Source organism: Nyctereutes procyonoides, unplaced genomic scaffold (genome assembly GCF_905146905.1).
Source record: "Nyctereutes procyonoides isolate TBG_1078 unplaced genomic scaffold, NYPRO_anot_genome, whole genome shotgun sequence".
Classification (NCBI taxonomy): Eukaryota; Metazoa; Chordata; class Mammalia; order Carnivora; family Canidae; genus Nyctereutes; species Nyctereutes procyonoides.
In genome coordinates, this window is record NW_026575121.1 from 11,711,111 (window position 1) to 11,855,289 (window position 144,179).

General features: G+C 35.6%; 1 non-coding gene across 1 annotated transcript; it reads left to right on the top strand.

Annotated features, from left to right (window-relative positions):
- The first annotated feature begins 97,633 nt into the window (after positions 1-97,633).
- On the top strand, positions 97,634-97,736 carry LOC129516727 (U6 spliceosomal RNA). Its single transcript, XR_008665855.1, has one exon. It is a non-coding gene; the product is annotated as a U6 spliceosomal RNA (small nuclear RNA).
- The last annotated feature ends 46,443 nt before the right edge of the window (positions 97,737-144,179 follow it).

The following is a 144,179-nucleotide window of genomic DNA, read 5'->3' on the forward strand; positions in this document are numbered from 1 at the left end:
GTGTGTGTGCCTATGAGGAGACAGCCTTCTTTTCCCCAACACCCTGCTTGCTCCCTTCAGTCAGGGACATTGAGGCTTCAGTGATAGGGCACACTGCATGCTCTGTTTGGGGGCACATTTGTGGACCGAAACATATTTCATTTTCATAGTCTTCTTTTAGGTCATATAGGCAGTCAGACAGTCAGTAACATTTACTTTAAACTAAAAATTAGTGTGCAGCATTTAAATGATTTATACATATCTAAAAATAAGCACCTATGCTCTTTTTATTCATCTGCTTGTCCCTCTGTAACTAACCTAGCTCATTAAAGACATTTATCTTTCTGTTCTTAATGTATGGCTCTCCAGACAGATGTTAGCAATACCATACAAGTCCTGATTTTTTTTCCCCATACACAACATAAAGCTATTAGTCACTTTGAATTATACAAAGAAATTGAAACCTGATAAGGCCAATGAAATGCTGACTCTGGTTCTTGATCTGTTGAACTAGCAACCCTTTTTAGGGCCAACTGCTTCAAATCAGCCCATTAACTATTTATTTACATGGAAAGAAATGTCTATTTTGAAAAGATTAGTGCTGATTATAATAGTAGACCAATCATAATCATGCATTTAAGATAAATACTGTTTTTGATGATGGATAAAATAAATATTTCTGATGACATTTATTTTATGTTATACTTGCCATGTGGAAGAGACGATACTAAATGTGGAGTGATAAATTTAACATGATATGGCTATTTTAATATTTTTACAATATTATGTCATTATTTAATGTCTCTACTTTTAAACATGTAAGTGGAAACCATTAGGCAGAGAAGAGGTTGCAAAAAATTATCTAAAACAAAACTTAAGAAATATTTAGTGATTGTTACATCTAAGTTTTATTTTTTATCATGGAATATAGTACTTAACTTTATTGAGTGTTTAAGACTTTTAAAAAGGATAAAATGTATGGAAAAGGTAAATTTATTTTGGAATTGGTGCTTTGGTAATATTTGAGAGTTAGAAGCAGATTTGTCTTTGACTTGGCCCTGAATTCTTGACTGGTGGTTAAGAGGGTCTCTCATGAATGACTAATAGCAGAGGGAAAGAGATCATTTTCAGAAATATTCAAGATACAGGGCTTTCTGGGTATAGTTGAGGTCAGACTATAAGTAATAGCAAATAATATATCCAGTGATAAAGGAGAGGATAATGGAGGGATTATCTGCTAATGTTAGAGGTCTTCATCAAAAAGAGTGCAAGAAGTGGTAAACTGGTTAGCTGAAATCAGTGGTTCTGGCCATATCAACAATTTTATGAGACAATAAATAATATGTTTAGTGGTCATTTTATAAGTACCTAGAATTTGTCAAAACAAAAATGTGAGCATTACATAAAATTTCATATTAATAGGAATGCCTGCTTGGCTTTGTGATTGGGCATCTGCCTTCTGCTCAGGGCATGATCCCGGGGTCCTGGAATCCATTTCCACATAGGGCTCCCTGCAGCGAACCTACTTCTCCCTCTGCCTGTGTCTCTGCCTCTCTCTCCGTCTTTCATGAATAAATAAATAAAGTCTTAAAAAAACTCATATTAATAATTATTGAAACCTGCCCAATGATCTTCCTAAATATAATGTCAATCTACTGGCCATTTTTAATATTTACTAAAGAAACCACTTTTTCATGCAAGTAATTTTCCTGAGTGACTACACTAGTTTTACTCTGAAATGTTAGAAATTCATGGTAAAGAAATCAGACAGAAACCTTTTCACAGAAAATATTCTGAGAAATTTAAATTTGATATGGTGAGATTTTCCAAGAGGGGTGACAAAGGGGGTTGCTAGAGTAAGGGTGTGAGGAACTTGGATGAGATGTTTACATGTGGGCACAATTAGTCATAAAGAAAATGGAGATAGAAAAAGGTAAAAGTTTCCCAAAGCAACTTTCACATTTGGGTAGAGAAGGAGGAATAATTCAAACGCGTCTGAGATGGAGCGTCAAGTAATTGGACAACAATCAGGAATATATATTGTCAACATCCATTCAAAAGAGAAATATCTTTCTAGTAGGAGAGAGGATTTCATTCTGTTCAGTGTTGCTAGAGGTTAAATAAGGAGCACTTAGAAAAGTTGAAAAGAGAAAGCTGAAGGATAACTGAGTCATTAGAGTGAAGGGGAATTCGGGAATAAGAGAAAATGGTTTTGAGGAAACTGCCTATGAAGAGAAATAGAAAAAATGGTCTATCCTTGAAGAATGATGTGGGGAGAAGGCATATTTCTGACGTTTTACATTTTGCTTTGTTTGAAGGATGAGAGGCACAAAAGCACTTTCTAAACTGCAGGTAATGATACAATGGGAGCAGTGAGTCTGGTGATGCCACACCGTCATAGTCATAGGTCAACTGGAGAGGGAAAGTCCTTGCAAAATTAAAGGGCCTGACATCCAGGATGCATGGGTAGCCACTAATTTTTGATGGAACAAGGACAAATCTCCTCATTCAAATGAGAGACGGCAACGAGAGGGAGAAGACAGTTGGCTTCTGCTTGTTTGATGCAGTGTGATGAAAACTCATGAGCTTAAGGTGTAGTGGGTGAAAAGAGAATCAAAGATTTGAGAAGAGAATTGATACGAAGCATTCCCCTGGGAAATGTGAGCGTGAGTTTACAGCTTACCAAGGAAGTGGAGTAAATTGTTGAGCCAAAAAGTTGGTCTGATTTTGTAGAACACGAATTGAAATGGATCCCATCAGCCAGTAGGTCATTTTTCCCACTGATGCTCAGCCCCTACCTCCTCACTTCCACCTGGGAGATAGAAGGGGGAGAGAGGGAAGAGAAACCTGAAAGGGTTTCTTTTCTTTTTCCGAAAGGGAGTTTACAGACCAGGGGTATATTAGTTTCCTAGGCTTGCCATAACAAATTACCACAGACTGGGGAGATTAAAACAGGAGAAATGTTTTCTCACAGATCTGTAGGCCAGCAGTATGAAATCAAGGTATCAGCCAGGCCATGTGGCCTCTGAGGGCTCTAGGGAAGAATCTTTCCAGAGTCAGGTGGCCCTGGATGCTCCCTGGTTTGTGGCATCCTGATGCAAATCTGTCTCCTTCACTGGGCACCCTTCTTCCTGTGTATCTGTCAAAATCTCCCTCTCTCCTTTCTCTTAACGAAGATTCCAGTCTTTCAGGTTAGGGTCTCTCTAACTCCAGGGTGATTTTATCTCCAGATCTGTAACTAACTATATCTGCAAATATGTTATTTACAAATAAGTCATATTCTTAGATTCCAGGTGGACATAAATTTGGGAGGGGGCATTATTCAACACACTACGTAAGACGCAGCACAGACAAGAAAGCCAGAACCTGAGTGTGTCTATGGAATTTGACTGAGATCAAACTTCAACTTAGTCTTTGTATTTTCCACCTGTTAATTTGCCCCCTAGTATTTGCTAAATTGGAGGTTTGATCACATTGCTTTCCACAGATTGCAGGAGCGCATCTTTCCCCACATATTAATGCATCAACCTTATCATAGTCACCACCTTCCATCTTCCGTAAACTTATTATTTTTTATTTTTATGTTTATTTTTTTAAGATTTTATTTATTTATTCATGAGAGACATGCACAGAGAGAGAGAGACAGAGACACAGGCAGAGGGAGAAGCAGGCTCCATGCAGGGAGCCCGACGTGGGATTCCATCCGGGACCACAGGATCATGCCCTGGGCCAGGGCAGGCGCCAAACCACTGAGCCATCCAGGCATCCCTCCATGAGCTTATTAAAATCTTCCCCCTCCCAGCCTTTTTTTTCTACAATCCTGTCATTGTTTGAGTTTATTCCTTTCTGAATTTCTATTCTTTGATTGTAGTGTGGTTTCCCCATGGATGACAGAGTCAAATGTGTATATGTAATCTTTCATTTGTGAATCAAAAATTGTCCTATTTTTTTATGACTGTTTTCCAATTTTGCTCTAGGAATTGCCTTTTCAATGTGCTATTTTGTTTTTATGTAACTCTTTCCTTATAGCCTTTTCCTAAGGCCCATATTCTAATTTTTTTTTCCTTGGTTCATTTTTAACTTAATATATTGGCCATCTTTATTTTCCAGTATGAAAGATGAGAAAATTAGCTAATACTTCCTTGTATCTCTGCCTCAAATTCCCTTTTACCAATATTTATTAATTAAAAATTCATAATTAATATTCATTATGTTACTATTTTTAGTGCTTTCATGTTCCCTTTACAAAATTATTCCAAGACTACTTCTTGTTTATTAACTTATTTAACTTTGAGTATTTTTTAGGGCCTTAGCAAGAAATCTTAGCAAGAAAAGCGTGGAAAATATGCACTAACATGTCATCTTACTTTTATTATCTAATTTGTGTTTATTATATTATTATACTTAATTGTCAGTGTCATAATATTTAGCTTTTCTTTTTTTTTTTTTTAAATTTTTTTAAATTTATTTATGATAGTCACACAGAGAGAGAAAGAGGCAGAGACACAGGCAGAGGGAGAAGCAGGCTCCATGCACCGGGAGCCCGACGTGGGACTCGATCCCGGGTCTCCAGGATCGCGCCCTGGGCCAAAGACAGGCGCCAAACCGCTGTGCCACCCAGGGATCCCATATTTAGCTTTTCTTCTCATGGTTTTCATGGTTGATTAACCATGGTTCCACATTTAATAGGTTTACTAGGTACAACCAGTCATTTAACTATGGCTTAGAGCTGAATTTTAAAATTTTAAGTGCAAACATATAGGGGGTCAACAGAGAGAAGAAACAGTTATAACTCAAGTAGAAGTGTTGGTCTTCAGTAAGATCAGGGACAGATCTCCCAAGTACTATAGCAAGAAGTAAGAATACGGGCAATTTTGGAGACATGTTGAAAGATTTGAAGGAGAGCCCATTTAATGCCATTTTTAAAATCAGATAGTGATATCATTTTAAGTTGAACTGAGGAGATGTTTGTGGGCTTAGAAATTGAGAGTAAACAGAGAAAGGGTAAGGTTGACAACGAATATCAAGTGATATTGTGGGAAGTTGAAAAGCAACCCGACAGGAGAAAAAGGTATCATGGGGCAGGATTTAGGTATGTAAAGAAATCAATGACGATGCTCTTAACCAATATTCTCTAATACCTCCTAATACCAATATCTGAAATGTATAGGGTTTTTATATGAAAATGTATTACATGTATTATTACTGGGTCTCACAAAGATACTATCAGCAGGGCATTATTATCCCCATTTTACACATGAAATTAAGACTGTATTACTGAATTTCATGATTTGAAAGAAAAATGTCATATTTTATTATGCATCAGGAAATAGCAAAAGTAAAATTATTCCTTTAACAATCTATTATTTAGAAAAAATAGTACTAGGGCTTGCTTCATTATAAATGAAGATTTTTTTTTTATAAATTAATTTTTATTGGTGTTCAATTTACCAACATACAGAATAACACCCAGTGCTCATCCCGTCAAGTGTCCCCCTCCGTGCCCGTCACCCATTCACCCCCACCCCCCGCCCTCCTCCCCTTCCACCACCCCTAGTTCATTTCCCAGAGTTAGAAGTCTTTATGTTCTGTCTCCCTTTCTGATATCTCCCACACATTTCTTCTCCCTTCCCTTATATTCCCCTTCACTATTATAAATGAAGATTAAAAAACATATTAACAAAAATAGAAAATTGGGCAAAATTCCTCAGAAATAATTTTCTTGGATTGATTGCCACCATCAGACAATATTCTTCATATAGATTTTTTTGTTCAAACAGTAAATCACTAGACCTATTCCTACCATTTGAATGTATGGTACTAAATTTTGTTTAATATGATATTTAAATGAGTCTTTTTTATAAATTAACTGCAAAGGGAAGGTGAGCCAGAACAATTTTATGCTTCATATGGTGTTCATAATTTGGCATACTACAATCAAGAAAAGACCAAGGCATGGAGTTTAAACAGATGTCTACTTGTATAGGTCCATAATACATTGGTAGCTTTTTCATCATGAACTCGGAGACATCCTGCTTTTCAGTTAGATGGAAAAAAAGACAGGCCTGATAAATGCCTAGGAGAAAAAATAAATCAGCTCAGCTGTGACCCAGGTCAGGATTATTCTTAATATTCACAATTAATTTCTGGAGAGCAGCTTGTATAGAACATTACCAGCTGCTCCTGTAACAAATATGTGCACATTTTGGCAACTACAGATTCAGTAATTTGCTTTTCTCACATGAAAACCAAAAGGTGAACTCATCTTGTAGGCTTTTTTTCTTTCCTCGTTTCCTTTATAGTGATAATGCTTTTTTATCACATGAACTGCAAGTAAGAGTAAATTAAGAATGGTGAGAGTGACACCTGAGCTATGAATGAGCATCATTCAAGTTAGGATGCATATCTTAATTAAAATTTCAGTGAATAGTAAAGATAGACCTCCCAATGACTTTTTTTTTTTTTTTTAGTTCTGAACTGCTGTAGAGATACTTTCTATTTCACTTTTTGCTAATTCATTTATGTACTTTGTTTAAAGTGTGGATAAAAGGTCAAATTAATGTTATTTCAGATTCAGTCTGGGATGACTTGATTCTGTGATAAAAGACACTATTTTCATGCATGTTTTTACAGAGATAAATGGATGGAATCAGTGCATGTTGTCTTTTACAAGGTGGCACTACTCTCTCATACTGAATGCCTGTAGAATTGGTTTTTACAGACTCCTCTCCAGACTGAAGGATGTCTGTCTTGTATGGCATTTGACATCGGCTCTATCTACGTGTGGACCTTTAAACTGAAGATATGCCAAGAAAGAAAACTAAATAATACCATTTGACTATTATTTATTTCCACCCAAAACAGGGGCAGCATCACAATTCAATAAAAACAAGAGCTTTCCAGGGCACCTGGGTGGTACAGTTGGTTAAGCATCGAAATCTTGGTTTCAGCTCAGGTGATGATCTCAGGGTCCTGGGATAGAGGCCTGCATTGGCTCTGAGCTCAGAGCGAAGTCTTCTTGGATTTCTATCTCCATCTCCCTCTGCCCATCTCCCCACCACATAGTCACACTTTCTCTCTCTTTCTCTCTAAAACAAATAAATATTTTTTAAAAAAATAAGTAAGGACATAAATAAAATAAAATTAAATAAAATAAAATAAGCACAAGAGCTTTGGAATAGTGCATGCTTTGTTTTTACTTAAAACTTAGCAATAGCAAATGGTGGTTTCTTAAGATATCTAATTATTTCCAAGTTTAATTTGTAAAAATGAGGGTTATGCAAATATTCATGATATTAATGAATATAGGTTCAAAATTAAGTCTGTCATGACTTTTGTGGGGAAAGGAAATATATCATGTTCCTCTTGTCTAAAATAGATTCATGGTTGGGGTGCCTGGATGGCTCCGTCACTTAAGCATGAAACTCTTAATTTTAGCTCAGGTTATGATCTCAGGGTTGTGAGACCAAGCCCCGTGTTAGGTTTTAGGCTTGGTGCTGGGAGTGGAACCTGCTCAACACACTCTCTCCCTCTCTCTCTCTCTCTCTCTCTCTCTCTCTCTGCCCCTCTCCCACTCTCCTCCTTCTCTTAAAAAAAAAAAAAAAGGATTTGTGGCAGCTTAAGAACTAAGCAATGTGGGTGGGAATGAGAGGATACTTGTAAGGGTTAAACCAAAAAACCCAAAGTTAAGTAGCAATACTCAATCTTTATTCTGAGTATGTGGATATTCAAAGAAAACACAAAGACTAACTGAAAATATGTATTTAGCTTATTTTAAAAAATCATTTCCACTACTAATTAAAAACAGAGATGTCAAGATTTTTGTCATTGTTGACTTGAAAAGGCATATATTTTTTGACAACGTTTATTTTTTAAAAAATATGTTTACAATGTATAGTCTCTACGATTTGGGGGAAGACATCTAGGGGAAGGTAGGACCTGATTTTCTTTAAAATTCAAGTGTGTTCAAGCACTATATTAGTTTGCTTAGGCAGTCAGAGCAAAGTACTATGGACTGCTTTAAAACAACAGAAATTTATCTTATCACAATTCTGGAAGTTAGAAGCCCAAGATCAAGGTTACAGCAGGCTTCATTTCTTTTGAAGCCACTCTCCTTGGCTTGTAGATGGTCATCTTCTCTGTGTCTTTATGTGATCTTCCCTCTGTCTGTCTCCTAATCTCTCCTTTTATGACACCAGTCAGATTAGATTAGGGACCAGTGTTATGACTTCATATGACTTCATTATCTCTTTAAAGACCATATCTAGGGCGGCCCTGGTGGCTCAAGTGGTTTAGCGCCTGCCTTCAGACCAGGGTGTGATCCTGGTGACCCGGGATTGAGTCCCACATCAGGCTCCCTGCATAGAGCCTGCTTCTCCCTCTGCCTGTGTCTCTGCCTCTCTCTCTCTCTCTTCATGAATAAATACGTAAAATCTTAAAAAAAAAAGATTAAAGACCATATCTCTAAATACAGTCACATTCTGAGGTACTGGGAATTGAACTTCAACATATGAATTTGGAAGGGACACAGTTCCTCCCATAGTAAGTGTCCCACCATGACTGGGAGTATGTTGCATTTTTATAATTCAAAGAATTACCTTTGCAATATTCAGTAATGCTTTATGTGGAACATTTTAGGATAAACTTCATGGTTTGTGCATTGTATATCAACCATAAAAGATTGCCTTTTATCTTTTTCTATTGTCTTGGTTTTTAGTTCATATTCATATTATTGCTCAGTGTCTTCTTAGTTTTATATTCACTTGTTTGTACTCTATTACATGATATTCAATGGTGCTGTGTCATTATTCTTTATTTTAACAATAGAATATTTAAGGTTTTTTTTTAGCTCAATTGTAAAGCTTATTTTTTCATTTGTTTGTTTTACTTCCATCACTTAAAAACTTTCAATGGCTAATCATTGTGCTTAGAGTTAAATCGAAATATCTTACCCTAGATCACTTAGCTTCACCTGGCCCCTTACCCTGGGCTACCTAGCCTCTCCCTCCCTGTCTAACTAACTTCATTGCTCAACACTTATGCTCATTCATCACACCCATGTTAGCAAGGACCTTTTTATTCTTGATTTATCCAAGTTATATGCCTAGAATTTGTGCATACTGTCACCTCTTGCCACAGTGGAATTTCACATGCTGGTGACTTTGTTGGCTTGGTTTAATCATTAAGGCTTCAGTTCGTACATTTTCTCTTCACAAAAGCATTATGTGATCTTGCCCTATATCATGCTGCCAGGCCCTGTTTTTGTAATTTCCAGTCATTCTCTATCATATCACACTTTCTTATTTCTTTCAAGGCCCATATCAGTATCTGAAGTTTCCTCTTTGTCACAGCTTATTTTTATATCAGCCCTCTCCAATAGAATGTTTTACAATAATTGAAATGATCTATATCTGCACTGTCCAATACAATAGCCACTAACCACATGTGTCTTTTGAGCCTTTGAATGTAGTCAGTAGGACTGTGGAACTAATCATTAATTTTATTTCATTTTAACTCATTTGAATTTAAAATTAAATAGCCACATATAACTGGTGGTTTCCATATTGGATGGCACAGTTCTTCATCCTTCATTAAACCCAAAATTCCACCATGATGAGAAATATTTCTGTGAAAAGTGGTCACCTTTACAATATGATACTTGCAATGTTCATATTTAACAATAGCAAATACACAAAATATATATGAAAATAATAAATGAAAAGATGAATAAATGTTAGGAACATGGAATCTATTTGTATTTATTGTGGCTATTAAAATACTTTGTTTGCATCCCGATTGGTTATCTAAGATTAGTATGATCATCTTTCTTCTTTTCCCTCTCCTGATTTTAGTTTAATTGATCAAATCTTTCCCTTTTGTTATTCCCTTGTGTGTCTGGATATCCTAAGAGTTATTAATTAATGCCAGATGCTGCTCTGAGTTCTTTACATATATTAAGTCATTTGATGTTCACAATAACCCTAGGAAGTAACTGCCATCATTACCCCCTTTATACAGATTGGAAACCTAAGGCACAAGACATTGAAGCAACATGTCCAATTCACTTAGTTGATCAGAGAGAGAGCCTCCAGACACCACAATCTTAATCATTATTCTACATTGCCTCTATTTTTTTTATCTTATTTATTTATTCATGAGGAACATACAGAGAGAGGCAAAGACATAGGCAGAAGGACTTGATCCCAGTGCCCCAGGATCATGACCTGAGCCAAAGGCAACTCAATCACTGAGCCACCCAGGTTCCCCTCTACATTGCCTTTAAATTTGAAAGCTTCCTTCTGTTATGCTAGGGCCTACCCTTATATTAAGAAACATTTGAAGGGCACCTGGGTGGCTCAGTGGTTGAGCATCTGCCTTTGGCTCACATCATGATCCCAGGGCCCTGGGATTGAGTCTCTCATCAGGCTCCCTGCAGGTAGCCTGTTTCTCCCTCTGCCTGTGTCTCTGCCTCTTTCTCTATGGCTCTCCTGAATATATAAATAAAATCTTAAAATAAAAAGAAACATATTTGAAATTATATTCAATATTATATTAAAATATAAATATTAGGGGCATAAAATAAAAGACCAGATCTTTATGGCACTTTTATTTTTAGTAGGTGCTGTCTTTTACCTTCATCCTCACCTGAGTATGACATTGTGTTGTAATAATTTGGAGTCGATTGAGAAAGAGGAAAAATGTGTCTCTTTGCAATAATCCTTGACTTCTAGCAAGGATGACTCCAAGGGAATAGCCAGGAGAAGAAACTAAGACATATGCCATCTAAGTGGGCTCTTTCTCTCCCAGCCAGGCAAGCTACCTAAAAAAAATCAGGACAGGGGATCCCTGGGTGGCGCAGCGGTTTAGCGCCTGCCTTTGGCCCAGGGCGCGATCCTGGAGACCCGGGATCGAGTCCCACATCAGGCTCCCTGCATGGAGCCTGCTTCTCCCTCTGCCTGTGTCTCTGCCTATCTCTCTCTCTGTATCTCTCATGAATAAATAAATAAAATCTTAAAAAAAAAAAAAATCAGGACAGAGAATGGACTTTGCTTTTTTCCTCATCATGTTTTTCCTTCACACATCCAAACTGGCTAATTGGTAAACAAGTAAAACAAATTAGATATACATCTTTTGGATTTGTTAATGTCACTGCTCTATCTGGAGTCAACAGGAAAACCAATTACTCTACAGAATCCACCCCAGAATTTCAAAAACACTCATGTTTAGAAATACATAGCTATGCAAAATCCAAATCCATCTTTTGCCTCCACTTACATTTTTAACTAGCCTTTTGGGGGCTATCTGTGTCAGAGAACTGCCTACAGTCATTCTCAAATTAGTTTTATTCTTCCACCATTTATTTCCATGTCATTAATGGTATTAAAACTTGAGTTTAACACGTTAGCCTGCACAACCCATCCTTAGAAACGGTGTACTTCTTTCTAAGTTACAACTCACAAGCTAGTTGATTTTCTTCCAAATGTGCAGGAAATATGTTTCTGTGGTCAAAATTACACAAAGAACCAAATGTTTACTTTCTGTTATGTCTTATAAACACCAGTTGGTGTTAATCTGACCTTCACTATTTTTATTTTGAATTTGCTTTATTGTGCAAGCTTCACTTACCTCAGATGAAGTTTATTTCTAAAACATTATTTGAATTAAATACTAATATATTTCTTCAGTTTTACTCTTATAATTTTATTCCCAAGATATACAATACATAAATAGAGATACAGAAATATATATATTCAAATCCAGATGGAATCAAGTTTTGTTTGGCAAAAATAATACTTTAAAACTCATAGAAAATGTAGGTGAGTAATTTTTGGACCTGATGGAGAAAGGATTTCATAAGTAAGATGTAAAAGAAAAGCTCCATAAATTTGACCATATTAAAATGAAACACACTTAAATACAGGAAAGTTAAAGATTATGAACTGGGAAGGATATTTAAATAGACACAATTAACAAAGGATTCATATCAAGAATATATAAAGGACTTCCACAAATCAATAAAAACAGAATCAAGAACTGAGAAGGAAAATGGATGAGCAACATAAACATGTATTTTAAAGACTTAGAAACACACATGGCCAATTAACATGTAAAAATGCATCCAAACTACAATCACAAAAATCCAGTTCTTTTTCTATTTTCATTTTACTTTAATTTTCTGTAGCATTGTGTAATGCCGTCACTTTTTTCATGAGTCTCTGTCCTTTACTGGCTTGCGGTACGTGCTCAGTCATACTCCTTTTATGTCAGACAAACCCCTTCCTGTTCCAACCTCCTGCCTCTTCTTAGTTCAACAGTTTTATTTGACAAATTTGTCTTCTATACCTTTTGTAGCCCAAGCACTATATGACTCATGGATGACTGGAAATGGAAAAGACAGAGTCCTTGTTCTCCTTGTCCCCGAAGTACTTATGATCTAGTGAAAGAAGACAGGACTTAACAGATAATTTTTAGCATTAGCTTTCTCATCCAGTGAGTCTACCATGGTAATGTGCTATGACCTCCTCTGTGAAACTTTCCTAGAGCTTGTTTGTCAGCTGTCATAGACAATCTAAGTGCTAAGGGTACCACTCTTACTTTGTATCTGCTTTTTATGGGGAGGAATGACATTTTTCATATAGTCAATAAAGAGGGCAAATAACTGAACATATCACAAAACTTATGTTCTACTTTTAATAATGAAAGTAATAAAACATATAGAATTTTTTTTTGAATTTATTTATTTATGATAGTCACAGAGAGGAGAGAGAGAGAGGGGGGCAGAGACACAGGCAGAGGGAGAAGCAGGCTCCATGCACCGGGAGCCTGATATGGGATTTGATCCCGGGTCTCCAGGATCGCGCGCTGGGCCAAAGGCAGGCGCCAAACCGCTGCGCCACCCAGGGATCCCCTAAAACATATAGAATTTTAATGCAAGGAAAATCAGTGAGAAAAACTTCAAAAAGAAAGTGGAAGTGGAACCAGGTGATGGGCAAAATAGGCATACTTGTAGGCGGGCTCGTTAAAAATGAGAGAAACATGATTAAATATTGGTCTTGACGGGATGCCTGGGTGACTCAGCGGTTAAGCAACTGCTCGGGGAGTAATCTTGAAGTACAGGGATCAAGTCCCACATCAGGCTCCCTGCATCTCCCTCTGCCTGTCTCTGCCTCTCTCTCTCTCTGTGTGTCTCTCACGAATAAATAAAATATTTTTAAAAAATGTTGGTCTTGCTATGCCTAGAAAAATCTAGAGTATGATTTGACTCCAAAGATACCTTTGAATATATAAACCTTGCTTTAAATCAACTAGAAATCAAGAGAAAGTAGTGGCAAAGATGAAGAAATATGAGACACTTTAGGGTATATTCTACTAAAGTAGGTGGTGGTTGTACATATTAATCACATCTCTTGCTGTTGAGGAATTTGCAATATCATGAGAAAAAAGACTATTACTTAGATAACATAATTACAAAAGTGTACTTAGTACAGAGATCATACTGATAAGTTATAAGACGCTTCTTTTAACTAAAGGAATATTTGTATGTTGTCCTGCAAGGTTTTGCATACAAAAGAAGTTAGATTCAGAAAAGACCCTGAATAGTCCAGGGGAATATTAAAAAAGAAAACCAGAGTTGGGATATCACAATGCCAGATTTCAGGTTGTACTACAAAGCTGTGATCATCAAGACAGTGTGGTGCTGGCACAAAAACAGACACACAGATCAATGGGACAGAGTAGAGAATCCAGAAATGCGCCCTCAACTCTATGGTTAATTAACATTTGACAAAGCAGGAAAGACTATCCACTGGAACAAGGACAGTCTCTTCAATAAATGGTGCTGGGAAAACTGGACATCCACATGCAGAAGAATGAAACTAGACCACTCTCTTTCACCATACACAGATAAACTCAAAATGGATGAAAGATCTAAATGTGTGACAAGATTCCATCAAAATCCTAGAGGAGAACACAGGCAACACCCTTTTTGATCTTGGCCACAGCAACTTCTTGCAAGATACATCCATGAAGGCAAGGGAAACAAAAGCAAAAATGAATTATTGGGACTTCATCAGGATAAGAAGCTTCTGCACAGCAAAGGATACAGTCAACAAAACTAAAAGACAACCTACAGAATGGGAGATGATATTTGCAAATGACCTATCAGATAAAGGGCTAGTTTCCAAGATCTATATAGAACTTATTAAACTCAATAGCAAAGAAACAAACAATCCAATCATGAAATGGGCAAAAGACATGAACAGAAATCTCACGACATAGACATGGCCAACAAGCAAAATGACAAAATGCTCCGCATCACTGGCCATCAGGAAAATACAAATCTAAACCGCCATGAGATACCACTTCATACCAGTGAGGATGGTGAACATTAACAAGACAGGAAACCACAAATGTTGGAGAGGATGTGGAGAAAGCAGAACCCTCTTGTACTGTTGGTGGGAATGTGAACTGGTGCAGCCACTCTGGAAAACTGTGTGGAGGTTCCTCAAAGAGTAAAAAATAGACCTGCCCTATTACCCTGCCATTGCACTGCTGGGGATTTACCCCAAAGATACAGATGCAGTGAAATGCTGGGACACCTGCACCCCAATGTTTCTAGCAGCAATGTCCACAATAGCCAAACTGTGGAAGTATCCTTGGTGTCTATCGAAAGATGATGGATAAAGAAGATGTGGTTTATGTATACAATGGAATATTATTCAGACATTAGAAATGATGAATACCCACCATGTGAGAAGGGCAAACATTATATGGTCTCATTCATTTGGGGAATATAAAAAATAGTGAAAGGGAATAAAGGGGAAAGGAGAGAAAATGAGTGAAAATATCAGTGAGGGTGAGAGAACATGAGAGACTCCTAACTCTGGGAAATGAACAAGGGGTGGTAGAAAGGGAGGTGGGTGGAGGGTTGGGGTGACTGGGTGACGGGCACTGAGGGGAGAATTTGATGGGATGAGCACTGGGTGATATGCTATGTGTTGACTAATTGAACTCCAATAAAAAAATCAATAAAAAAACAATAATAAAAAATTTAAAAGATATAAAATTAAAAAAGAAGTTAGATATTTATCATCTCTCATAATTAATAATGTGGCTATCACTATGTAGGTATCTAAACAAAATCTCAGAAATTATGTAACTCTAATTTTTATTTACGTTGTTCAGTTGCAGGTGAATAGCCTTAATTTAAAGTGCGGATAAGGATACACTATTTTAACTATTTGTAATTATTGATGGGGAAGTAATAATCTGTCCAGTAACATTCAGGCATAATGTTTTGGGGGAAATATTCAGAGGCTTCCAAAATCAGTAATTATGTTGGGTACAAAAATCAAGTAAAACTTTCTTATCTTGTCCTTATCTCTTAAAATTAAATTTTCAAACATACCATCATTTAATTTTAAAATTTATTCAGCAAGTATCTATGTTACTAGGGATTATGCTTTCCTAGATATAATGCTATTGTGTATGTGTGTTTGTAGTAGGGAGGGTTTAAATGGATGTTTCCAAACTTGAAAAGCTCATAGCCTGGGGCAAGGAAAAGGTATGAACAAATAGTAACCCAAAGGGAAGAACAATAATGTAAATACTACAGGGGGAGCATAAAATAAGCCTTTGGAGAATAAAGCAAATGCTTCATAGATGTAGTGATATCTATCACCTGGCCTTTAAGAATGATTATGACAGTGGACATTATGAAAAAAACCGTTTAGGCATTTAGGAAATTTCTAGCCCATCTCTACGATTTGTCACAAACAACTTGATTCTCAACCATTCTATGCTTCTCATTCATATATTCTTTCTTTAATAATGAATTTTGTCACTAAGTTTCTATAAGCAGCTTGGTGGAATTGACTCTCCCTTAAGACCAAGACCTACAACTTTCCAGGACTTGAATCCACCTTTTTAAAGTTAACTCACAGTTGGGGCGCGTGGGTGGCTCCATTGGTTCAGTGACTGAATCTTGAATTTGGCTCAAGTCGTGATCTCAGGGTCTAGATTGAGCTCTCTCCCCCTCACCCCCACTTTTAGGCTCTGCACTGGAGAGCAGATTAAAGGTTCTCTCCCTCTGCCTCTCCCCACCACTCACATGCTAGCACACTCTTTCTCTAAAATGAATAAATAAATCTTAAAAATACACAAGACCCGCATTCTTCTCTTCAATCCTTTATATTTTTAAAATATATTTTATCACTTATTAATATTAGGTGGGTACAGTTGCTTAATGGTCCTTTAATGGTCAAAATAATCGGTAAGAGACATATTCACAAAATTCATAGAGTCCCATAAATACCTAGGTCTTCTATCCATCAACCTTGAGTCACATTTATTTTGTTCATGTTACCCTGATAAATTTTTAGTACTAAAATTCACATCCTTCCTTGTCCTAAGTCCTATGGTGAATATTATTTTTTCTCTCTTTCCCCTAATAGTTCAATTTTCCTATGATGCATAAATGTGGTACATATGTGCTGTTTTCTTAATGAATAGACTATTACTTAGATTTATATATCCCTCTCAGCATGCCAAGTGATCAGGAATTGCATTCTAATTGTATCCAAATCCACAAAATTAATTTGATAGTGTGAACAAAATGCATGTCAAAAGGCCACTAACTTTCCACTTTCTTTTGTGACTTTAATACAAAATATTATTTGTATTTGTATTTGTATTATTGTATTGCATTATCATTTGTAGCCTTTTGATGCTAAATGGAAGCTTCGTTCTTTGAGTTGGGGGAAAGATTTATTTCTAAATATTTAACACTAGGTTAAAAAAAACTTGAAAAAGAATTGGGAAGAGAAAGAGTGTACATTTATAAAATTTTATTTTTTTTCAAGAAATTCACAGTCTAATTAAACTTATGTCAATCCACCATTATTTTTTAAATCTCTTAATCAGCTACTCTTTGCACTTTTTTCAATTTGAACATGCCTATATCTCCTAAGCTAATGAACTATATAGTTACAGCTAGTCTGCTATGCTAAAAAGATAGACTATCCAAATCATCAGGACTGTTTGGGTACCATAAGTCAATTTAATTTGTGTAAAGTAGGTCCCTATCAGGGTTTTCTGCTGCAGGTCTTTTAATTTCCCTATAGGTTTTTAACTCCATGATGATTTTTTGTAATTAAGAGTTATGTACCTCATGACATTAAGTTTGTCAGGAAGAGTGCTCCTGCCCACACTGCTAAGAGCAAACTAAGAGTTTCCCCTGAAATGCTGTGCATTTCTCAGACTTGAAAGTAGATGAGTCTAGGCTTTCCTTTATATATCTATGTTCTGAGGATGGAAATATACCTGATTCACGAGCCAATGTTTGCACTTGATAGACTCAATAAACAATCCTATATTTTTGAAAGATTTCAGATAACATAGAAAACTACAAAGCTAAAAAGCATGATAGTTTTACTCATCATTTTGGACCACTGAAATCTTCAGAAACACCCAAAAGGACAATGTGTTTCTTGTGCTAGTCAGAATTAAGTGTATTAGCACACTTATTTAACCTCGCTTTATTCTCATTGTAGACCACTTGCTGTTATTGCTGACCTTAAACAACACAGGCGTTAGTGCACCAATCCCCACAACACAATTGAAAATCCATCTACAACTTTTGACTCCCTAACATTTAACTACTATTAGCTCACAGTTGAATGGAAGCCTTACCAATAACATAAATAGTCCATTAACACAGGTTCTGTATGTTATACATATTAGTACTATATTCTTACAATGAAGTAGACTAAAGAAAAGAAAATTTTACTAAGAAAATTAAAAAGGGGACAAAATATATTGACAATACTGTACAATATTTATTTATTATTTATTTATAAAGATTTTATTTATTTTTTCATGAAAGACACACACAGAGAGGCAGAGACATAGGCAGAGGAAGAAGCAGATTTCCTGCGGGGAGCCTGATGTGGGACTCGATCCCAGGACCCCAGGATTATCACCTGAGTCGAAGGCAGATGCTCAACCACTGAGCCACCCAGGTGCCCCACTGTACAGTACTTACTGAAAAAAATCCACTTGTAAGTGGGCCCACACAGTTCAAACTCATGTTATTCAATAGTCAACAATATATTAGAAATGAAAGGATCTACTACAAATGAAGTTAAAGAGTAGAATTCAGATCAGATTCAGTAAACATATGTATTCATTATAGGATATTTATTCATGATACACATATCAGGAATAGCTTATATGATTGTATAGTGCATATATAACTAGAACGTTATTTTTCATCAGGGATTAGTAATTTCAACTCTTAGTAGGTAAATGCTGATGCTACATTCCTTTGAACCCTCACACTCTTAGAAATGTATAAAATGTTTAAAAATGTGTTTATTTAGGATATTTTTAATATACAAAAAAAGTAGAGAAGATAAAAGGACTAACTGGACATACCCATCATCTACTTTCTATAACTGATATGTGGTGAAATTGTTTTATATATAACCTGACCTACTTCCATCACAAAGTATTTGAAGCAATACTAGACATCATAGCATTTTACCTATAAAAGTTCTTACATGCATTCCTAAAACCGTGGACACTTTATAAAATACAACATGACTAAAACGCTATTATCACATCTGAAAATCAATAATAATTTCTTAATATTATCAACTATTCAGTAAGTACTTATATGTATTTGAGTATCTCATAAACATTTTTAGCTGCTCATTTATTTGTTTCTTTGTTTTGATAATTGTATGTGTGACTCGGGACCCAAATCAGTGTATATATTGCAACTACATATTATGTCCTTACGTCCACATAGACCCCTGGTAGCTTATATCTTCTAGAATAAATTGTTACCAAGACTCATGATAATTGTGAAAATAATTCTGAGTTTTGGATTCACTCAGTGGAATATACAGATGTTAAAATTATTTATTAATTGTTTAGAGATACATATTATGAGAAGTTTATCATAAATGTCATACTTAATATTTTTAACTTTTTAGATAAGACAGCGCTCTATGCAATTCAAGAGAACTTAGCAGTTTCCATGGCATCTGGACAAAAAAAAAAAAATAAGACTACTCTAGTTAGCAAACACAAGTTGAGGTAACCCTTAATAAAACTGTCAATTTGGGGATGCCTGGGTGGCTCAGTGGTTGAGCATAAGCCTTGGGCTCAGGGTGTGATCCTGGATCCTGGGATCAAGTTCCACATCAGGCTCCCCACAGGAAGCCTGCTTCTGCCTGTGTCTCTGTGTTTCTCATGAATGAATAAATAAAATCATTAAAAATAAATAAAAAATTAAAAACCTATGAATTTTGATTTAAAATATACATATACATGAATCTGTACATATTTTAATGATCATATATTAATCTAATAAGCAGAAAACTACAAATAAAAACAAATCACGATCACTAAGGTTTGTCATCATTTTAAAATTTCTTAACACAATGAAAGATAGGCACAGCTCTAATTTATCCATTCTTATTCATACAGATGATCTATAAATTAAAATACAATAGACCCATCATTACAGATGAAAAGCTTGAAGAGAGTTTTCACCTCGTTATAACTTCCTTTCTGACTCTGCTACCCAGCTCCAACCATAGCCTGATACCCCATGGTTAAGAACCAACTTTTTTGACCAGGTATGTGTCAGAAAATTGCCCAGGGTCCCCTGGCTGCCATAACTGACTACTGGTGCCTTAGCAGAGAGAGCAACTGCAAGGAGTTTTGGAGTATGCCATACAGTGGAATATTATTTGGCAATAAAATGGAGTGAGGTGTTGTTACATGCTAAAATGAGGATGAACCTTGAAAACACTGTGCAAAGTTAAAGAAAGCCATGCACAAAAAAGATACACTGTATGATTACATTTAGGTAAAATTTCTAGAATAGGCAAATCTTTAGAAAGTAGATTAGCTGTTACTTACTGCTAGAGTAGATGGATAATGTAAAGTCACTGCAAATAGGCATGGGGTTTCTCTCTGGTGTGATGAAATGTTCTAAACATGGATTATGGAATGATTGCACAACTCTGTGAACTCTGCAATTATACTAAAAACTATAATATATGAATTAATTAAATATGAAAAGCAACTAAAGCAGTACTTAGGAAATATTATATTTAGTGAAGAAGAAAAGTGTCATCTGATCTAAGCTTCTATCTTAATGAACTTGAAACAGAAGGGCAAATTAAATCCAAAACAAGGAGGCAGTAAATAATAAAGAGAATAGCAGAAATCAGAAACAGAAAAGAGGAAAATAGGAATCAATGAATTCTAAAGCTAATTTTTTTTTCTGAAATTGATAATTAAATTGACAAAACTCTGGCCAGAGAGTTGAAACAAGAAGGAAGGAGGGGAGAAAAAGAGGATGGCAAGCAGGCAGACAAAAAACAAATTACCATGAAGGGATGAGAGAAATTACTTCATTATAGATCCTACAGGTATTAAAAGTATAATAATGGGATATTACAAAAAACTTATGTCAATACATGCAACAAATTAGATAAAATGGTGAATTCCTTAAAACACACAAACTATCAAAGCTTACTCAAGAAGTGAATGTCCTATCTTAAATACTCTCATGTCTAGAGAGCTTGACTTGTGAATTATACACGATTTTGGCAGAAACCATCCCAATTTCACACAAAATCTTTCAAAATATCAAAGGTGAGAGGACAATACTTAATTCCATCCAGGAAGCTATCTAGCATCACTCTGCTACTCTGTTATGAAACCACACAAAAAACTTGTAAACTTAAAAAACAATCATCAACAATGCAGAAAGAGCATTTGAAAAAATGCCATCCATTTATATAAAAACTTTCAGCTATCTAAACACAGAAAGGAAATTTCTCAATCAAATAAAGAACATCTACAAAAACTTGTGATTAAGATCATTCTTAATACCAAAAAACTGTATGCTTTCTCCTAAATATTAGAAAAAGGGCAAAGAGAGACACGTGTAATGCTTCTTATCCTAGCCAGTGCAATTAGATGACTAATAAATATGTACTTAGAGATTCAGTAAAATTGAAAACCATTTTTTGGGAGGCGGGGCAAGATGGTGGAAGAGTAGGGTCCCCAAGCCACCTGTCCCCACCAACTGACCTAGATAACTTTCAAATCATCCTGAATACCTATGAATTTGGCCTGGGATTTAAAGAGAGAACAGCTGGAATGCTACGGAGAGAAGAGTTTGTGCTTCTAACAAAGTAGGAAGATGGAAAATAAATACATAAATACATAAATAAATACAATCCAGTGGGGGAGGGACCCCCTTGAGGAGCCGGGCTAAGGCCTGGGGACAAGAGCATCCAGGACAGGAAAGCCCAGCCCCAGAGAAGCAGGAACTTTAACAATCTTCCCTGATGGAAAGGCGCTCACTGGGAACCCGGGCAGGATCCCAGGAGAGGCAGTGGAGTCCCCAGGTTCCCGGGGTCACTAACAGAGAAAGAGTGCCCTGGGGGAGAGCGTGCCCACACCATCCGCAGAGTGCGGTAAAGGGCTGGAGGCCTGCCCGATGGGGTCTCGGAGCAGCTCAGGCAGTGGCTCCGCACAGAGGGGGCTGAGAGGCCCCCGGGAGCACCATTCCAGCAGCGCAGGTCCTGAATCCCAGGGCGCAGGGGACACAGCCCAGGATCCTGCGCTCCCCCCGGGATAGGCGGAGGCCAGAAAGGGCCCAGGACAGCGAGGATGTTCCTGCTGTCGAGTGGCCCCGAGCTCTGCAGATCAGCGCCCCCCAGCCCCGGAGCATCCAGGCCCCTGACGACTGGGAGCTGCAGTAGCTCCTGTGGGAGCTGACTCCAGGGCTGGGGAGCTGGCTCCCAACAGTGGGGTTGTTCCTCCTGGTGTCACCCTGTGCCTGGGACAGAGTGGGGCTGCCAGGGAATAGGGGCCTCACAGGATAAACAGCTCCCACTGAGCTATGCACCTGGCAGGGGGAGGGGCAGCTCCCCCAGGTGCACATACCTGAGAATCAGCACAGCAGGCCCCTCCCCCAGAAGACCAGCTGGAAGGACAGAGGAAGAGCAAGTTCTTTACCAGCAGCGCTGGAAAGCTCCAGGGGAAGTCAAGGGATTTACAGTATATAGAACCAGAAGATACCCCTCCTTGTTTTTTGGGGGGTTTTGTTTTGTTTTTTGTTCTTTGTTTGTTTTTTCCCTTTTTCTTTTTTTTTCCTCCTTTTTCCAGTACTTGTTTTTAGCTACTCTACACTGAGCAAAAAGGCAAGGAAGAACTCATCACAAAAGAAAGAATCAGAAACAGTCCTCTCTCCCACAGAGTTACAGAATGTGTATTATAATTCGATGTCAGAAAGCCAATTCAGAAGCACAATTATAAAGCTATCTGTGGCTCTGGAAAAAAGCATAAAGGATTCAAGTGACTTCATGACTGCAGAATTTAAATCTAATCAGGCCAAAATTAAAAATCAATTAAATGAGATGCAATCCAAACTGGAGGTCCTAACAATGAGGTTCAATGAGATAGAAGAAAGAGTGAGTGACATAGAAGACAAGTTGATGACAAGGAAGGAAGCTGAGAAAAAAAAGAAGAAAACAATTAAAAGATCATGAGGAAAGGTTAAGGGAAATAAATGACAGCCTCAAAAGGAAAAACCTATGTTTAATTGGGGTTCCAGAGAATGCCGAAAGGGACAGAGCCCCAGAAAGCATATTTGAATAAATCATAGCTGAGAAGTTCCCTAACGTGGGGAGGGAAACAGGCATTCAGATCCAGGAGATAGAGAGATCCCCCCCTAAAATCAATAAAAAACTTTAATACCTCAACATTTAATAGTGAAACTTGCAAATTCCAAAGATAAAGAGAAAATCCTTAAAGCAGCAAGAGACAAGAGATCCCTAACTTATATGGGGAAAAGTATTAGATTAACAGCAGACTTCTCCACAGAGACCTGGCAGGCCAGAAAGGGCTGGCAGGATATATTCAGGGTCCTAAATGAGAAGAACATGTAGCCAAGAATACTTTATCCAGCAAGGCTCTCATTCAGAATAGAAGGAGAGATAAAGAGCTTCCAAGATAGGCAGAAACTGAAAGAATATGTGACCACCAAGCCAGCCCTGCTAGAAATATTAAGGGGGACTCTGTAAAGGAGGACCTAAAGACATGTACAGCCTAAAAATGAAAGGTGGAGAACCATTTACCATCCATATGGTCCTCAAAAGAAAGCAGGGGTAGCCATTCTCATGTTAGATAAATTAAAGTTTATCCCAAAGACTGTAGTAAGAGATGAAGAGGGACACTATATCATACTTAAAGGATCTATCTAACAAGAGGACCTAACAATCATGAATATGTATGCCCCTAATGTGGGAGATGCTAAGTATATCAACCAAATAATAACCAAAGTTAAGACATATTTAGATAATAATACACTTACTGGGAGACTTCAATAAAGCACTTTCTGTAAATGACAGATATTCTAAGCACCACATCTCCAAAGAAACAAGAGCTTTAAATGATACACTGGACCAGATGGACTTCACAGATATTTAAGAACTTTACATCCAAACGCAACTGAATACACATTCTTCTGAAATGCACATCAAACTTTGTCCAGAATAGACCACATACTGGGTCACAAATCAGGTCTCATCCAATACCAAAAGACTGGGATTCTCCCATGCATATTTTGGACCATAATGCTTTGAAACTATAATTCATAATGCTATGAACTCAATCACAAGAAGAAATTTGGAAGAAATTCAAACACATGGAGGTTAAGGACCATCCTGCCAAAAGATGAAAGGCTCAACCAGGAAATTAGAAAAGAATTAAAAAGATTCATGGAAACTAATGAGAATGAAGATACAACTGTTTAAAATCTTTGGGATACAGCAAAAGCAGTCCTGAGAGGGAAATACATTGCAATACAAACATCCCTCAAAAAAACTGGAAAGAAACTCAAATACAAAAGCTAACCATCCACCTAAAGGAATTGGAGAAAGAACAGCAAATAAAACATACACCCAGCAGAAGAAAAGAGTTAATAAAGATCTGAGCAGAACTCAATGAAATAGAGACCAGAAGAACTGTGGAACAGATCAACAAAACCAGGAGTTGGTTCTTTGAAAGAATTAATAAAATAGATAAACCATTGGCCTGCCTCATTAAAAACAAAAGAAAAGACTCTAATTAATAAAATCATGAATGAAAAAGGAGAGATCACCACCAATACCTAGGAAATACTAACGATTTTAAAAATGTATTATGAGCAGCTCTACGCCAATAAATTAGGCAATCTAGAAGAAATGGATGCATTCTGGAAAGCCACAAACTGCCAAAACTGGAATAGGAATAAATAGAAAACCTGAACAGGCCAGTAACCAGGGAGAAAATTGAAGCAGTCATCAAAAACCTCCACAGACACAAAAGTCCAGGGCCAGATGGCTTCCCTGGGGAATTCTATCCGTCGTTTAAAGAAGAAACAATACCTATTCTACTAAAGCTATTCGGAAAGATAGAAAGGGATGGAATATTTCCAAACTTGTTTTATGAGGCCAGCATCCCCTTAATTCCAAAACCAAAGACCCCACCAAAAAGGAGAATTATAGACCAATATCCCTGATGAACACAGATGCAAAAATTCTCAACAAGATACTAGCCAATAGGATCCAACAGTACATTAAGAAGATTATTCACCATGACCAAGTGAGATTTATCCCTGGGATGCAAGGCTGGTTCAACACTCATAAAACAACCAATGTGATTGATCATATCAGCAAGAGAAAAAACAAGAACCATATGATCCTCTCAATAGATTCAGAGAAAGCATTTGACAAAATATAGCATCCATTTCTGATCAAAACTCTTCAGAGTATAGGGATAGAGGGAACATTCCTCAGCATCTACAAAAAAGCCATCTACAAATATCCCCAGCAAATATAATTCTCAATGGAGAAACACTAGAAGCCTTTCCCCTAAGATAAGGAACACGACAAGGATGTCCACTCTCACCACTGCTATTCAACAAAGTACTAGAAGTCCTAGCCTCAGCAAGCAGGCAACAAAAAGAAATAAAAGGTATTCAAATTGGCAAAGAAGAAGTCAAACTCTCCCTCTTTGCAGATGACATGATACTGTACATCGAAAACCCAAAAGACTCCACCCCAAGATTGCTAGAACTCATACTGCAATTCGGCAGTGTGGCAGGATACAAAATCAATGCCCAGAAGTTAGTGGCATTTCTATAGACTAACAATGAAACTGAAGAAAGAGAAATTAAGGAATCAATCCCACTTACAATTGCACCCAAAAGCATAAGATACCTAGGAATAAACCTAACCAAAGAGGTAAAGGATCTATACCCTAAAAACTACAGAACACTTATGAAGAAATTGAGGAAGACACAAAGAGAGATATTCCATGCTCATGGATTGGAATTATTAATATTGTGGAAATGTCAATGTTACCCAGGGCAATTTACACATTTCATGCAATCCCTATCAAAATACCATGGACTTTCTTCAGAGAGTTAGAACAAATCATCTTAAGATTTATGTGGAATCAGAAAAGACCCCAAATAGCCAGGGGAATATTGAAAAAGAAAACCAGAGTTGGGATATCACAATGCCAGATTTCAGGTTGTACTACAAAACTGTGATCATCAAGACAGTGTGGTACTGGCACAAAAACAGACACATAGATCAATGGAACAGAATAGAAAATCCAGAAATGTGCCCTCATCTCTATGGTCAACTAATATTCGAGAAAGCCGGAAAGACTATCCACTGGAAAAAGGACAGTCTCTTCAATAAATGGTGCTGGGAAAATTGGGCAGCCACATGCAGAAGGAGGAAACTAGACCACTCTCTTGCACCATACACAAACATAAACTCAAAATGGATGAATGATCTACATGTGAGACCAGATTCCATCAAAATCCTAGAGAAGAACACAGGAAACACCCTTTTTGAACTTGGTCATAGGAACTTCTTGCAAGATAAATTTAGGAAGGCAAGGGAAACAAAAGCAAAAATGAACTATTGGGACTTCATCAAGATGAAAAGCTTCTGCACAGCAAAAGAAACAGTCAACAAAACTCAAAGACAACCTACAGAATGGGAGAAGATATTTGCAAATGACGTATCAGATAAAGGGCTAGTTTCCAAGATCTATAAAGAACTTATTAAATTCAACAGCAAAGAAACAAACAATCCAATCATGAAATGGGCAAAAGACATGAACAGAAATCTCACAGAGGAAGACTTAGACATGGCCAACAGGCACAAGAGAAAATGCGCCGTATCACTGGCCATCGGGGAAATACAAATCAAAACCACAATGAGATGCCACCTCACACCAGTGAGAATGGGGAAAATTAAGAAGGCAGGAAACCACAAATGTTGGAGAGGATGTGGAGAAAGGGGAACCCTCCTGCACTGTTGGTGGGAATGTGAACTGGTGCAGCCACTCTGGAAAACTGTGTGGAGGTTCCTCAAAGAGTTAAAAATAGATCCGCCCTACAACCCAGCAATTGCACTGCTGGGGATTTACCCAAAAGATACAGATGCAGTGAAACGGCAGGACACCTGCACCCCGATGTTTCTAGCAGCAATGTCCACAATAGCCAAACTGTGGAAGGAGTCTCGGTGTCCATTGAAAGATGAATGGATAAAGAAGCTGTGGTTTGTGTATGCAAGGAAACATTACTCAGCCATTAGAAACGATGAATACCCACCATGTGCTTCACCATGGATGGAACTGGAGGGTATTATGCTGAGTGAAGTAAGTCAATTGGAGAAGGACAAACATTATATGGTCTCATTCATTTGGGGAATATAAAAAATAGTGAAAGGGAATAAAGGGGAAAGGAGTGAAAATATCAGAGAGGGTGAGAGAAATGAGAGACTCCTAACTCTGGGAAATGAACAAGGGGTGGTAGAAAGGGAGGTGGGCGGGGGGTTGGGGTGACTGGGTGACAGACACTGAGGGGGGCACTTGATGGGATGAGCACTGGGTGATAAGCTATATGTTGGCAAATTGAACTCCAATAAAAAATTTTATTAAAAAAATAAAACCACAAAAAAACCTGAAAATATAAAATGTATAACAATTTGACCCAACCATCTTATATACTTCAATTCACAATATAAGGAATTATATAATATCAAAAAAATAGCAAAAACAATCCAAATATTCATCTTTGGGGGGGGCAGTCAAATGTTTTGTGATAATATGCTCCCTTATGTTACACAGCCATTAAATGATGATGAAAAAAAAACCTATTTTTTTCCTCAAAAGACAATGTTTTGAACATAAGTATCCCAGCCTTTTACTGGAAGATTATATTTGAAATACTCATAGTTTGGGCAGCCTGGGTGGCTCAGCAGTTTAGTGCCGCCTTCAGCCCAGGGCCTGATCCTGGAGAACTGGGATCGAGTCCTGCGTAGGGCTCCCTACATGGAGCCTGCTTCTACCTCTGCCTGTATCTCTGCCTCTCTCTCTCTCTGTGTTTCTCATGAATAAATAAATAAAATATTAAAAAAAAAGAAATACTCATAGTTCATAAAGAGTTGTATCAAGAATATATAAAGGACTTATCAACTATAGCCAGATTATGGAAAAAGCCCAAATATCCTTGAACTGATGAATGGATAAAGAAGATCATATACAATGAAATTTTGCTCAACCATCAAAAGAATGAAATCTTGCCATTTTTAATGATGTGGATAGATCCAGAGTGTATTACATAAAGCAAAATAAGTCAGCCAGAGAAAGACAACTATATGATTTCACTCAAACATGAAATTTGAGAAACAAAATAGATGAACAGAGGAGAAGGGGAAAAAAGATAGGGAAGCACACTATAAGCGACTTACCTATAGAGAATAAACTGAGGGATGAGCTAGATGGCTGATGGGTATTAAGGAGTGCACTTGTGATGTGCACTGAATAATATATGTAAATGATGAATCACTAAATTCTACTCCTGAGACTGGTATTATGCTATATGTTAACTAACAAGAAATTCAATAAAAACTTGAAACAAGCAGACAAAAATAATGCTGCAATAAACTTGGAGTGCATATATAAAAAATTAAGAAGAGGAAGAAAAAAATTCAATAAGTAAAAATAGGTGAAACTTTGACCATTCTACCAAGGAAGATATGCAGAAGGTATGATCACTAAAATGTTGTTCAATATCATTACTCTGGGAAAATAAAAACTAAAACCACTACATACTTGTTAAATGGCTAAAATTAAAAACCTAACAGTACTAAGTTTTATTAAGGTAAAGGTTGTGAGGCAACTGGCATTCTTATACATTGCTGGTACAAATGCAAAATATTACGACTGTGTTGTAAAAACATTTGGGCATTTATTTATAAAGTGAAGTATATACTTACCATGTAGCCAGTAATCTTACTCCTGAATATATGCCTAAGAGAAATAAAAACATATGTCCATACAAAGACTTGTACTCAACTGTTCATAGCAATATTATTCAAAAGTGGAGAGAATCCAAATGTCTATTAATTGCTGAACCTATAACCAAAGTATACAGCATCCATAAAATGGATGTCATTCAGAAATTAAAGGAATAAATTACAGATTTACCAAAAACATGGGTCCATCTCAAAAGTATTATACTATGTGAAAGAAGCCAGTTACGAAAACCATATGGTACATAATAACACTTATCAGACTTTCTAGGAAAGACAAAATTAGAAGGATAGATGGTAGCCCGTTATCACAGGCCCTAGTAGTATAAGGGCTGACCTCAAAAAAGCAAGAGGGAACTTTTTGGAGTGTTGAAAACATTCTACCTTATGAGTTTGGTAGTAGTTATAGGATGGTATCTATTTGTTAAAATCAATCTATTTTGCACTTACAGTTGATAGATTTGATAGATAAATAAAATTTCCCAAAAATACATGCAACAGAAAGTGACAGATGAACTCAATTATTGCTGAGTCTTATAATGAAATCTCTAAAGATGAGAAGGAATGAGTTGTCCCTACATGCAGTGTCATAGAAATATATATTTTATATGTTGTTACAGTAAGAAAACAAGACACAATAGACTATAATTTGTGTTTCAAAAATAGGAGTTTTGTGAATATGCAAACATATAATCATATCTATGTAGAAAACATGTCAAAAATTTTCTCCAAAATGTATTTCTTGATGATGGGAAGATAGGGCTTTTCACTTTTTCAATAATTGTTTTTAAAAGACCAGTGAGTGGGCAGCCTTGGTGGCTCTGCAGTTTAGCGCCGCCTTCAGCCCAGAGCATGATCCTGGAGACCCAGGATTGAGTCCCATGTTGGGCTCGCTGCATGGAGCCTGCTTCTCCTTTGCCTGTGTCTCTGTCTCTGCCTCTCTCTGTGTGTCTCTTATGAATAAATAAAAGTAATAATAATAATAAAAAGACCAGTTAGTGTTGCTAAAACAAAAAAAATCAAATTATTCTTTTAAAGTGATGCTAACTGTGAGGCAATCTGTATGGGAAGACTATGGATAAATTTGTAGACGTTCATAGGTGAATCCCTTCCTGGGAAACTTCTCCAACTTCCAAATCTATAAATTCCTCCTTGGGAGGAAAAAAATTAGTATTATGAAATACTTTCAACATAAAATGATATATTACATATTAAAATTCTCACCCCAACATGTTTACTTCCTTGTTATTCTTTTCCTTTTCATCTTTGTTGGGTCATTCTCAGTGGAAATAAAAGAAAGCATATGTATGTGTGTGTGTAGGAAATGGAATAATTGAAAAACACGTAAAAATACTTTTAACTTCTTCAATGCACAGACACGTTTAAGTATCAGTGCTGAAAATCTTGCAAGGATGTCAAGATTAGTTACTATCGTTTTTATAAGAAATCTTACCTATACTCCCTTAGCTAGTCTCAAAGTATACTAATGAGACAACAGTGGTTGTTCAAAATGAAAGCTTGTATGTCATCTTTGTGTTTGATGAAGTACTCAATTTGTTTTAGGTTCTCAACAATAACTTCAACAGAAACTATTTTGCTTTCTATAAATTACCAAATATCCTTGTCTAAATTAGAATAATCTCTATTTATCTATCAGACAGGCACTCTTAGATTTTCTGAAGCAAATGGGAAAAACCAGTAAAAAATAGAAACTGCATTTTTGCGTGCCATTTTTTTTCTTAAAAAATATATTGGAAGGGCATATGAATGAGTTAGTCAGTTAAGCGTCTGATTTTGATTTCTGCTCGGGTCATATCTCATGGGTTGTGAGGCTCCATGCTCAGCAGGGAGGGAGTCTGCCTGAAGATTCTTTCCCTCTGTCCCTTTCCCCACTCGCCCATGGTCTTTCTCTCTTTCTAATATAAATAAACAAATCTTAAAAAAGAATATTGGAAATTCTTACATTTCACCATTATTATTTTCATCAGTTTTTAAATGTCTGTCATGAACAATTGCTTTTCATGTATTTCTCTGACATTAGTCATTCATGTATTTAAGTGTTGCCCATAGAACAGATTACATAATTGCAAGAAAATTGTTTCTATTGTTTTGGAATCAGTTATTTTCATAAATCTAGAAAACTGCTTGCTATTACATTATTCTAGTATTAGAATAAGTTACATCCTTCACTAGTTCCTAGTTAAAACCTTTTTTCTTACATTTCACTATTAATTCTTTATGTCCTGGAATTTTTACTGCCATTTTTATTTGTCCAGTCATCTATTATTCTTTGCCTTTAATCTTACACCATTCTATACTCTATTCGTATTTTCTAAAAAAACAGAATTGTGTTTGAACAATTGAAACGTTTATTCAAAATATCTTAACACTCAACAAAAAGGACAAACATCTTAGATAAATATTTTAGAGGTGAGTCCTTCTCTGCATAATAAATTAGGTTTTCATAAAACTGGAAATACCAATTATAGTTATTCACTGAAGTTTAAATTCTTTATTTTTTCTTGTGCAAATAACCAAAGACTCCACTCTGACCCCCAGAAGTTCAAGGTTTTCAGTCAGATATACATCTCAATTATTTTGCTTTTTAGCTCAATACAATGGAATTTTTTAAAATTATTACCATCTGCATTCTCTCAAATAAGATACTAGAAACTTTGCTTCAGTGACTCTATTGTAATATTTCAGTTTAATCTGGTAAATCATTAGGTTGTACTGAGTCAAAAATAATCAGAACTTCTACCTTGAATGATAGGAACACCAGGAATTGAAGCAGTTAATTTTAGAAATAATTATTTATTCAAATGTAACCCAAATGATAAAGCTCAGTCTGCATGCCTGGGATATGACTTTTATACTTAAATAAAGGCATCTTTAATTTTCTCTCTCCTTTTCCTTTATGTTTAAAATCTCCAGATTGCACTAAAAACATGGTAACTGTTTTAGTGTGCTTTTAATTTAATTCGATTTCAATTAAGAGCTGCTTGTATTGACAATACTTCGTTTCATTTTTATGTCCAAACATTTTACTATGCTTTCTCCTCCCGAAAAACTCAAATATTTAATATTGTTGAAGAATCATACTATTGCTTACTTTGTAGAATTGTATCATTCAAATATTTTTGGTGGTAAAAATGACCTGTAGTGAATATACCATGGCACAAATATTTAAGTATTTCACTTTATTGTTCAACCCATGCAATAACTTTCAAGGTTGTTCAATAAGAAATAAAATAAGTCACACACATAGGCACATACATACACGCATGTATGAAAGTAATATTAATAGTAATGTACCAAGATTTTACCTTTTTAAAATATGAATCACCAATACTTGCAAAATTAAATATAGATCTAGATTATATTCAGTTTATTTAGGCCTTCTGATTTTTGCATAAAATTCCACGATTTATGATGTGAATGTATTTTCAAGCTCAATCAATTATTTCATTGTAATGCATTTAGAATTTACTTGACTGGGGCAGCCTGGGTGGCTCAGTGGTTTAGCGGTTTAATGCCACCTTCAGCCCAGGGCCTGATCCTGGAGACCCAGGATCAAGTCCCACGTCAGGCTCGGCTCCCTGCATTGGAGCCTACTTCTCCCTCTACCTGTGTCTCTGCCTGTCTCTCTCTGAGTCTCTCATGAATAAATAAATAAAATATTTAAGAAAAAAAAAGAATTCACTTGACCTGTATTAAAATGACATAAACCTATAGCCATAGAAGAGCATGATTGCTAATTTAAGAAATCTTATCATTGTTTCTTAAAGCTAATGCCCTATGTATTATACTGGGAGTTTTTAGGGACTGGGCATAAAAGCACACATATTTATGTTTTATGTATGCATATTTTACTTGAAATATTTGGATTCAAAATTCTTAAATGTGAATTTCTTCCACATTTCTTATTACCTGATATTCTTTAACTGAAAATTTAGGGTATATTTTCGTTGTGTTTTATTTTCCAGGGTTTTCTAGCTAACAATTATCCCCAGGAATTTCAGTGATAATCACCAATATATTGATTTTCACAGATTTGAGACACTTTATTTTCTGTCAAACTCTAAAGGCCAACTGGTTTTCAGCTGATTCTTGTAAAATTATATATTGTAGGCTTAAATAACATATGCTAAGTGGCTTTGGAGATGCTTCAAAGTAGATGATCATTTCTGTCGACTTTAAACTATAATGAATACATTAATGCATGCTAATTACTTCTCTGGAAGGATATCAGAGTATTTCAAGCATAGTGATCCATCTATGAATGAACACATTTCTTAAACTTTTACATGCCTTTCCAGGATTTAAAAAATATCCCAAAATTTAACAATTTCTTATAAATTTATAGATTTCTTATAAATTTCCCAAACCATAAAATGCTAGAGATGATAGTTAATGACTCATTCACTGAACATTTATTGGGTATTGACTTAAAGCCAAGCAGTGTTTCAAGTGCTTGGTAAAGGTGTGCAAGACCTTATTCTACTGGTGCTTTCTTTTTAGTGAGTAAAAATATCTCTCTAAAATAAAAATACCATTCAAATAGAGGTAAGTATATAGGACAGAGTAATATAAGAACATAAGAAGAACAATGGAGATGAAACTTACATAGGTAGCTCAGGGAGGGTCCCTATGAAAAGGAATGTTTTAGCTGGGATTAGAAGGAGGAGAGAGAGCTAAAAATGAGGAAATCTCAGAGACGGGCATTAGAGTAGACATTACATCAAGTTTCAGGTGCTAAATAAACAATGAGATGCTGAAGAAAGGCCAGTGTTCAGGGTACATGAGAAAGAGTAGTGTTATGGGATGCTGTGGGGAAAGTATGAACAATGTGCACAAGCTCTTCCTTGTGTGACATGCCATGGGTTTGAATTTTATGCAAAAAGTCATGAGATGTCATAGACAATGGCTTAGTCATTACGCGATCCAACTCAGTCATGAAAATTACTATTCACCTAACCCAAACACTCCAACCATCAGATTCAGTGCCAAAACAACACTGGAATCACTTGAAATTTTATTATAGTTGCTCAGTACATACAAATATTTATGAAAATAAGTGTATTTCCATATCACACTTCCTATCCAATATTGTTACTTTTTAAAAATGGTATCTTTTTATTTACTTAAAAATGAGTACTTTATTTATGGTGTCAGTCCATTTTCTTTTACCTTACTTAGCATAATCCTTTACAAAATTGTATAATTATGAAGGTAAATCTGAAGTCCCTCCAATATTAAGTGTTATGATCTTACAGATGGTGTTCATATCCTAGCTTGGTGACCGATGCACAAAAAAAAAGATTCTAAGGTGAGTAGAAATTAATGACAGTCTTGAAATGTTCTTGTACAGGCATCATCTCATTATTCAGAATTTGCTATGGGCTAATGATTTAGATCATTTAATTAAATTGTTTGTTTACTTGTTGTTTGGCTAGGTCATTGCTTAAAAGCATTTTTATCCATGTGGGGAAAGGAAAAAGAGAGGAAAAGACATATTAATCAAAGAGTTTGCCTAACCAGTATATCCTGAACCTAAGAGACTTGTTATTGTGGAATTTATAAGATACTGTGTATTGCCTTAAGGAGCCAAGCCAAAACTCAGTGTCTGCTGTCCCATGTATAAAGATAGCCTGAACTTCCTATAGAATTTATATAATTTTCATATAATGTGATTATTGATATGTTTAGATTCAAAACTTCCAGTTTGACATTTTTTTATTTGTTCCATCTCTTTTGTTTCCTCTTAATTCTTTTTACGCTCTCTCTTTACTTGAGTATTTTTAATAATTTCATTTTATTTGTGGGGGGCTTACATATAACTTTTGTTTTTTTATCTTAATAATTGCTTTTAGATTTGTAGTACAGATCTTTAACTCATCACACTCTACCAGTAAGTGTTGTTATGCCACCTCACATAATATGGGACTCTTTCATTTATCTTCTCCCACTTGTAGGTTTCTAGGAGATGGATATGTAGAAAGAACCTTCTGTATTATGATGAAAATTCTCTTGTGAAACATCTCTAAATTACAATATGCATGGACATTATTCCAGAAAAGCAAGTGTTTTCTCCACAGTTCCTCTGACTATAATTTATTATTTACCTGGAGCTACCAGTAGGCAGATGTAGGGCATTGTTTATTCTTTATTTCAAGGTATTTGATGCCCATAAAAATGGGTGTAATAAATCTCTGCATCACAAATCAATCACTTGACAAATCACTTTTGAGAGAAAATTTTCCTCTGAGCTATCCCAGAAAGTTAACTTTGTTAGTCAATTAGATTTATGCATTATCAAAGTTTGAGCGGGGGAGGGGGAGAAGAATTGGTAAATATAATACATTTATAAACAGGATTATTGTCCTATTGATTGGTAATATTTTATTATTTGTTTATGAATATTTAGGGCCATCACAACCACATACACAAAAAAAGATTCAATGCAATTTCCTGGGAGATTAAATAGCACAAAACAGTAAATAAACTAAATGGGAAAAAGGACAAAATCAGAATGTAATGATCTTTCTCTTGCACTGTTGAAAAGAGGTTACAGATTTGAGCCAGTCATAAGTTCCAATACAGAATTCAAGATTTGTTGATAGAAGAAAAGCACTCCCCAGTTCGCATGGGGAATAAGCCTTGGGTACTCCAATATAGGATGTTTGCTTACATAAAATGTTTATCCTATAATAGATTGCTTGTCCTACCCTGACCCTGAAATTCAACTCTAAAGCAAATTTTGCTATGCAGGACTCTCACACAAAACTGCTTACACATCTGTCATTGTCCTCTACAAGGCAAGCTTTAAGTCTGTACTGTATTTATTATGCAAATTCCTTTGAAATCTGTGGTGCAGGTGCCTCATGCCTTTCAAAATTAGTTTGCATATTAAATGTAGCATAGAAAATGATGGCCCACAAACTTTAGCTGCTTTGGTTTTAATCAGAGACTGTGGAATAAAATGTATTGGATATTCAGGGTAATTCACACACAATGGAAACAATTAATGGGAAATACTCTAGCACACCCTTTGTTTCATACCATATAAGTTGAAGAGAGCAGCTGTTACCCAAACTTGTTTTCCTCAATTGTTTCATTTTATTTGGAAAATATCAGAACAAGAAAAAAAATATGCAATCCTTGCTAGGAGCATATTTATGTGACTGAGGTTTTTCTTTTTTGTCAAATTTACTCTTCTTAAAAAAATTATAAAATTGCCTCAGGATGTCAAATATACTTTTCTTATGACTGTATAATGAGAATGGACCAAGGCTTTGTGAAAATATTTATCAGAAAAATAAATCATTGGAACATAATTTTTAAATAGAATGGATTTAAATAATAAGGTGTAAATCAGCAAGTAAATCAATGCATCATATCAAGCATTACAGAAATGGAATAATTATTCTAGTTCTTGTTTTTATAAAGAAACCTGAATTATATGACCATGAATATAAAAATGTATTTTATAAAATACTTGCAGCTTGTGGGGGACAGGAGAATGAATAGGCATAGCATGGAGGATTCTTAAGGCAGTGAAAATGCTCCTTAGGATACCATAATGATGGATATATGTCATTACACATTTGTCAAAACCCATAGGATGTACAACACCAAGAGTGGGCCCTAGTATAAACTATGGATTTTGGTGATCATGATATGTCAATGTAAGTGCATCAACTGTAACAAATGTACCACTCTGGCAGAGGCTGCTGATAATGGGGGAAGCAATATATGGGGGGAGGTAAGGGGTTTATGGGAAATTTCTGTACTTTCTTCTCAATTTTGCCATGAACTTAAGACTGCTCTTAAAAAACCTGATGCTTAACAAAACACTTCCTGGCAATATTTCAATGCTACTTAAAAAGTAACTCCAAACTCCCAGTTTTGCTTCAATGTGTAGAGTTTGGAAGTCATCACTCCATTCTTTCAACTAGAAGTTGAGTAAACTGAAAATAAGTTATTTTTTTTAGATCAATAGGAAAACTGAACTTTCAGTTTGATAAATTTGATAAAACTGCCACTCCAAAATTTGGAGATGGGCAAATTCAGAGTTTCCAATACCTGAAGTAGGAGCTACTGGAGCCAGTAATTGTCAGGATACTGCTGACAAATTGTTGGAAGCTGGTTGTGGACTACCATTAAGAGGGAGGAACTACTGGGAATGGAGTTGGAGGCACAGTTAGGGGAGTCCCACATTTTTAAGGATTTAACTTCCAGGAAGCCCGCTAAGTTCCACAGTGAAAATCAGAGAAATATTCCTTCATAGTTCTGGTAAGGGAATGGAAAAAGTAAATACTATGAAATATGCTCAGGGAGGATTTCATAACGAAACCTGCTCTCCTGAGAAAAAGGCTTTACCAGGCCCCTCGAACTTGAGGGAAAGGCACTTCTTTGTTTCAGCCCATGTTAGGCTTCATGTCTCATGTAAGGGGATTAGGGAGGGAAAGCAATGAAAAAAATTGTACAAGTCATAGTCGAGTGACATAGGTCCTCTAAAAACCTAATATTAAATCATAAGATTATTTAATGCCTCACTTGCCCTGTACCTTACCACCACCCCAGTAGAGCTCCAGTATAACCACAGTGGATTACAGCTCAAAGAGGGGCAAGAAGCAGGTGCAATCAAAGTAGTTCTTAGGTAAATGTAAAGACATCAGGAAGGTAAAAGGAAGAGTGCCTCTTGTTGAATTTGATGCTTCTGGCTCCTATAGCTGTAGCAAACCTTAATCACAACTGAACTCTCAGTCAAAATAACCTAAAACTTCACATGACGGGCCAATTTTTCCTTTGCTGTTATCCAACGTATCATATCTGACTTTTCAACTACAACAAAAAATTGTAAGACATGTTAACAGGCAAGATTAGGAAACACAGAATCAAGAGACAAGGCAAACATCACAACCAGACCCAGCTATGATACCGATTTTGGATTCAGCAAGAAAGTAATTTAAAATAACGGATTAAAATGTTAAGGGCTCTACTGGAAAAAGTGGACAATGTGCAAGAACAGATATCATTTGAGGCAGAAAAAGAATTTGATAAAATCTAGCACCCATTTATGATAAAAAAAAACTCTCAACAAACGAGGAATGAAGAGGAACTTTCTACATTTGATAAAGAACATTTACAAAAATCTCACATCTAATATCATACTTATTGTTAACTGCAATGACCTCTAGAAAGGGATGAGTTCAGTAATCTTCAGAAACAGATAGAAGTCTGTGTGCAGTGTCTTCTCATCTCAATTCATTTGTATGTACATTGTAGTTTGTTATTTTTTAATTACACTGAGAAGGCATGGCATCTACCTTTTAATTTCAATATTTTTAGCATCCTTTTTTCTTTAAAAAAAAAAAAAGTAGAGTTGCATGAGATTACATCAATTTAGACACGACATTTGTCAACATCCTTTTTCCACCTGTGTTTCACATTATTCTTATGCATGCTATTAAAATCCAAATCATACTTTCATACCAAATTTTTACCTTTATGCTAACAGTGATAAGGCTATCAATAGCAAGAATCTGGTGGATGGATCAGTCTCAGTGTGTAATCTTTACATGATTTATTTCCTGTGTTATTATTTATGCAAAGCTTCCATAAAAAAGAGAATAGTTTTTGAGGTATTATTTTACTCGCTCATTTATTTTTACCATGCCACTACCCAATTTTCATAGTATGCCTGTGCACACTATCATTGAAATATAATTTGCTACTCTCTCATGGAGAAAAGACAAGACTGGCTATCAGGGATTATGGCTATATTCACATCTTAATCAGCTTCATTAACATTCTCTATCTCCCCCATCCTGTTCTTACTAATGACCTTTTTCAATGTGTATCCATTTTGACTTATCTACAGTTTTTGGTAAGATTGATCAAGAATCTCTTTTCTTTCTTAATTTTTTTCTCCTTTGAGTTTTATGAATTGTATTTTTTTTTGCTTTCTTCCTGCTAACTCTTCTCCATCTGTTTGTGTCCAGTAATTTTTATTATATCTCAGTACCCATAAATTATTTGTATAACTTTCCTTGTCCCCATCTTGCCTATTCTGTCTTGGGGATTTCAACCACACTATGGCCTCATCTATCTTTTTTTCTGCTTGTGATTCTTTTCTTCTAAAATATAAGCTTCACTAGGGAGCAGATATTTTTCTAATTTTTTCACCACTTGCATGTCCCAAGAACAGTGTCTGGCACAGATATAACAGGTATTCAATACATAATTGTCCACTGGATTACTTCCAAATGTATACTCCCAATGAATCTCAAAGAGGATGGAGAGATGGGCACAATGAGTGAAGGGGAGTGGGAGGTACAGGTTTCCAGTTAAGAAATGAATAAATCATGGGAACACAAGGTGCAGCATAAGGAATACAGTTAATGATATTGTTATTACAATGCTGTATAGTAACAGATGGTAGCCACTCTTGTGGTGAACATGGCATAGTGTATAAACTTGTTGAATTACTGCATGGGACACCTGAAACTAATGTAAAACTGTGTCAACTCTAAAAAAAATCTTTAATGTATATATGATGTTTACTTAAGGTTCATATTTTCAAGCCTCACGAAGGGATTCCCGCCGATTGTTCTGGGCCAGGACCAGAAATGTTTATTTTTAACAGGTTTCATGGTGACAGGTGTTAGTCTTGCTTTGAGAAACACTGAATTAGACATGTATTTTTAACTGCTATTGGACATCTTCAACTGAATATACTTTAGATATTTGTAAATTCACATTTTTTTCTAAATATTTGCTCTTCTATTTATATGAATGTAATTTGTATTACTTTTATTTCATATTAAAAAAGGCCTCTATTCTGTATACTTTAACTTCTTGTCAATACATCTTCCTTCTGTTGGGCCTTTCTTTTCTGCCTCTGCCATATTACAATTTCTGATACTCAAAGAATTTTCAAATATTATGATTAAAAAAATGTTACTACTACATGGACAATATCATATCCTCTAAGAACTTGAAAATAAAGATTATGATAACTAACCATGAATTTAGCCAGTGAAAATAAATGTAAAAATATGCAAGATTTCCCAAAGCAGACAGATTAACTCCAAGATCTTGGTTTCTGACCCAAAAGTTCTACTTGTATTATATTATATTACATTACATTACATTACATTACATTATTTTCATGCTAAGTTTACTTATTTTATTTTTAATATTAATCTTTATTGAAAATATATACACCCAAGACAGTATTTTAGGTACTTTGGGGTTATGTGCATAAAATCAGTAAAAAGATGATGTACTAAATACCTTATAGATTTGAAGGAAAGGGAAATGTGTACAGACAGGTTAAAGGGAAGAATATTTTAAGTTTTAAAAATTATATGTATAAAAAAATCACAGAATAAGAGTTTTCAATTTTTGTGGTTGTGTAGATGTAGGTGTGTCTGTACATGATCTTATACATTTGTGAAAGCATATGTTGACTTATTAACTCAAATTAGTAATTAAAATTAAAGAAAAGTAATTTTTCTATTCCTGACCCTGTGATTCCTGCTTGTGAACATGCCACATGAAACACTGTAGTTTTTATTGTAGAGTTTGAATACAAATCTCTTCTTTACTGTCTCTCTCTAGAGGTTGGAAATTGTCTCTTCTGCCTAAACAGAAAGCTCTACGTATAATGAACCCAAATGTATGTTAAATGGAAATTATGTTACATAGAATAAGTAAGAACTCAGTAGTAGATATTTATAGTAGAACAGTAAAGAGATATATGCAGAAATCCTTTCATTTTACTTCCCTTTGAAGACTGCCTCCATTATGAACAGCAATATTTTCAGCTTAATTATGAAAAAAATGTTCAGTAATGAATACTTTGATGTAGTTTGATACTTACTCTAAAGCGTTAGATGCATAGAATGAAATATAATTGTAAAATTAAAACTTTACATGATTTTAATGATGACAAATTGTTTTATTTTTCCATTATGCTAACTCCATTTGTCACTTTTATCTTTAAAATGTAGAGGAATTTCAGTATATAGGTGATTTAATTTTAAAAATCACTTTGAAACTCTCAAAAAATGTTTTAAAAATAAGTGAAAAAAATTTAAAATAGGTGAATATGATTTTTCTTTTTTCTCTCTTTTTATTCTTATTTTTTTGCATTTTTTTAAAGCATGGTTTCCCTTTCTGGACATCCCAAGGCATCTGTCTGCTATGTTGGGCTATGGGAAATGGAATTTTACATGAGATTGGCATAGCAGAAGTGAAATGTAGTATTTATATTTTGATGGCAAATTTAATTTTATTTTGAAACCATAGTTTTAAAACCAGGTTTTCCTGAGAAAGAAATTATTTCCTAAATTTTATAATTCTTTAAATGTCAGTAAAAACGTAGTAGTTAAGTCTGGTCTACTTGGTCTTTTTTTTTTTTTTAATGTCATCAAGATTATCTTTTCCTAAGTTGTTGTGGGAAAATAGACACAAGATATGGAGTTTAATAACAGAAAATTTAAATATTTCTATGTACTGCCTTGTTAGTTTAATTTTAACTGTCTTTGTGGCATAGTATTCTATTTGTTATAGGGTTGCCAATTTCTCCATCACTGAAAGCCCAGGTTGTAAATGTAGTTCAGTAGAAATGGACAAAATCATTTAGTGAAAGTTCATACCACAGTGTATGTGAGAAACCTACCCTTACTGATTCAGCTTCAATGGAATGCATCAGAAAGACAAAAATGGGATATATGTATATATATATATATATATATATATATATATATATATATATATATACAGAATCTTCTCATTCTGCATATTTGCTGGGAAGAAGGTCACAAAATTGAGGGTAATTCTAGGAAAAATGTTTAAGATACTAGAAATGCATAAAAATCAACCTGGAATTATAACTATAGTAGAAGAGAATGTTTTAGGGCTTGAATTTACCTCTAGCCATTAACTCTTGGTTTCTGGGTTCACAGCAACAAGAATTGGCTTTCCATTGTAGGTATGAGTTTTAGTGCACAATATTGGGGGCAAAACACTTCATCTTCTTTATTGCTCTTTTCTGATGTGGGAGCAGGCACAGGGAGTGCTAATATGATAAATTGTCCTTTTAACAATTCACCAGGCTCATATTGCAAAACTCAGAAATCTGACTTTGTCACTTTGTTGCCTAAAACTCATCAGTGGCTTCTCATTAACTTTAAGATAGAGTTCAACTCCCTTTTCCTGGATCTGAGGCTCATACTGATACTCTGTCCACTCACCTCCCACCACTTCCTAGCACCGGTTTTTCCCTTAATAGTTGCAAACATTGAAGTCTGCTAACTTTATACCCCTATCAGCCTATGCCTCTATGTTTCAACTTTGCTAATCTTATTACCTCCTTCTGGAATAGCGTTTGCCTTCCTCTTTGTCTGGCTAATTTCCTTTTATCCTTCAGAAAACTCAAGCATCATCTCTTCCATGAAGCTTTCCCTGAATCCCTAAGTCAGTTGTAAAATGATTCCTGTTCTTTTGCACCCAAAGCAAATGTATTCCCTAAAAAAACCCTAAATTCCTTATACAGCACCAAAATGGCTCCACCAGAGCAGAGTAGATTTACATTTCTTAGTATGAGAAAAGAAGTTAGGTTAGGTTTTATAACAACAAATGCTCTATGAAATCTCAAGACCCAAATGTGTTTTGGCATGGATACCAGAGCTCACCTCAGCCAGGTTGGTAAGCAAGCCAGTGAGGGATGTAGCAAACAGTTCGGAGTCCAGAACTCCCAAATGCCTTCAAGGACTTTGTATGACAGTTGGCTTAACCTGAATGAGGATTTTTCCAGAGAGTGTCAAAATGGCTCAGTGATCACAGAATTCAGTGCAGGCCAATGGGACATAGGAAAATATGACTTATATCCAAGGTCTATGAAACTCCAACTATAGCTGGTGTAGAGTCTCTGGGAAATTATTGGGCTCCACTGAGATAATAAACCTACGGGAACCAGCCATCCTGTTGTAAAATATCAAGTGAATATCAAGTCTCAGGAAGATAACCAGTAGCATGTGGAAAAGGACCACTGCTTGGAGACCAGGAGACATGAAGAAAGATACTAGCTTATAATATGGATCTTCAGTGGGAGGTCAACTTTTTACCACTTGCTACAGGTTGTACAAGCCCTTCTTTTGCATATGTCAACATGTCAGGAACAGGGAGAAAGAGGAGGACATTGTAAAGCCTAGATACTTAAACAAAAGCAGTGAATTATGAAAAGAGAATATTTAGGTTATTTAATTGAACTGCAATTACTGGAGCAATCTCCATTTATTTTTTATTCTGATGTTACTAAGTAGGTTGAGGATTCAAAAGGACTACAAAGTGGAGAGTAGAAAATATAAGTTATATTTTCTTTGTGCTTTAGGATATGCTGTGTTTGGATTTAGAATGCTGGTATATAGTAGCTACTTAATTTATATTTGTATTTCTCTTATGAATATGTGTCACTTGGAAAGGATTGAACATCTCATATTAAATGTGAATTTCTTTTCTGAAAATAACTAAAATTTAAAACCTACATATGTCAAGATTCAAATATTTAAAAATAGTAAAAATAGTAAAATTATATTTATATATTAAGAAGCCCTTCACTCTGTTTATTTTTTTAACTTTATTTACTTATTTTAGAGAAAAAGAGTACACGAACAAAGAGAGGGGCAGAGGGAGGGGTAGACAGAGATAAAAGCAGTCTCTCTGCTGAGACTGTAGGGATTGATCTCACAACCCTGAGATCATGACCTGAACAGAAATCAAGAATTGGATACTTAACTGGAGTCACCCAGGTACCCCCTTTTCATTGCATTTTAAACATGCTCAGTCTGTAGCTCAAAATCATTAAATCTGTTATTCTGAAAATATTATATATTATCATTATTGAAAAGTAATATATTTTTATAAAGACACATTTTATGGTAAATTTATTTTAAAGTAATGCTTCATTATTTATTTCTTTCAACACTTGTAATTGATTTTCTTTTTCATTCTTTTGTCTACTATGAATAAAATATTTGAATATTATTTGTATAAAACAAACTGAAGATTCTGTAAATATAATTTCTAGAAAAATTGATTATAATACATACATAGTCATAGAAACAATAGGCTTTCATGTGTTGATTATTAGAATATAATAGCAATTAGGAATTATTATTATTATTATTATTTTTAAATATTGTTTCCACATTTACTGAGGTCAGCTCCTTTTTTTTTTTTTAATTTATGATAGTCACAGAGAGAGAGAGAGAGAGGCAGAGACACAGGCAGAGGGAGAAGCAGGCCCCATGCACCGGGAGCCCGATGTGGGATTCGATCCCAGGTCTCCAGGATCGCGCCCTGGGCCAAAGGTAGGCGCCAAACCGCCACGCCACCCAGGGATCCCAGGAATTATTATTTTTATAATTGAACTTTATATTTTTATTTATTATGTGAGAGCCTTAAACAAGCCTTGATATTTTATAATTTCTAAATAAAAAACAAAGAAAGGCAATTTGAATCCTAATTCTTCTTGACAGAGGATATGGGAATTAATATCAACAAATAGCTTTTACTTTAAAGGAAAATATGAACTTCAGAGAACTTTCACAAATAAGTATCAACCAGATAATTTAAAAATTCAAAAAGAATAATTCATGTTTCATCTATGGGTATGCCTAATTTAAAAAGTATCCACTATGCTTTCACTGTTGCAATGTAACATTGTCTTTCTTGAAGAAATGTGACCCAGAGGGACTGAAGAAGTAGCAGGATATGATTTTATGAAGAACTTCAATATACAATAATATTGTCCTACCTACCACTGACTTATTATTCTCAGATGATGTAAACAGATGCTTACAGGATTTTTAGTTCCTTGGCCAAAATCACATAATGAGTATGAGAAGAAACAGAGGTCAGAAGATATTCTGATTACAGAGCCTGGACTTCTAACCACTTTACCTGATGGCCTCCCCTTGATATATATCACTCCTTCATAGAAAGACAAGGTCTTCTTGATCAAATGAAAGGCAGGCATCTATAAGTCATAATTTCCTAATAGAGAGGGGAAGGGGAGCCAATCATGAAAGTTATCAATGAGGAAATAGCTAACTGATCAGGGAAATTACCACGTAGTGGTTGATATCACTGAGATTGGAGCAAACATGAGTGTTACTAACTAGCAATGTCAGTTTTGTGGAGGGTGAATTAGAAGCAAAGAATACATATATTCAAATGTAAAGGAAAAAAGTAAAACAAGTGCAAGTATACAGATTGATGACTGATGTAACAAGACTATAGAGAAGAACACAGACGCCTGGGTCTGACATCAGGAAGAGAAAAAAAATTATTAGAAGTCAGGTAAGGATTCATGGCAAAAATAAGCTTTATAATTGCATTTTTATTTATTTATTTTTTTATAATTGCATTTTTAATTTGTTGATAAAATATATTATTTGGTCACTTTAATGATAAGTCTTTTTTAATTTATTTTTAAAAATATTCTTGAATATGCCCATTGATCATTTGTCTTCTAGATGACAAGCATGATCTGCCACTTGTTTTAGCTTATTTTATATACTTAAAAAAATGGTTTTGAATTTCAAGAAAAAATTGAAGAGACAGTATACAAAATTTCCAAACACTTTATTTCCCACTTCCCATACCTCCACTGCTTCCCCCATTATTAACATCTTGCATTAATATTGCATGTTTGTTACAATTAATGAGTGAATATAGGTACATTACCATTAACTAAAGCCCATAGTTTATATTACATTATAAATCTATATCTTGACAAGTACATAATGTCCTGTATCCACCATGACAGTATCCTACAGAATGGTTTTACCTTCTAAAAATTTCTTTGTTTATTCATCTCCCCCACCTCCTGCAAAACTTTGGTAACCAGTGATATTTTTGCTGTTTCTATAGTTTTGTCTTTTCCAGAATGCCATATAGTTAGAATTATACAATATGTGGCATTGTCAGACTGATTTATTTCATTTAGCAAAATGTATTTAAGTTGTTTCTTTTTCATGGCTTAATAGCTCATTGTTTATGCTTAAATAATATTCCATTATATATATGTACCACAATGTGTTTATGTATTCACCTATTGATAAGCATCTTGGGTCTTTCCAGTTTTGGCAATTATGAATTAGTTGCTACACACATTCATGTGTAGGTTTTTGGTGGACATAATTTTTGACTTCTATGGTAATACCAAGGAGGACAATTGCCAGATCTTAGAATAGTTTTGTAAGAGATCCTAAGCTGTCTTCTCCTGCCAGTAATGAAATGAATGAGAGTTCTTCTTGCTCGACTTCCTTACCAGCATTTGATATTGTCAGTGTTTTAGATCTTGGCCATTTTAATAGGTGTGCAATGGTACCTCCTATTGTTCTAATTCGCATTTCCTTCATGACATGATTTGGAACATATTTTCATATGCTTATTTTCCATCTGCAGATCTTCTCTAGTGAGATATTGAAGGTCTTTGGCCCATTTTTAAATCAGATTGTCTCTTATTGTGGGTTTTGAGAATTATTTACAGATTTTGGATTATAGTCCACAATCAGATGTGTCTCTGCAAATATTTTCTCCTAGTCTGTGACTTGTCTTTTCGTTTTCTTGACTTGACATTTTCAGTGCATAAGTTTTTAATTTTAATGAAATCCAGCTTGTCAAATGTTTCTTTCATAGATCATACCTTTGGTGTTTTATCTAAAAATTATTGCCATGTCCAAAGTATCTAGGTTTTCTTCTATACTATCTTCAAGGAGGTTTATGATCTCACATAGTACATTTAGGTTTATGATACATTTGGAGTTAATTTTTGTGAAAGGTGTAAGGTCTGCATCTAGATTCTATTTTTTTTTTTTGTATTTTGATGTCCAGTTCTAACACCATTTGTTTGAGAAGACTATCTTTTTTTCCACTGTATTGTCTTTGTTCCTTTGTCAAAGAATTAATTAATTCTCTCTTTTTTAAATGTCAATCATCAGAGTTTTGTAGTTTTCCTCACTTAGATCTTGATCTAAAATTTTTTGTTATATTTATACCTGAGTAATTCATTTTTGGCAATGTGAATGTAAACTGTGTTTTTAATTTAAAAATCTACTAGTTCATCGTTCATTCCTGGTCTGATAATTCCAACATCCTGCCATGTCCAATTCGGATGCTTGCTCTGTCTCTTCAAATTGTGTTTTTGCTTTCAAATATGTCTTGTAATTTTCTTTGTAGCAAGATATGCTGTTCCAGGATAAAAGAACTGCTGTAAAAAGAACTTTAGTAATATGATGGTAAGGCATGAGGGGAAAAGGAGTACTCTATAGTCCTATGATTGATTACATCTAAGAGCTTTAGATTTTACTGAGCCTATGCCTGTGGATTGTGATCTTCACAAGAGTTTCTGTTTTGTTTGCTTGTTTGTTTTTTATCCTTCCTTAGATGAAACAAATGTTGAGTATTTCCCTTCTCCCAGGTCACTTTGGATCTGATAATATCCCAACATGTTAGGCTCTGGTTAACAAGATTTCCCTGAGAGCAGGCCTTGTGAAGAACAGAGTTCTCTGACACGTTTCAAAGTGGTTCTTTTTCCTTTTGCCACGTGAGAAGCACAAGGGGATTTTTCTATGATATTTGGTGTGGAAACCTGTTCAATGTCCTGGTGATAAATCTCACAATACTGTGGGATACCTCTTTATGACTGGGTCTTTTCGAGTTTTCAATTCTCAGAGTTGTTTTCACCAAGGCTCCAGAAATTTGTGGATTACAGTTCAAGATTTCCTTCCCTGGCACTTGGTCCTATGGCAGTTTCCCACCATGAGTCTGAGTCATGGTGAGCCATGATTCCTGTGTATGTTTGTCTGTATCTCCAGTCTTGCAGGCAGCAGTTTGCCCTCTGCCCTCCACTCTTCTGAATCCCAAACGAGTTGTTTTTCAGTGTGTTCAGCTTTCTGTTATTAAGCAGAGTACAACTTCTATGAATTTTAAATGTGGAACTAGACACCTCTCCAGTAGATTTTTAAAAATATTTTATTTATTTATTCTTAGAAAGAGAAAGAGACAGACAGAGAACACACAAGCAGGGGGAGGGGCAAAAGGTGAGGGAGAGAGAGAATCTCAAGCAGACTTCCCACTGAACATGGAGCCTGACATGGGCCTCGATCCCATGACCCTCAGATCATGAACCTGAGCTGAAATCAAGAGTCAGACACCCAAACCAACTGAATTACCCAGGTGCCCCTCTTCAGTACTTTCTAACTCTCAAGGTAGTCTACACTCAGCCTTTAGCAATTCTGCGAAGTTATCATTTAAATATTCCTATTGGCTCCTGTGGCTTCGGCTTCAGGTAAGGTAATTATGTCTGCAATCTTCTTTATTCACCTGTCTCTACAGGTTTTAGGGTGGTGGCTTGCCCTGTTACCTCAATTCTCTGATGCATCTGAGGAAAGAAATAAAACACAATCCACTCCTGGGAATCTACTATGAAGAACTGACTAAGCTGTGATTCTTTAGCTTGGTTGTATAATAGAGTCTCCTAAGGAGCTGAACACTCCAAATGCCTGCCAGATCAGTCAACCAGTGTCTCTGAGGGCGAGACTCAAGCATCTATATCTTTATAGCTTCACTGGTAATTGCTATGTACAGCCAGGATTGAGCACTAGACCTAGATTAGAGCAAGATATCTAGACCAAGATACCTGGGTTTGAATCATGCCTGTGGGGCTTACTATCAATGTGAAGCTGGAAAAGTCTATGAGTCGCTCTGTGTCACAGTGTCCTATTCGAATAGGAGAATCATGATACGTGTCTCATAGTTTTGTTTTTGGCACATAATGAGTGCTATATGTGTGCTAGTTTTATTTTTATAGTTATTATTACAGACTTGGAGAATAAGTTGAACCTTATCAATGCCCCAGAAATTCTGTGTGCTCCACCCTAATGACATACAACTCTTCACCATCCCCAGAGGTGATTCTTAATTTGAATATTTTATTTACTATTGCCTTACTTTCTTTTCTTTTTTATAATTTCACTGCTTTTTATTGTTGTATGATGTTTATATACCTAAATAATAAATTTCTTTGTTTCATGTTTACAATTTTTTTTTGAAATTGAATCATATTGTAAGTAATTTTTGTGTCATGCTTCTTTAAGCTACACTATATTTTTGATATTTACCTATGTTATCACAACTACCTCTGGTTCATTTATTTAGAGGGCTCTACAGTGATCCATTTTAGAATATATCACGATTATTGTATCCGTTCTACTGTTAATGGGCATTTGTTTTATTTCCAGTTATTATTTTGTTGTTGTTGTTGTCATGGGGACCGATAGTGCTAAAAATATTCTTAGGCATGAATCATGGTGCATGTTCATAAGAATTTCTTCAGAAGGTGCATCTAAAAGCAGAACTTTGAGGTCATAGTTTGTGTATATAGTTGATTTTCTTAGGCAATACTGAGTTGTTTAATAAATTGGCTTTATTAATTTGCCCTTCAGTTGAAGAATGTAAACATTGTTTCACGTTCTTGTCATCCCTTGACATCGTACAACTTTAAAATTCATGTCACGTTGATTGTTATAGATTTTTTTTTCTTCTTTTTTGAAGTGCCTATTAAGGTTGTTTACACATTTTTCTCTTGAAACATCTTTTCTTCTCTACCTTAGGTGATTTTTAAAAAATAAAGGAAAACTATCAGTTCTTTGTCATGTATACCTGTGGTAAGTAACTTTCATTTATGGATTGCCATTTTATTCTTCTATATAATCTATTTTATAAAAAAAGAAGTTATTAAATTTTAATTTAATAAAACTTGTCAAACTTTTATTGTTTTGTGGGGTACATCTTATTAAAAAACTAAGACTTAAGTTTTAGATTAGGTCTAAAGTTATTCCCTAAAACTAGCTTATGAAGTTATTCCTTTAAAATATTTTCTAAATGTTTGGTCTTTTTATTCTTCTCACTTTGATCTTTAATTTGCCTTAAATTATTACTTTTGTATACGGTATGAAGTAGGGGACTTATTTTTTCCATATAATTAAGAATTCCATTATTTTTAGTAGCCCAGTCAATGTCCTTACAAATCTACAAATCACTCTGAGCTAAGTTAAGCATGTATATTTATTTCCCCTCTCCTCCCTATCCCTGATACTGTATTCTGTTTCACTGAGCTATTCCTGTACCCATACCAGTTAATTGCCTTAATTTTTATAAGTTTTATAAGCCTTGATATCTGTTAGGGAAATAACCCTCACTCCCTCTTGTTCTTTCTTTTCTTTAAATTGTACTTTGGTAATATTTAGTGTGTCTTATTAGGGAGGTGTTCACATTAATGTAGGCTCTTACATGTTTTTTGTATGGAATAGAGAAGCAGACATCTAGAATTTTTATGATAATCCTAAAATAATAGAAAAATTGTTCCATACTTAGTCCTGTCTTAAAATTTGCCTCTAGGCTTTTCTTCCTCAGGGTAAATTCAAATTATTTTTTTGACTTGTTCACTCTTGTCTATTGTTTAGTTTGTCAATACAGCTTACTTCTGCTTTTCACAATATCTTTGCTATCCTAGAAATAATATACATATATCCTAAAGGTTCTTCCTGTCATTTATATAAAAAGTTTAAATCAACTGAATAATACATACTTAGTTACACTTCCTCAAGCAACATTTAAGTGGTTGAAACTTTTTCTATACATTAAAAGGTGTATTTTAAAATTCCTCCCTGCAGTTGGCATATTTTAAAATTGTGATATATGTCAACATTGACTTAATTTTTCCTAAAAATTGTATGTTTGAGAAGGAGGAACATATTGACTGAATAAAAAAAATGATTTTGTTACATTTTGTTGTATCTTGTGGGTCAGTTGAGTAAGAGGGAATCCAGTTAACATTTTTAAAAAATACTTAAATTATTTTTAAACAGATTATGGGAATTAAAAGCAAATTAATTAATTATAAATTGTAGACAGACATAGTCAACTTTTTATATTTCTAATATCTATATTTTTAGAACTCTAACAAAAGACAAAACTTCAATATTTGAATATAATTTGGGATAGAACAGAGGAAAAATATTTACCTCCTGACCTAAGGCAATTTCTATGTCAGTGGAGGAAAATTGATTCAATGTAACAGTTATCTTTTACCTACTAAAATAAAGATATAAACAAAATCTAATGACAGCATAAACAGCAAAATGATAACGTGCCAACTCAGAAGAGTGTCCCCAAAATTTGTGAAATTTATGTCAAAGAAATTGATATAGAAGTAGTTAAAGATCCAGGAATTTTTCATCTAGTGAAAAAATTGCTGTTTATATATGTTGAATATGCCAGTCTAATGTGTTCCAGAATTCCTTTGTAGTTTTAGACCTAATCAGGTATGAAGGTGGGAATTTCATCTGTTACCTGGTATTTAAATTTAAGCTCAGAAAATGAATCTATTTCTAATTTTTCTGAATAGAACAAATTTGTTATGAATAACTTCTTACACATTTATTTGTAGTTCACTTGTTTTACAAAACACTTAACATGTATATGTTATATGCACATATACATGCAAATATAATATTCTTATATATTTTTTGCATTATGCATGATTCGAAAATATTCCTTAAGAATACAGAGTTCGGTGATGGTTTGAAAGCCTTCAACTTCAGAAATAAATTTTAAAAAGTAGTAACACATAAACTGATCTAGCAACTGTGGAAGATATAAGGATAGACTTACCTTTTTTACTGTTGCTCTTAAAATTATATCTATAATTCATATTGAATATAAAAAAGAATGTGGCAAATATCATAAGAACAATACAGAATTCTCCAACAACCAGAAATAGTAGGGAATGCAATTTCAGTACATGTAATGTCATTGATATACAAAAGCATACATTTAGGAAAATGCAAACTGGTTTATTGGTTGGGCTGGAACCTAAAAATAAGCAAAGCAAACAAATAGTTAAAAGAGGGATATATATATATATATATATATTTTTTTTTTACCACATCACTGAGACCCTTGAATGCTATTTTAAGTTCTTCGCAGCTTATTTCCAAGACACTTTTAACATGGCATTTACATGATTGTTAACAGAGAAGTCAATGAATGGGAACCATAAGGAAACTAGAAATGGACACAAAGCAAATGATGTATTGCAGTAGTTCAAATGAAAGGTAACGAGGTACTTTGTATTATCAGGGGGCAGGAAAAGAAAGTCGACTCCAAAAAAAATTTATGCCTAAATAATAATTATAGCAAAACAAATTCATAAGAGGTTACTAGATACTAAACATTTTACAGAGATGATTTCATTTGAGTTTCATAATAATGACAAGAAATCAATGCTATTGTTAGCTATTCACATTATACAGAAGGAAACTGTAAAAAAAAATAAGTCAGTTTAAGTATCATCCTAAATTAAGGACGAATAGCTAATAAGTGGTTGAGCCTGATTTCAAACATAGACAATTTGACTCCAGAGGTGGTGCATTTCACAGGAGAAAGAGAATAGAGATAGAAAGAGAGAGAGAGAGAGAGAGAAAGAGAGAGAGAGAGAGAGAGAGAGACAGAGAAAGATATATTCTCAGGGTGAGTAGATAGGTTTGAGGACTGATAGAGTAACAAAAATCAGGGGGAAATTGACAAGGGTCCAAAGGTTCAACCTGAGGTTACAAATAATGATAGTGTTAACAGAACATGGAATTATAAGAGTAAGAACAAAGTTTGGGAAAAAAAGCATAAGTTGGATTTGAATATATATATATATATATATATATATATATATATATATATATATATATATTTGCTCTGGCAATTTACCTAGGTAAAATTAGAAATATGATACAAAAAGCAAATTGCAGTTAGAGCACAAATCTGGATGTTCTTACAGAGATAAATTCATAGGCTTTTGTATTCTGCATAACACAACTACTTTTGCATATAACCCTGAAAATTTGACCAACACCAAAATTTCCAAATTAAATGAATACTTACTTTCTTAGATACTAAAATAACACTATTATTTCATAGGCTTTAATGACTGTTGGTTATCCCATTCTATTTTATGTTTAGAATTATTTTGCTTGTACTACTTGGTTCACAATATATGTAATTAAAAAACTAATAATCTGCTATGGTTTTTGCATATTTGCCCTTTACTTCCTAGGTAATGCATATCACTTGTAGCTTTATATAAGCTTCAAAGACCAGTATAAGCACATATTTCTCTATATTCTCATATTGTCTACTGAAGATATTTAACACCTTGGAAATTAATGAAGCAACAAAATGATAATATTTCTGATCTTTCCCCACCGCCCCCACCAAATATTCATAATTACCCCACATCTTCTCAACCAATGACTATATACCATTTATTCCATCTGAATTTGTAAATATACAACCTTTTAGAAGTCAATAGTTGGGTGTTCATCTTTAATTAGTGCTTTTCTTAGATTTTTCATTGCATATAGTAATTTTAAGTATTTGAAGGCAAATATTTAATTTGAGGAATGTGACCTTTTTTAAGATTATATTTATTTATTCATGAGAGACCCAGAGAGACAGAGATACAGGTGGAAAGAAAAGCAGGCTCCCTGTTGGGAGCTTGATGCAGGACTCCATCCCTGGACCCCTGGATCATGACCTGAGTCAAAGACAGATGCACAACCACTGAGCCACCCAGGTGCCCCACAGAATTTTTTCTTTCTAACTATAGGAAGAAAGAAAAAGGAATTTTTTTTCTCTAGATGTTCAAAGCTGGACACTGATAATAAAAAACAAGTCTGCATAACTATGACCTGGAGCATACAATAAAGCCTTCAAGTTGATACAAATTATGATGTAGATTCTAACCATACAGGATATGATCCTCCTCTTGGCTCAGAGGACTCTTGACCACATTGTCTTGCACACTTGTCTCTCAATGAACACTGCGGATACTGTTAACCTCTGATAATCAATGCATTTTTCAGGTGTCATGTCCAACAAAACATAGGAACAGTAGAGTAGCAAGGGTAGGTATCTGAGCATATTGACTGAGGGGGTGAGTGGTAGGAGTTGAATTTAGAGTTTCTTCCAAAATTTCTGAATTTTATCATAAAGGGAAGGAGAGGCATTTGAAGTCTATATACACAAATACAGTCTATATAAAATATTTTCAGCTGTGTTATTTTTTATACAAATTGTCCCAGCTGCTTTAAAGGAAACTTAGAGATAAGAATGGAGACAACAGTGGTAAGTGAGAGGCTAGTTACTATTGTATAGTAATGGTCCACTTTAGAAATGAAGCTGGTTTTGACTAGGGTTAAATAATGCAATTGTGAGAAGTAATCAAGGAGATGAATTATTTTAGAGGTGGAATTGCAAACACATGGTCATGCAATTATTGTGGGCTGTAAAAAGAAATAAAAGGATGATAGATCATACTAAAGTTTTAAGTCAGAGCATGTGTGTGGGTAGTGTTAAAATGTCTTGAGATGAACTCATAAAGCTACCAGACTTTCATGTTACTAAATATCTAAATCCACTTAACTGAATCCTTTTGCCTTACATTCACGTCCATTCAGTTATCTGAATGGTGTTATTATCAGAAAAGTGATAATTTTTCTTCCCCTGTAGATGTCTACGGGGAAAACAAAATTAGTGGTTAGGCAAACAGAGAAGTCTGACCTACCTCCTGTATTATTTCTCACTGTAAATTAATTATTTGCCTCTCTGCATTATATACTTGGTGTTTTGTGAGATTTAATCAGTGAAAGTAGTTCTTTAAAATTCTACTCAACAGTATTAACTGAGTTTAATATTTTGGTTAATAATATGTTTTGGCTTCCTTAGACAATATAGCACATTTTGCAGCACTAACTACATAGAATAAAAGCCCTCTCCTGTTCTTTTTCCACTCAAATGTTCATATCCAGGCATCTGTGGTACCCTGCAAGCAACATAAAATACATATCTCTGTTCATCAAGAAACTTTAGCTTTCATCCATGGAAACTAATGCAAGGTGCAATCAATTTCCACACACATAGCATTTGGAAAGGAATATCACAATTAATCTGAATTAAACTTCCATAAAGTCCTGAAAATATATTTCAGTCTTTTCTTCTCCCAGAAAATTGCTTGGTGTTCAGACTCATGAGGGTTCCTTTCTCTCCTTGCTTGTCTTATTCCTGGAATAATTCTGGAGTCGGCCATTTTGCCAGTGAGTTCTCTTCTTAATCCCTGAAGGCACTGAAGTTCTTCCACAGGTTAATACAACCAAAGGAAAATGTTTGCTCTTCAGGAGATTCCCATTATTTATTTTTTTGAAAACCTACTAAAGCTCCAGTGCTCCAGTAAAGCAGAAAACCTTTGCAAATCATCCATGGCAATCTGTTATCTGCAGTTTCCTGTCTATAGTTAAAAACAATCATGGTTCAGACCTAATCCAGTGAAACTGCTCTATAAGCAAACTTACTGAACCTACCTCAATTTTATACTGAAAACTTGGCATAAAGAGATGAAGACATATTTTCATTTTTAAGATACACATTCCTCAAGGAAATTTATCAGAGATTGAGTGTACTATAGTTTATTTAAAATTACTTTGTTTTACAGAGTGCAATATATATATATATATATTTTTTTGCCTTAGTTTTAACACACTGGGTCTCTACTCAGGTAATACTTCTTACAAATAATTAGCAACATATGCTCCAGGTATAGTTGTTAACATTTGAGGGACTAAGCTGGAGTTTATGGTCATAAGCATTAATAGAATGCCACAGATAATTCATCATTGATGATACTAATAGGTATTACTATGTAGAGGTTTACTAGAAATATCGTAAACCAGCTGTTTAACACACTGCAATGGTTCCTGAGACCAAGAACCCCATTCAATCCTGTATCCTACCACTATGATGAATACCTGATTAACTAGAGATGTAACCAAATCATGTAGTACAAATAATGATTTTTTTCCTTTGACCTCTGAAAAGGTTTATTTACATGGCAAAATTTGGCCTTAGGTTTATATTCATTATATCAAACAATCAGATTTATGACTATAGGAGTGGTATGCAAGCTCTTTTCTTTCTATGAACATGGCGGTTACAAAGACCATGGAAGAGCATATAAAGAAGCAAAATAGCATTTATTTAATATAAACAAAGGTTCTGACTTTATATTAGATCAGTATTTCTCATATGTTATGGTGCATATCATGTGAGGATCATATTAAAATGCAGATTCTCATCTGGCTTTAACAAGCTCTTAGCTGGAACAACTAATGTCACTCCTCATGGAATAGCAAGGAGGAGGTAGTATGTTAATGTAGTCATGTTGATACCCATTAAAAAAACAAAACAAAATAACCACCAAAGTAAATATTTCTATATTGGGAAAGCTTGGTTAAAACAGTGATGTTGGGCAGCCAGGGTGGGTCAGCGATTTAGCGCTGCCTTCAGCCCAGGGTGTGATCCTGGAGGCCTAGGATCGAGTCCCACATCGGGCTCCTTGCATGGATGGTGCCTGCTTCTCCCTCTGCCTGTGTCTCTGCCTCTCTCTCTCTCTGTGTGTGTCTCTCATAAATAAATAAACAAAATCTTAAAAAAAAAAAAAACACAGTGACGTTGTTAAGGATTTTTTATACAACATAGGAAAATAATAAAGAAAGAAAAAACACGTTATTTTTTAGTACATTAAGTGTAAAGGAATGGGGAATATAGAGACTTCCTGTATGATTCTATGGTAGATAAGTGTCTTTGAACTTTCTGATAATAATTTTGAATTGATTAGTAAGCTCTTTCTGTCTTGATTCAATACTGATACGTCTGAAGACAAAACTAAATTTCTTATTTCTCTGAGTTGACAGTGGATCCTATATACAAAGGCATCAGTTATTTTGTAGCTCAAACTGATATTTTATTTTTTTAATTTTTTTATGACCACAGTCTTTATTAATTCCAAGTCAAATTGAGATTTTGAGACTTTATTAATTTCTATAATAGCAAATTAATTTGCTTTTTAAATAAATGAATAGGAGAGGTTAATGGAAGGGGATTTTCTGTATATTTGCTTGTCCTCACATGCTGGAATTCTCTAATTTATAGGAGAAAATTACTAATTTTACAAGCCTAAGGTTAAATATATTGCTTCTTAATACAAATGGATCACTATCCACTCTACTTTCAGTTTTTCACACTTTGGGGATTTAATTCAATTCAATACAATATGCATTAAATATTTCCCTGTACCAGACACCAGGCCAGGAACTGCTGGTAACTTTTAACACTTAAATATGCCTTCAAGTAGTGCTTGGGATGGGATGACAGAGCTTTTCCTCGGATAAACAACACATATAACAAGAGATATTAGATGCATTTAGAGGTACAAAGATATTTTGATCAAAGGAAAAAAAACAGTAATATAGACAGTTCATTATTAAATGTATACTCTCATGTGTAGCTTAGGAGTCGTTTTCTGTGGATGGAGTTAGAAAGTGGAAAGTTATTTCCCAGGACCTCAAAGAAGGGACCTTTGCATTGGACCTTTGAGTTTGAGGGATGGGTAGAATTTTACCCAGTAGGTGATGGATTACACGGCTCAGGAAAAGGAAGACCTGGGGAACAAGAAGGAGCAGAGAATGAAGAAACGGTTCAGGAAAGATCAAGAAGCCAGAAAGTGCTGACGTTTTCAGTAACGGTAAGGCATATTAAAAAGGCATTTAAAAGGTTAAAAAGATATACATTTTAAAGATTTTATTTATTTATTCATGACAGACATAGAGAGAGGCAGAGACATAGGTAGAGGCAGAGACATGTGGGACTCGATCCCAGGACCCTGGGATCACGATCTGAGCCAAAGGCAGATGCTCAACCACTGAGACACCAGGTGCCCCAAGATATAATCTTCAGAGAATATTCAGATACTACTGTAAAGGCTACTGAATATGAAGTAAATAAGAGAGATGCGTTCATTATTTTCCTTGACACATTATCTCTTAGAATTCATTAGATGATTCTTATCAGCAAAATTTTTCTCATTTCATTTAATAAGCAACTGAGACATATAAAATAAGTTTGATTTTCCATGTATCCACAGCTAAGGGCACTGCTCTAACTACTGAGAAGAGCTTATTATTTTGATTTCTACTAAAATTATTTGTCTAAACTTAATTATTATATATATTTTTATTAATATTCTCATAGAACTGAAACAGGATAATGTAATATGAGCCATTGGTTTCCATAGTCTTATAGAAAAATACTGAAGAGTAACGTGTTTTAAACATCAGCATGCATTCGCAAAGGTAATGAAACGTTCTGACACAAAATGCTTTTGCTTTAAGTGTTGGAAATCCTAAGTAGTGAATGCCATCGTAATTATGTTAATTTGTTAGATAACCCTATATATATTTAATTTATTAAATTGTTATTGTTATTAAACATATATATATATATTCTAAAATTTTTATTTATTTATTCATGAGAGACACGGAGAGTGAGAGGCAGAGGCATATGCAGAGGGAGAAGCAGGCTCCATGCAGGGAGCCCGATGTGGGACTCAATCCCTGGACCAGGATCACACCCTGAGCCGAAGGCAGATGCTCAACTGCTGAGCCACTCAGGTCCCTAACTTTTGTGTATTTAATTAAGATATTTTACTTATCCCCAGATTTGTTTCAGAAAGTTGACTTTCATTAATTCATTATAAAGTTAGTTGAAAGTGGGGAAAAGGGGAAAATGAAAATAACAGCAGGTAAAAGTAAAGGAATGAGTAAGGCTAAAATTATTAAACATAATGTTTTTATGGATACTAAATTTCAATTAACAGATTTATCCTTTGATGGACAACTCAAAAAGAAAGAAAAAACTTATCAGTCAAATAATTCAAAATGATATGAGATTAAAAGCAACACCAACAACAAAAGTTTCTCAGGAGAAAAATATTATTTTTGGCAGCAAGACATGATTGGAATTTTCTTCATGGTTTTTTGTGAAGAAAATACTGTAGGTGCACCTGGGTGGTTCAGTGGTTTGAATGTCTGATTCTTGATTTTGGCTCAGGTCATCTGAGGGTTGTAAGAGAGAGCCCCATGTCCGTCTCTACACTGGGCATGGAGTCTACTTGAGGAGCCTCTCGTCCTCTCTCTCTCTCTCTGCCCCTCTCCCTGTTTGCTCACTCTCTCTCAAATAAATAAATAAATAAATCTTAGGAAAGAGAAAATACTATATATTTCACTTATATTGACCCACAACTTGAATAAGCAACTTGAATTTTATAAAAGAAATTCTGTTGACGGTCAACAAATGATGACCTATCTAATGTCTTTCAATGGTCCAATGTAAAAGTATGCATTATAAAGCAAAATAAAGGGAATGGAATTGATATTAAAGCTTGATGGCATTTAAAAAAAATCGGAGCTTAGCTATATTCTTTTTGCCAGTTGGAGAGAGAAAAGGAGGAGGAGGTGGAGAAGGAGTGGGGAGGAGAGGAGGACAAGAGGTAGGAAGAGAGGGAGAATAAGTAGGAGGAAGAGAAGGAGGAGAAGAAGGGAGAGGAGAAGAAGGGAAGAGGGCAAAAGGAAGGTTTGGGGCAGGGGGAGAAGGAGGAAGGAAGAAGTAGAAAGGAAAGAAATGTGAAAGGAAGAAGTTCTCTCCTTTAACCATTAAGAAACCCATCATTTTGGGCACCTGGGTGGCTCAGTGGTTGACTGTCTGCCTTTGGCTCAGGGCGTGATCCTGGGGTCCTGGGATGGAGTTTTCTTGTATGTTTGTACCATGGGTTAAGTATTCCTAAGAAATCATTGCATAGGCATTTTATATTACCTTTGTTATGTCTTTATTAAGATGTTTAAAAGTAACTGTAATCTGGCCCCAAACCTATCTATTAAGCTTCATTTTTCACTTCTCTCCCTCTTGTCGGTTGTGTTCATCCTCAATGTCTTCCTTGCTTTCCCTAGATCGTGACGCAAAACACACTTTCTGCCTCATGGCTGTTGTATTGGTTTTCTATCTACTTGGAACCCTCCTCCCTCAATTCTTTCAAATCTCCACGTGAATGTTGAAACATCAGAGGTTTTCTCTGACCACTCTGCCCTTTCCTCTCTTTTCACAATTTATACTTTTACGCTGTAAAATTTTTCCATTGTCCATATTGATATCTGACAATATCATAAATGTGCTTGTTATTTCTTTTCTTCCCAAAGTTCCTTGAAGACAAAGGTTTTATGTATTTTTTTTTTTAATCACTGTACCTTAGTGCCTAGAAGAATGCCTGCCTGCCACATTTAGGTACTCAGTAAATCTTTGGTGAAGGAATCAATAAGTGGGTATTGTAGATTAAACAAATAATTTTGACATTTTCCCAATATATCTGAAGTGTAGTGACGAGTCATGTAAGGTGTTAGGAAAAAAATTAAAAAGTAGAAATTTTCATTTATTATAAAGAATTTGAAAAGATGTATTAATAAATTAATCATATCCCTTTTCAAATTTCTTTTATATGAGCATCTGTATACATTATTTTCTCTATCAAAGACTTGACCTCTAACCTTGTCATCTTTACCACGAATATATGAGAAGCACTAGTCATTTTGAGAATTTCACTTTTTTTGGAATCATTGAGTCTTGCATATTTGCCTCTTAAAAATATTAGGAAAAAGCAAGTCATTTACAGACTAAAAAAGTTAAGTACAAAAATGTTTTAATAAAAGGTGAACATCCTTTCCACTAGATCTCTGCTTCCATTCCTTACCTTTTATTACCATCTGTAATTTCTTCCCTAATCTCAAAGAAAAATTGTATTCCATTGCAGTTATGTGTCTCATATTATTTATGTATGTACTGAAGACAAATGAGTACTAAACATTTGGTTTATTTGAGATATTTCTTGGAAAACTTCTTTCTCTGACTATAAATATTAATCACATTATTTTCAGTTGCTAAATAAAATTTTATTGTATGAAAATACTATGATTTTTAAGAATCTTTAAGATTTAAGAGCTTTAAGAGCTTAGACCAATTTATATTCGTATGAGAATTGCCTTACTATTTCTCTATATTAAAAGTTTGTAACCTCTGCAATCCAACAGGTAGAACAGATAAATCATTGTTATTTAACTTTGTGTTTATTTATTATGAATGTAGCAATAATTTTACAAGCCATTACAAGCTAGTCGTATATTTCCTATAAACAGCCTATTACTGCCATGTGCACATTTTCTAGTGCAGTGTTGATTGCTTTACATATTTGTAAGCATTTCTTAAGCATTAAATGAATTTTGTATTTATCTTTCCAATGTGCTGTTAGCTTTGAGTTTTTATTATAATTCTACATTTAAAATTTTCTTTTGTAATTTCATTGCATTGTGGTAAAAGAATATGGAAAGGTCACAAATTTTTATCGAATGAAAAATTTTAAACACGAGTAAAATATATTTCTTGGATTGGTTTGAAATTTTTTCATTTGTCACAGTATATTGACAGTGTTCAGTAGGAGTTTTTGCAATGGAACTTTTTTTCAGTTTGTTTTGTAATGGAACTTTGTTTTCATTTTCTTTTTTTTTAAGACATGAACTTTGTTAAAAAAAGTATCAAATAAGGGGCACCTGGGTGGCTCAGTTGGTTAAGCATTTGCCTTTGGCTCAGGTCATGATCCCAGGTCCTGGGATTGAGCCCCATGTCAGGCTCCCTGCTCAGCGGGGAGTCTGCTTTTCCCTCTCCCTTTCTTTCTGTGCTTGCTCTCTCCCTCTCAAATAAATAAATAAAATATTTTTTAAAAAATCAAATAATATGAAAGTTTTACAAGAAAAATAAGAAACTCTTGACTAATTCCCACTCCCCAGACAGAATGACTTTCTATTCCTATCATTGCTTCTCTTAGTGCTGACCTCTATACTTTTACATTATATGATTTTCGTAATTCATAAATTGGGTTAATTTTATCCTCCTTCTAATATTAGTATTATGGGCCATGCTTTCTTTTGGTTTGCATTTTGCAATCTTTGCCTATATTTTCATTATTTTATTATATCATTTTTGAAAAACATATACTACAAAAGAGATTTTTTTTTCTAGCAATAGATACCTTTACTCCACTTACATTTATTGAAATGACATTCAATAGTCTGAGGTCTGACACTTCCCTTTGTAGTATGCTTTCTTTTTGATGGTTTCTTTTTTATTTTCTCTATTACACTATATTGTTTCCTGAATTAGAGTAGACTAAACTATTATAACGAATTTAGCAAAAGGTATGGCTTAACATGTTATAAGCTTATTTCTTGGTGGTTTGAGATCATCATATTTATCATTTTTTCTTTCTTATCCTGTGTCTCTCACACTACACTGCAAGTTTCATGAAAGAATAGTTTTCTCATGTCCTCAAAAACCATTGTTAAATAAATATTATAGCATTAGAGTATGTTTTCTCACTAAAATTCACATGTGTTTTTGATTAAGCAATATGTTTAAAATTTTTCCTTTCTCCTCACCTGTCCATTTACCTTGGTTTACTTGTACGTTATCTGGCTACATTTTATCATCAGAAATTTTTCCTGTTAATAAATATCTTTCCTTCTCCAGCTCAGTCCAGTATTTCTATTTGTGACCTTCAACAGGTGATTGTGCAAAAATCCTGTCCGTCTTGGGAAATTAAGCTTATAAAGACTCATTTTTTTCTGTAGTAGTTTGTTCCCTATGGCATTATGAAATAGAGAGGACAGGTTGCTTTGACTGAAGAATTCTTGCTTTTATTTGACTCTGTGATATGTTCAATATCAGAGAAAAATACAATTTTGGTGCTCAGCTCAAATTAGACTAGAGTTACATATTGTTTTTTTTTCCCATGGTTCAGTTGGTTCCAACCACTATTGTCTTTTTGATTTTTACAAAAAATGTGCCAAACTCACTCTCACTCTGCAGCATTTGTTCTTAGTGTCATCTTTGTTTGGAATGATTTGAACAAAATGTTCACATAGCTTGCTTTCTCACTTCATTCAGGCCTCTACTTAAGTATTGTCATCGGTGAAATCTTGGCTAACAATCTTTCTTGAACAAGCATCCCTCAATGTATCATTCATTATCAGTCATCTTGCTTTCCTCATCATCACCAACATAAAATTTATTAAATGTCTATTCCTTCACTAAAATATTAGCTAAAAAGTTTTCCACTTGTTTAGTAAACTTCTGCTTCCCCTAGATCAATGCCCACCCTATGAGTTGGTTACATGAGTGAATCAATAATGCATCAAGTGATAGATGATGGATGTTCAACAAATGCTAGTCAATACCCCCAGCCAAATACCTCAGTACTTATGTAGATGAATATTTCATAGGAAATAGACAGTTTATCACATTCAAAATCATAATACCCATGCTATCGCATAGATAATTTAACATGATCGAAGATACTTTCAATACCTCTTAATGTCTTTATACAAAGTATCATAGAATTCTGGAGTCATAAAAGTAAGTAAGGCACAATTCCTATATTTAAGGAATTCTCAATCTAAGGAAACAGATTAAAAAAACAACTGTGTGTGTATATTTCAAACTGTGTAAAAGCTAATGCCAAACAGCAGTGTCCTTGAGGTCTGACATTGTGATTTCTTTTCATATTAACTTTCTGTACCACATCTAATATCAAGAAACCCCACATTATTGAATTATATTTATTCTTTATTTATTGGTATTTTTATTTTTTTAATAAGGGGGACTGCACATAACTAACACATAACATGTAATCTCCCACCAAGGGCTATTTTCACTGCCAAGTAATTTCCCTATGTAAAGGAATGAAAATCCTTACTCTATGTTGACCATAACAGTGATTTCTGTCTACTTATGTCCAGTTTCTCTAAATATAAAAAAAGTAGATTGTTGTTATGAATGCTTGAATCTAGGCTTTTTTTTTTTTTTTTTTTTTTTTACTCTTAGCCCTTGTTATTAGGCCAAATCTTTCAAAGTCCATTTTGGAAATAAGACAAAATGTAGGCAATATTTACTTTCAAATCCATCAGTTATTTGTTTATATTGAAATAAGTATAAAATTATCTAGTTTCTACTCCAACTCACCCACCTCTAAGGCCAGCATTTATTATAATGCAAATTGCTACTGTTGAGATCTATCTTTTCATCTTTATGAAATGAAAATCATTAAGTATTCATTTGGTAAAATGCAGTGTCTTTCTGCCAGTCATTCAGGTAGTATCAGTGCTAGACTACTAGCACTGCTATGTTTACTGCAACTGAATTTCTCGAGAATAGCAAGCTGTTAAAACTATTAAGCCCAATCAGAAACTTCCCATATGTCTCAATTAAAATGTGGCAGCTACACATGATAAACGTGTATGCCTTTAAGCCATATGAAACTCTAAGATTTTGCTGTCAAATGAATAATTTAACAAAATCTAACTCTTTATGAAAAATATGTACCTATACTTTTTATTTTTCCAAAATTTTCATGATTATTTCATTTACCTTCCTGAAGTAAAACCAATTCAAGACTATTAGGGTTAGAGATCTCTCTTTTGTCAATTGTTCCTAGTGATTTTTAAAAATTCTGTATGTTGGAATGAAGTTAAATTATAATTCTCACATTCTACTAATGTCAAATATTAATCAAACAGAAATTGTATGCGATAATTATCTGGTAGTTCTTAGGGTTTATTTGTTTTAAGGAGCAAAGCAGTTGCCATGAGCAGCAAATGTATTTTTTCACTGATTTTTGGATTTTTAAAAATCACCTATCTCTCCAACACTGTTAAATCTTTATTCTTGTTTATTTTCTAAAGAAACAGAATTTTCTGGTACACAAAAACTGACATGCTGATTGGGTATAAGTGTGAATGTGGGTGTATATGTATGTGCACATTCATTTTTTACGTGTTTCAGTATATCTAATTTACAAATAGATCTATTTGCTTTTAGTATGTGTACATAGAAGCATGTGCATGCATCCTTAATAGTTGCATATAAAATGAGTATAATGGATTTTTCTAACACTACAATTTACATAAGAATTGGTTATGCTCTTTTTGAAAATCAAATCTGACTGCCACATTTAGAGACTCAGTTGCTATTCGACAATAAAAATACATTAAGATAAAATTTACAACTTTAGTGGTCACAATCACTGTATGTAAAATTAGAATTTTTGGCAATTTTATTTGTGCAGGAACTGCATTTAGAGACACTTGATTGGGAATGTGTCCACAGAGGCATATTTTATTTCAGTCTACAGATTCATGTTACAGAATTTAATCATAAATATCTCTAACCTAATGCATATTTAATCTGTAAAGTACTTGGCATGTGGTTGTACTTTTAAAATTCTAGGAATCTCAAAGTTACAAGAATATCAAAATATCTGTGTGGGAGAGTTTCTTGGTTCTGTATCTAAGCATTTCCCCATTTAGGAGTTTTATCCTTACCAGTCAGAAGTGCATTTTGGTCTATTATATGATCTGATGAGAAAAAAAGTTTATCTATGATAGCATTTATTGCAATTTCTCTATGCTGTGCCCTTTAAACTTTTATATATTTTTTTCCCCGTCAAGTTAACCTTGAACTTGGAAAATGTATATTTGGTCAGGATTATCCCATCTTGAAAATAAATGGATGCCTCCACAAATAGTTCCTTGACCACTGTACTATTTTCTCCACCATTGTTCAACATCACAATATGCTTTTTTCCTTTTTGATTAGTTTATTACCACCAAATTTATGTGTTTAGATATATGTCAAACACTTATTTAAAAAATCCAGGGCGCCTTGGTGGTTCAGTTGCTTAAGTGTCTGCTTTCCACTCAGGTCATGATCCCAGGGTTCTGGGATTGATCAAGTCCCACATCTGGCTCCCTGCTCAGCGGGGAGTCTGCTTCTTCCTCTCCCTCTCGCCTTCCCACCTGCTTGTATTCTCTTTCTCTTTCTTACACTTTCTCAAATAAATAAAATCTTTAAAAAATCCATTGTATACATGTTGGTGCCAATGTTTAAGGCACTGGACACTGTACATTAACAAGTATGTTAATGTTAAATGTTAATGTTAAACTCTTGTGGAGTTTGCAATAAAGTTAGGAAGACAGCAGGTAAGAAAGCAATTAAGGTACAGTGCTGGAGACAGACAAAAAGCAAGAAGCAGAAGTAGGCTGTGTAACTTAGACTGAGTCATCAGGATCACTCTCTTTGAGGAGATGTTTAAAGCAAAACCAGAAAGATCACAGTCATCAATCTATGCAAAATGCAAAAGAAATGCAACTCCAGGCAGAAATAGCAGGAGTGAGAAGGTCCTGAAACAGTTAAGAATGCATCTATGTTTTTTCACACGCAAATAAAATCTCAATGTGAGCAAGAACCACAAGGGTTCCATGCACTGACCCCAGCATGGTGCCCATTACCCAAGGGGCATTTAATAAATATTTGCTGAATGAACTTTAAATAAATTATTAAATACTTTAAAGCTCATCACCCTATTTCCTTTAACAACTGGGAAGAATTAACATTTTGAGAATTAGGAAGATTTACTTATGTAAGTGCCATTGTTTTTAATTTTGGACCTGGAGTTGAGTGAACTATATTTTTAACTTCCTAACACCTGTAATATTGGTCTGTAAAATAACCTCTTGCATAGGTAAATTTATGTATATTTGTTACTTTATTAATCAAACTTTTCACACTATTCTCCTTATAAACAATTATTTCAATGTTATTTGTGTCAGTATTATTTGTGTTACTGCAAATTGTGTATTATTCTTTTGAAATTCCATGGATAGTATGCTAATATAGGACTCAATTTACCTTCTCTGTTTACAAACTCAGTTTATATTTTAGACAGATTTTTAAGGTATTATTGATGTATGACACTGCATATATTTAAACTATACAATTGAATAAACATGTCTTATTATCCCCCAAAATCCTTGTATGCCACTGTAACTCATTACTCCTTAGTCCATTCTCCCATTCCTAGGCTTTCTGTCACAGTGGATTTGTTTTAATTTTCTGGAAATTTTTTTAAACGTAATCACACAGTATGGACTCATTTTTTTCTGACTACTTTCATTCACCATAATTATTTTGCACACATATTATCGTATGCATCTGTAACTCATTCGTTCCATTGCTACTAATATTCAATTGGATGGATATACCACAGTTCATTCATTCAACTATTAGTGATGATTTGACAAATGATTTTATTTTTCTTCAGTAAATTCTGGAAAAAAAAATCCCATTTCTCTTATAACCTGTAATGTCTGCGTATCTTTAAGACCAGCCTATACCCAGACCAGGTGCATAAGCAAGTAGAAGAGCACTGCCATTCTCTGCTTGCCTAAGTACAGTTTGCTTTGGTTCTTTTTGTAATTCAGTTCAGCAAGATTTTCTTAGGTCCAATGTTCTTTCCTAGTTCCATAGAAAACTATGGTTTTTGTTTTGTTGTATTTTTGCTTACTACATGAAAGCAGGTGTCTTATACAATTGTAAAAGCATGTGGGTGTTAGAGCTTTGAATACAGTTTTAAATCTTTAATACCTATTGGTCTATACAATTTTTTTATTTTTGTTCAAATTTTCAGATTGATTTATATGGGAAATCCTCATGTTGCATTCTACTTATATGCACAAATTTTATTTACCAGGGTTTAATTATATAACAGCAGTTCACATAGTTCAAATTCCAGTTTTGGTATATTAACTTTAAGTAATTGTTTGCTGCTCATGCTTCAATTTATGTATCACTACATAACAGATGAATATTATTATTTGTAATCAATCATTGCTTTTTTTTTTCCCAAGTGTGTCAGTGATTGGTAACTGTACATTTATTCATCTCTCAAACAGATGGCAAAGCATGTAGTTGTGTTGCCTTCTTGGCTCCCAGTGATAAACCCAAATGATATTTTACAAAACAGACAATTAGACAAGGGAGTTAATACATAGAAGTGTAGCAAAAACATGGAAAATGGGGGATCCCTGGGTGGCGCAGCGGTTTGGCGCCTGCCTTTGGCCCAGGGCGCGATCCTGGAGACCCGGGATCGAATCCCACGTTGGGCTCTCGGTGCATGGAGCCTCCTTCTTCCTCTGCCTGTGTCTCTGCCTCTCTCTCTATGACTATCATAAAAAAAAATTAAAAAAAAACATGGAAAATGATAAATGCTAAAAGTGACATCTGAATTGAATGAATATAAATGGAATTATTCTAAGAGAAATTACTGACAATGGGAATATTGATACTATCACTCTGGAGATAGATATACAGGCCCAGGAATTTAATGAAGATTAAATTAATCTGCATGAGGAAAGTGACCAGGACAAAAAATATGAAGATGTCTTTTAGAAGTGACTCCATAGAAAACTTCCTCTGAACAGAAATCTGAGATACTCCACAATATTAATTCCTTTGAAAATATAAGTGATTCCCTAGGTTTATTAGTCTTTCAGTCTTGATGCAAAAACATTTATCAGCAATCTTTAATTTCCCTTTTAGGTTAGGAAAATGCTTTAAAAATAAAAATTACTCTCTTATAACAGGTTTGCGGTCAGGATTTAGTGAAAGAAAGAGAAATCACTATGTATTTCCCACAAAAGGAATTCAATACAGGGGACTGAGAAGTATTAGAAGTACAGACAGAGGAACATGCTTCAGTGGTGAGGATGCTACTTCTGCTGCCATATTCACAATGGTAGCTCTGTCTCCAGATGTCCAAAGAGCCTGCAATGCTAAGTCTGGATACTTTTTAATGCTCACTTCTCCTGGCCTTGTTCTAGCTGTAACAGCAGCAAGGTGGCTTCTGCTACACTTCTGCCTTCTGTAAGTCCAAAACATGAATTCATTCGAGAATCTTTGCTGCAGTAGAGATTAAGAAACATATTTTTTAAATCCTCCCTATCTTCTCTAAATAGCAAAAAATGGAATGATAAGACAATGTATCTACTACATAGTTATATATAACAAGGTTGTCAAACAGATGTCTTAGGTGGAGGTTTTATTTCATTATATATTGGTAGTTTTTTTGAAAATCCCAGTGGGCAGCTCTCAAAACAACTTCAGCAACAGCAAAAAAATGAAATAGGTCTGAAGGAGACTAAAAGTGAGAAAAGGCCGCTTCAGTGAATAGCTTAACATAACAAGCTTTAAAAAAAATACACACACACACACACACACACATATATATATAAGAGAATTATACAGATCAGTGTGCTTTTCAGGTGATTGACAGCCAGTTGTCTTAAGCTCAAGTGTAACATTTCATAGTTTTATGCATAAAACTCTAGTGGCTGAACGCAGCTCAGAATTTAGTACTTGGAGCTTCTATCAATAGAAATGTCACTGAAAGGATTTTTGCTGGATCTTACTTTAACTCATCTAATATGATTAGAATTTGAAAGAGAAGATTTGTAATTTTCTCAACTAGATCAGTTATTTATAGTACTGTTTTTTAAAAACACACACAAAAAGGTTTAAACATAATCTGAATAATCAGTGGGCATTATGTTTTGGGTTTTGGAACTGGGAGCATAGCCAATTGGGGTGGAATTTTAATAACTGCTTTGCTACTTTTACTGTTTACTTTAAGCAAATTTTTCATAAAAAGAGCTGGATTGACAGTCTCAGAGATCAAAGTCCTCTTTTTATCAACTCAACAGATACAGCACAGGGAGTAAAAATTTCCCATCTGCCCAAACCACTGCTCTGGAGATTTTACCTATAAAGGATGAGAGGATTTTTCAAGCTCTTTGCCTTTGTCTTTCTCTTGAGAGGATTCCTCATTCAGTGGCACTTACACAGGCGAAATGTTTTTTGAATTAACAATGCTACGTAGACTTCATTTGCTTTAGGCATTCTTTCCACTACTACTTAACATATTATATTCAGAAATTATTTTAAAATCTTCTGTATATTTTAAACTCAATAATATGTTTGTAAGCTTGTATTGCCATTTTACTAATTAATAGAGTCAAGAAAATTAAGTTACTTCTCTAAAATCACAAGACAAATTAATAGCAGTGCTTGAGTAAATATTCATAGATTCTGATGATATAATGCAACAGTAAGCAAGAGAATTGGCAATGGATTTGTAGATCTTATGCTTATAAACTGCATTTAATCTGATCATCAAAACCACTGTAATAACAGCCTGCCTTGAGGGTGATCAGAAAATAAACTAACATTGAAAAGCTCTCAGGATACGTGTTATATGTTACATGTTAAATTCCATACTTATTATTTAATAAACATGTGAAATACCATGTTTTAATTCTTTAGGAAGCATATCTCTAAACTTAGAGTCTATTTTACTGTTCATTTGTCACATGTATTTATTTATTTTTTTTTACTAGTATTTTATTTTTTATTTTTTTTTAATTTTATAAATTAATTTTATTGGTGTTCAATTTACCAACATACAGAATAACACCCAGTGCTCATCCCGTCAAGTGTACCCCTCAGTGCCCGTCACCCATTCACCCCCACCCCCCGCCCTCCTCCCCTTCCACCACCCCTAGTTCATTTCCCAGAGTTAGAAGTCTTTATGTTCTGTGTCCCTTTCTGATATCTCCCACACATTTCTTCTCCCTTCCCTTATATTCCCCTTCACTATTATTCATATTCCCCAAATGAATGAGAACATACATTGTTTGTCCTTCCGGGTTACTGTGGCCAAGTTCGAAAAGGGTGTTGCCTGAGTTCTCCTCTGGGATTTTGATGGAATCTTGTCTCACATTTAGATCTTTCATCTATTTTGAGTTTATCTTTGTGTATGGTGCAAGAGAGTGGTCCAGTTTCATTCTTCTGCATGTGGATGTCCAATTTTCCCAGCACCATTTATTGAAGAGACTGTCTTTCTTCCAGTGGATCGTCTTTCCTCCTTTATCGTGTATTAGTTGAGCATAAAGTTCAGGGTCCACTTCTGGGTTCTCTGTTCTGTTCCATTGATCTATATGTCTGTTTTTGTGCCAGTACCACACTGTCTTGATGAACACAGCTTTGTAGAACAACCTGAAATCTGGCATTGTGAAGCCTCCAGATATGGTTTTCTTTTTTAAAATTCCCCTGGCTGTTTGGGGTCTTTTCTGATTCCACACAAATCTTAAAATAATTTGTTCTAAGTCTCTGAAGAAAGTCCATGGTATTTTGATAGGGATTGCATTATACGTGTAAATTGCCCTGGGTAACATTGACATTTTCACAATATTAATTCTGCCAATCCATGAGCATGGAATATTTTTCCATCTCTTTGTGTCTTCCTCAATTTCTTTCAGAAGTGTTCTATAGTTTTTAGGGTATATTTTGAGAACCATTTGAATGGTAAATGGTTCTCCAACCTTTTATTTTCAGGTTGTAGGTGTCCTTCTGTCTAAAATGAGTCTCTTGTAGACAGCAAATAGATGGGTCCTGCTCTTTTATCCAGTCTGAAACCCTGCGCCTTTTGATGGGGTCATTGAGCCCATTCACGTTCAGAGTTACTATTGACAGATATGAGTTTAGTGTCATCATGATATCTATTTAGTCCTTGTTTTTGTGGATTGTTCCACTGAACTTCTTCTTAAAGGGGAGTTTTAAGAGTCCCCCTTAAAATTTCTTGCAGAGCTGGTTTGGAGGTCACATATTCTTTCAGTTCCTGCCTGTCTTGGAAGCTCTTTATCTCTCCTTCCATTTTGAATGAGAGCCTTGCTGGATAGAGTATTCTTGGTTGCATGTTCTTCTCATTTAGGACCCTGAATATATCCTGCCAGCCCTTTCTGGCCTGCCACGTCTCTGTGGAGAGGTCTGCTGTTACCCTAATATTCCTCCCCATGAAAGTCAGGGACTTCTTGTCTCTTGCTGCTTTAAGGATCTTCTCTTTATCTTTGGAATTTGCAAGCTTCACTATTAGATGTTGAGGTGTTGAGCGGTTTTTATTGATTTTAGGGGGGGATCTCTCTATTTCCTGGATCTGAATGCCTGTTTCCCTTCCCAGATTGGGAAAGTTTTCAGCTAGGATTTGTTCAAATACATATTCTGGCCCTCTGGCCCTTTCGGCGCCCTCGGGAACCCCAATTAAGCGTAGGTTTTTCTTCCTTAGATTGTCATTTATTTCCCTTAATCTGTCTTCATGGTCCCTTAATTGATTGTCTCTTTTTTCCTCAGTTTCCCTCTTTGCCATTAACTTATCTTCTATGTCACTCACTCGTTCTTCCACCTCGTTAACCCTCGTCGTTAGGACTCTAGTTTGGATTGCATCTCATTCAATTGATTTTTAATTTCTGCCTGATTGGATCTAAATTCTGCAGTCATGAAGTCTCGTGAGGCCTTAATGCTTTTTTCTAGAGCCACCAGTAGCTGTAGAATAGTGCTTCTGAATTGGCTTTCTGACATTGAAGTGTAATCCAGATTTTGTAACCCTGTGGGAGAGAGGGCTGTTTCTGATTCTTTCTTTTGAGGTGAGGTTTTCCTTCTAGTCATTATGCTCAGTGCAGAGTGGCCAGAAACAAGTTGTATTGGAACACGGGGGAGTATCACTGGTCCGTCCGGCTGGTCTTCTGGGGGAGGGGCCTGCTGTGCTGATTCTCAGGTGTTAGCACTTGGGGGAGCTGCTCTGCCCCTGCCTGCTGCAGGGCTCAGCGGGGGTTGTTTACCCCGTGGGGCCCCAGGAGGAACAGCCGCAGTTGCTATGGCAACTCTGGAAGCCTGGATTCAGCCTCCGCAGGAACTACGGGCTCGGGGCTCTCGGTTCTCCGTCCGCAGGGCCTGGAGGCTCCGGGGCGGGGCCGCTGATCTGCTCAGCTCGGGGCAGGAGCGTCCTCGCTGTCCTGGGCCCTCCCGGCCTCTGCCTGTCCCGGGGGAGGCCGGATCCTGGGCTGTGTCCCGGCGCCCTGTGCCCCGGGGCCTGCGCTGTGGGATTCGCGCTCCCGCCCCGCAGCCCCCTCCGCGGAGCCGCCGCCCGAGCCCCTCCGAGCTGCTCCGGCCCCGCCGTGCGCGCTGCAGCCCTTAGGGAGCTCGGAGCACTCTCCCGGGGCGCAGGTGCCTGTTAGTGTCCCCGGGAGCCCGAGGGCATCCCCGCCCTCCTGGGTCCTGCTCCAACTCCCTGCGAGCCCCTTTCCGCCCGCCCGGGAAGGTTGGTGCAGCTCCTGCTCCTCCGGGACGGGGCTCTCCTGTCCTGGGGACACTCGCCCGGCCTCAGCCCGGCTCCTCGCGGGGCCCCTCCCCCTCGGAGGCCTTTTGTTCCTTTATTTCTTTTCCCCGTCTTCCTACCTGGATAGAAGCGCGGACTCTTCTCACTGTAGCGTTCCAGCTGGTCTCTCTTTACATCTCAGGCCGAATTCGTAAATTTTCAGGATGGTTTGAAGGTTATCTAGGTGATTTGGTGGGGACAGGCGATTTGGGGACCCTGCTCCTCCGCCATCTTGCCCCTCCCCCTTGTCACATGTATTTATTACCATTTATTCTTTCTTGAAGGCAGATAAACCATCCCTTACAATAAATGGTGTTTCAGATTAGACAAATTATAACTACCACTATCTTTATAAATAAGGGGAATAATGGATTACAGAAAGGGAAGCTACGTTTTTTCCAAGTAATTTTTGCAAATTAGTAAATCATGTAGCCTGAATCTGAATCTAGGTTAATTTAATTCTCTCAGACCCACCCTTATACAAACATGATGTCTCCACACAGAGTACTGTAGGTAACAATAAAGGCAAAGTAGAATTGGAGAAACTCCAAAGACTTGTAATTATCTTGCTAACATGATGAAGCTGCCTGCGGCCAGGCAAACAGACTGATTTTTTAAAAAAATGTAAAATAGGTTAGTCTACACAGTCATTAAAGGTATATATGTTTTTGAAGAGATTTTCTCCTTTAATCAATGTATACTTGAGTCAGTAGTTCACCATTTAAAACCTGATCCTGGGGACGCCTGGGTGGCTCAGCAGCTGAGCGGCTGCCTTTGGCTCAGGTGGCAGTCCTGGGGTCCCGGGATCCAGTGCCCCATCCAGCTCCCTGCAGGGAGCCTGCTTCTCCCTCTGCCTGTGTCTCTGCCTGTCTCTCATGAATAAATACATAAAATCTTGAAAACAAACAAACAAACCTGTACTGATAATTTCAGGATAAAGGGTTAGACTATGATTTTTTGGTATTTAAATATACATAGAAATCATTACCCTGAAAAGCAGTTTAGGAATGATGGGTAAATGCTTTGCCAAGTCTTTTGTACTTGTCAGTGCTTCTGTAAAATTTCAGAGACACCACACTGAGCAAGCACTAGTCATACAGAAAGGGAGGATGAACGATAGTGAGCACAGAAGATGCAAGGCATCCTAAACTCTACACAATGAAAATACAATATAAACCAAATTTCATAAGCTCTATATGATAATACAATGAAAATCAAATATCATGTATAGTTGTTTCTACTTTAAGGTATAATACTGAAAGAGGTAATGCATTCAATACAATAATGCAAAAGACAGGAGAAGTCTGAGAGCACCCATGTTTCATTGTTTGTGAAACTGATTTATTCCGTCCCCATCGAAAGGTCATCGGCTCAGGGATTCCTGGGTGGCTCAGCGGTTTGGTACCTGCCTGATCCTGGGGTCCCGGGCTGGGTCCTGCGTCAGGCTCCCTGCATGGAGTCTGCATGGATCCTAGAGAGCCCCATATTAGAATAAGAACAGAGCCCAAGCCAAGGGCAGGAAGCCCCATATTAGAATAAGAACAGAGCTCAATGCCCTTGAAAGCCCCATATCAGAATGTAAACAGAACTTGAGGAATTCCTCCACCTCTTCTGGGGGTCCCCTAGACCAGCCCTTAAAACTAAGCTGAAACCCACCTCGGAGTCCAAGACCCTGCTCCCCCAAGCTCGAGCTTGTAAATAAACCCTCGTGTGTTTGCATCGGTGTAGGCTCCTTGGTGGTTTCTCAGCTTTGCAATCTTGGGCACAACAAACCCTCTGGGGCAGCTCTCTCGGATGGCAGGGAGTTCAAAGTGTCAGTCCCAGTGGCAATAAAGATACCTGTGTTTTAGGCCTGTGGTTTAAAAGTGGAAGAAGGGGGAATCCCTGGGTGGCTCAGCGATTTGGCACCTGCCTTTGGCCCAGGGCGCGATGCTGGAGTCCTGGAACCGGGTCCGAGTCGGGCTCCCTGCATGGAGCCTGCTTCTCCCTCTGCCTGTGTCTCTGCCCCCCCCCCTCTCTGTGTCTATCATAAATAAATAAATAAATAAATAAATAAATAAATAAATAAATAAATCAATCAATCTTGAAAAAAGAAAAAGTGGAAGAAGTTCTGTGGAGACAAAGGCACGTGGCTAAATAGGTTCTCATTCAGCTGTTGTTCATCGAGCTTCTAGCACGGGACAGGTACGACGCCAGGCTTTGGTGATACAGACCACACGCACAAGACCAAATGTGAAACTTACAATCCAACGGAGGACACACAGTAAATGAATACTCTGGGTCATTCCACCCCGCCCCCCCCCGTTTGCAGATACGATGTCAGGGGGCCGGGGGGGGGGCGGTTTGCACCTGCTTTCTCTGCTCTTCCATGGGTCACAAGGGCACCTGCGCACGGAGGAGGCTGGTGTGGGGGCGGGCTGGGCCAGCATGCAGCGTTGGGGTGGTGGGAGGAAGCTGCCGGGCACAGGGACATCCACGGGGACTGCGCGGAGGCTCTTCCTCGCCACGGCCCGGGAACGCTGAGTGCCACCGAGGCTGGCGCAGACGTGTTCCCTCACTTCCCCGACGTTCCCAGGGGCTCTTCCGCAGCCAGCGGGGGTGCGGGCTGCCCGCGGCCGCTCCTTGCAGTCCGGGACTCCCGCCCCAGGCCGGGGAGCTGCGGAGGCGGAAGGCCCGCTCCCCTCCATTCCGGTGGGACCCAGCGCGTGAACAGAAGCTGGCTCACGCAAGGCCTGCGGGGGTGCCAAGGGCAGGTACAGCGCGAGTGCTGAACGCCGGGGGGCTGAGGACAGTACCCGGGCCCGGGCATCAGCAGCGGCGACAGGGGCAGCTACCTGAGGCCCGGGGCCTCCTCCGGGGCTGCGCATCCTCCCGACATGCAGCGGGGCCGTGGGATGATGGGAAGGGCGGGGACACGCAGGACCAATGGGGGCGTGTGGGCGGGGCGTCCTCTACCGGAAGCCCGACTCTGCCTCCGCTCTTCCGCCCAACCCTCGGCTGCCGTAAACCGATGGGGACTACTGGCCGGCACCTTCGCGGGAGCCACTGGCACGGCAGTGACGTGAGGAGCCGCCTGGCCTCCCCCGAGCTCCACACTGCGCGTGCCCCGAGTGGTCCCTGGTAAGCCCTGGGGGTGGGGCCCTGTCAGGTGCCTGCGGCCGCAGCTGAGGCCCAATAAGGGGTCGTCACGCTCAATAGGAGGAAATTAGCCCCACCAGTGACCCAGGTGATGCTGTTTTTGAGGTAAGATTGTGCCTAGTGATTTGAAAGGTAGGCTTCTGCTGCTCAAGCATCTTGAGGGATATTTTCACCGGGTGTAGGATTCCGGCTTGATGTTTTCTTTGCGCGCTTGAAAATTCTTGGGCCACTTCCTTGACCTCTGTTGTTTGTTATGAATAATAGCCACCGCAGTTCTTTATTTTTCTTTCTTTATTTTTTAATTTTATTTATTTATTCGAGACACAGAGAGAGGCAGAGACACAGGCAGAGGGAGAAGCAGGCTCCATGCAGGGAGCCCGACGCGGGACTCGATCCGAGGTCACCAGGGTCACGCCCTGGGTCACAGGCGGCGCCGAACCGCCTGAGCCACCCGGGCTGCGCCGTCACCGTCTTCTGTAAGTGAGGTGATGACTATCGCTGGGTGCTTTTCAGGATTTTTCTTTTTTTTAAATTTTTTATTTATTTATGATAGTCACACAGAGAGAGAGAGAGAGAGGCAGAGACACAGGCAGAGGGAGAAGCAGGCTCCATGCACCGGGAGCCTGACGTGGGATTCGATCCCGGGTCTCCAGATCGCGCCCTGGGCCAAAGGCAGGCGCCAAACCGCTGCGCCACCCAGGGATCCCCAGGATTTTTTTTTATGTGTTTAGTTTTCTACTTTGTTAGGCTGCCCCTTGTTTTTTCACCTAGAGAGAGAGGGGGACAGAGAGAGCGAGCGAGTGAGCGAGCGCAGGTCTCTCTCTGTTGCTGTGTGTCTGTCTGTCCCGGGTTGTCGTTCCTGGGTTGCTGGCTTCTTCAGCTCCCAGCGGTGTGTGCAGGAGACAGAACGAAATCCCGAAATCCCGCAAAGCCCACAGTCACGTAGCTGCTCTGCTGGTCTGCTTTGTTCTTTTCCAAGAGTTGTTTTGTTTTAGTATAACCACTGTAGTTTGTGGTTGTACTTAGTAAGAGGAGTAGTAGAGAACAGACCCACTCACCGTCCTTGAAGTGGAACACGTTGTTATTATTACTTTGATCTTTGTTTTTTTTTTTTTTTCAGTTATGCCCCATTTGATGAATTACTTCGTGATGCGCTGAGCTGAAACATTTTTTTCCCATTTCTTCACTGTGTTTTTGACTTAGCGATTTTGTATTTACTGTTGTTTAAACTGATGGGATTCCTGCACTTCAAAATTGAATATCAAATGAAGAAACAATATCAGATAGATTTTTGTCCGCTTTTTTAGATTATTGAACAACTTGATAGGTCAGAATATATTTCCGCTGTATACTTTCAAAACTGTTTTTGATGGTATGCGGCATTTCTTCCTTTTTTTGTGTGTGTGTGTGTGGTTTGTTTTGTTTTGAGGGAGAGATACTTTTTTTTAAAGATTTTATTTACTTATTCATAAGTGCCACATAGAGAGAGGCAGAGACACAGGCAGAGGGAGAAGCAGGCTCCATCCTGGTATCCCGACTTGGGACTTGATCCCACGACCCCGGGATCACGCCCTGAGCCACCCAGGGATCCCCTGAGGGAGAGATACTTTTAAAACTTTATTTAAAATAGTTTATATAACAACTTGGGATATTAGTGTTCACATTTTATTCTCTATTTGCTAATTTAGACAATATCTATTTAGATTTATATTTATTTATAAGTAATAGGTAGTATGTGGTGACAGATGAAGCACTGCCATGAAATTTGGGAGCACTGAGTTCTGACTCAACTTCACCACCAGTTGGATATCTGAATATCTGTCCTGAACAAAGCTCCACACCTTATCAGTTCTCTAGACTCTTTTATTTATTTATTTTTTAAGATTTTGTTTATTTATTCGTAGAGACACACAGACAAACGGGCAGAGACACAGGGAGAAGCAGGCTCCATGCAGGAAGCCTGACGTGGGACTCGATCCCAGGACCTCAGGATCACACCCCAGGCTGCAGGTGGCACTAAACCGCTATGCACCACCGGGGCTGCCCTCTCTAGCCTCTTTTATTTTTTTTTTTTTTTTTTTTCGTTTTCATTCATGATAGTCACACAGAATGAGAGAGAGAGAGGCAGAGACACAGGCAGAGGGAGAAGCAGGCTCCATGCACTGGGAGCCCGACGTGGGATTCGATCCTGGGTCTCCAGGATCGCGCCCTGGGCCAAAGGCGGGCGCCAAACCGCTGCGCCACCCAGGGATCCCTCTAGCCTCTTTTAAACTGATATGCCTGAACTTGATGATCCTTAAGACTGTGTTCAGATCCAAGGTTCTACTGTTTTGTGGAGCAGTCATTCTAGTTTTCTGTGGCGTATTTGACCTTATGAATATTCTCACTTTGGACAAGAAAAATGTTGAGAAGCCAAGGCAAAATGGACATCAGGGAAATTTGATCTAAAGTGACAGCAAAATTAACAAAGCAAGATTATTTTAAAAGCTTAGAAATTCTGCATTGACTGTATTTCTGAATCATGAAGAAAAAAATCAGAGATCTGTTAATTCCAGCAGGTCTTGTAGAATGCTTCCATTCTATCTGCCTTTGTTAAGTTTGTAGCCAATTTTCACTGCAAATTTTTTTGACTTACATTATTTTATGTTTTTTACTTTAAATGCTTTTATTATTCTGGAAAGCAGCTATCTAAGTAGCTAGCTGTGTTTGAAGTGTTATGTTTCTATGGCTTTTGATATATAGTGGAGAGATTTCTTCCAACACATCTAATGTTTTCATCACTGCCAGGTGCAATAAATTAATCTATTTGAAATCCTATTTATCAGAGTCCCCTATTTGGGCCTTAGCTATACACAAATTTTTTAATTCTGATTTTCCTTTTTTTCTCTAATATAGGAGTAGTTACCTAAGAGTAGTCATTTTATTATCCTGTTACATCTACTTTTCGCGTAGAATAATTTTTTTTTTTTTGCGTAGAATAATTTTATCTGTTTTTGAAGAGACTATATCTTACTGTTTATCAAAAATTTTAAAAAATGAAATCAGCTTTAGGAAAAGCCATATCTTTGTGTGATTTCATATTGTTAAATCATGTTTAGAAACCTTAGGCCAATACTTATTGTTCCTTCCGATTTTTATTGTGCAAGAAATGCAAAGTAATTTTTAAAATACTGCACAAAATTGATCATTTTTGATTCACACATATCTTGTCTGTGCAGACTTTGTGTAGTTAAACCATTTTAAAATCTGATAAAGGGACTTAGAGTGAAAAATTCTTTCTATTAGATTTATCTCCTCTGTCAAGCCATGATATATAGATATTCCTTAGTCTCCATTTAGCTTTCCTGATTTTTAAAATAATATTCTGTATCTAATTTATACAAACTGATGAGTAGCTATTCACCTCTAAATATACGTGTAGACTCCTAAATTTTAAAGTTTGACCCTATCTTGACTTCCAAATTCTCTTTTCCAACCTGCTCCTGGCCATCTCCAGGTGGATATTCTGCTATTACCTAAAGCTAAACAGTGTATAATACTAAGTTTTTAATTTTTCTTCCCCAAACTGGATCTGTCTACCATATCTCCTATGTCAAATTTTTTTCTTAAAAGATTTTATTTATTTATTCATGAGAGACACAGAGAGAGAGACAGAGACACATGCAGAAGGAGAAGCAGGCTCCCTACGGGCTCCCTACGGGGAGCCTGATGTGGGACTTGATTCCAAAACCCTGGGATCATGACCTGAGCCAAAGGCAGATGCTCAACCACTGAGCTACACAGCATCCACTCTCCTATGTAAAATTAATAAAATCCGTATTTTCTCAAACAGTTCAATTTAAAATTATCCTCAACTCCTCTTTTTTGAGTAATCCCATGACTTTCAGACTTGAGTGAGCATCAGAATTGTGTGAGTGCTGGGCTCCACCTTTAGGGTTCTGATTCAGTAAGTTAGTAACAATGCCTAAGAATAGGCATTTCTAAAAAGTTCCTTGGTGATGCTGATATTGCCTGTCCAGGAACCACATTTTGAGAATTACTACTTTAACTTCCTTGTAGAAGTAGTCATCTTGATGTTAAGTGCTGAAGATGTTTTTGTAATTCTCCATTGCCTGTAAAATAAAGTTTAAAACCCACATCACACGCATACACACACATTTGGTGGGGGGATGGATATTAAAAACTTTGGCAGTTATATTCTAATTATATTCTATTTGTATTCTGCTGCCCAAATATATCAAACCACCATCAATAAAACATTTTGATCGTTGAAGAGTGACTAATTCTCTTAAATGTTTGTCCTTTCATTTACTATCATTTTTTTTAAAAGAAATTCTCTAATTTAAAACAAAGAAACTGAAAGCAGCCATATATGTCAGTGCTTCAGTTATACTGAATTTTAACTCTCAGTTTCCATTTATATTTTTGGACTTTTCTACCTGGTCGTCATGTCGGCAGCTTATACTTAGCAAAACTGCCAATGCTAAAAGTTATCAGCTATAATTTATTCATCCCCTTTTTCCCCTCTTATAGTACCTACCTGTTGCTTTAACAAATATGTATTATTAATCTTAAGATGTTGGTAAACCTCTATTGAATTGAAAAAAGGATGGATACTTCTTCCATGCAGTTGTACCACTTTAGCTTCCAAGTGTTATGTATTACGAGGTGTTTCCATAGATGAGTAAAATTATTGTTCCCCTCATTTGGCTAGGGAGCTCTATATATATGTATGTCCACTGATAATCATTTAAAACCCTCTCAGAGGAATAAATGACACTTCAGTCTTCTATAGATTCATTTTATAAGAAACCATTACTTAATATTAATCTTTAATATTCGTATTTAATTAGGAAGGTATTTTCCTACACAAAGAGGAGCAGAATGAACTGGTATATACATTGTGCTCATTCCATAAGCACAAACTTCTCCAAAGCATGGGACCGTAGGAAACATATTTTCATCAAAGCACATGGTTGCACACCAAGAAATCTAAACTGTGAATACAAATTGTTCTGATGAAGGAAATCATTGATCTTACACTAATTAGCAATATGTTCTCCAGGAAGGAAATCACTCTTGAGAGGTTTAACAAATGGTATAATATGGAGGAACTGTTCACAGGCTTGTCCCAAAGAATAGTCCGCATCCAAATGCAAACACCTTTGCCATTTTTTTTTTCCTCCCACAGTTTCTTCTCAAGTTACTGATATTAAAAGCAGATTCATCTTCAGTTTTGCTCTCTAGAATGGACATGATCTTGCTGTTTTTTCCCTTCTCAGTTGTCTTGTATTAAACAAAAATAAACATTTTGCATGCTCTTTTTCTACAGGAATGGTTCTTTTGAGCCCCTTTTCTACCTTCCTGCTTTTGTTTCTTTGTATCTTCCTGTAAGTAAGCTGCCTCATACATGAGATCTTAAAAATGTCAAGGACATAAACTACTTGAATGTCTTTGAACTCAGTCAGAACCTCCTTTACCATAGTTGCTCCCTGATTGTTAAGCTAACTTTTGATTGATCTGTTTTTCCCTCTCTTTCAAACTGCCTCCTCTGCTAGTCACTACCCCTGTTTACCCACTCAGCTCCTAACTCCCTTTTGCTTTAAACTCCTTTTTATTAGGACTCATGCAGACTCCACTGTGCTCTCATGCTGTCTTTCTGTAGCTGGCCTCTCAGAGCTTTAGATTATTGATTCTTCTGCAGATGAGAAATTAAGCTGAAATTCTTCTGCTTCACTTCTGGTGTTATTCATGTTAGGTTTGAACTCAGCATTTCCGAACATGTTTTACGTTATAGAAAGTAGTATCTACATTAGTTGATGGATTATTTATTAGTAACTAATATACTAAAAAAGACCAAATGCTTTAAGAACTCAAATTGCCTTGAATGTGTCTGTGTTTAAAGATGAAGAAACTGAGATTCAGAAATTGTTTAAGTAATTTGAAGTAGGTTTAAGTAGTAAGTTAGTAAAAAGCAAGGGAAAAAAAAATCAGGTGTTCTCTTAGAGAATTTTCTAGTTAACTATACATAACTTGTCCATAAATGTGTATATTAATAGCCAGAATCATTTTATAATATAGGTACTTAAAACTTTCATATCTGTACTATTAAACAGTCATTGTTTAAATAGAAAAAATACTTTATTTAGATTTTGATATTATTTCTCCAGTAGTCCCGTGAGATAATGGGAACTATCTTTTCACTCTTGAGTGGTATCTCAAAACCCGACATGAATAATAATAATAGTAGGTTGCCAGTATTTGCACAAGGTGCTCTAAACTATTTTTCTTATAATTTTATCTATTTCTTCCTTTGTAAGCCAGAAAGTCAAAGGTAATTTCTCTGAAATAGCACAAATGTTTTGTCTTACATTTATTTTCACAGTTTCCCTTTATTGCTTAGAAAAATCTTGATTTTAGGCTTCTTGACTCAAAAAATTAGTTCTAGAAATTGTCTAATAGTGAAAGAGTAAATAGTTAAAAAACATTAAAATACTGCTGTATAGGTTCCAGTTGGTTTTCAGACCTTGAAGTCCCCATCTTGTAACAGTTGGATTCATTTAGCTTTTACCTTGAAGATCTAACTCAGGCCCAATTTTTAAGGCCAATACTGATTGTAGAGATTAAAAAAAAAAAAAAGCGGGAACCACAAATAGACATATTTTCTTATACTATGAAACTTTGGTTTTGGGACCATTTTTAGTATTGAAAATTTTCCTTGATTTTAAAACCAATTCCCCTTTGGCTCTCCAGGACTAATAAATGGCTCCCTATAACTATGTTTTTTCCATATCTCTAAGACTGATTCTCTGAATCATTCTAGCCAATTTGTTGAGGATTCAATTCACATTCTCTTTCTTTGGCTACCCCTAAGGTTACAACTTCTAGTTTGTATTTAAAATATTTCTGTGTGAGGAATTCCATAATCTATACACAGTGGTGGAACTCTAAGATGGTAGTAAACTTAAATGAGATTGAGCAATAACATATTTGTTATAAAATGTGCCATATAATTTTGAATAGTGTATTTTAATTAGTGTTATTTTTAAAGTTTATTCTCCTTTTTATGGCTAACCTGACATTAGATGGATTAAAAATATAATTTAAAAGTTTTTTTAAATGTAGACTTATCCATTCAATCAAATCTAAAAGTAACCTATGTTTATATAAATGCATTAGCATTTGTCAATACTATTATTAGAATATGGGGTTATTTTTGTAGATACTTTTTCCCCTTCATCAGAGATGAACACATATGGGATCATGACTAATAAATTTGAAACTCACACTTGTAATTTCAGTGAAAAATTGTAGTTTGGCATCAATTATTAACTTACAAATAATTGGTAAGGAACAAATTATATTTTATGTTTGTGTTTCGTTCTGTTTTAAAAGTAGATTTGTACAAAGATGAGAAAATAAGAAGTGCCCTCATTTATAACTTAACCAGTGAATGTTTCTCAAAGCAGAGCCCTTATACCAGCATAGTCAGCATCATGTGGGGAACTCATTAGAATGCAAATTTTCTGGGGGGATGATCCCAGACCTTTTTAATTAGAATCTGGTACTGGGGCCTAGTGCTGTGCTTAAACAAGTCTTCCAGGTGATTCTGATGCAGTATAATTTGAGAACCATAGTAAACCAGTTTTAATGACAAAAATTAGCTATTCTCAGAGAATAAGTAAGAACCAATGGATAACTCATTTAGAGTGCAAAATTGGGTTTAGAGAAAACAAATTAAAAGAAAAACAGTGAAAAAAGATGAGTTCATTATTTTTCATGAAAATTCCTTTAGAAATTCCAAAAATGTTTATTTTTTTTCTAAAGTCCTTAGAATGAACTAATAATTGTAATGAAATTCATGATGGGAATTTGAATTTTGGATTTCATATGATATTCTATGCTTATTGAATACCATGACTTCAATCATTGGGTCAGGTTACACATAATTATCAGTGGCCAGTTTTAGTATTCATATGTAAATGTATAAGATTTAAAAATCATGGAAATGAATATTTAGCAACTGGCTTCTGAATGAAGAATTTGAAATGTGATTTATTTTCTTGGCTTTGTTAGCAGTGAATATATTAGCCCTGCTCTAATAAAATTCACATTTCCCTTCTCTGCTTACTGAATGAGCTGTTCAAAAGGCAGAGATCAAGAGTTTTGCTTAGTAAACAAGAATCAACAGACTTAGAGCAGGTGTTGCCAGCCTGATATTCAAGTTTCATAGGCGAACAATTTAAAAACACATTAGTGAAAGCAATTGTGTGGAAACTGTAAGTTTAAATTTATTATCTTTTGTTGCTATTTTTCAAGAAATTCATATTTTTTGAGGATAATTTTATAAATCACCCTCAATCCTGTACCTAAATCTGTTTCTCTAACTTATGTGTGATATTATCTTACTAGGTTCTGTGAAGTCCACAGAGAGGACAGATGTATTTAATTCAATGTCCTATCACAATAAATTATTAAGAGCAGTTATTGGAGTTGACCATCAAACTGATCAAAACCTTCATGAGCAATGGAAAAAAATGCAGTGACAGACACTCTTGTATAGGATTCTAATTTTTATTTAGCAAATACTTATTGATCATTGATCATTTTCTAAATGTTAGAGCTGTGTTCTCTAGATGTAGTTTCTGTAAAGGCAGCATCATTATCAGCTGGAAACTTATTAGAACTGATAAAACCATGGGTATGCAACTCTAGACCTGTTGAATGGGAAACTCTGAGAATAGGCCCAGCATTCTGTTCTTGTTAAAATCGCATCCATATGATTCTTATAGACATCAAAGTTTTAGAACTGCCCTAGAGCTAAACATTGTATTAGGTACTGAGTATACCCAATGAAAGATAGGAGAGAAAAGAAGGGAAGAGAAGGGGAAGAAAGAATGAAAGATGCATGGACAGATAAAGTAGTATTCCTACTTGCAACTTATTCACATTCTAGAAGAGAGTGCTTGATTGGCAACACATTTAAATAGGCTTAAAGAAAGACATGTACCAGGTGGTTTTTCTTTTTTTTTTTTAAAGATTTTATTCATTTATTCATGAGAGAGAGACAGGCATAGGGAGAATCAGGCTCCATGCAGGGAGCCTGACGTGGGACTCGATCCCAGGTCCCCAGGATCAGGCCCTGGGCTGAAGGCGGTGCTAAACTGCTGAGCCACCCGGGCTGCCCTGTACCGGGTGTTTTGAGAACACTGTGGGACTGGTTGTTAGAGACAGCAGAGAAAGCTATACTTGAGTAAAAGCTTGTGAAGAGGCTTGCTAAGTAGGCTTCAGATAAGGCCCTGTCCCTGACTTGATACACTTTATCTCCTGCTCCTGCTCTGCCTCAGGCTTAGATTATTTTTACATATTTGATTTGGAAAATAAACTATGATTACTGATTATTTAGTACTGAAAGCGTGTTTGTCGACATTAGAATAGTAATATAATCAATTACAGTCGGTTGGGGTATTTTTATGTTTCACAAGTACTTATGAATCACTTCAATTTACATAGTTTTTTTTTTTTTAAGATTTTTTAAATTTATTCATGAGAGACACAGAGAAAGAGGCAGAGACACAGGCAGAGGGAGAAGCAGGCTCCCTGCAGGGAGCTGATGTGGGACTCCGTCCTGGGACTCTGAGATCACGCCCTGAGCGGAAGGCAAATGCTCAACCACTGAGCCACCCAGGCGTCCCACATAGTTCAAATAATAGACTTTTACATCTCTTAAAGAGATGATTCTATAATTTTGCTTTGTCAAATAAGAAAAGAAAGGCATGGCAAGATCAATTTGTTTGCTCTAGATTTTAGGGTTGTCAAGAGTTAAGTCTTACTACGCATTCTCTCACTGTGATCCCTAGGGTCTTCCCTTCATTACCATGCTTATTTTTCCTCACAACTGAAAATAAGCTCAAATTATTTCAAATTTTGACCACTGTTGGGGAATTTTGTCTCTGTCTCAAAAGAATGCAGTAAAAATAAAATATTGCACACAAAAACATTTTTATTTTTAAAATATTGTATTTATTTATTTGAGAGAGAGAGCACAGAGGGAGAGTTAGAGGTAGACTCCTTGCTGAGCAGAGAGCCTGATGTGGGGCTTGATCCCAGGACTCTGTGATCACAACCTGAGCCACCCAGGCACCCCAAGATTTTTTTAAATGACTTTTTAACATTTAGAATAAAACTAAATGTTGAAAATCAGTAAGTTTTTGAAACATTACTGTCCTCTTATCATTGCATAAACATGCCAAAGATGAGTGTGCAAGTGTGTGAAGGGGGGATTCTTATTACCTCTAATTCTAGTTAAAAATTATTGAAATCTTGAGCATTTTCCACAAGTTATTGAACAGTGTTATTCCTGACTTTTTGCAGTACTGATATTTGAAGATAAACAGTGAAAAGATTGCTGGTTTTCTATCGTGAACATTGAAAATCTTGATAATTTTGTAACTTTTGTAACTTAAAAACATTGTGTTTTTCTATTTCAAGAACCAGTCCTTTTTAAACCTGGACTTGTCCTTTTCTAAATCCCTTTTGCTTAAGTCTTCTTTTCAAAAGGCCAATTTTCATGTATTAACTATACATTATTTTCTATTACAAAGGAAACTGTAAGAACCAAAAAACAAACTAAATTTAATAAGCTTAATTTCATTACCTTTTTAGTGTCACAAATTGAGTGATGTCTCCTCAACATACATGTCAATCCAGGAGCTTAAAATGTGACTTTACTTGCCATAAGAGCCTTTGCAGGTATAATTAAGGTAAGGACCTTAAGAAGAAATCATGCTGAATTTGAGTGGTCCCTGAATAAAATGATGAGTGTCCTTTTGCGAGACAGAAAAGGAAGGGAACCTGGCTGGCTTAGTCAGTTAAGCATCTGCCTTTGATTCAGGTCATGATCCCTGGGTCCTGGGTTCCAGCCCTGCATTGCCCTTCCTGCTCAGTCAGGAGTCTGCTTGTCCCTCTCCCTCTGCTCACCAACACCCTCCACCCCACTCCGGCCCCCATTCATGCTTTCTCTCTGAAATAAATAAGATTTTAAAAGGAAAAAAAAAAAAAGAAGACAGACACAGGGCAGAAGTTCATGTGAAAATGAAGGAAGCAAATGGAATAGTGCATCTACAAATGAAGCAATGCCAACAATTGACAATAGCCATTCGATACTAGGAGAGAGGCATGGAATAGATTGTCCAGAACCTCCAACCCTAGTGACACTTTGGGCCGACTTCTGCCCTCCAGAACTGTAAGAGAATACATTTCTGTTGTTTTAAGCTACTGAATTTGTGATAGTGTATTACTACAGCCCTAGGAAATTTAAGACACTATTCATGAATGATAGATCAGTGTACTTCTTTTTAAAATTTCTCTGTCCATCTTTCATTGACCACAAGTACTTTTCTTTGGATGTAAGTTGAAGTCATGTCACTTGTGCATTAGAAAAGCTTACCAGAATATCTGTTACAAAATTACTGCTCTGGATTCTTAACTTCCACCTTTAGAATTGAGTGAATTTCATGGAGTCAGACAAGGTTCAGTGGAAAACAGAAACCATATTAGATATTTTAAGGAGGACAAGATCTATACAGGGAATTAGATGCTCATAAAATAGGAAGGTTAAGGCAGCAGGTTCTAGTCTGAATCCCCTTGAATAACTCCTAGTATTAATTCAACAATAATCTGCTGGGGGAGCTAATAAGGCATCCTCTTGGGTTATGATTGAAGCAGAAGCTTCACTGTAACATTTGCCTCTCAATATCAAGGAAGCTGGAGGTAGGAGACCCATACCTTTGATTCAAAGAACTTACATCAGGGACACCTGGGTGGCTCACCGGTTGAGTGCTTTTGGCTCAGGGCGTGATCCCGGAGTCACGGGAAAGAGTCCCACATCGGGCTCCCTCCATGGAGCCTGCCTCTCCCTCTGCCTGTGTTTCTGCCTCTCTCTCTCTGTGTCTCTCATAAATAAATAAATAAAATCTTAAAAAAAAAAAAGAATTTACATCAAATAGCTTCTTAGTAGCCATGGCCAAAAACCTTGGCCTACTTCTGCCATTTTAATCAATTATGAATACATCCAGTTGGCAAAACCAGTCGTCTCCAGAATTCTAGCTTCAAGAACTTGTATAAAATGCATATTTCAGATTCCAAACCTCCCTACAGTTAGAAGGACCCCGCATTTGGTTTAATGCTGTACTGTTGCCATCTTGAAATTCTTAACAAGGAGCTCATATTTTTGTTTTGCATCGAGCCCCCAAAATTATGTAGCTGGTTCTGTCAGCCTGGTATAGAGCTCTGACATCTTATCTGGTCCTAATATTGCAAGGACAATGATTGCGGTCTTGCTTTTGTTGCTTGCCTTTCTAAATCCCACTTCCCAGGATTGTGTTGGTTCTGTTGACTCTTGACTAAATCAGTGTGTTGCATCTTCCCAGCTTTCTTGGAGCTTCAGCTAGCACCCACTTGTTACTTTTTGCTGCAGTTGCACAATACTCCTGAAATCCCCAAATTTCTACTCTTCACCTACAGCCATACTCTCCCAATGCTGGAATTTTCCTGCCTATTCAGACTTTCTTTTCTCTCATACTCAGTTTTATTTTAAATTAATCCTAAATTGGTATATAAACAGTATCTGGTGCATTGACTCACTAGCGTGGCCGTTCTACCACCAACAAAGCAAGACTGTCATGCATTGAAGCTAGCCTTTGCACACAGCTTTCCTTAAATTTACTTTATATCTTCAATAACGATGCTGTGTGTGTTACAATTGTGTAACAGGAGGCAGCTTGTCATTTGGTATAAAGTATACCAATTAGGGAACATGGAGACCTTGGTTCATGTCCCAGTTCTGGTTAACTACTCATGAGACCTCTGGATATTTCTTTTCCCTCTCTCTGAACCTATAAATTGGAGGGGCTGTACTAAATGGACTGTAAATTCCTTTCCAAGTCAGATTTTTTTTTAAATAAATATGCTAACAAGCATAGCTAGCCTCATAGATTTTGTTATAAGAAAAAAAATACAATTTTTTTTTCCTGTGATGGTATACTGTAGATGCAGGGAAGTGATTACTAGTATTCAAATTTGGCATGCTGTTTCCATGTTGTAGGCAATCATGCTAAGGAAAAAATAATAATTTTAACTAAAATAAATACTGTGTTTTGCATGACAGGAAACTAATGCTAGCTTCTCAATATTCACTGCAGGCAAAATGATATTAAGACCTGATCCTGGGATGCCTGGGTGGCTCAGCGATTGAGCATCTGCCTTTGGCTCAGGGCATGATCCTGGTCATGGGATCAGGTCCCATATTCAGCTCCCTGTGGGAGCCTGCCTCTCCCTTTGTTTATGTCTCTGCCTCTCTCTGTGTGTCTATCATGAATAAAAAAATAAATCTTAAAAGAAAAAAAGACCTGATCCTGTGCTTAGGTTTGACTACTCAGTTTCAGAAAAAAAAAAAAAAAAGAGAGAGAGAGAAATTCAAGTTGAGGGCAAACATGATTAAAAAGGGAGGAGATCCCTGGGTGGCTCAGCAGTTTAGCACCTGCCTTCAGCCTGGGGTGTGATCCTGGGGTTCCAGGATCAAGTCCCACATCGGGCTCCCTGTGTAGAGCCTGCTTCTCCCTCTGCCTATGTCTCTGCCTCTCTCTCTCTCTGTGTGTCTCTCATGAATGAATAAATAAAATCTTAAAAAAAAATAAAAAGGGAAAAAAAGTCCATGAGAGTGGTTGAGGATGAGATTGATAAAATTATTTTTCAGACAGTTTACCCCATGCCACTGCCTCCTGTGGGTGACAAGCAATATAATAAAAGGTGTTGCTATAACAACACTAATTAATTATAATGGGACTTCATGCACAATAGCTTAGACCCAATTCATGATGCTCTTGTATGTCACAGAAAATGTGGCAGACATGCTTATGTAGAAGTGTGTTGAGATGTGAGGTGATGTGCAAGGCAGTTCTTTGTGACTATTTTAACCTGTGCTTGGACTGTCCTGTACATGATCTTGTTTTTTTTTTTTGGTAAACATATGGCATGGCCATCAGAGCTAATGAAGCTTAGAGTGTACATGTACCATGGACACTCTTTGAAGTCAAAGGAAAATTGTGATAAAGCACAGATTTGTGGAACCCAGGTTATCACTAGCACCGATTTAGAGGGCTGAAAAGAGTCATGGCTGTCAGTACAGTTATGGAAATTAGTCCTAGGGATTCTAAAATGACTATAGTAACCATCTGACAGAAATGAAATCCAACGTAAGCAGTAAAGAATTTGTGATGTATATGCAATAGGAAGATACCCAAAACTATAAATAAAATAAAATTAGGTACCCAGATGTCTGAATATTACCTGTGGCTATATAAAATGTCATTGTTAGTGCTTTAGTTATTGAATTCATAGTTTCTGTTTTCTTTTCCCAAATGCCTTGTTTTCCATAGTTTTTTATTTGTTTACAGTAATTGCTACTGCAAAACACCACTGTGCTAAAATCAAACTTATTTTCTTTGGGGGTATGTTGTTATGGGATATCCCACACTATTACAAATTCTAAAGAGAAGTTAAAAAGAACTACTAGCTTAAAGTGATTGTTAGAAATATTGAGCTAATTTATTTCTGAGAGATGTCTCAGGTGGAGACAGCTGCCAAGGCAGATAACTAAGCAATCTACCAGGTGAGGAGAAATTTGAACTCTCAGCCCTGATAGAAACAAGAACAACAACAACAACCCGTCTTGTAGTGTGGATTAAAGAAAAGCAGACATTTGGAAGGCAAGGTGGATGCTTCCCATTTAGCAATGTCGAACCTGATTCTCATGTTCCTGCATTCGGCTGCCAGCTGTGTATGGGGCTGCCAGCGACTGTTATTCCCCTGCAGACACAACAGCAGCTGTAGCACCACCTGTGTAAGGAGATGAGCCTGAGAGACGAGAGAATTACATTGACCTCAGGCTAGTTTTGTCTTTCTCTAATTTCTGCACTACTGTCAGATTTGAAAAAGAAAATCACCACCTTGTGATATTGTCTCATCAGACCCCTCAGTGCTCTCTGTAGGGCACTGGGTAGCAATCATAAGCATATAAATGCAGAACACATCACTGAAAAGGACATGAGCTCTTTGGTCCTTTTAATCTAAATCAGATGGATAAAGGATAGACTCAAGGAAGAAATGTGATAACAAGGAGTAAAAACTACTAAGTATCTAATGGTGGAGTTCATCATCATTTAACCTTAGGGAATCTACAGTTATTAGTCAAGAGTTCCCAGTAGAGGTCTGTGAGGAGCCAGAAAAGGAAGGACTGCAAGTAATTTGTTTTCTTGATGTGAAATAGAAGGTTGCTGCAGGACTCTGAGGAATTTGAAAAGAATGTTCAGAAAATAGATAATGTATATACATAAAAGAAAGAGTAAAAATAATGTTAACTTGCTTAGAATAAAAGAAGTAAATGAGAGGGTGTAATGAGGAAGTAATTGATGTTTTTCAAGATAGGTAATAGACTAATAAGATAAAGGAAAATGAAATGAAAATAAAAAGGATTATCTTACACTAGGAGCATAATTATGCAGTCACTGTTAAAGTCCTACTGGTTTTATTCAGGGCTTTGGATAGAACAAGAAGACATATGCTTCAGTAAGGTTCTTAGAGCTGCAGTGTTTCTTTCAGTAATAATTTTAGAAAAATTAGGCAGAAGATAGTGATCAATAGATTTTTTAAAAAGGTCATACCTATATTTTAAAAAAAGGGCTTTTGAGGAATTTATGAAAGGATTGTTTCAGAATCGCATGTTTAAACTTACTGCGTTAGTATGTATCAGTGACTTTTATCAATTAACCAGAAATCTGGGTCTATCAGCAGAATTCATCCATCCATCTTTGCTGTGAAACTGGAAACAGATTTGTTTAAATTATTGGTCTTTTAATTTGCCTCATTTTGTCTCCTGTCTGAGAAGCCTGTTTATTTTCAGGCAGCTGCATATGTTGGCATGATTGATGAGATCTGCTACAGTCAAGCAAGCAGCCCTGGGTGACCAGTTTACCCTTCCCCGCTAGGGTTCCAGCTGCCAGTTGCCCCCATTCTGTGACAGCTTCTCCTTCTCCTCACCTTGTCATCAAGCCAAGATTGTACACTGTAGGAGAACAGGTAAGCATCTGCCTCCATAATCATTGCCAACAGCTCTCCATTATCAACTGCCAGGGGTGCTTCAAAGCAATGTGGAGTTCTTTCTCTTGACACAGAGACCAAGTGTTTTTATACCTGAAACAAGCTTTGTCTTTACTGATTGGGGAACCTCACATGTAAAGTCTGTTTTTTTTTTTTTTTGAACCTGCATCACACATCACTATAATATTATAAAACAGGTCATTGCACTCCCACCCACTGCAGGTATTCTAGATTAGACTATGCAAAGCCCTGTCATTTAAAGACAGGATTTTTTTGTGATTATTATAATATTCTTCTATAGCAGAAAAATTAAAGAGCTCTGTCAGACATTTTCACTCCAACATGATGTAAATTAAATCTACCTATAAAGGTGAATTATCTTGCAGCATCTGTCCTTCTGTTTGTAGAGCAACATGTGTGGATCAAAACCAAACTAGAGAAAGCATCTTTGCATATAGCAACATTAAAGCGAATTCTATTGTTTTGGTTTTTAGCTGCATGATACTCACTGTTTTAAATGATCTGTTGTTGTGATTTGATATTTATAGAGTCCGTGCTAATCTAGGAACTGCAGGGACTGTCAATACAGTATAAGTTTTGCTTTTAAAAGGACCTAAGTTTCTATAATAATCTATATTATTAATTATATTTATGCATGTGACTATTGGTGTGTAGAAAATATGGTACATAATTTGACATAAATATATGTTTGTCAGAATAACAATAATTTGCTTCAAAGCAGTTAAAAAAGGAAATGTTATACAGTGGTTATTAAGATCGAAGACTTTCACAGACATGATTTGGTTAAACTCCTGAGTTGGTACATATCAACTGTAAGATCTTGGACAAGTTATTTAACTTCACAGAACATAAATTTCCTTATCTCCAAATGGGGATAGTGAAAGTTACCTTTTGTGGTTTGTTCTGAGAACTGAATATGAAAATATATGTAAATATATGTAAAGCTCTTAGTGCAGTGTTTGACACATAGCTATTATTATTTCTAAAGCAGTGAATAAAAAACACAAGATTGTTTACTAATAGGTCCTGAGATAGCCATGATCCACACTCTAAGAACCTTGTATCAGTTGAAGTTTATTAACATGCTTGTATATAAAAGATACAGCATATTAGTAGAGTGGGGGAGTAGGTAGTTTTTTTTTCTGTAAATTCTTGTCCCAGTGTAGAGACACTTAATTGAATTTAGCAAGTTAGGGAAAGTAATCTGATTTGTTTTCTCTATAAAGGCAGAGGATTTGAGGTCTATTAGGGCTTTTCTTTATGTGAGGACTCATGGTGGTGAACCTGATACACAGTTGGCCTCTTTAACTTCTTGGTGTCTTCTTGAACAAATTATTTCATACATATAATTCTCACTTTCTTGATAAGTAGTAGCATGGTAATGAATATCAATGAAATAATTTATGGAAAACACTTGGCATAGAGCTTGGTTTATTACCTGTTTGTACTTAATACTATTATTATTATCAGTTATTTTTCTTATGTTTAAGTTTAACTGAAATTAGTAAATATTAACTAATTTAATTGATATTAATATGAAAAATTATATTCTAACACAATTTTTTTAAATTTTTTTTTAAATTATTTATTTATGATAGTCATACAGAGAGAGAGAGAGAGGCAGAGACAAGGCAGAGACATAGGCAGAGGGAGAAGCAGGCTCCATGCACTGGGAGCCCGACGTGGGATTCGATTCCGGGTCTCCAGGATCGCGCCCTGGGCCAAAGGCAGGCGCCAAACCGCTGCGCCACCCAGGGATCCCTCTAACACAATTTTGATTAAGAAAATGTTATTGGTTTCTGGATAATAAATCAAAAAGTTGAGGTGAAGAACCTTTATAAGGTCGGGCTCTTATTTCCCTACCTATAAATCCCAGAAGATAGATAGAAAGACAAGTGTATTTCTGTAGGTGCTAAAAAATCCTTACCACTGGGCAGCCTGGGTGGCTCAGCGGTTTAGCGCTGATTCTGCCCAGAGCCTGATCCTGGAGACCTGGGATGGAGTCCCACGTCGGGCTCTCTACGTGAAGCCTGCTTCTCTCTCTGTATCTCTGCCTCTCTCTCTCTCTCCCCCTCTCTGTGTCTCACATGAATAAATGAATAAAATTTTAAAAAAAATCCTCACCACGGACTATAGTTTTCTCTCATTTATCCTCCTGTTACTCTCAGGAAAATACCCATTGTGACAAGCATGTGACCATAGCTAATAGCAAAAGCTTTAAGTCTAAGAAAACCATCCTTTTTCTTTTTTCTTTTTTTCCTTTCACCAGTTATTGTCATGACTGGGACTAGTCACAATGGTTTATAAGTAGTTCATCAAAATATTTTAATCGTATTTTAACTTGTTATGATACTCTGATGTTGGAATATTTATGGAGTGACAGACATGAAAGGAACGTAGATGGATACAAAACAGCTAGGTTACTTTGGATTATAACCTCAAGGCAGGGAAGTAGTACCCACAGCACGGAAGGCTCAGAGTATTTATCAGCATAACAAATGGGTGTCATACGTGAATGGGAAAGCAGAGGAACATCCTACAAACAAAATTTAAGGTAAATTTTTACCCTACTAGGTAAACACTAGTGCATATGCCAGAAGTTCTTAGGTTAATATAGAAGAATATGGATAATTTTTAGTAAGTAAAAATGGCTGAGAACGGAACATTTAATGTAATAAAGCGTGAAAATGGCAGATGGAATAAAAGGATGAATTGGGAAGTTTTTACCTTTTATTTTCAATTGACTTAAAAGAAAATTACTCATTATTTCATTTACTCTTAACTTTGGCAAGCCCCATTGCCTAGAAAACATCTATTTGCTTTCTCTTACACAGTGGAATATATATATATATATCTATTTTCTCTTGGACTTTGAAATGGAGATTACCATCATATATATGATTAGTGTCCATTGCCCTGCATGAAAAAAGAGAAAATAATTCATGAAAATAGCTGTTGTCATAACAGAAGTAATATATGTTGGTCAATAGTGAAATGACAGATGAAAATTTAATCCTTAAATCATTCAGTGTTTTGGGGTCATTTAATTTTTTGTGTTCCTCAATTTCCACAAAAAGTAAACAGTATTAGGTATACTATCCATTTCATACCTTATTATGGGTACTAATTTTAATGAGAGCTTTTATTAAATGCAAGCAAATGCTATCAATCTCTATTAAAATATTTTTATATTAAATTATCTCAAAATGGAATTTTTATTTTAGGCATGGAGTGACCATTGTGCCTATAATGTTTCGTTGAGAAAGATTGTGTTTGTATCTCAATAGGGTTCAAGGATGGAGAGTGTATTGATAAATTGTGTTTCACCAGCAGTGAGGTGTAGAGTAATATATTGGCTATTTCTGAGCCAAATAATCAAATAAGCAACTTGTTTTACTGGCACAATCTTATTCACACCTTTATATCTGTGGTAATTGTTGGCGATTTCTCCTTTTTCAAAAAGTTAATCCTATTTTGTGGCAGTGAGTTATCAATTTACTGCCTCTCATTTCATTTCCTGTTTCATTAAACTGGAGCTTAACCCTGTGAATAGGTTGGACTTAGAAGAAACTGACAACTTGAACCTATAATAACTCTAAGTCTCCCTCTGCCATTTAAGCAGCCTGGCCACCTGTGCCTGAGGAAATAAGCCAAAAAACTGTGCTGAAAAACTCTGATAATCTCTCGGGGTGGGGGTTGGGGGGCAGACGCTTGCAAGGGGGGTGGGTACTAATTCTACTAATTCTTCTTGCTACTTGACCCAGGAATAGAGTCAGATCTCAACATGAAAGTAAAGAAATGGCTCCAGGGAGACAATCCTGTAAATCTTCAGAGTGATACATTATCTCTAGCTTCCAAAGCCTTTGTTATTCATATCTCCTCTTTACTTAGAAAGCCTGGATTATGTAAAAGCATGAAAATATTCAAGGGAGTATCTTTCAACAATTCATTATGAAGAACAGCAAGGACACTCTTGGCCCACAGGAATTTCTGGTAGCACCTCATTAATCTTGACCTCCCAAGAAATCAAATAGATGAGAGCTTACTAGAATACTTCATGACTTATATAAAAGAGAGAAAAAAGCCTTCTAGATCTGGCCAAAAATCTGACTTGAATCAGTACAATGAAAAATCATGGCCTTGTACCCAGTTTTTAGACTAAATTAAAGCCAGGCTACTAATATAGAGCACCTTGATTGAAAGGAAGGCTGGTCCTGCTTGGGACATCAGGTAATTATGCAGCCTGAGTTTTCCCTCTCTAACCCATTTATTCATAAAGTTGGGTGTGTGCAGCAAGTATCGTCAAGTAGAAATAATAGATAAAAAATGTGTTTGAGCAAGACCAGGATATACAGGTAAGTTGCATAAGCAAATGTTTCAGTTGTTTTTTTTTTGTTTTTTTTTTTTTGAAACTGATTTTTTTCTTCATGGCCTCCTTTCCTTCAATCCCCATCTTTTGTCTCATGAGAATTCCATACAACCAGTTGACTGAAAATGAAACAGTGGAGCCTGGTTTACATCTGGGTCTGCAAGATATTCTGGTCCTTCCTGAAAGTGCAGTACCTGAAAGTATAATTGCAACATTATATCCCCATCCCCCACTCAGAATACCTGCAAATATCAAGGACCCACTCTTAATCACAGGTAACCCACATTAAGTACCTAGGATTCACTCTACACTGGCATTATCTAATATGAGTGCTTTCTAAAACAGCTGCTAACCATATATGACTACAGAACACTTGAAATGTGACTAATGATACTGGGGAACTGAACTTTTTCTTAAGATTAGCTAATTTTCTTAAGATTAGCTAATATAAATTTAAATGTGTATAGCCACATGTGGCTAGAGGACATGTTTTTGGACAGTGTAGTTTGAGACAAATTTTGTTTTATTTGCAACATACATAGATCAGGTATTAATATCTTACCTCTTTAATAGCTTCCAAATCAGCCCTCTCCTTAACTGATGGTGACCTCCTTTAATTCATTTTTTTCACCTGTATCATTGCATCATCTTCCTATATGATACCATCATTGCACCCCACCCTAAAGACCTAAGATGTTTGTAAAATAGAAAATTTCAGTTGTCACTTCTCTGTTTACAAAGAACACTCCACTCCATAAAGCCATCAATAATTTGGTCCCAGATTTGCTCTCTAGCCTCATATTCTTGCCACATCATCAGAAACTCACCCAATTCAGGAGGACATATCACTCACTCCTAAAATTATGTGTTAAAAAAATTACGCATTTCTATGTCTTCTTGACTTTGCACATTCTAATTGTTCTTTCTGGAATGCTTTCTCCAGTGTTTTCACTGATGTTTCTCTAATTGCTCCTTTAAGACTAAGCTTATTTGCAATGTGGTGGTCTTTAACTGTCCCTATTCCCCAAAGAAATCTAAATTAAGGGTCTCTCTTCACTGGTTCCATAACATGCAGTTTTACTACCCCAGTGATAACTAATAAATTGACAACTAACTGTAGTTATAAGTAAAGGCTAAGTAGTCCAGAAACTCACAAGATAGGATGTTTCCTTCAGGGTTAAGTACTCACTAAAAGAAAACCCCTGAAAAATGGCCAGAATTGCCAGAAATTAAGTAAGGTATCTAATATGATGGTTTGCTCGTCTATTTGATGATTTAAACATGATAATTTTGAAATACTTAGGTTGTCAGTGAACTTTATTCAAATAAACTAAAGATTTTTCCTCACTTCCCTTCAATATTAAATAATTTTATGTTGAAAAAAAAATCCCTATCCAGGCTCACTTTGGCAGCACATATACTAAATTTGGAATGATACAGGGAAGATTAACATTTACAAGGATGACATGAAAATTCGTGAAAAATCTCTCCACCCAGATTTCAATTTACAGTATATTCAAAAGCATAAAATTGAAGGACAAGAAAATTCTTGATTTTTATGTGTTCCAAAGCATCCCATGTAACAGAACATGGTGGCAATATTTATCACCTTTTATATAATAAGTTCTTTTGAGGAGGTGATAATAGGGGAAGATGAAATTATCCGGAAAGGTTTCTGTGGAGGCTTTACTTTAGTATAAAGTCTTGATAACTTGTTATTTTTCCTTTAGGTGGTAGAGATTTACTGTTAATATAAAAATTCTTATTTCCTTGAATTATCCTGAATAATAGAACTTACACACTGGATATAAAAGACTAATGCCCCCCTGCCCCACGCACCATGATATATAATCTGTTATAAGAAGCAGTTTAGTCACTTATTGAAATTAAGTATCAATTAATAAATATGTCTATGTTTTTATCCGGACATGATTGATTCTTAAAAATTTTTGTGAATGTATTATCTATCCACCTTTCTTAATCTAATACACTCTTTGAGAATCTAATTCTAGATGAGCTTTCCGTACATGCTTATTTTACATTTATTTTCCTTGTTATCTCAGTATCTTGAGTCATAAAAGTATGCATAATGGGAATAATTACTCTTAAGCTTGTGTGCCCTTTATTTCACAGTGCATTTAAAAGACCCAGTCTATAAAAGAGTGACTTCCTTTTTCTCTGAAATAACTACCAGTTCAAGGTGTTTATTGGTGACAGCATGGTCCATTAACAGAATCTCCTAAGACTTGCACTGCTATGATGAACAGATTTTGCTACGGAAGAAACGTCCCAGGCAATAAAAATATAATTTCTTTTCAGAATCATTACCCTCAGCAATTAAAGCTTTTAAAAGTAGAAAACTCATATTTTCAAGTTTTTTTCACTAGGTGATCAGATTTTTTAAAAATAGGGTGTAAATGAGGAAGTTAGAGTTGGATATTTTACTCTTACAAATTAGTTTCTAAGCTGATTTGCACTTTGAAGTTAGTCTGAGCTACTAAAGTAATCTTGCTCTTTTAAGAGTAACTCTAGTGTAAAAATTTGCAATTTTAAATGCTTATAATTTTAAAAAGTCATTTGTAACTTCTGTTGATAATAGTATATAAAACTAGGTATCTTGGAATAAGTGCCATTTGGAAAGACTGAAGTTCCTTATGTTAATTACTGAGAAGTCTCAAAAGTAAAAATCAGATAACATCCAAAAAAAGGACATTAAAGGAGGAATCCTCAGAGAACTTGAGCTTCTGATACAATGGGTGTTTGGGGGTATGATGAACCAGGATAAAGCCTGGGTTCTCTCCAAGATGGAATCTAACAAAAGATCCTCCTGCTCCCACAACACATGTGTGTGCCGTGGATCCAGGATAGTTGGAAGTGATGATATGAAGAAAGACTTGGAGTCTCAATGAATCTTAATCTGGAGGGCAGGAGGACCAAGGCTCAGACTCAGACTCAAACCGCACTCTGGTTCGGACTCTGAGGCTTTGTCTCCTCCAGTTTTCATTAAAAGGCAACAGGTTGGGCAGCCCCGGTGGCACAGTGGTTTAGCGCCGCCTGCAGCCCAGGGTGTGATCCTGGAGACCTGGGATGGAGTCCCATGTCGGGCCATCCTGCATGGAGCCCGTTTCTCCCTCTGCCTGTGTCTCTGCCTCTCTCTCTCTCTCTGACTGAATGAATGAATGAATGAATGAATGAATAAATGAATAAATAATAAATAAATAAATAAATAAATCTTAAAAAAAATAATAAAAGCCAACAGGTTGGCTATAGGAATGATTAACTTTAGGGAAGCAAAGAAAAACATGTTTACTTCAAAAAGTGTAAGAATAGGCTGTGGATTCAAGGAGGAGGGAGTGGAGGAGCTGTATCTGGAGAACAATGTGGTCAAGAGTCAGAGTGACATGACTATCTTGATGTTTTAGTACTTAGGAGAGGGAAGAAAGAAGTTTCCTTGGAAAATATGTAACACCTAATGGACCTCATATGATTTTTGTAGTTCAGAATTACCCTACTTTGGAGCAAAAATATACAAAGAAAAACTAAACAAACCAAAGAAAATTTAAAAAATAATCCATCTCATCAAGGTGAGAATCTAATTGTAGTTTTCCCAGTCAGTGCTATTCTTTTTTTTTTTTTATTTTTTATTTATGATAGTCACAGAGAGAGAGAGAGAGAGAGAGAGAGAGAGAGAGGCAGGAATAGGCAGAGGGAGAAGCAGGCTCCATGCACTGGGAGCCTGATGTGGGATTCGATCCCGGGTCTCCAGGATCGCGCCCTGGGCCAAAGGCAGGCGCCAAACCGCTGCGCCACCCAGGGATCCAGTCAGTGCTATTCTTGAGTAATCAACAGATATAAAGACAAATCCTTTCTGAAAGAATGTAACTTAAGCTCAGTGTCATAGTACTTCTACAAAGTTCCAAGAAAAAAAGACTTGAAATTTAAAAAAACATAAGCATGTACATTATAATGCACTTAAAGTGGAGAGGGAAAAAAAGGCAATAGATGAGAACTTACAAAGGCTTTATGCTTTAGAAAATAAAACTTGTATTTTAATAAAGGTAACACCAAAAAATAGGTTTTTAAAATTTCAAGTAAGGATGAGAAAATTACATGTAAAGGATCAAATAATTAGAAAAAAAAATTGAAAAATCTAGAAATAAAATACAATAGTTGACTATACAATTGGTGGATTAGAGGTAAAGTTAAATCATGCAATTAAATACTACACAGTTAAATAAAAGCACACAATGAATAGATTATAGTATACATAGCAGATTGAACAAAATGTATAGAGAACTGGTGGACCAAAAGTAGGGCTGGAGGGCAGGGAAATCTGAAGAACTTAAATCAATATGCCAACTCAGAGAGAGAAAGAAGAGTTTCCACTGAATGCTAGTATGAAAAAGAGATCACAAAATAGAAAATAGAATGATAAGGGGATCCCTGGGTGGCGCAGTGGTTTGGCGCCTGCCTTTGGCCCAGGACGTGATCCTGGAGACCTGGGATCGAATCCCACATCGGGCTCCCGGTGCATGGAGCCTGCTTCTCCCTCTGTGTCTCTGCCTCTCTCTCTCTCTCTCTCTCTCTCTCTCTCTCTCTCTCTGTGACTATCATAAATAAATAAAAAAAATAGAATGATAAGATACAACAGAAAACTTATTGATGTTATATAAAACGTAAAACTGAGAATGGAGAAGCTAGAATATTTGAGATATAATGAATAACAATTTTATAGGATTATTGAAAGAATTTCACCAAATTCTAACAGGATAAATAATAGTTAATACATAGATAATCATTGTAAACTAATATGAAGAAAATAAGAAAACATTAAAATTGGAGGGAAAAATGACCTATGATGAGTCTGAACAAAACACAAAATAATTTTATTCTGCTTCTAAGTCACACACCTAAGTTTAAGACTGATTTATGCTTAAATTATAAAATACAAATTAGAATTACCCAGCAAATACAAGAGAATAAAACTGAAGTAATTATACAATTTCAGTTAGGTAGATTTTAAGGGAAAAACATTTTGAGTTTAAAAAATGTAACTGTGTAATATGAAAAGCTGCTCAATGTATGAGGAAGCTATAATAACTCTTAAGTATATATGTAAGAATAACACTCAAAAGATATAAAGCATATTTTATAGCTCTTTCATATGAGAAATTGATAAATATACCGACATATACCAAGAGACTTCAAAGTACCTTCATAAGGTATTGATATATGCTCAAAACCAAAACAACAAAAAATGATTGCTGTATATAATGTTTAAGGAATATCATTTATAAACTTTTATATTTATAATCATTTATATCTAGACATGTGTCCGCTAAAGCATATATTTTGGAGTACACATAGGATATTTATAAAAATTGACCTATGCTAAGCCATAAAAATGAGCTTAACAAATTTCAAGTAATTAATGTTATTTGTGTCCATGCTACAATTATGTAAGCATTAAAATAAATAAATAAATAAATAAATAAATAAATAAATAACCAACCAACCTACCCTTAGTCATCTATTCTAAGGAATTTTTCTAGCATTCAACCAAAAATTACAAGATATGCAGAAGGATAAGAGAAAAAGTCTGAAGATACAAAGCAAGTCAAAGAGTTAGACTCAGATATGATACTGATGTTGGAAAGATCAGACCAGAAATTTGAAGTATTTCTGATTAGTATATTAGGGGTTCTAATGGAAAAAGTAGACAGAATGCAAAATCAGATAATTTCAGAGAGAAATGGAAATTAACAAAAAATAGTTTTAAAATGATGGAAACCAGAAAGACAGTAAGAGAGATAAAGAATGCCTTTGATATGCTTATCTGTACTGTGGACAAATCTGTCAAAATTATCAGTGGTTTTCAAGATAGGTCAACAAAACATAAAAATTACAAGTTTTACATTTAAAACTCAGATAAAATGACATATGTTTTTGGCATTTTTAGATCTCTTTGATATCTTCAGTCATAATGTCAGTGATTCTAATAAATCAAACATATTTTCTTGAATTTTATTTATTTTAAATGAGGTACAATTTCCTTTTTTTATTATTTTATTATGTTAAGTGCTTCCTTAACAATTTCCTCCAGGATATGAGCTGAAACACTTTTGAAAAAGGTGGTTTCCCTGAAGCTCAATTAAATCAGCAGTATTGTTAAGCTTGGTAAAATACAGAGGAATATCTAGCTTAACCTTACTGTATGTTTCATGATTATAAATAATCATTAGGATGCATTTTCATCAAAACTTCATTAGGGTCTTTTCATAATTAGGGCTATAATTTATTACCATCCATTTAAATTATGTTCCTGAGCATCTTAACTCTCAACAAATAGAAAAAAAATAGATTTTATATCTTTATTTTTGAGAAGAGCACTGCAGCTCAATATCAGCCAGCTACAAGTAGCCAGGTGTGGATTCGTTAGTTGTCTGAAATTTTTTTTTTGAAATTTTGATAACTATTTTCCTAACAATCCTGTCAGGACAGTGACAAAATGAAAGTGGTCTAAGTAACGAACTACATTATGTTAGTTAATTTTACTATTTTTGTCAAAGTTCTAGTCAAGACAATTGTAATAAATGAATTGGCTGTGTATCTGTTATGTTTAATCAGGACACATAGATTTGGTTAAAATTGGAGAGTTAATTGTATTCTTTTTCATTAGAGAAGAACATATCATTATGGGAAAGGGATTATGAGGGAAAATTTTTAAAAAGTGAGCAACAGACATTGATAGTTACAAAGTTGGAAAATAAGTGAGACATATCTAAAGAAAGCAATTAAAATAATAGTAGTCATTTTACTGATGCAATAAATTGCAGCATTTTATTACCATAAACTGGCAGAATTTTTTTTTAATTTTCTAAAATATTAGAAATTTAAGCTGAATACAGTAGGCATTTAAAAATATTTTTAGTAATTCACCTACAAAAAATGATGGTCTGACATTTTGAAAAGAGTGTGGGTTTTGCAATTGAATCTATACTCAAATCCCCATACTGTCATTTATTGTTTTAGCTGTATGATATTAGGCTAGTTATTTAAACATTTTAAAAATGGATGTAGGGATCCCTGGGTGGCTGAGAGGTTTAGCACCTGCCTTTGGCCTGGGGTGTGAACCTGGGGTCCCAGGATCGATTTCCGCATCAGGCTCCCTGCCTTGAGCCTGCTTCTCCCTCTGCCTATATCTCTGTCTCTCTTTCTCTCTCTGAGTGTCTCTCATGAATAAATAAATAAAATAAATAAAATCTATAAAAAAAATAAAAGTAGACGTAATATCCTAAGGCAAAGAAAACAAAAGCAAAAATAAACTGTTGGGACTACGTTGAAATAAAAAGCTTTTGCAGAGTGAAGGAGACTATCAACAAAACAAAAAGGCAACCTACTGAATGGAAGAAGGTATTTGTAAATTATAAATTTGATAAAAGGTTAATATCCAATGTATATAAAAAACTATACAACTCCACACCAACAAACCAACAATCAGATTACAATTCAGCAGAGAACCTGAAAAGACATTTTCCCAATGAAGACACACAGATGGCCAACAGACACATGAAAAGATGTTCAACATTTTCAGGGAAATGCAAATCAAAACCCCAATGAGATATCTGTCACTTTACATCTGTCAGAATGGCTAGAATCAAAAAGACAAGAAATAGCAAGTGTTGGTGAGGATTTGGCTAAAAAGGAACCTTCAGACACTGTTGGGAATGTAAATTGGTATAGACACTGTGGAAAACAGTATGGAGTTTCCTCAGTAAATTGAAAATAGAAGCACCCTATGATCCAGCAATCTCACTACTGGGTACTTAGCCAAAGAAAACAAAAACACCAATTAAAAAAGATATATGTACTCCTGCCTGTGTTTATTGCAGCATTATTTACAATAGCCAAGTTATGGAAGCAACTTAAGTGTTCATGGATGGGTAAATGGATAATCTTAGAGGGTATTATGTTGTCTTCTTTTTTAAGATTATTATTATTATTATTATTATTAATGAGAGACACAGGGAGAGGGGCAGAGACATAGGTAGTGGGAGAAGCAGGCTCCTTACAGGGAGCCTGATACGGGCCTCAGTCCTGTACCCCCGTGATTACACCCTGAGCCGAAGGCAGATGCTCAACTGCTGAACCACTGAGGCAGCCCTAGAGGGTATTATGTTAAGTGAAATTGCACTAAGAAAGACAAAAATATGATCCCAATCTTCTGTGGAATCTAAAAACAAAGCAAATGAAGAGACAAAAATGCAGAATCAGAAGTATAAATACAAAGAACAAAGTGATGGTTGCCGAGGGGGAAGGGCTAGTGGGATGGGCACAATGGGTGAAGGGGAGTGGGAGGTACAGGCTTCCAGTTATGGAATGAATAAATCATGGGAATAAAGGCACAGCATAGGGACTATGGTCAATAATAATGTCATAATTTATGAAAACAGATGGTAGTAGTTGTACTTGTGGTGAGCATAGCATAACATATAGAGATATTGAATTCCCATTTTGTACCTGAAACTAATGTAACATTGAGTGTTGACTGTACTCAAAAACTTTTTTTTTTTTTTTTAAGGGCATAATATCAGCCTCATCCCAACCCCTATAGGTTTGTTGTAAGGTTAAATGGGATATTAGATGCATGTAAATCACCTAATTCAGACTTGTTTCTTCTTAGTCAATTGTAATAGCCTTTATGGCTTAAGAGAAACTGTATAGTGGACTCGTAAAAGTTTTTATGAACATAGATTTTATATTTTAAAGTAAATTAAAATTATCTCCAAAATAAGTTGTTGTCAGACCTGTGCATACCTTTTAATACTTCTGAGTAGGTAAATATACTGATCTTTATTAATTTTGGGGAATTATGCACATAATTTAGGAAAAAAGTTATTTTCTGTTCCACAAATAGCAAACATGCTTTCTTTAAGGCACTGAGGATAGGCTAAGAATTAAACTCATTCCAAGAAATACATATATGTATTTAATTATATTTGTATTATATATATTTATATATTTACATATAATCTTTTGATTTCCTGAAATTCTAATCCATGTATAATGAAAGATATAGAGTAGAATACATCATCGTGTTTGAGGTGAGTGCTGTCACTTTAAGCATCTATTTTGAAAGTATATATCAAACGTACTTTAGGTTGACTTTTTTATAATTACTAATTATTACTCTAATTCACCTGTAATTACTATAATTACCTTATTCATAATTAGGGCACCAAAGGCCCAATTAAGGTCCCAATTAAAGGCTAAGACTGTATGGTTCCTAATATTTGAACTGAGACTGAAGAAAGGGGTTTGGAGCCATCTCAGAATGGCTGCTAATACCTCAAGAGCTTCCTTTCAGGTTACAGGAATGAAAATACTGAAGAAATTTAACAGTAATTCAAGTAGAACCACAATGGGATCATGTTTATTTGTATTCTTGCTTAAACATTTTAAAAGTAACTATTTTCTGTTTTCCCTTTGTCTTGTTTTATTATATGGAAAGTGATATTTACCAATTTTGATTTTTAGTACTGACATTTTCAGATCTACTTACCAAACTAGCCTTCTTAACTATTTTTATTTTTTATTTTTCAATCATACTTTCAGTGGCTTATTGTGGCTGCTGCTATTGTTATATCATCATTGTCATCATCCTTATGAAACGTGATTCACTCCAAGAAGCTAGAAATCTAAATAACAGAATCCATTTATCTCAATTTTACTGTTTTTGTAAATTTACTCCAAGCATTACATATATTTTCTATTATGTACTAATCACAAGGGGCAGTGAATTTTTTAAAATATTGAGAAAAAAAAAACTTCGTCAGTTTTTAGTAGTCCTCAGCAACAAAATTAGAATGAAGAGTGAATGTAAGCTAGGTGTTTATTACACCACACTTTCTTTGCTGGAAGCTGTTCCCATCGGCCTTATTTTCAGAAACACCTATAACAGAGCAGCATCAAACTATAGAAGACACATATTGCTTAGCCTAGGATGTGATGGTGAGACAGATCTGAACCACCACTGACTTTTTAAAAGCAGTATAAAAACTCATTTTGTAAATAAAAGGTCATAAAACTGAGCACAAGTAGGCCACTAATCAAATACCAGTTATCCTTTCAAAGAATTCAGATGTAAAATATTTTGAGTCAAACTTGATTTCATTTCACCACCATAAGTAGAAATTACACATGAGCTTCTTAACAGGATTTTACTTGGATCAAAGTATTCATCCAAAATGAAGATTGATCTGAGCAACTGTGATCCTTGTGCCTTTTCTGATAGTCATGTTTCAGTATTATAAGCTAAGAAGGTTTGTAGATATGTATATATAACTGAGTTTGACTAAGTTCAAGGCTAATTAAATGCAATATCAGAGCCATTATTTGAAGAACCATGGATAACACAGACAAAAATACTGTCATCATCCTTTCAAATTATAAAATATTGTTCATTGTATATTCATTATATTTAGGCAACTCACTCAGAAATACCTTCAAGATTTATGTGTTCCAAACTTCTTGAAGGCTTCTAAGAACCTACAGCTAATGCATATCTTTAAGATAGTAGTTAATTGAAGCACAGGGACATATCCTGTTTTATAAAAACATAATGTCATGTACTCTTACTTGGAAACCAAGTTAATTGCCCAAGGAGGACTAACATTTTAAAGGTAGACTGTGAAGCTACATCATATAAGTTTGAAAATGAGTTTTGAATTCAGAGTCACCTTGAACTTAAATATTAAAAATATAAGATCGGTGCCCATCATTATGTTTTAGCTTGAGGGTATAAAATGCACTGATTTAACCATGGATCATTTAAGTCCCATAATTCATTGTAACTAAAGTTTCTCATCTTATTTAAAAAGAGAATGAGAATAGTAGGTAAAATAATATAATGTTTGAGATATTGGCTACTGGACTCAAGACTCTGTTGGTTTGAAGCTATTTAAAGATTATGAGAAATTAGGAAGCCACTTAATCACTTTGTCCTACAAATTCTGTGAATAGGAGTATAATTAGTACTCCTGTTTTGTGGATTAAGTGGTCTACATATAGAAAACACTTAGAACTGCCTGCCATGCAGTACCTAATATATCTAATCATTGCTATTACTCCTATTTTATTACCATGATTAATGTTGCACATATGTAAGTCCATCCCAGGGGGATTTGAGTTTTTACTGCCAAGAATGTTGTAGATGAAAGAATAAACAGTTGATGTAATAACAAATGGTGTGAAGCACATGAACCCAACAAAATTTGGTATCTAATACTACATAGTCACACCCTATTCTGTTTTTTTTTTTAAGATTTTATTTATTAGAGCACAATCAATGGGGAAGGATAGAGGGGAAAGCAGACTCCCCACTGAGCAGGGAGCCAGATGTGGGACTTGATCCCAGGACCCTGGGATCACAATCTGAGCCGAAGGCAGACGCTTAACTGACTGAGCCACCCAGGTGCCCATTCACACCCTCTTCTAAGATTAGAGTAGGAGGTATTTTGTGTCAGTAAATAACTGAAGAAAAATATAAGTAAAGCACACAAATGAAATGTTTCTGAGCATAACTGTTATAAAGTCAGAAATGAAACAGTGTTGAATTCTGGGCAAGCAAGAATGAGGTGTGAGGAGGAATATTAAAAGCATACAACCAAGAATAATTTTAAAGGGCTGAGACTGGAAGATTTAAATCAAGGAATGACATTTCTTTTCTTTATACGGTCAATATGTCAATATGTCAATAAAGTTAAAATATTTTTAAATGCCCAATAATATATCATGTTTTATATGCAGATAATATTCTGTATGAATTCCCAAGTATAAATATTAAAATGAAAATTTAACTTCTGGTAAAAATATTAAGTATCAATACAGAACTCAAAAATGATAATTTTTGTCAAGCACATATTTTTTGTTTGGAAATATAATAAGCATGTTATAGGAATCATCACACATGTCTGGAAAATCCTATAAAGAAGTACACCTTATCAGAAATATTCTTGAACTAACTTTATAGACATAATTTACATATAATAAAATTTTCTATTTTTAAGTGTAAACGTCACTGAGTTATGAAAAGAATGCATAAAACAACACCACTGTTAAGATACATTGCTAGCAATAAAACATAAAGTTAAAATTTAAATGTACTATACACAACAGTATCCAAAACATGGAATGTTTGATGATGAGTGCAATTAAATATGTACAAGATCTGTAGACTAGAAATTACAAAATATTGCTCGAAGAAGCAAAGTAAGATTAAGTAAATTAAGTGATATATACCATACTCATGGCTTGGTGGAATCCAAATTGTTACACTCCTTTGCATGAAACTGACAAAATAATGTCATTTTGGTAATAAACAGAAATAAAGTATTACTTTGTAGGTGGAATTGGCCCTCGTGCCTACATAGCCCTATTTTTTTTTAAGATTTTATTTATTTATTTACAAGAGACAGGCAGAGCCATAGGAAGAGGGAGAAGCAGACTCCCTGTGGGGAGCCCAATGCGGGACTTGATCCCAAGATCATATTCTGAGCCAAAGGCAGCTGCTCAACTGCTGAGCCACCCAGGCATCCCTACATAGTCCTATTGATTGATCAATACTTTAATATCATCTCAACCAGTTTTAGCATAATTCCCCTAGTACTGTGTTGTCCAACATTTTAGCCTTGAACCACAGTTATCATTTTTTGTCAGTACCCTAGACACTTCATGGCAAATGCCATTTTGAAGAGCTCACTTAGCCCTTGAGACCACTAGAGCAAGTCATTTGTATTTCTGCTGCAGTACTCTGAGTGATAACCACTCCTCTTCAAGCAACCCCTAAAGAGAACATACCTCACTTGATGCCTGCTAAGTTACAAGGGCAGATGGCTATTTTATTATTAGTTCCTGGTGAAATATGAAATTGCTGAGCAAGTTTTTAAGATTTCCTTATTGTAAAAGTGTAAAAGTCTGTTTTTCTTATTAAAGATTTTTTAGGGGATCCCTGGGTGGCGCAGCGGTTTGGCGCCTGCCTTTGGCCCAGGGCGCGATCCTGGAGACCTGGGATCGAATCCCACATCGGGCTCCCGGTGCATGGAGCCTGCTTCTCCCTCTGCCTGTGTCTCTGCCTCTCTCTCTTTCTCTCTCTGTGACTATCATAAATAAAAAATTAAAAAAATAAAGTTTTTTTAAATAAAGTTTTAATCTAATACTAAAATTGATTTTGTATATGGACCTAGAACAGACCTGACAGGTCCCTTTTATGTGCAGCAAAAATGTCTAAATGTTACACTACAGATTTTTCATATTGTAGGAAATGCATGAAAAATCTTTAGTGATAGGGGAAAGGCCTCTAGGTCTTCAGACATCAGTTTTAAAAGACAGATTGTTATACCTATACATTTGTCTCTCCTGGAACTGACATCCAAGGTCCCAGTCTTTTTTCCATTCATTGAAGATTTTGTATGCAATTCCTATAGCACACTCTATTCCATTCTTTGCAAGAAATGTTTGACCATTAATATTACAGACAGCAAGACACCTTGCCTACTACCAAAAAACGAAAGGAAGAAGTTAAAAGTGAGGGCACAATGTACCACACCTATCAACATTTTAATAAAAAACAAAAGTTTAATTACAAAGGAAGTTACTTGCTATGTTAATTACACTCAAGAAAAAGAAAATGCTTTACATCTAATTTAGAAGAATAATGTAATATTATATAATGACATTTTTTGGTAAAAGTCATTTGAGTTCGTTTTTTAGTAATTTCAAAACAATTAAACTGATTTTTCCTCCGTGGCTTTGTGCTGAGATTCAATAAATGATATCCTTGAAGTTCAGATATAAAAAATATAATTATAGGTCTCCATCTCAATGAAACAATTGTTTTTTATCATAATTGTCACATTGAAGATTGGCCAACCAATTTGACACTGGAAGTCTTATGTCTATAAGAAGAAACTTGGCTGAAACATTAAGGAAGTTTTTGATTTGGAGGATTCACATAGCTTTCAATATCATATTCATTCATAGTAATGAAATCTGATGGATTATTTCTTTGCCCATTTATCTGTGATTTCATATAATATCTGGAAGATCTTAGAATTATTTCATTTCTGATTAAGTATATTAATAATGGGTTACTGCCATAGTCATAAGGCATGTTCTTCACTAGCAAAGCCTATTTTTTTTTAAATTTTAAAACAAAAAAAGACTAAATATTTTAGGGCACCAACAAATGTTAGCAGAGGCTTATCTTTTTTTTCTATGTAAAAAAAAATAAATTGTATTTAGACAGTACTCTGGTGGTTTTAACTATCTGATTGTTATTTCAGTTTTATGATGGTTTTCTCTATATGTTCAAATAAAACAGAAAATCTGAAGTTTCAGAGAGTAGATTCAAAGGATTTGACACTTGATCCAGAACCTGTTTCAAACTGGTAAGGTCTGCTTACTCTGCTTATGGCTCTTTTGAATAAAAATAGTTTTTGATGAGTTCCAATCATATTTGTTATTTAATATGAGGTGGATTTGATGAGAAAGTTTTCTATACTCCAATAGCATAATGAAATAACAATAGAGATTTAAGTCAAGAAACTATTAGCCATTATAATTTCCAATGTTCCAGTGATGAGGAAAAAAAAATCTCTTGGATACACAGAACAGATTGATGGTTGCCAGAGGCAGGGAGTGGTGGGTGGACAAAAGTAGGTGACGGTAGTCACAATTTACAACTTTCCAGTTATAAAATAATTAAGTGTTGAGGATGTGATGTACAGTGTGGTGACTATGGTTATTAATACTATAATGCATATTTAAAATAAGTTTCTACGAGAGTAAATCTTAAAAGTTCTCATAAGAAGTTTTTGTACCTATATATAGTGATGGATCTTAACTGGACTTATTGTGGTAATCATTTTACAGTATATACATATATTGAATGATGTTGTACACTTAAAACTGACATAATATGTCACTTACACCTTACCAAAATGAGTAACAAGGGGATATAGCCCAATTTTTTTTAAAAAAATAGGCAAAATATTTGAATAGATAACCTGGCTCAAGAAGATATATGGAGAGCAAGTTACACATAAAAGGACACATGATGTCATTAGTCATTTGAAAAATGCAAATTCAAATGATGAGATAGCATTATACATCCATTAGATTGCTAAAATAAAAAAGACTGACAAGTTTAAGTGCTGAAGAAGATATGGAGCAATGTAAATCTCATAGTATTAGTTGAAATGCAAAATATTACAAATTTGTCATTTGGTAGTTTCTTTAAAATATTGCAGCTGCCATATAATGCAGTCACTCTACTTCTAAGTATTCATCAAAGGAAAATAAAGTAGATATACACATATGGAAACATGTACAGTGATGTTTCTAGCAGCTTTATATGTAATAGTCCCAAACTCCAAATGTCCATTAATAGGCTGATATTCTACTGGATAGAAAAATTGTGGCACATCTATTTAAGTAATGTAATTCAGAAACACTAAGGAATGAACCACATTGTTGATACATGTGACTAAATGACTGGATCCCAAAGTAATTATGCTGAATGAAAGAAACTAAACTAAAAAGAGCATATTCTATAGCATGTAATTTATATGCAACCAGAAAATTCAAATTACTCCATAATAGCAAGCATATTAGTAATTTACTGAAAATTGAGGGGGAAGTATAGGAATTGATAAAGTGACACAATGAAAATATTTGAAGGGTAATGAATGTGTTCATTACTTTGACTCAAAACTTTTAAATATTTTATGAGAATATATTTTAAACTTAATTCCTGGAGAGTTTTAGATTTACAGAAAAAAAAATTGCAAAGATAAGGCAAAGAGTTTTCATATTCCTCATACTCATTTCTTCCATTATTAACATCTTCAATTTATATGATAAATTTGTTACAATAAATGAACCAATGGCAATACCTTGCAATTAAGTAAGTTGTCTCTAAATTTCCTCATCTTTTTCCCTAATGTCCTTTTCCCTGTTCCAGGATCCTATCCAGGATAACACATTATCCTTAGTTGCCATATCTCCCTGGGCTCCTTTGGGCTATGACCATTTTCCAGACTTTCCTTGTTTTTGATGACTTGAGAGATTTTATGAGCAGTGGTCAGGTATTTTGTAGAATGTCAGTCAATTGGTATTTCTCTGTAGTTTTCTTATGGTTAGACTAGGGCTATGTTTTTTTGGGAGGAAGGATACAAAGGTAAAGTTCCATTTTCATTACATAATGCCAAAGGTACATGCTATGAACATGATTTATCATTAGTGATGTTAACCTTGATCCTTGTGTTTGTCAGATGTTTGTTTTCCCCCTTTGCATACTGTATACTTTGGAGAAAACTGCTATTTGCAGCTCACACTATGTTTCTGTTACTATGTCTAAATTTAATTCATTGTGATCTGAGAACACACTTTGTAAGATTTATTTTCAGTTTCTTTAGATATGCTTTATGCCTAGGAATTTGGTATATCTTGGTGAATGTTCTTTCAGTCTTGAATATGTATTCAGTTGTTGGATGAGTATCTATAAATATTAATTAGATTATGCTTACTAGTGCTGATCACACTAACCTTCTTTGTTCATTTTTTACATTCTTATTCTGTCAATTACTGGCAGATAGTAGGCATTAAAGTCTCCAGTTATAATAGTGATTTTGTCTACTTTTTCCTCTCAGTTCTGTCAGTTTCTACCTCATAGATTTTGATGCTCTATTTTAACTGCGGCATGCATGTTTGAAATTGTTAGGTATTCTGTGAGAATTGATCCGTTTATCATTTTGTAGTTCTATTCTTTAGCTCTGTCAATTTTCCTTCTTCTGAAGTCTCCTTTGTTATTTTTAATTTATTATTTATTTATTTATTTATTTATTTATTTATTTATTTATTTTTAAAGATTTTAAAGATTTTATTTATTTATTGAGACACACAGAGAGAGAGAGAGAGAGAGAGAGAGAGAGAGAGAGGCAGACACACAGGCAGAGGGAGAAGCAGGCTCCATGCTGGGAACCCGACGTGATACTCGATCCGGGATCTCCAGGATCACACCCCGGGCTGCATGTGGCACCAAACCGCTGTGCCACTGGGGGTGCACTCTCCTTTGTTTTAAATTGACATAGCTGTTCTATCTTTCTTTTGATCAATATTAATGTGATATATATTTCTTCATCCTTTTCCTTTTAACCTATTGAGTCTTTATATTTAAAATGAGTTTCTTTTAGATGACATGGGTCTTTATGTGTTAACCTACTCTGACAGTTTGTTTTTAATTGGTATATTTAAACTATTTACATTTAAAGGAATTATCCATATTGTTGGCTTATTAATATCCACCATTTTTGTTTTTGTTTTCTATTTGTTTCATTTTTTCTTTTTCTTTTTTTTCCCCAATTTTGATTTTTGTGGTTTTTTTAAATAAGGTTCTTTTTTTTTAAAAGATTTTATTTATTTATTAATGTGATGCATGCAAAATCACAGTTCAGTTGCTGAGACATTATGCTGAGCTGAAAAAACATGCGTCACAAGTGTATTTCTCTTTATTCTTCACTAGTATTCCATTAGATAGGTATTTCAATATTCATTCATCAACCTCTTAACCAGCCACTACCAGGCTTAGTAGATATGTATTGCTATATATAAGAAAGGGGAAAAAAAGAAAAAAAAGTACTAACTGTTGGACCCATTTTCAAATATGAAATCTAAAAACCACAAAAACTGTATAATGACAATTTAGAAAAGTAAGCAAAAAGGAGAAGTATTGATTGGAAAGGTAAATGAAGGAACTCTACAAATTTTTCTTATCTTATTAGAGGTGTAGACTGCATGGTTGAACACATTGGTCAAAACTCATTGAGCTTTGCATATATGCATCTCATTGTTGGCCAAAACCAAAGTGAACAAATGAAAAAAATCCCTAAAATTCTATGAAATGGTTATAGTTACTTGTTTTCTGGCAATGGAAAGAATGGAAATAGTCCCTGCCTTTATTGAACTTATGAAGGGAATCATTTAACAATAGTTGAAAGTATTATCCATTTTATAAAGGAGAAGTAAAGGATACTATGACCATATAAAAGCTTGGGTCTACCCTACTTTTTCCTAGCTGTAGAATGGCTGCATTTTCTTTTTGCCTATTATTACTATATCTTGTTCATATCTTGCTATTAGTTATAACTACTGGTCTAACTATGAATTGTCACATTCTGGATTTATATTTTAGTAGGAAGTAAAGTTAGAGATCACCTAACCTAACTTTTCTATTTTAACAGTTTTGAAAAACTTTTATATCACTGGACTCTGCTCCCTGGCAGAGTTCTAGGCTGATACTCAACTGTGGCTGTGATGTGAATAGGAGAATTGATTATTTTCATAGGTTTCATATTCTGAAAGCATAGTGATAGTCATGTCCTTGGCAATGGGAATGTTTTAATTTAAATTTATCCTTGAAAAGGAGTTATTCACTGCGAAGTTGATTGTAGCAATTGCTGAGGTTACATAGTGAAATGGCAATTCTGTTTTACTAGTTAATAGCTGCATTCGTGTCACTTACCAAGGGAAAATAAAATAAAACAACTACAAAAACAGCTCATGGTGCTGCTGTAACTGATTCTTGTTTGTACTCTGAAGTGTCTCCATTCAAAACTTTCTATCTAAAAGGCACCTTGGTAACTAACCGATTATTATATAGATCTCCTAATTCCTTAAATTCCCATTTAATCTTCGTTGCCTGATGTTATGGGCTTACTGTATCAGGTGACTAAGTTTTGGTTTGTGAACTTTGTTTCTTTTTTCCTTATTAGCATACAAAGTAGGGTGCCTGGATATCTCAGCAGTTGGGTGGCTGCCTTTGGCTCAGGCCATGATCCCAGGATCCCGGATCGAGTCCTGAAACGGGCTCCTGCAAAGGGCCTGCTTCTCCCTCTGCCTGTGTCTCTGCCTCTCTCTCTCCCTCTCTGTCTCTCATGAATAAATAAATAAATCTTTAAAAAAAATATACAAAGTAGAATCACTTCCACTTACTAATATATTTCCCTCTTTTAAAGCATATTTTTCCTTCTTCATAGTATAATTACTTACAATCTTATATTAATACCTTCTGCTGCTTCTGCTGATTATTGTGACAGCTTAATTTGATCATAAGGTTTCAGGTAGGCTTTAGGTGAAAACTCTTTAGACTTTACCTCATTTCAATTTCATTTACTTTAGAGCCAATCATTGCTTACTTTTTTTTTTTTTTTAAGATTTTACTTATTTATTCATGAGAGAAACAGAAAGAGAGGCAGAGACATAGACAGGAGGAGAAGCAGGCTCCCTGCAGGGAACCTGATGTGGGATTTGATCCCTGGGCCAGGATCACGCCCTGAGCTGATGACAGTGCTCAACTGCTGAGCCACCCAGGCATCCCTCATCACTTACTTTTTAAAAACTTTTTTTGTTTAATTCATTCATGATCATATGTTCGTATTCTTCTTACTAAATCAGTTAAACTACTTCCTCTCTTGACTAAATGGATTCTCCAATGTAGGAAAGCTGTAATATCCTAAAAACTATTCACAGACCCTTTGACACAGTAATTTCAAAGTGTATATCATGTTCTCTTTGATTTCATATATGTACATAAGTATCTGCATTACAAATTGTTTAAGTTCTTTGATTTTTAAATACTGTTCTTTTTATTGTATTCTAACTGGTAGTTTGAGAAATATGATACTGGGAATTTTTTTATTGTTGACTCTATTGAATATATATTACTAATATTTTAAATAATCCTTTCCACTCATAAGTGGTCAGTTTATTCCCTACCTCTGTTCCCATTCTCACTCACTCTGATCAAATGAAATTTGTTTGAAGCTGCTTTCTTGTTTCATTTATTTGGTTAGATCATCACAACAGGGGTGAGGCACATTGAACATTTGGCACAGTGACTATCAACAGTTTTTCATCTACAAAGCATTTTACCAACTCTGACTTTGGAAGTGTATCTTAGTAAGGTTATTAATTCATAATTATTTGAGTCTAAAACATAGAAATGATATAGTTTCTGTTGGAAAATTGCAAGAAACTACTCACTAGGTTTGAAAAGCTGTAAAGATTAGATCCACACAGTGGAGAATAGAAAACATGTAAATAAGGAGACATAAATTTTTTTTTAAAAAAATTTCATTTATTTATTTGAGAGAAAAAGAGAGAGATCAGGGGGAGGGACAAAGGAAGAAGGAGAGAGAGAATTTCAGGCAGACTCTGCCTAGAGCGTGGAGCCTGTGGGTGGGCTCCAATTAATGACCCCAAGACCATGACCTGAGCAGAATCAAGAGTCAGATGCTCAACTCCTTGAGCCACCCAGGTGCCCTGGAGACATAAGCATTTGAAACATTGTTCATTTTGTAGTGTCTAAGATTATTACAAGAGCTTTATTATGAGTACATGATCAGCTTAATCGGTTGAGCATCTGCCTTGGGCTCAGGTCATGATCCCAGAATCTTGGGATCGAGCACTACCTCAGGCTTTCTGCTCAGTTGAGAGCCTGCTTCTCATTCTCCCTCTACCCTTCCCTGTTTGTGCTCTATCTCTCACTCACTCACTCACTCACTCACTCACTCTCTCTCTCTCTCAAATAAATAAATAATTTTTTAAAAAAAAGCTATAGCAAATTGGGTCCTACCTTTTATAATTTAAATGCATACCAACCCACACTAATCGAAAGGAAAAGAATCCTGAGTAAAATGAAAGAACATATAAATCTGCAATATTTTACTGACTCAGGCTATTGTTAGGACATAGTAATCCTTGCATGCACTATTAACTTTGTTCAGGACTGTCTTTTTAAGGATGTTTGTAGCAAACAGCCTCAAGTGATAGAAATAGAATCTCCTTCCAGGGAAGATAGTGAATTTATTTTCTAAAGGAGAAACTAAAGGTAATGTCTACCGTTTTGCCTCTTAGAAGATTGGCATTTCCTAGGTTTGTGGTTCCTCTGCTATGATACACATCACTGTGTGTGCAGAATTATTTAGACATCTATGCATCATTTTCTGGGTCTTGAACAGTATGGGGAACTGAGGTGGGAATTTGAAGCTCATGGTGCCTGCTGTGCCATGTGTAATAAATTCCTTTGCCTCTGACCTGGGAGTCTTATGGCTTCTGTCAACATCTATGAAACAGTGGCAGGCTAAGTTGTCAGCGTGTGAGTAGGGTAAAATCTCAGACCCTTCATAGTACCTGACAACTATAAACAGATAAATTCCCAGAAGCCCTTGTACTACACCAAAATATATCTTCTCATTATTTCATTTTCTAGAAGTGAAACTAAGTTGTGAATAGAAATATACTAGATTGTTCTTTTACAAAATAATAATGAAGAGAAAAAGAAAAAAGAAAATGCAAGAACAGAAAAAAGAAAAAAAATGACTTCTCATTTGTTATTTAATCAAATCTAAGAAGTGTGTACTTCATATTATGGACTCTTCAAAATAATAGAGAACAGAGTGGGCATGGTGCCACATTTATGGAGTACAGTTCCTAGGTATACATTAAAAAAAAATACAGGTAATGGTATGTACCATGAAGAAAATGGAGATGATTGGAGGAAATGTGATTAAGTTAGGGCTTCCTTAGACAGTGATTTAAAAAATCCTTTATTAACTCAGAGACTTAATTTGGGAGCATGGTTTGGTAAAAGAAGGCTCTGGATTCCAGTGATGGATGTGATATTTATTAGTTAGGAGACCTCTGCAAGGACATAAATACTGTCATATTGACTGACAGCTTCTCTAATTATGGAATTGACATACTATAAGAATATTTTAAAATTATAGAACACACAAAGTTTAATATTATTAGTAATACTTAAGCTACCAGAATCCTATTCACTGACTTTTATTTTTCAGGTAAACTAGAAGTTGATATGACCATCTTTTGTTTTTGCTTTTATGACTTGGATTTTTTTTACAAGTATCATTATCCTTTCCTACATCATAGAGTGTTATGGTCAGAGTCAAATGGTCTTTAATAAATAAGGTCTTAAAATGTCTTTGGATTATTGGTTTTTTATACATACTGTCTTAGAGTGATTTTGCAGATGGAAGTGTAGGAGTTGGCTTTGAATGAACACTACCCTAGGATGAGTTAAGGAAGACTAGAAAGCCTTACGTCTTTTAGCTTAGGTACTGTTTTATGTTTTCTATCTCCCCTGTAAAATAAAGGGGGTGGGGTAAGTATATGTAATTGTATTTTGCTAAGTGGAATCTGGGCTAGTCAGAAGTAGTTTTCTGTACTATATGATTTAGAACTTTTGAAAGAAATATTTGTGTTTAATAATAATTCAAAAGGGTTCTTTTATCATTACTTTAATCTACTCAAATTATAAGACCATGAATGCATAAACCTCATAGTTTCAATGTTGAAATCCAGACACCTATTTTTTGTAAATTAAATATAATCAGTCTTTATCATACAGAGGATGATGAGAGAAGAAAAGTTTCTATGTTTAATTTTGGATTTAATAAACAATGTGATATTATAGACTAGAAATTGTTACAGATATTAAAATTTAAAGTTTATTTATTTATTTATTAATTTAATGTTTAAACAGAATTTAATTCCTCATTGAAAATTCAAATTTAAATGCCTTTCATGGACACAGAACATAAAGACTCCTAACTCTGGGAAACGAACTAGGGGTGGTGGAAGGGGAGGAGGGCAGGGGGTGGGGGTGAATGGGTGACGGGCACCGAGGGGGACACTTGATGGGATGAGCACTGGGTGTTATTCTGTATGTTGGTAAATTGAACACCAATAAAAATTAATTTATTAAAAAAATAAAATAAAAAAATTAAAAAAAAATAAAATCTTGACAATCTAAAAAAAAATAAAATAAATGTTTTTCATATTACAAGCAAAGAGAATATAGTAAAAATAAACCAATAAAGGATTTTCTGGTGTCACATGTGTAGTAAAGTTAAAGAAAGATCTGTAAGTTTGGCTTTCTCTTTCTTTGTCAAGGGGCTATTGACTATTCCATATTTCACAAATGTGATATTTGGATTACATACATCAGAATCCTGTTTGGTACTTGTTGAATTCAGATTTCTAGGCTCCCAAATAAACATGCTGATTCTGAGTTTGGGTAAAGGAGCTTATCAGCATGCATTTTGGTAAGCTTTTTTTAGGACTTTATGTGTACTTCCAATGTATGCAACCACTGAAATAATACAATGACAACAAAATGGGCTACTAGAGTTATGTGTCATTGTAATTCGTATAAGTGAAGTGATGAAGTACATAAACAATTGAGTTTTCTTTAGAATGCTGATAGAATTATTTTTTCTTTTAATAAAATTTCATTTTTAATAAATAATTATAGTGCTAAAGTGTACAAAATTTCCCAAATGAAACACACACACATGCATATACACACATGTACCCTTTGAAGAGTTCAGATGTTATGATTTTATGTAATAGTAAATGAAAAATTATCAACAGTAAATCAATATATAATAGAAATAATTTTTTTAAAAAATTATACTCCTTATTTATTATATATTATTTCTTTAGCTTCATTTAATCAGTTTCTCAAACTCCTTTTGGGACTCAATGCCATAAGTTTGAGTTCTTTCCAGTTTCTCTATACTCCTCTCTAGGGTAATGACCCCTCAGCTTGTTCTTTTAACTGATCTATGATTTCTGTGCAATGAATTGCAAAAAATTATATGCTTATAGTTGGATAAATTAGTTCAATTTTAATGGTGAGAATGCGTCTAAAATTATTGAGGAGGAAAATATATTGGGTAATATTTTAAAATAATGCCCTGGTTCACAAGCAACGTGCTCATATAGTACCCCAAAATTCAGAGGTAGCATTTATATATCTGCATTCTAGAAAAATTGATCATAGGAAGAACAGTTCCTGCCATTTTTTTTTCTTTCTTGTATCCCTTACATTTTGGTATCCAGACAAGAGCCTTGAAGCCAAAAGGGCTCAGTGGATATTTGTTTATTGTTGAAAGAATCTCATCTCAACTTAGTTGGAAATAGATAATTTTTTTTTTCAATTCGTCATTTAATTTGTGCATCCTCCTCCTTGAGAGGGAAGGAGAGAGGAAATAAGAGAGAAGTGGTAGGATGTGTGTTGCCATTTTTCTTTCTCTCTGTTAGAGGTTCTGAATCAGATTTGAATTCCTTTGCTGGGAATATTATTTGTCCTATCCTCTATGTGAACACAAAATCCTGCTAATAGTTCTACGGTGGTGGTGTATGTTTGGATATAGTCTCCGGGTTAAGCCCCGTCTCATCAGTGTGGTACATTTCCATGTTGTGAGGGTTTCCTCCTTTCCTGGTATTTCTAGAATCTATTCCCAACTGTGTTTGCCAAACGTTATATAGACGGAATATTCTATAGAAGTTTCCCTAGCTTTAAAGTTTTTATTAGAGTTAATAACCTTTTCAAAACTGAATATCAAAGAACATATCATCTGTGGGAGAGGAATTTTTCACATATTCTTACACACTCTAAAAATATAAACTTAAGCTGTGGTGTAATAATTTTGTGTACTATATCACTTTATGAATTACTATTCTGGGATATATGCACATTTGCCTGAGGGTGTATATAAGATGGTTAGTGTGAAAACATAAACAAAGTGGGAGGGTGATACCAAAGCATAAACGAAGAAACATTTAATGAAATGTTTTGTACTTGGTATCATGCTTTGAACATTCTTAGTGACAATTACAAACTTGAATTCCAGATAGATATTTTACTGGTAGCAAATTCCAGAAGTAATTGTGTGGGCCTCTTAGATCTGCCGTCAGGTCCCCTTCCTGATTAGACCACTGATGAGAAGTTGTGGGTACCTTGTTCTCTCCCACTGGCCATTTCCTTTTAATTTTGTCAGTTCAAAGAAATTCATATGATTTGATCCACTTTTGAATATGAATAAAGCTCCTCCAAGCTTAGTGAGAATCATATTAAGTCAGACCTCTCTATAAGGAAAAAAAAAACACCCCTTCTTTTCCTTTTTGTCTTACAAGATGTAAACCTTAAAACCCAGTTTCTCACTGAATTCCTGACTTCTTGGTTGTTGTAATCATCACAAATGTTTTTTTCAGCATTTGACAAGGTGAACAAAATTTAAAGTCTTCTATTTATGATTTGCCTTAGATGCTGCTGGAAAAGTTCTAATTATGAAAACTAACAATTATCTATATTAGGAAACATGTATGTATGGATAAAATGGTATTTTTAATTGAAAAAATATTTTGTTGCTGTGTAAGGACTATTTTCAGTTCTATTTAAGTGAAAACCTATAACGCTTAGAACTTTTAGTACCTGAATCCTATAACTTTTAGAACTTTTAGAACATTGGAAAATAGGTAATTATTAAGCCAAGGGGGAACTAGTTGATTTTTTAAAATAATTTTTAAAGATTTATTTATTTGAGAGATAGAGGAAAAGGAGCAGAGGGAGATGGAGAGAGAGAATCTCAAGCAGGCACCCCACTGAGCGCAGAACCTGACACAGGGATCTATCTCAGGACTCATGAGATCATGATCTGAACCGAAATCAAGTCAGACACTCAACTGACTCAGCCATCCAGGCACCCTGGAACTAGTTAATTTTGATAATTTTGGAGTTTGAAAGTGATAGGTTATAATCTGTTGTCAGAAATGGAATGCTTGGTGCTTATTCGTTGATAATGTCATTATTAGAGCATTTATGGAAAGAGCAGTGATTGTGCCTAAAACTGAGTGCCCACACACAAATTTTAAGCTTAACTGGTTGGAGTGGGGAACTTATTCTTCAATCTCTGATGGGAACACCAGGTTAAACAAAATCATGAATGCTTCCAATCCTTTTCTCTCCCATTTGATATTTAACTAGGAATTTTATTGGGCTAGGAACACAACTGGTTGAAGATTCTGGTTATGTCACTACTGTAGAATCTCAATAAGAAGCTAGAATATTTTACCTTAAAATTTATTTTAAAGTATGTGAGAACAGAATTAAGAGAAAACTGTTAAATGCTAAAAGTTTTGAAGCATCTTTCAGAAGTGGTTTTCCTTTATATTATCTAGCCAAAGATGATTCTTATAACTATTGAATGTAAACATGTAGTCCTAAAGGTGTCAAAACAAGTGATTCATTAAGCACTTTATGTACATTTTATCATTTAATGATTTGAACAGTAATAACTGTAATAATTATATATGTGTAGTTTCACATAGCACTTTCACATCATTAATAAGTGTAATAAAAAGATATTAGGTTGTAGGGGTTAAAATAAATTCCGAAATTTCAAAGTTAATAATTTAACCTGAGAGTTATATATTAGATATACAAATATAATACAACCTGGTAAATGTCATGATTTTGTTATAAGAGTATGGATGGAGAGAGAACTTAACCTATTTCTGGGAATATTATTAATTTTATATGATCCTCCAGCTAATATGATAGAGATTTCATAAGTTTATTCATGGATTCCTTCCCTATATTATATGTTCTTTCCCTCATGATTTTAAGCCTTGACTAAACACTAATTTCCTCATATCAGCCCTAAAACGTAGTTAAGTGTCTTCTTTCCTAAAATATACATACACACAAAAGTAACTCAGATTCAAGTTCTTATTCAGATACTTTGGCACCTCTCTCCTTTCATGCCTACCTCCTGTTCTTTTTATTGCCGACTACACTGTCTCCTATCTTTCACATTACTCATTCACTCATCAAACCACTTACTGTGGTCTCTGCTGCCCAACATTTCAGGAAGCTAAAGCCTTCACAAATAAGAAAAAGGAGCTCTGATATGATAACCAGTTTGTCCAAAGTCAAATAAATAGAAGGTAAGTGAGGTCTCTGGAATCCATTGTTGCCTCAGAAATTAATTTATGTATCAAATATTAAATAAAAAGTGCATGTTATAAGGCTTACCTGATGAATTTAAATAGATTAAAAATTATTTGCGTGTTTTCAACACATAATTCTTTGTTAATGCTCATTGACATTAACAAATTCATGGAGAAAACATCACACACTTTTAAACTTAAATATTGATAATTTAAAGCATATATGTAAGAATTATGTCCACAATCTTGTATAAAGTTGTCAATAACATGACTTCTTATTATGCTTAAATTCAGATCCATGTTGCTTACAATGAATGACCTAGAAGATTATGCTAATTGGACTTTGCCTGCCTCTCTGACTTCATCTCAGGCCACAAGAGAGGGAGAAGAAATACAGGGTGAGTTCCCTGGTAGTTGTGTGAAGCAACAACTGACTGCATGTAGCAGCCATTTCTGACCCTCTGTAATGGTATGAAGAGTCACTTAGGAAACAAGCTTAGATGACAGAGGGTAAAAAGAGAAATTATTGGATATTAGAATTTTAATAAACTCTGTATATGTCACAGCATAATATGCTGCTTTGATAGATCTTGTAATAGAAGTTTTCTTGACTCACTGCATTTGGTACAAGAATAGTGATGGCAGCAGTGAGAATGCACTTTAGTCCCTTTCAGGAGAGGTCAATTTCTGATGTAGCAAGCATCCAATAAATATTTGTTGAAATGAATAAACAGATGAATTAATGAAAATCAGTTGGCACTCTTGAAATAAGTACTGTAAATTTGGTTGATTATAAAATTAGGGTTAGCATGTGAAATATAAATTGTATTTAACTGTATTTCACAGAGTGAGACCCAGTTTTGGATTTTGTTGGTTGTTTTTTAATGTCCTAGACAGAATTATCATGGGTTGCTTTGGGATTCACCATTAAATAAAGAATACTGTTGAGACTACTCTAAAAATTACAACAAATTATCAAAATTAAAAGAGGTACTTTATAAAATAATCCATAAAGTTTAGTAATTTGCCCTTTAGAATTTTTTTAAAAATATTTCTAATAGTAGGCAATTTTTAAAGCAAAGAGTTATTTAAAGTTAAGTATATTCAGCTTGGGTTTCTTTTGTGACCTTTCTCTGAAATCACATCATTTTAGTTTGGTGCGAGATTTTTAAAAAAGGAAATTGGGATTAGGGATATCATCATGTATGCAGAGACACCATCAGTACAATCATCTCACAGGTAAGATTGACAGCTGGAAAGAAGGGTGAATAAATGGCACTTTTGCATTTGAACTTGTCTACTTTTCTCAAAATATTCATTGAGTAAGATAAAACATTTTAGGACAATTCTGTTTAAGGAGAAATATTTTCTGTGATTTGTGTTCATTAGTAAACTCATTGTCAAATATAGTAATAAAAATAGATGTTATTACTGGGTCAATGTATATGAATCTGCTTTGGAAAGGTAAGAAAAGGGATAAAAACAATAAATGGTATCTGAGAAAGGTGGAATCAAGCGTCATTGCAACTGGTTTGGTAGCAACAGCATGAATGAGAATTTGTTGTGTTTTTGTTAAGCTTTAAAATATTCATTCATTAAGAAGTTCTGTTTTACTTATTTTGATTCCAATTTGAAAAGTAGCTTTAGTGAGATAACATAAGGAACTTGATATTTACTTCATGGCACAGTTTATAGGGAACTCTTCACATATATATGCCTTTCTATTCCCAAATAACCTTGTGAACTTGAGCATCATTTTTGCGGAGAAGAAAACTGAATGGCATAAGTAATAAGAAAAGGAACTAGATGTAGAATTGAGACCTTTGGCTTTGTGTAGGTCATGGATATTCAAATATAGCAAGTTGGAAGGAGTCCTTAAAATATATGACATTGGTGGTCAGTAAATCAGAGTTCAGTTTATAGTTCTGCCATGAATTAACTGTAAGCCCTTAAATATGTTAATGAAACTCCTTAGGCCGTGGATTCCTGGACTTGTAAAATAATAAGATTGGTTTAAACATTAGTTCTAATTCCAGCTATCTCTAAAATTATTCCCTGTGGTTGGGACTCTACAAGTAGTGGGTGTGAGGGCATCCAATATAGTGGCACATTTCCCTATTTAAGTTCTGAACCAGTTCAACTAAGTAAATAAATAAAGAACAACATGTCATATTTTTTATGCGTGAAGTTTTTATTGGAAAATGTGGTTTATACTTGTGGGAAAATAGACCCAAGTGAACACCCTAAGATAGATTTACCCACCAGTAACCACATTGAATTGAACCAGCCATTCCACGTTTTCAGAAGCAGAATCTGCACCTTATATTATTTATATCATGGAGGAACAATGAAAAATGAGTCTTCTCTTTTCAAGGCTCAGTTTCTAAGGGGAAAGAAATGGAATCAGGGGTAAAGCCTTAGATGATTGGAAATTCACTTTCTCATACACAGCATTTGGACAACTTTCTCCACTTCTGTTGTGGAAAAATGAAGGATAAGAGAAAACCAGAGGCCTCATGTCAACTCATGTTCTTCCTCTTGAAATGTCAAGAGTGAAGTGTTTTCTTCTTAATATTTTGTTTAGAATGTACTTTAAGTTATGTATATAAAATAAACCTCAACAATTCTATACTCAAATTCTTAGAAGAAAGAATAAGAATTGCTGAGTTTTTAAAATTTCTGACTATGTAAATGTGTTTATCCTATTTCCTTCTTATGGTTTGGCTTTTTACTATAACAATTTCATTAAATGCAATCCTCTTTGGTTTGAAATTCACTTTCTTTTTTATTTATCATAATTAGCTAACCTCTCTACATTCACTTTAGCCAATTTTATTACATTTGTGGTGCTCAAATGTCTTGTGTGTTTACTAGATTTTAAAGGTTTACTAGATTTGTTAGATTTTTTTTTAAACTTTTTTTTTAAACTTTTTATTTATTTATGACAGTCACAGAGAAAGAGAGAGAGAGAGAGAGAGAGAGAGAGAGAGAGAGAGGCAGAGACACAGGCAGAGGGAGAAGCAGGCTCCATGCACCGGGAGCCCGACGTGGGATTCGATTCCGGGTCTCCAGGATCGCGCCCTGGGCCGAAGGCCGGCGCTAAACCACTGCGCCACCCAGGGATCCCGATTTGTTAGATTTTTAAAAATATATTTTTTTACATTTTTTTAGTTGTGTATGTAAAATTCTTCAGTTTTTGCATATGGAGCTATATTGCAGGTTTGAAGGAAAAATATCTTCTATTTTTCTGATCAATTCCTATTCCTCTCTAAGCTGTGGAAGTTATCTTAAATCTTATTCATAGCTTATTAATTGGTCTTCTCATAGATCAAAATCTTAGAACTAGGTCATTGCCTTTTTGGCTTAGCACTTTAGAGTATGATTCACAATAAAAGCTTGGAACCGAAATATCTTTCACATTTGTTGTTTTCTGAAATTTACCTTTAAAATCTCATAGTCTTCTTGCTAATATGAGACAACAAAGTTATTTCCTCTAGAATTTTCTGGTTACTAAAAAAATGAAAAAAATATGTATGAGTGGTAAAATAAATAAAGGAAAAGGGAATTAAGAGGACCAAAAAAGTAACTAGGGATCTTAGGAAAGTAAATGTACTTCTATAGACAGATTTTCCATTTGAGAGTAAAGAATGAAAATATTTATAAATTACACATAAGTAAATAATTTTGCTAGGAATATAAATGTTTCTCTAATAAAAATATTTATTGAACATAGATAATCTATTAGTCACTGTGTTCAGGCATTGGGTTCAATATGTATAAAATATGGTCTTTTAATTGAAGGTGGAGGGGACAGACACCTAATAAGTGAACTCAGCTTTCTAATGAGGAATACTCAGGATGCTCTTAGACTCAGGAGAGAGATACCAATTCTATTTGATGTGTTGAGGTAAGAAAGAGAGGAGGAAATTCAATAAACACTTGCCATAATAGATTCTTAAAATGAGATTCAAAGAAACCTAAAATATTTTGTCTCAACTAGATGACTAGATAGAGATTACCTTATATATATTTTACAACACAAGCTAATGGTACAACTCAACTAAATACAGGATTTTAAATATCAGGCATTAAAAATAAATAAAAGTCTATTTATTGGACACCAGGCTTAACTAAAGGGAAGATGAGCATGACATCAGTTGTTATTTGGTCTCTTACTCCTCCATGCTGTTAGCTATTGTGTATATCATTGTAATATGAATAGTAATGGGTTTGATAATTTTTGGATCATCATTTAGAAATCTTATTTTCAACGCAGTTGGTTGTTAAGAAGAAGAGAGTCTGGGATGATTTGAGTCTACTCTGGAGTAACAGCAATTTTCTCCTATTTTTTCTCTAGAAGTTGTACAGTTTTAGCCCTTAAATTCAGACACATTTAGAGATTTACAGTTAGTATTTATAGAATGATGTGAAGGAAGAGTTAATGTTCCCTCCCTCTCTCATGCAAATACCTGAATGTTCCAGTAGAATTTCTTGAAATGATTGCCCTTTTTCAACTTAATTTCTTTAGTACTTTTCTTGAAAATCATCTTAAAACATATAATTGGGTCTTTTCCTGGACTCTACTCTGTTCCTTTTGCCAGTGTTTATCCTTTTGCTCTAATACCATGTTGTCTTGATTAGTGTAGCTCTCTAACAACTCTTGAAATCAAATTCTATAAATCCTTTCGATCTCATTCTTCTTCATACTTTTTTTCTATTTTAGGCTATTTACATTTCAATGGAAATTTATAATTATTTTGTCTATTTCTACATTGAAAAGTGTCTACTAGAATTTTTATTGTGATTAAATTGAATTTGTAGATAATTTGAGAATTGATGTCTTAACCACATTGAGTGTCCAATTTGTTAAACATGGTATGCCCTTCCATTTATTAGATCTTCAGTATTTTTCTCAGCAATATTTGTAGTTTTAGTATAAAGGACTCAGCATCTCTTTTAGTTAATTCCAGGTATTTTGTCCTGAAAATACCATACTTCAAATATATCATTTACAAGCATTTACTGCTTTTATTACAGACTTACATTGATTTATCAGATAGATAGCAATGCAAACTCCAATTAAAAGTCCTAAAATTGTATTAACATATTTGGATATGAATACGGTATGATAGAGTTTTAAAATGTCTTTTTTAAACAAAGTGTATTAGTAAAATTAGGTAAAAACATCTAAATATGTCTCAGAATCCACAAATTGACCACAATAAATAATGATAGTATATTGTTGAAAGAACAATGGCATCAAGTCATTTGTTCCTTTAACCTTATAGTTTTTAACAAGATTTTCTGGAAAAATCAATTATTTTTTCTCAACCAAAAAAACAATTGAAATAAATACAATTCAGTAGTAAAATAAAGATTTTCTCTTTTCCTTTTAAAAGTATTAAACTGTTTGATGATATTTCACTTGCTTCTTTTGCTTTCCATTTGTAATGTTTAAGAAGTTTTAAACTGGATATATTTGCATTTCTAAGCTTCCAAACTTCACATAAAGCAGTTGTCATTTTAAAATCAATTATTATACTTCTATTGCTCACATATACTTGTTTGTTATTTTCTCACTAAATTTAGGCGTACCCACTCTCAAGACTGTTTGAATCAAAGACACTAACCTTTTCTCTTGGCTTTCTTTATTTTTTCCCCTTTATTTCAGACACGCAATTGAAAGGCATTATAGTTTGAAGAGGGGAAATTTCACATTCTCACATGGTTCATTTAATAGCTAACATTTTAACTCTCTGTATGAAACAGAAGTTTTTTGAAATAACTTAATTCTATAGACTAGATAAAATTTATACAGTATAATAACCATAAAGGCAGATTTTACACATGGAGATAGCAACACATACACACAAACATATACACACATCACTGCCACAAACACAACCACAGTATTTTTTGTAAATGTAAATGCAGTTCAGTATTCTAGATATTTAATTATTTCCAGGATAAGGTTAACTCAAATTGGACTTAATTCTGCTTATCTTAGAATGCAGGTTTTGAAGAAATGGAATAAGCCAAAGTTAGCAACCTGCCACTGTTTCATCTCTTAACCAGACTATGGACTTAGCTCTACATTTCTGACCTTTTGTCTCTTACGTTACATCTGCAATTAACGTGGTTCAGTGCACCTCTTGTCACAGCTATTAATGAGATTTAAAGCCATCTTTAAAACTAGCTTAAAAAGCATTAGTATTATTTGATGGCATTTTTTTTCTCTCTGCTTTAGTATTGTGTGTATTAAGGGAATACACAAATTGATGTTTGGCACAGATGTCGATCAAGCATCTGATATGTTACTCTTGTTAAATTTTAATATATTTTTATAAGATCTGTGGCTGGTAAAGTTTCCTTAGACTAGGGATATTCTCTTTATAACTGCTATTTCTTTTTGGTTTTGAATGTTTGCCTTGGACTTAATCATAATTCTTAAAGATAGGTTGGCCCACATTGAGTGTCAAGATCATTTCGAACTATTTCTAAGCCAAAAATCATAGTAATTCCAAAACTAGATACTGTCTGGCAGACACTTTGAATTTTCAAGATCCTTAATGTATTAACATATCTGTAGTTCACTAAAGTCAGTAAAGCATATTATATTGTACAACTTACAAAATATGATGCACATATAATGTGTAGAAATTATAAATGCCTTTTGACTATATAAAATATTTTATAAGAATAGAAAAATTACTTATTCTCAATGCATATATTTCAGACATTAGGTAAATATAAAAATACATACAATTTTTTTGTCATCATAGTAGCAAACAGGATGCAAAAGAAAAATTCTCTTCCAGTTTTAATGGGAACATAGTTTGGTATAAAGATTTTAGGATTGAATTTTTTATAATGTATGAGAAAACTAGAAGGTTTTAATAATCTCTCAGTCATATACTCCAAGAATACATACTACATAAATAATCAAGTTGAAATAAAACACTTTTGTACATTAATATATTGCAGTATTATTTTAAATAATACAATATTAGAAATTAGGTTATTGCTCAAAAGTAAGATTATAGTTATTTAAGACTGTACATATCTAACAGGCAGTATTTCATAGTCAGGAAAATATGGTTCAATATTTAAAAAAAAGAACAATGCTTCAATATTAGAAAGCAAGAAGAAATCAATTCGAAACTATACATTTAGTGAAATGAGTGGACTTGGAGACATGTTAAATAGCTGGATAGACTAGCAACAAATAGGTAAGTGCACTATTAATTGTGGCTATTTATCACTGTAGGAATTAAGGGTGATTTCCAATTTTTATACAGTTTATATGTATAGGTTTTCTCCATAATGTATGTATATTCAGAAAAATAATGCACGTTAGATTAAAATCAAACCAAACAAATGCAAAACTGCCTACACAACTCTCCTATTTCCAGGGCCAGTTCTAATTAAGCCTTTTATTCAAGCCCTTTATTTTCACTGCTGTGTGTTTTCTGACTACAATAGATTTTGACGGCTCAATGGCAATAGGAGGTGAGTTTTTAAGTATCTTGAATAAAATGAGTCTTTTGTTTGGCATAATAATTTCAAACTGTTCACTGTCCCTTCACATCTCAGTGTATCATGGAAAGTCCCCTTGAAAGCACAGCCAATGGGCATTATTGTTTGGATCCCACATGACTAATACTATTGATTTTCCATGTCTGTTCTATATACCAATTTTTTTTTTTTTACAAACACTCGTTTCAGGAAAATAGTTATATCTGTACATGTTCAAAGATTTACTACACTCTTCTGGAAATGTTAAAAGCAAAATTCAACTATAATTAGTGCAACATAAGAACAAACATGGATAGAAATCTCTAGATATGTAAATGTATACAAAATGATCAATGTTAATTTATTATCTGCACACAAAATCTTTATAAGACTTAGAGAATTTGACCATTTTCTTTTCTAGCAGCAATGTGTATGTTTGTCATAAACATAATCTGGGGCAGCCCGGGTGGCTAAGTGGTTTAGTGCTGCCTGCAGCCCAGGGCGTGATCCTGGAGACCCAGGATCGAGTCCCACGTCAGGCTCCCTGCATGGAGCCTGCTTCTCCCTCTGCCTCTGTCTCTGCCTCTCTCTCTCTCTATGTGTCTCTCATGAATAAATAAATAAAATCTTAAAAAAAAAGTGAACCTTTAAAAAAATAAACATAATCTGTATTCAAAACCTAATACAAATCAAAGTGAATATTTTCTTATTGACTGATGAAACTATTAACATGAAATGTCAATATGACAGAAAAGCCACTGTAATGAGAGAAATTTTTTGCTTTGCAGGTTTCTCTCTGTATTTATTTTATAAGTTATTTTACATTATAGAAAACATCTATTAATTTTTCTATAGTATACTTCCCATAGCATCAAAAAAAGTCTTGTTTTTGCTCTAAAGTTAATGGTACTTTTTCAAACAAAATAATTTATATAATTGTATTAAAGTGTTTTTAAGAAGAATCTTTTAAAAAGTTTACTTGTGAAGAAATCAAGATAGAACTGGATGTATTCAGATTCTTTTTTTTTTTTTTTTTTTTTTTTTTTTTAATTTTTTTTTTTTTTTTTTTATTTATGATAGTCACAGAGAGAGAGAGAGGCAGAGACACAGGCAGAGGGAGAAGCAGGCTCCATGCACCGGGAGCCCGACGTGGGATTCGATCCCGGGTCTCCAGGATCGCGCCCTGGGCCAAAGGCAGGCGCTAAACCGCTGCGCCACCCAGGGATCCCATGTATTCAGATTCTTAATACTTATTTTTTAGTTGATGGGAATTCATCTAATACTTGAATCTGAAAAAAAATCACAAATAAGATACCAATGTTTTCTTAGCTTAAGAAATTAAATATTTATTACTACTTAATATTTGAATATTCTTTTTTAATATTTGAATATTCTTAAAGAATTTACGATTAAATATATATTTCAGTTACCTACCAAATATTTTAAATATTTTAAAGTTTTCAATGTAATGCTTACTCTATTGAAATAGTCATCTTCATATCCCTGAACTTTTAAAACCTGATTGATTCCTGAACTTTTAAAACCTGATTGAGTCCTTCATATCCCTGAACTTTTAAAACCTGATTGAATTGTTTTCTCCCCATAAATATTGTAGAAATTAGCTTGTAAAAGTAGTATTTTCATTGTGCTAATTTTTCTATGAGTTTCTGTGGATTTACTCAAAATTTTTTGCAAAAACTGGAGCCTTTTTTTCAGGACATTCTACAGCTCAGGATCTGGCTAAATACAATTTGTGACAAATCCCTGTTCTAAATCCACATCTTTCTCTCCCATTACTAATATCTATGAAGTCTCCTAATCAAAGAAGGTTTCTTTGTGATCTGTGCTATTTAGATTATTGTAATATATGTTACTTAAAATAGATCCACCAAAGGTTCCTGGTGTCTCAACAATTAGGCATTGTAAACTTATTACATCACCCCATTAGCAATAATTCTCAATGACATGATGTTTTATTGGCAATTATGACTCCAAAAGAAATATGTGCTTTGATATATTGGTAATTCAAAAAAAAATAATTGTAAGACTTCTGCTCCTGGGAAGATAGAATAGACACAATTTTCCCTAGTCTTCTTGCAAAGTGTAACAGAAAACCCTAGAAATGTTATATAAAACAAATATAAGAAGGTTCTGAAATGTAGAGAGAAGGCAAGGCAGCTAGGGACCTTGGGACATGTGGAAGGACACAGGGGCAAGTTCTCTGGGTTTTCTTTTTGTTTTCACATATCCTAGACTGGGTGCTAGAAAAGCCAGCAGTATAGAAACATTGAATGGGTACAGTGGAAAAAAAAAAGAAAACATGATAAGTATATTTTCTCTGTCCAAAGAATCAAGAATAGGCAACTTAGCAACACAGAAGACTTTTGGACAATAACTGCCAAACAACAGAGAACAAATTACAGCTCATTTAGCAAAGATTGAAAGGAAATCTAGATAGACTTCCACCCTACCCAGGTATACCAACCTACCCTCAAAAATGATGTTCAAGAAGTCCAAGTTGGGAACCAAGATTTTGGCAGTACAGAGTCCACCCTCTCCTAGTGTCAGACCACATGGGGTGACTGGAATTTTTACTTCACCAGTTGTAACAGGTCACCTGTCCCTATTTCTGCCAGGGTAATGCTAGAGAGGACTGGAGGACTTTTGCTATGACCCAGTGGTAACAAAGCCACCCTCCACGGTATTGCATTAGAGAATAAAACTTTAACAAAATTTAAAAGGAATTCATACATTTATTTCTTTAAATATAAAAACATAACCATTACATGATAAAATAACATTTTAAAATGAATATGTTTTTAAAAATTAAAACAAATGTGGTGAGAAGAGTGGCATTGTTATATCTTTCGAAACCTTAACATGTCACAACTGCTTCTGTTTTCAGTTGCAGAAATGGAAAATAGAATTTTTAATTAGCTTTCTAGATAACTATGATTTTGATACTACACCAAAACTTGACAAATGGTAAGGTAAGGTTAGTTGCATATGGAATCAAAAACCTTTGAACTGAACTTTTCATACTGTATTGCATTAAAATCCATTAGTCTGCCTTGTTTTTTTTTTTTTTTTTAATGTAGGGATGGATTCATGGACAATTTGTGTGGCTCCCCATGGCAAGGATATAATCTCTAAAATCTAGAATAAAATACCCACTTTCTTTAGTACAAAATATCCCGTTTGTTTGCCATTCTTTGCTAAGACAGTTTGTTAAAGAGCTACCCTTTGTCATATGGCCTGCCCTAAAGTAAAGTATTTTATATAAAAACACATTTGTAGGAAAAAGGGAAACCTGTAGTAGTAATTCATGATTCCTCTAAAAGTGCTGTCATATGATTGCATCACCATATAGGATGTTGTGATCCTATAATACTTCATGGCTTTTATTTTTTCCCATTGTTTCTTGGGTGGTAACGTCCTGGTCGTCTTGGATTGCAAGTCAGATATCTCCATGTGCTGTCATCTGTTTAAAAATTGGGATGAAGTGGACTCAAGAGACAGTGTTCTTTCTTATTTGCTAGAGCAAATAGTAGAGATCTTTCATCTCGAGATATGAAAGACTCTAAAATTGATCAAGGGTACAAATTTTAATGTGGTGGAAAACCAGAGTTCATAAAAAAAGAAGACCGGATGATTTGTCAAAAGCAAGATGCTGGGAATAGATACTAAAAACCAGATTAAAAAGGCAGGTATTTTTGTTTTTACTGAGGCATGGTTTGTGAGAGAGATAAGGCCAAGGCAGATAGGTTGGCTGCAAACAAGGAAAAGAACATGCATTCTTACGCCCAATCCTCTAGGTGTGGTAACAGTGGTGAATACAGTTCTTTAGATAATATCTTATTCTACCAAACTGATATTGTATTCACTTTTCTTTAATAGTTGTATCAAACAGTTATCCTCAAAAGCTTGTCATCTCTGTCTCTTTCAAATATCATTAGATATAATTTTTCAAAGTGGTATTATTGACCTTTTATTCTTAACTTTTTAAATTTACATAATGTATTTGTAAATTTAGATGAAAGGATGGAATCTCTTTCTTTTCCTTATTTCATCTCCATGTTCTGCTCATTATGATGATGTTACAGTTTGGGATTTATTCCAGTGATGACAGAATCAGAGTAAAGGAGAAGCCATATCTTCTTCAATTTGATGAAATGTTTGGAGGATTTTCTAGGCATTGCAGAGAATTTTCCTTCAGCTTTTCTTTCACAAGTTTGAAATATACCTCTTCAAGAAGAGACTACCCTTGATCCTAGAAGCTTTTTCAATATTTTGACAATAAAGGCATTATCTATATCTATAGATATCTGTGTGTAGATATCTATAGATACATTTGGAGGTAGATATAGTATAGATATAGATAGATATAGATATAGATATAGATAAATATAGAAGAAATCTATCTCAATCTATATATCCCCTACCCCACATTCTGTTCCATCTCCATCTAGTTAGGCATTAATGAATGGAGATAATTTTACTACTCTAGCTGTGGCCACAATTCTTTTCCTGTGCTGCATTCTTGTCATTGACAAGTAGCAGGACTAAATTTCAGCTATCCATAGTGGCAGTGCACTTGATAAAGCATCTTTTATTGATAGGTTATCCTTTCTTGTTTTACTGTTCTACTCCTCAACTGCTGCTCTCTGAATCTCTTCCTAAATATATTTCTTGCATTCTTATATCCTTGCTTTAAAATCTGCATCTGGGTGATTGAAAATTAAAAATGCTGCCCTTTTCACATTTTTGTTTATATGACACATAAGAGCACTAGGTACTCTATTCTCATCATCAGAAAGTCTCATGGGCCTCATCATGGGAGAGACTTCAGTTAGAAGCTTGTAAAGTCATTAAAATCCTAAAGCTGGTCAGTGTTGACAGCAAACAGATGCCAAGGGGAAGGAACATTTTCAAGGACATGTGGAAAATTTTAAGAGAGGAGGAATATACATCTCATTAAGATGCACAAATCATGTGCTCTCATAGTGTATCTGGGCTAAGAAACTAGCCTCCACCTGACATCAATGATTTGTTAATGTAGATATTAGAATAACAGAAAACTCAGCATCCTATTGTGAGAAACTCTCACCTCTCAAATATAGTGTGGCTCTTACCCTTACTAGAGTGCATTACCAACCTTTGGAAGCCCTAGTATAGATTAAATGTGTTATCAAGTGGACCTGGGGTAACTCCAGCCCAACATAAGATCTATTTGAGGGTGGCCTTGGTGTGGAGGGAGTCAGAACTGATATCTGATAGGCCTCCACATCCTTGCTAAGTACCAGGCATCCATAGCTCAGTCTCTCCTAGAGAGAAGACAGTGAATTTTATAAGAACAACAGATACTCAAATTAGCATCTTCATAAATGTATACTTCTCTACCTTTCATTGAAGTACGGACTCACACACATACACACATAATGTAAATATAAATGCACACATATCTATCTATATTTTCTTCTGCAAAAACTTAATTGATCCTTTAGGTTATGTATATATACATAATATGTATCTTTCTAATTGTCAAAACTAATTCTGAGTACTACTAAAAGCTGTCTTTCCTATCAAATTCTGACATGAAAGATACAAATTTCTTTGCAGGTGCTCCATGGTAGTTATTAGTTACCAAAATCATACTCTCACAGATGAAAATATTAAGGCTGAAGGAAGTAAAAGTGTAGTTTAAAGTCTAACCTGCTGCCCTCACTGCATTTCATATCCTCTCAGGATTTTTATTGTATTTCTATATCTTCATTACTCACATAAACTTCCTAAACTCGATTCATCCAACAAGGAGGTTCATAGATTTCTAACTTAACCTCAGCATCTGTTAAAGCAAAATACATTTCTATAATTTAAACTGGTTATAGTACCAAAAATTGTGTCCTGAAAAGATGTACTAATTAGTATGAGTATACTCAGAGAGTGATGAGATTTATTGTATATGATGAGTGCTATTCTACAAAGACCCAACAAGAGTGTGTTGGAACTTTAGCAATCAGAAAGATGAAACAACCAAAGAAATGTTGAGTTTTTATTTTTTGCTGTCATTTAGATTTTTGTAGAACCAGCCATCTGTTTACTTTTGCCTTTCTTATTTCAAATAAAATAAATACTTTTCCAGTCCAATCCCACGTTACTTCCATCCAGAGTTTCGTAGAAACTTTAATCTGAACGTGGCCTTTGAAGAAACCACATATCTAGTGAAAAGCTCCAGCCCTTTTCGGAAATAGTCTTAGAGTCTTTGTAAATGTCAAAGGAGAGCCACAAATCTCAAACAGTTGCCAAAACCAGAATATCTCTGAATGTCACAGTGATGCTTGGTACAAGCCTACCATACAGGGCTTTTGTGTGAGTGTCATTCTGTCAGGTTCATCTTAAAGAAGCATAGCATTTTAGGAGAGGATTCAGGAGGTTTAGGATGAAATAATATCCATGTTTTGCCTAGGTCAACAGTTCCTGCAGTTGGCCATCATTAGGTTGAATAGAGGCATGTTGCTGCATTTCAATTACAGGGGAGTTCTTAAATGATTTTATTTTTTATTCCCACAGAGCTATGATTAACCACATTTTGATGCTCTGTACTTAAGTAACCAGCTATTTCCATTTTATTTGAAGTCACTGGTGATTTTCTGACATTTTATTTAGTGACATGGGTTAATTTCAAATTCATCAAGAGGTTTTCACAACTGGGACGCATTAGGTTACTATAGCAGCAAGTTAGTATGTCTAATAAATTCTAGAGATCCTGCTGCTATTCTGTAGCATGATATGACAGATTTAATCTATGGCCATATTTTAGCACTTAGATATATAGAATTTCACAGGGAACATGGGTATCTGCTCTAATAGCTTGTTATTTGAATTAGATACCAGAAGACATATGTTCTTGGGAACTGCTTTTATTTATTTTTGATTATGGAATTACTTCGGGCCACAAACATTTTCTCTATTTTTGCAGGTTTTATTTAATTGGGTATTGTTTGTTTGCTCTATTTGTTAAAATATACATGGTTTTTGGAAAGGCCGTATGTTAAATGCGTGGCATTTTGATTATTTCTTTTTATTCTTTTTTTTTTTTTTTTTTTTTATAAATTAATTTTTATTGGTGTTCAATTTACCAACATACAGAATAACACCCAGTGCTCATCCCGTCAAGTGTACCCCTCAGTGCCCGTCACCCATTCACCCCCACCCCCCACCCTCCTCCCCCTCCACCACCCCTAGTTCATTTCCCAGAGTTAGAAGTCTTTATGTTCTGTCTCCCTTTCTGATATTTCTCACACATTTCTTCTCCCTTCCCTTATATTCCCTTTCACTATTATTCATATTCCCCAAATGAATGAGAACATACACTGTTTGTCCTTCTCCGGTTACTGTGGCCAAGTTCAAAAAGGGTGTTGCCTGAGTTCTCCTCTGGGATTTTGATGGAATCTTGTCTCACATTTAGATCTTTCATCTATTTTGAGTTTATCTTTGTGTATGGTGCAAGAGAGTGGTCCAGTTTCATTCTTCTGCATGTGGATGTCCAATTTTCCCAGCACCATTTATTGAAGAGACTGTCTTTCTTCCAGTGGATCGTCTTTCCTCCTTTATCGTATATTAGTTGAGCATAAAGTTCAGGGTCCACTTCTGGGTTCTCTGTTCTGTTCCATTGATCTATATGTCTGTTTTTGTGCCAGTACCACACTGTCTTGATGAACACAGCTTTGAGGTATAACCTGAAATCTGGCATTGTGATGCCCCCAGATATGGTTTTCTTTTTTTAAAATTCCCCTGGCTGTTTGGGGTCTTTTCTGATTCCACACAAATCTTAAAATAATTTGTTCTAAGTCTCTGAAGAAAGTCCATGGTATTTTGATAGGGATTGCATTATACGTGTAAATTGCCCTGGGTAACATTGACATTTTCACAATATTAATTCTGCCAATCCATGAGCATGCAATATTTTTCCATCTCTTTGTGTCTTCCTCAATTTCTTTCAGAAGTGTTCTGTAGTTTTTAGGGTATATTTTGAGAACCATTTGAATGGTAAATGGTTCTCCAACCTTTTATTTTCAGGTTGTAGGTGTCCTTCTGTCTAAAATGAGTCTCTTGTAGACAGCAAATAGATGGGTCCTGCTTTTTTATCCAGTCTGAAACTCTGCGCCTTTTGATGGGGTCATTAAGCCCATTCACGTTCAGAGTTACTACTGACAGATATGAGTTTAGTGTCATCATGATATCTATTTAGTCCTTGTTTTTGTGGATTGTTCCACTGAACTTCTTCTTAAAGGGGAGTTTTAAGAGTCCCCCTTAAAATTTCTTGCAGAGCTGGTTTGGAGGTCACATATTCTTTCAGTTCCTGCCTGTCTTGGAAGCTCTTTATCTCTCCTTCCATTTTGAATGAGAGCCTTGCTGGATAAAGTATTCTTGGTTGCATGTTCTTCTCATTTAGGACCCTGAATATATCCTGCCAGCCCTTTCTGGCCTGCCAGGTCTCTGTGGAGAGGTCTGCTGTTACCCTAATATTCCTCCCCATGAAAGTCAGGGACTTCTTGTCTCTTGCTGCTTTAAGGATCTTCTCTTTATCTTTGGAATTTGCAAGCTTCACTATTAGATGTCGAGGTGTTGAACGGTTTTTATTGATTTTAGGGGGGGATCTCTCTATTTCCTGGATCTGAATGCCTGTTTCCCTTCCCAGATTGGGAAAGTTTTCAGCTAGGATTTGTTCAAATACATATTCTGGCCCTCTGTCCCTTTCGGCGCCCTCGGGAACCCCAATTAAACGTAGGTTTTTCTTCCTCAGATTGTCATTTATTTGCCTTAATCTGTCTTCATGGTCCCTTAATTGATTGTCTCTTTTTTCCTCAGTTTCCCTCTTTGCCATTAACTTGTCTTCTATGTCACTCACTCGTTCTTCCACCTCGTTAACCCTCGTCGTTAGGACTTCTAGTTTGGATTGCATCTCATTCAATTGATTTTTAATTTCTGCCTGATTGGATCTAAATTCTGCAGTCATGAAGTCTCGTGAGGCCTTAATGCTTTTTTCTAGAGCCACCAGTAGCTGTAGAATAGTGCTTCTGAATTGGCTTTCTGACATTGAAGTGTAATCCAGATTTTGTAACTCTGTGGGAGAGAGGGCTGTTTCTGATTCTTTCTTTTGAGGTGAGGTTTTCCTTCTAGTCATTTTGCTCAGTGCAGAGTGGCCAAAAACAAGTTGTATTGGAACACGGGGGAGTATCACTGGTCCGTCTAGCTGGTCTTCTGGGGGAGGGGCCTGCTGTGCTGATTTTCAGGTGTTAGCACTTGGGGGAGCTGCTCTGCCCCTGCCTGCTGCAGGGCTCAGCGGGGGTTGTTTACCCCGTGAGGTCCCAGGAGGAACAGTTGCAGTTGCTATGGCAACTCTGGAAGCCTGGATTCAGCCTCCACAGGAACTACGGGCTCGGGGCTCTCGGTTCTCTGTCTGCAGGGCCTGGAGGCTCCGGGGCGGGGCTGCTGATCTGCTCAGCTCCGGGCAGGAGCGTCCTCGCTGTCCTGGGCCCTCCCGGCCTCTGCCTGTCCCGGGGGAGGCCGGATCCTGGGCTGTGTCCCGGCGCCCTGTGCTCCGGGGCCTGCGCTGGTGGATTCGCGCTCCCGCCCCGCAGCCCCCTCCGCGGAGCCGCCGCCCGAGCTCCTCCGAGCTGCTCCGGTCGGTCCCGCCGTGCGCGCTGCAGCCCTTAGGGAGCTCGGAGCACTCTCCCGGGGCGCAGGTGTCTGTTAGTGTCCCCGGGAGCCCGAGGGCATCCCCGCCCTCCTGGGTCCTGCTCCAACTCCCTGCGAGCCCCTTTCCGCCGCCCGGGAAGGTTGGTGCAGCTCCTGCTCCTCCGGGACGGGGCTCTCCTGTCCTGGGGACACTCGCCCCGGCCTCAGCCCGGCTCCTCGCGGGGCCCCTCCCCCTCGGAGGCCTTTTGTTCCTTTATTTCTTTTTCCCCGTCTTCCTACCTGGATAGAAGCGCGGACTCTTCTCACTGTAGCATTCCAGCTGGTCTCTCTTTACATCTCAGGCCGAATTCGTAAATTTTCAGGATGGTTTGAAGGTTATCTAGGTCATTTGGTGGGGACAGGTGATGTGAGGACCCTGCTCTTCCGCCATCTTGCCCCTCCCCCCTCCCATCTTGCCCCTCCCCCCTATTTCTTTTTATTCTTTATTAGTACTAGATATTACAGAATATCCCGAAATTACATTCTGGCTTTTAGTACTCTATTTCTTTTATATAGTTTACTTTCTAAATTTTTGACTGAACCCTTTCTGGACTATAACTGTATTACATACAGTTTTAGAAGGGAAATTTTGTATTTTTCTACATTCTTCTCATACTTATTAGAAGAATGGCTTTCAACCTCTCACAGTCCTGTTTCCATCTATAGAACTCCTTGTCTTCCTATAGGACTCATAAAGGCTCTTCTGCAAAAACCGACTGGATCCTTCAGGTTCTATATGACTTTCTTTGAAATAAATGTGTATACCTTACAAGTGCCCCCTATCATTCCTCTCTTGAATTCAATCTGATCCTCCCTTTTCTGTAGGCCAGAAACTAATTCTTGAATATTTTTTATATCCCACTATAATGCAGTACCTAATAAAGTGCCCAGCACAGAGGTCAACATATAATAGATGACCAGTGTAATTTTGCTTTTTTTAAGATTTTATTTATTTATTCATGAGAGACACAGAGAGAGAAACTGGCAGAGACACAGGCAGATGGAGAAGCAGGCTCCATGCAGGGGCCCGACATGGGACTCGATCCTGGGTCTCCAGGATCACACCCTGGACTGAAGGTGGCGCTAAACCACTGAGCCACCCGGGCTGCCCACCTGTGTAATTTTGAAAGAGTGACTGATTGCTGTTTTCGTTGTGAGCGTATGACTGACTGTTCATGTGTAGACTACATTTTCTATTTTCCCATGTGACTGGCTTACTGCCAATAAAGTTTAACCAAAATTGCTGTGGGTATTTCATATCTACTTGTATTTTATTTTATTTTATTTTATTTTTTCAAAGGGAGAGTGAATGGGGTGGGGAGGGATAGAAGGAGAGGGAGAGAGAAAGAGTGCTTGATGCAGGGCTCATTCTTACAACCCTCAGATCATGACCTGAGCTGAAGTCAAGCACCAGTTACTTAACTGACTAGCCCCACACAGACACCCCTCATATCTGCTTCCTTAACAGGAAATCCTTTACCCTGGACAGTCTCATCCCCCAGCACAAAGGACCTAACAAAGGACCTAAATCTTTTGGGGGATAGTACAACAAGTATTTATAAGAATCAATTCTGTTAACCAGGGAAATGGATCTGCTTTTTGTATTTAAAATGTACATTTCAGGACTATTGTTTGAAAGAGAAACAACAGTAAGAAAACCTTTTTTTCTTTTTTAACCTACTGTTTTATTGGGTCTCTCTCTCTCTCTCTCTCTTTTTACGATAGCATAGCTTTAACTTAATTAATAAAATAGATGAAACAACTTGTAATAATTGAGAAGAGTATTTGTATTTATTTAACAACCATATACTTTGACTTTATATATGCTAGTTCATTATTAAATACTCAGAGGATCTGCATAATTATATAACATATATATACATAAGGCAGATTGATTTAAATATCTGTAAAAAAAGCCAGCCTATTGAATATTAGGGAAATACAAATATAGACTGTTTTGTACTATTATCTTGGTAATATGGTAATCTTTAAAATTATTTTATAAAATCTATGAAAAACCTGAAAATCATAATTACCCATGAACTATTAATAACATAAATTCTGTGAAGGGAAAGTTCAAAAGCTATGTCTTAAAATGGCATTTTTTGTTAGAAAGCAGGCAGTGATTTGGTAAGTTGCTCACAAATCGTGTATTGAATTTGTTATTTGGCACTTAATATCACCGAGTTTTTAAAGGGTTCTGCTTTAATGATATATAATTACCACGGTGATACTCATCTTTTAAATGATTAATAAATATTAACAAATTTGTTCCCAAAAGAACAAGAACAGTTTTGTAATAACACCATGAAACTGAACCAGTGATTTAATATTCTATTTTACAAAAAAAAAAGATTTTGGACATAGATTAGTACTATTTATTTGGCAGTGTCTACTTTTTAATGAAATAGATAAAGGAAATGCAGAGGGTTTTTTTTTTTTTTTTTTTTTTTTTTTGACAGAGAGTGAGTAGTGGTGGGGAGGGGCAGGATGGAGGAGAGAGAGTATCTTAAGCTCCATGCTAAGCATGGAGCCTGACATGGGGCTTGACATCATGACCTGAGCTGAAATTAAGATATAGACATTTACCCAGCTGAGCCACCTAGATGCCCCAATGCAGAGCTCTTTTAAATTTCACATTACCGGAGGAGGGGCAAGATGGCGGAGGAGTAGGGTCCCCAAATCACCTGTCCCCAACAAATTACCTAGATAACCTTCAAACCATCCTGAAAATCTACGAATTCGGCCTGAGATTTAAAGAGAGACCAGCTGGAATGCTACAGTGAGAGGAGTTCACGCTTCTATCAAGGTAGGAAGACGGGGAAAAAGAAATAAAGAAACAAAAGGCCTCCGAGGGGGAGGGGCCCCGGAGGAGCCGGGCTGAGGCCGGGGCGAGTGTCCCCAGGACAGGAGAGCCCCGTCCCGGAGGAGCAGGAGCTGCACCAACCTTCCCGGGCGGGCGGAAAGGGGCTCGCAGGGAGTTGGAGCAGGACCCAGGAGGGCGGGGATGCCCTCGGGCTCCCGGGGACACTAACAGGCACCTGCAAGCGCAGGAGAGTGCACCGAGCTCCCTAAGGGCTGCAGCACGCACCGGAGCAGTTCGGAGGGGCTCGGGAGCGGCTCCAGGGAGGGAGCTGCGGGGCGGGAGCGCAAATCCAACAACACAGGCCCGGGAGCACAGGGCGCCGGGACACAGCCCAGGATCCGGCCTCCCCCGGGACAGGCAGAGGCCGGGAGGGCCCAGGACAGCAAGGACGCTCCTGCCCCGAGCTGAGCAGATCAGCGGCCCCGCCCCGGAGCCTCCAGGCCCTGCGGACGGAGAGCCGAGAGCCCCGAGCCCCGTAGTTCCTGCGGAGGCTGAATCCAGGCTTCCAGAGTTGCCATAGCAACTGCCGCTGATCCTCCTGAGACCTCACGGGGTAAACAACCCCCGCTGAGCCCTGCAGCAGGCAGGGGCAGAGCAGCTCCCCCAAGTGCTAACACCTGAAAATCAGCGCAACAGGCCCCTCCCCCAGAAGACCAGCTGGACGGACCAGTTCCAGGGGAAGTCAAGGGACTTAAACTCTACAGAAATACTCCCCCGTGTTTTTTTTTTTTCTTTTCTTTTTTCTTTTCTTTTTGATTTCTGATTGCTTCCCCCACCCCCTTTTTTTTTCACCTTTCTTTCTTTTTCTTTCCCTTTTTCTTCTCTTCTTTCCTTTTTCTTTTCTTTTTCTTTTTTCTTTTTCTCTTTTCTTTCCTTCTCTCTCTTTCTCTCATTCTCCCAATACAACTTGTTTTTGGCCACTCCGCACTGAGCAAAATGACTAGAAGG